Genomic DNA, 121,896 nt, shown 5'->3' on the forward strand with positions numbered 1-121,896 from the left:
AACCCAGGATATCAAGGATTCTCGTTTCCTTTATCAGTTTACTAGGAAAAGAGTCCTCTTTGGATTCTTTTCCATAATGAGCTGAACATCCCATACTCGTTGGGTACTTTTCTCAGATCCTATATTCTTGGGATCTCATCCCTTAACGGAATACCATTGTTTCTGGATCCTTCCAGAGTGTTCTTTTTATTCCAACATCTGATTGGATTTCTTTATCTGTTCGGCATTCTCATCGCCGAACAGGCTGTCTGGACCAATCACTTCACTTGTAACTGGTCCTTAAGCTCGTACAACCTTCCTGGACCATTGACTTCTCATGTCACTGGTCCATATTGCCAAACATTTGTTTAGGATGATGACTGTCCTGTCTATATTCAAACTATGGTCCCACGTACCATTTATTCGGATATCGATTGCATTGCCTTAAACCCGTGATCACTCGTATCACAAGCTTGGTTCTTTAAATCATCTGTTCGGCTGTATCATAACCAAACAGTCGGCTTGGACCATCTACTTCACATGTAACTGGTTCAATGTAATCAGAATGTCTCTAACTGCCGAACAGTCTATTTATAGCCATGACTTCTCATATCATTGGTCCATATCGCTGTTCAGCGAACTGCCCGGCGGTAAGTCCTGTCATACTTACCAATCCCTCCCGAATATCACGTGTTCGGCAACTAGATGTATGTTCTCGGGAATACCTCCCTACATCGTTGAAGGTTTCCCAGTACTTCTTTGCATATGTCCTGATTGGCTCGTCCTCGCCTTGCTTCATAAAGGAAAGGCTCTCAAAAGTTTTCGGAGCTTTCCTGCTCGTCAAAAATCGTGCAGTGAATTCCTCGGCCAACTGCACCCATGTTCGGATGGAGCGTGAGCCCAATCTGTGAAACCAAGACAAAGCAACCTTCCCTAAACTCGACGGGAACATCTTGCACATGATTGCATCATCTCCTTCATGCATAAACATTGCCTGCTGGTAATGCTGTATATGGGCCCCAGGATCAGCATCTGTCTTGTAGAGGATGAACGTTCCGTGTTTTACCCTGGTCGGCAATCTAGCCTCCTGTAATTTTTTTGCAAAAGGGGAGGATGCTATATTCTGAAGTGCTTTCCGTGCTGCTTCCCGTGCAGTCATGGTTTCATCCTCTGGTCCTTTCTTGGATCTAGTTCTTTCCCAGTCAGAATCAGGTCTCTCGTACCTGTCCCTATGATGTTTCCTACTCCCTTCCTCCTCAGGGGTAGAGCTTCGACCTCTGTTTCTCCTCTTTCTCGGGGAAACCCTCCTTCGCTCGGGTGTTTGGGTCTTGCTCTTTCCCTTTCGTGGGGAAGCTTTATGTCGCCTTGGGGTCGGACTTCTGCTTCTGCTCCTTCTTCCTCGTGAAGGAGCCTTTTTTGTATTGTACCAAAGCATATTCACTGCCTCTTGAATTTCTTCGAGATAGTCCGAAATCCTCCAGATGTTCCCTGATCCTCTCTAGTTCTCTGATCTCATATTCTCGTTTTTTGATCAAACGAGCATACTCCTCGATCTCTTGTCTCTTTTTATCAAGAACGTCTTCGTTGCGGTACACACTCCTGGAGTGTGCAATCGATTCATCCCCTCGATGGGATTTAGTCCTTCTCGTTGATTTCGATGCCGTCTCTCCGTCTCTATTTTTGGAGTTGCCATGGACATCAAGGGGGCGGCCCTTACTCGTGGTCCTCTTGTGTCCTCCCTCGAGCTTTCTGGGAGCCCCGGGTGGAGATTTATCTCCTCCTCCAACTAACACATCCTTTGGGTCGTGTGGTGTTGCTGGATCTACTTCCACCATGGTCGTATTTCAAAGGGAACTCTTTCGTTTTCCACAGACGGTGCCAATTGTAGGTGGACAAATTCAAGTAGTTCTCTGAACAGCACTGGAATGCAACGGCTTCACGTGCCTCTTGACCGGAACCCTAGTTTGTCAACGAAACCCTTATCCTGCAAAACAGACAAGGAGTGAGTGCACCTTTGCCTCTCGTGGCAAAGGCCCTCCGATGCCTTTGTTAGTATTTCGTACTAAAGAAACCCTAATTATCAGTAGGTGAATATTGAATAATACAATGTATTGCGTACCTTTTACCTCTAGGTTTACCTCTTATTTATAGATTTATGGATGCTTGCTGCCCAAGTATCCATATTGCCCTAGGTTTCCTACCTCGTATAGGAAAACTAGGATCTCTTGGATTCTCGTTCCCTTATCAGTTTATTTCCTTAATCCTTGTAGGACTCTTTCCATATCAAGCCGAACATCCCATACTCGTTGGGTATCTTTCTTAGATCCTATATTCTTGGGATCTCATCCCTTAACGGAATACCAGTGATTCTGGACCCTTCTAGAATGTTCCCTCTAATAGGACTCCTCTCTTTGTTCGGCCATCTCATGGCCGAACAGACGGCCTGGACCAGTTACTTCACATGTAACTGGTCCTAGGGAAGCAATTTGGACCATTTCCTTTCTAAGGAGCTCTCCTCCTGTTCGGCTCTCTCTTGCCGAACAAGTTTCTTTGAACAGTGGCATCTCATGTCATTTTCTTTGTATTTGGTCTAATAACGTCTCGTGTTATTGCACCGAGAATCGTACAACCTCTCTGGACCATTGACTTCTCATGTCACTGGTCCATAGTGCGTTGACCTTTTCTTTGACCGTGCTCGGGCTCGTTTTGGACCTGTTCGGGAATACCTCCCTATACTATATTGTACTTCTAAAATACCATTTATAGTATCCAATTTATAATGCTTTTAATTATGCAATATTGATTTTGTTTGTTAAATCTTAAATGTTTCTATTAGACAAAATTTTCAAGTATAAACCTTCATGCTTAAAACAAACTTGTAAAAAAATAAGTCGATCGGATATCATTAACTCAATGAATAGACCACATTTGTCCAAAATGAAATTTTCCATACATTCTAACGTCAAAAAATGTAGTTCATTCACTACGTTTGTAACGCCCCTCAATTTTGGTCAATAAAATTTTTTATTAAATATTTGAATTTTATTTAAATTACTTATTTTTTCTTGAGTGACTATATGATTTCTTGTTTTCGTCGTAGTTAGATTTTTGGTGTAACAACTCCGATTTTTCATTCAATAAAAATCTCGTTGTTATTCGAAATTTCTTAATTTCTCGATGATTTTCTTATTTGATTCCTAGTAGTTCGTATCACCGTATTCCTCGACTAGAAACTCTAATTACACTTTAGCCCCTCAAGAATTGTTTTTTGACTTTTAAGCCCTACCTAGCAAGCCTAGTTAGCTTCTAACCGGCTTGTTGGAGAAACCAAACTAGGAAGTCACCTAGTTACTTTTCCCTAACTGTAGATGGACCATTTTGCCCATCTTGAACCTTTTGAACCTTTTCAAACCCTAGACTAGAAATTGTTTAATTATTTCTTTTATTGTTTTGATTTTATTCTTTATCCTTTGGACGATAAATGTTAGGGGAACTATTATCCATTGGATAATAGAAACCCAATTTTTTATATTAAAAGGATTTTGAAAGATTTGAACAAAGTACTATAATCTTTTGGAAGTAGACTTTTATAATTACTTTAAAAGTACTTTTTGAATATTTTACTATAAAAAGTACCATAGTAACTATTGTCCATTGGACAATGATTGTTAGGGTAATCTTTACCCATTGGATAAAAGCTTTCCTTTATTATATTTGGTAAGTACATATATATATAATCACATGTGTAATAACAAAAAGGACATGTAGTCATTTTTCAAAACTTAGTTTAGTATTTAAAGTACTCGTACCTTATTATCCTTTGGTTAATAACCGTTAGGGATTTTATTATCCATTGGGTAATAGGCCCATCTTTCAACTAAGTACTTAACCCATTAAAATAATATTTTGTTAAGATTCCCGGGAGTACAAAAGTACATTATTATATTAATTAAAGTACTCGTACCTTTATATTAGTTTAAAGGGGAAATCTTGACCTTAAATCCTTTTAGATTTTAAAGTACCAAAGTACCCTTTTATTTATTTGTGTTCTTACATGTTAGTACATATGTATATATTTATGTAAGTACTTGGATGATGTAATTTGCCTTAGTACACTTGTACCCATTTATTTGTTTATTGAGAAAATCTTAGCCTTTTAAAGTCCTTTGATCTTTAGTACAAAAAGTACCTATAGTTTATTTGTATTCTTGCATGTTAGTACATACATATATATATATATATATATATACATAGCTAGTACAAGAGAGAAGAGAGGAGAGGGAGAGAGCCGTGAGAGAGAGAGAGGAGAGAGGCCGAGAGAGAGAAAGAGAGAAGGAAAGAGGAAGGAAGAAGAAGAAAGATTTGATGTGTACCTTGACATTAGTCTTCCAAAGTACTTCAAATCTTTGGTGATCTCCTTTCCTAGCCAAATCTTAACCCACTTGTCCTCCTTTGTACATCTTTCAATTGTTTAACCAAGAATCTTGTACCAATGTCTCCTCCTTTCCAACATATCTTCCTAGGATTAAATCCAAGGACCAAAACTAGCCATGCAAGCCTACCATTTAGCCATTGATCTTTCAACCAAGCCTTAACTTCACCCATCAAGCTTTCAATCAAGCTTGACATGTGAAGGAAATCAAAGATGTAGAGAGAGAGAGAGAGATTCGGTTGAGAGAGGGAGAGGAGGAGCCTTGGCCTATAAATAGAAGCTCACTCCAAGCTTAAACTCACACCTCCAAACCATTGCTCTTCCTTCTCTCTGGAAATTCTAAGAGTTCTTGCTTCCAAAGTTCTAGTTTTCTTGTGTTCTTGAGTGTTCTTGAGAGAAACCACCAAACCACTTCCAAAACCACCTTTAGATCTTTTAAAGTAGCTTAGTTAAGTTAGAAAATTGTTTTTAGGAAAAGAAAGTACAACTCTTTTCCTTTCGAAGCAAACCGACGCCGTTACGCCGCCGAAATCCAAAAAAAAAACGTAGACCGAATCTTTATAACCGACTACTACCGCCAAGAAGCAAGGTGGGATCTCCTTATCTTCCATCCCAAGTAGTTATCCTTACCTATTTTCCCAAATATAGTCTTGCACCCAATTATAAGTTCGTTAGGAAGAAACTTTAATCATGTCATTTAAAGAAGATAATGTTATCTTTTGTTAAAAGTATATGAAATGCATGATGTTGGTTATTAAGTGATTCAAGCATGTCAAGTAGTTTTAAAATGGATGATCTTGTTAGATTAAATAGTATAATGAATGATATCGTATGTGAAAAGTCTCACCGCGGAGTCTATGCATGAGAAACGAGACACGAAAATCAAGAAAGTAGAAACATGACACCTAGGGTGTGGATAATGATGAGATGTGTTTTGAAACCGCAATGTGGCCGGACTTGGTAGCCCATTGTGTGTATGGAAACCCGCGATGTGGCCGGATGTGGTAGCCCATCATGTGGATTGTGAAAACCGCAACGTGGCCGGACTTGGTAGCCCGTTGTGTGTATGAAAACTCGTAATGTGGCCGGACTTGGTAGCCCATTGCGTGGATTGTGAAAACCACAATGTGGCCGGACTTGGTAGCCCATTGCGTGGATTGTGAAAACCACAATGTGGCTGGACTTGGTAGCCCATTGTGAAGATTGCCAATGCGGCCGGACGTGGTAGCCTCATTGGTAATATGGCTTGGTTATCCGCGGAGAGGAGCCAATGCAAGTTTTGTGTGCCAATGGGAACCCGGGACGGCGGAACCATTGTGAGGATACTCGGGAACTCGGAACGGCGGAACCGAGGTTGGGTGTGTTAAACAAATGATTTTGGGAATTGATGATTTGGTTTATGAGAAACGGAAAATGGAGACACGATCTACGATGAGTTGCGTAGGAGAAACTCGGAGAATCTTGGACACTAACGATAGTTATATAGCGATTGCGGATGTGTTATTGATATTGTCTTTTGTAGCTGTGTATACACGTATCATGTGGAAATTGATGTTGTATTATAACCTGTTGTTTGTTAGTTATGGGTTAGCGGGTATAGGATTTTTCTATTGAGCTTTCGTAGCTCACGGTGTTGCCTTTTTGGTGACCCTGACATATTATATCGGTGGCGACGCTGGTATAATGTGTCAGACTTTGTAGATGAACATGGTGAACTTTACACCTTGGAGGCATTTGGAGCCGAAGAGCTAGCCCGAATGGAAGAACAAGCGGAGCAGTAGTTAGGAACCTTAGTTCCCTCCCGTTTGTAATAAAAGTACTTATTTTAAGTTTTGTTGTAATAAAGAGCCAGACTCAAGTTTATTTTCAATAAAATGTTTATTTAACGTACCCAAAATTCGGGGCGTTACAAAGTTACCTAAATCTAATCGATTTGATGTTTTACAAGTTTGTGTTCTACGCATCAAATACTCCATGGTGAATGGTTCATATCATATTGTTGTGCTCCGGTCAACGCCGGTTCTGTGGGCACAACCACCCTGCTCTCCATCATTACAAACCATTGTGTAGCAGGGCGAGCAAATGGCTCGAGCAGCTTCCGAACATGATCCAGTATTCCTTTCAACTCTAAGACATCTTTCTTCGGACGTTCGGATCAGCAACCGTAGCCGAGGGTCCCTGTAGCCGATGGTCCCGCCAATTACCACTTCCTTTAATTCTCCATTCCCTGCACCTGCTCGGGGTGGAGGATACGTTAGTTTGGATAGCTGCCGAAGGTCCCACAACATGCTCGGTGCCGAGCGAAGCTTGGCCGACGATCCAGCTCATCCGCATCAGAATAGTAACCATGGCAATGATGATGGTCGTGACGTCATCCAAACGGTTATGAGGACAATGATGGTGGCACATGAAGGTGCCAGCTCATCATGAAAACGGTTGTAAAACCCTAAACGTGATGCAACAGTGACATCAGCCAACGCGTGTTGAGCGTTGGTGCAATCTTGGAGACCAAGCTAAGGGTTCCCTATAAATATCTCATTATGCCTACTTGGAAGAGGTACGCTCAAACGAAACCCTAGCTCTCAATCCCTAACTCTTCCTTGCAAGCAAACTGACTCTTGCACCGGAGGGCCATCCCGGAGAACCTCCGGCGTGGTCTCTTAGTCGTGCTTCGTTTTGCAGGACTAAGCAAGGAGCCAGGAGCTAACTTCGAACCAACATCGAGAAAGTACGAACCATTCGGAACGGAGCCCCACAATTTGGTGAACCCGACGTGAACCTTGTTTCTCAGATCCACGGCGGCTCCTCCACCTCGACCACCTCTTTCGCACCTAAAAACTTCACCCCTCCAGATCTCCACCAGTCTCCTCCAACCAAAATTGGGTGGAGCACCCCCACCTCCTCTTTTTCAACCCCTCAGTTCCTCTTTGCACATCACCTCTGAAACTGGTATCAACGCTGCCTCCCCATCTCACCCTCCTGGCTTTACTCCACCAGGCGTGAGCTCTTCCATCCAACGTCCAGTGGGCTTGAGTGAAGACGCTCTAGCATACGTACAAATGCTAGAACAGCAACAAGAGCAAACCAACGCTGATGTAGCCATTCTAAGAATGGAGATCGAAAAGATTAAGGCCAAAGAATTTCCTACGGCATCCCACTTTGGATCTCAGGGACGGCGCCGGAGAGGAAATCTGCCACCCCCTTCTCCTTTGGGAGTTGATGCACGGCCAAAAAGAATCTCAGTCCACGACCGCCTGGACCCACCATTGACGGATCACCGAGCTGGGGATAACGCTCGCTTTAGGCAGCAACTTTCCCCAGTTCATCAACGTCTCGGCAATGGTGTGGGACTTAAAGGCAGAGAAGGGCGAAGAGAAGGGAGCCCACATACTGTTTTCTCAAGTTCATCGGCTGGAGACGAATACTCCCAGGGCTCCCAAAGCTACGATACCGTGGAATTCGAGACAACGACCAGGCTCTCGTCCCGTACAAATCCGAACGGCAAAGAAGCCGAATGCCTCGAAGAAACGGGAAAGGTCCCCAGAGCCAGCATATTGGTCAAGATGAAGTCCCTCAGGAGAATGCCTATGAAGGACGAGCAACAAACTCGGGAAGCGCTTGGAAGCTTCGCCGTGAAAAAAGCGTAAGCGTGGTTGTTCGGCAAGACGATCGTCCTAGCCGACGAAGAGTCTATCATACTAAAAATCTTCCAGAAAAGGACTACAGAAGGGTCCCCATAGAGAAGAGAGAGAGGGGATCTCAACGACAGCAAGACGAGGAAGAAGGAAAACAAAGGGAACAAGAATACCGAGCATCGAAGAAGTCTCGGAACGCTCGGGAAGGTTTTCCCCCTCGACCAACCCACGAGTACCAATTGAAAAAGCTGACAGAATCACCCTTCTCGGCGAAGATCCAAGCCACATTGCCAAAGCTAGGTCTCCACCTCCCAAAGTTCCAGAAGTTTGACCCCAGCACTACCGAGGCATACACCCATCTCATCAGTTACAGAAGCACCATCTCATGCATCACCGACGACGACGCCATCATGTGCAAAGCATTTCCCTCAAGTCTTGAGCGCCTCGGCTTGCTTTGGTTCAACCAATTAGAGGCTGGATCGATCTATAGTTTCAAAGAGCTTGAAAGAGCTTTTAACTATCGGTTCATTACTAGCAACAAGCAAGCCAAGGAAGAAGATGCCCTGGCACAGATGAGGAAGAGGCCCGGCGAAACGCTTCGGAAATATGCCGAACGTTACTGGCAATTGTTTAACGAAATACCCGGTGTTGATCAATACTGGGCGGCAAGGAACTTCAAGAATGGGTTGGAAACAGGAAGCAAGATCTTGGATGAGCTGGCAATAAGGGCGCCTCATGGAATGAACGAGCTGATGAGGACGGTAGAACAGTTCTGTTCCTACGAAGAGTTCCTCGCCAAGCGAGAACTCCAAGGAGGACAAAACTCAATCGTACCTCAAAGCCTCCATATCCCCACGCCCCAAATCGCACCACCAAAGCCTGTGGTCGCTGTCCAGCCGAAGAAGCAGGTCAACACAATCAAGGTGGCAGACAAAAAGGGTCCAAAAGCTCATGACTATATAGCTGAAACCACCGTTTTCAAAGAGCCAATTTATTTCCTCCTCCGTACGATAGAGAGGGAACCTTTCTTTGTTTGGCCGAACCCTCCCAAATTGAACACAGAAGAAGGCAATAACAACAGTCGGAAGAGATGCTCGTACCATAATGAGCTCGGACATTACACCACGGCTTGCGCTCCTTATAAAGCACTTTTGGAAAATCTAGCGGCACAAGGACTTCTTGATGATCATATTGACTGGACAAAAACGCCGAGGAGACAACCGAACGCTGGTGGACAAAACCTTATTCCACGTCCAGTCGGAGTAATCAACGTTATTCATGGGTCAACAACAAAGGAGGCAGCAAAACAGCTTCGTCAAGAGCATGTCAAAGCTGAGAAAGTTACCTAAATTTTTTCCATCAATCATGCTCCTAAAAGAGCCAAATTGCTTGAGCGTCCCTGGTCAATCACTTTCACCGAGCAAGATCTACAACGTGTCCAAACACCCCATAGCGACGCTCTGGTGGTCACAATCCAAATCTCAACTCACTCTGTCAAAAGGGTGCTTATTGATCAAGGAAGCTCGCCAGAAGTAATGTACTTGTCTCTCTTCAAGGAGCTCAAAATTCCAGAATCGTGCCTTCTCCCGGCTGAAGTCCCTCTGATCGGATTCAGTGGCACTCCCGTTTGGCCTCTTGGACGGATTACCCTTCCTGTTGTCACGGGCTCGGTTGCTTCTAATCTAAAGTTCGTAGTTGTTGACGCACCGAGCCCATACAACGCAATCCTCGGCCAAAATTGGCTCCATTCAATCAAAGCCGTCGCCTCAACCTACCACCAGGTGGTCCGGTACATCGGCGCTAACGGCAAACAAGAAGATCTATTTGGAGACCAGTTACAAGCCAGACAATGTTACGTCTCGGCCATCGAAAAGTCATCAAGCTCCAAAAGAGTACATTGGGTTGAAGTCCCTGACAAACCAGTCCTCGAAGACGTCAGATCTCTTCCTGAAGAGAAATCAATTGAGGATCTTATCAAATTCCCACTCAACGAGGATGCATCATGATATTTCATGCTCGGCGTCGGTTTGCCCCAAGCCGAAAGTGAAAAAACCTTGCAGTTCCTCAAGAGCAACATTGAAGTTTTTGCTTGGACGCCGTATGACATGCCAGGCATTGACCCAAAGCTCATCCAGCACTCACTCAACGTTTCAAAATATGCAAAGCCTGTGATTCAAAAGCCTCGATGGTCGGCCACTATTCATGCCGAAGCAGTAAACGAAGAAGTGGACAAACTCCTCGAGGCTGGTGCCATCAAAGAAGTACAGTATCCCACTTGGCTCGCGAACCCTGTGGTGGTAAAGAAGAAGAATGGAAAATGGAGAGTCTGCGTGGACTACACCAACTTGAATGATGCTTGTCCTAAAGACTACCTACCCCTTCCAAAGATTGATCAATTGGTAGACGCAACGGCGGGTCACGCTTGGCTGGGTTTCCTGGACGCTTATAGAGGATACCACCAGATAGCCATGGATCCCGACGATATGGAAAAAACAGCGTTCATCACTCCAAGGGGCCTCTTCTGCTACCTGGTTATGCCGTTCGGCCTTAAGAATGCGGGGGCCACATTTCAAAGAATGTTATACCTGTTGTTCGAAATTCTCATCGGCGAGATCATGGAAGCTTATATTGACGATATGGTCGTCAAAAGTCTCAAAGCCGAGAACCACCTCTCTCATCTTGCCGAGGTCTTTGCAATATTGAAGAAGCACAAGCTACGGCTAAATGCCGACAAATGCGCCTTCGGAGTTAACTCCGGAAGGTTTCTCGGCTATTTGGTTACTAGACGCGGTATTGAAGCAGATCCGAACCAGATCTCAGCTATTCAGTAATTGAAACCACCATCCACCCCTCGGGAAATTCAGAAGCTAACCGGGATGGCAGCGGCTCTCAACAGGTTTATTAGCCGCTCGTCAGATAAGTGCCATGTCTTCTTCCAAACTCTTAAGAAGCAAAGCCGACAAAGTTTTAAGTGGACGGAAGATTGTGATGCAGCCCTCACCGAGCTGAAAATCCTATCTTTGTTCGGCCCCTCTTCTTGTCAAACCAGTAGCTTTTAAAACTCTCCATCTCTATTTAGCTGTGTCTCCACATGCCGTAAGCTCGGCACTTGTCCGACGGGAAGGCCTTGAGGACCAACCAATCTACTTTTCTAGCCGAACCTTACTCCAAGCACAGACTAGATATTTGCCACTGGAGAAGCTTCTTCTAGCATTGGTTACAGCAGCTCGGAAACTGCTTCCTTATTTTCAAGAGCACCCCATCATAGTTCTCACGGAGTTTCCACTTAAAAATCTCTTGAGGAAGGCTGACCTATCAAGCAGAGTATCTCAATGGGCGGTCGAATTAGCAAATTTTGATATCCACTTTGAGCCTCGAACTGCAATCAAGGCCCAAGTATTGGTAGACTTCATTGCTGAATTCACCCCAGGAAGCCCGGACGAGGAAACATTGGTCAAGCCTACTTATGGGATGCTAGAACAACAAGAGGCTCGGAAAGCTTGGAACTTATTCAGCGGAGACGTTTGGAAGTTGCACGTTGACGGGGCATCAAACAGCAACGGCGCGGGTGCAGGGGTTGTCTTTGTAAACCCTTGCGGCATCCTTCATGAAAGTGCTATCACAATCAACTTCCAAGCCACAAACAACGAAGCCGAATATGAAGCTCTGCTTGCTGGTCTCCGAGCCGCGGCAAGTTTACAAGTTGAAGACCTACAAGTTTTCTGTGACTCTCAGCTGATCGTCAATCAAGTAACAGGTGATTATGAAGCCCGGGACCCAAGAATGATAAAGTATCAAGCTACGGCTCTAGAGCTAATTAGAGGGTTCAAAGGATTCCAAATCGAACAGATCAACAGAGAGAACAACGCTCATGCCGACGCTCTAGCAAGTTTGGCCTCGGCAAGCAAAGCATTTGAATACCGACACATCAGCCTCGGCGAGATCCACCAGCCAAGCTTCGAAGTCTCGGAAGAAGTATTCAACATTTCCCTCGGCCCAAGTTGGATGGATGAAATCGTCTCGTTCCTCAAAGACGATACGCTACCCTCGGACAAAAAGGAGGCCCACCGTGTACGCAGTAAAGCAGCCAACTATTGGATCTCTGAGCACGGCCAACTCTACAGAAAAAACTTCACAGGGCCATATCTACGAGTGGTTCATCCAACCGAGGTCCCAATTATTTTAACCGAACTTCACTCTGGAAGCTGCGGTTGTCACTCTGGCGGGCGCTCCCTCTGTCAAAGAGCTCTCAGTCAAGGATACTTTTGGAAATGAATGAAGAAGGATTGTGAAGAAGTGGTCAAAAAGTGCAAGCCTTGCCAACTTTTTTCCCCTATACCAAGGCAGCCTGCTCAATCTCTCAAACCCATCACTAGTCCTTGGCCCTTTACCCAATGGGGCTTGGATATAGTTGGTAAACTTCCAACTGCCCCTGAGGGCTTCAAGTTTTTGATCACCGCAACGGATTACTTTTCAAAATGGGTGGAAGCCGAGCCATTAGTCACAACGACTGAAGCAGACATTCGGCGATTCGTTTGGAGGAACATCGTCACGAGGTTCGGCGTGCCTTATGCAATCGTTTCGGATAACGGCTCCCAATTCGTGGGCAAAGAGTTAACTGGACTCTGTGCTGAGTTCGGAATTAGATTCTTTAATTCAACCCCATCCTACCCCCAAGGTAACGGCCAGGCCGAAGCCACGAACAAGACTGTCTGCGCTGGTATCAAACGTCGGCTGGACTCTAAACGAGGAAAATGGGCCGAAGAACTGCCTCGGGTCCTTTGGGCCTATCGCTCCACTTCAAGACGTTCCACTGGCCAAACTCCCTTTGCAATGGCCTTCGGCATGGAGGCTGTCATCCCACTCAAATCAAGGTTCCCAACCCTGCGCACTGAAACTTTTGATTCAGAAACCAACAATGATGCAGTGGCAACCGAGCTTATTTTAGCCGAAGAAAAGCGAGACGATGCCCAGCTCAAGTTAGCCAACTATCAGCAGGAAGTCACTCGGGGCTACAATCGAAGCGTAAGGCTTAAGAAGTTCAGAACCGACGACTGGGTCTGGCGGAAGGTTGTCCAAGCCAACCAGAAGACAAAATTTAAACCGAATTGGGAAGGACCCTACAGGGTGATTAAAGAGGTCGGCAATGGCTCGTATAAGTTAGAAGACAAAGAAGGAAGGGAAATTGAGAACCCCTGGAACGCTCTGAACCTCAGGAAGGCCTACCTTTGAAGTCTCTCATCGGTCTCAATCTATCACAGCAGCTCTCAAGTCTATTACTTTTCTCTTTCCAAAATACTGTACTTGTTTTGACCATCTTTTATTTAATGGAAAGTCTATCCTACTTCTGAAGCATCAATGTTTTCTACATTTGATTACAATATACAAACTTCGATCGCTATAGCTCGGTATTCTGACAATTACAGCTACGTTCGGATTTCTTTACTACAAACACGTTATGGCTCGGACAATTTGATTTCCAGCCACGACTCGATCAATCATATTGGTTCGGCTATGTTCATAATTTGACTTGAACAAATTGCCACTTCAAACATTTACTTAACATATTACCTTGGTACAAGGCTGGCATTCTGAGCCGAGCCTTATACCAGCATAGGGGCTGTTACAGGTAAATCATAAACAACTCGGACAACTTGAAGTCCAAACACAAAACAATAGATGAACCTGAAAGTTTGTCCTCAGCACGGCTATGTTCATAATTTGACTTGAACTAAATGGCCACATCAAACAATTACTCCACCTATTACCTTGGCATAAGACTGGCATTTTGAGCCGAGCCTTACACCAAAGTAGGGGCTATCATAAGTAATTACCAAAACCTTGAAAACAAGCCAAGGTTGCTTGACCTTCGGCGGCCAAAATCAGAAAATATTTCTAAGGCATAGAGAAATATTCAGTACAGTAACAAAGTTGAGAATTTCTTCTAAGTCATTTAAACATAAACTTGAAATTCAAAAACTCCTACCAAAAGGGCTCGGCTTGCTGAAATGTTTGATGTCGACCCCCTTAAAACTATTACATCCGGCATGGCAAAATCCCAAATGTTCGATGCCATCCAGTCCAAAGAAGCAAAGTTCAAAATACTCAGAAACAAAACGAAACTTAAGGAAAATCCTAAACTGGAGCATCTTCAGCAGCTTCGTCTTGAGCCTTGGAATGACCGTCACCATCACCAGCCTTCTCCTGTTGATCAGCCACAGGCGCTTCGGTCATCTCTTCATCGTCATCCTCAGGAGGTAACGGTAGGCACTCCTCTTCGGTGTACGGAAGCTCCAAGTCAGGCACGGTCTGCTCGGGAAGCTGCTTTAGAAAGCCAAAATCGGCCTGAATGGCCATTACAGCAGCCATCGCCTCGGCACCGGCAGTATACCCCAGCTTGAAGAAATCGGGAAGCCGAGCCTCAAGCTCGTCATTCACCATCTTATGTGCTATCTGGGTGTACTCCAGTGCGGCTCGGTTTATTCCAGCCTCATAGCCTTTGGTGTCAGCAACTTTGAGTTTCTCTTTTTCTTCTACCCTCATTTTTTCAACATCGGCCTCGGCAGCAGCCCTAACGTCGGCAAGCTCCTTCTTCAGCCTCTCCACCTCTACTTCCGCATCCTTTGATTGCTGATCTGACATCCTCCACTTGGTTCGGTAGGAATCTTGGTCAGACTTGTATCGTTCACGCTCGGCAGTGACTTTGGTGGCCTTGTCATAAGCTTTCAGGGCAGCTTGCCCGGCCTGGCAAAAACACAAAAGTAAAGATTTTCACTAAGAGGTTCCATTGCTAGATGACAAGAAATAAAACAGAGTGCAAATGATACCTGCACCAGATGGCAGCACATTTCTCCGAGCCCAGGTATTAGATCGGTCGGCACCTGATCATAATCTCTCGGAAGAGCTAGACCCCTTAGAAGTGTCACAGCGAGATTCGGTTCTTCCTTTACAGAATCGCTCAACTGCAAGACCCTTCCATCAGACATTGTGTAAGAAGGACTGAATTGCCGTCGGACGGCAGCCTCGGTTGCAGGGTCGGTAAGGTCGATGTGAGGTTCGGAAAGGTTCCTTTGTTCCTTGGGCGGGGAGGCTCGGGCAACACTTGAAGGGGCTGAATGAGAAACGTTCGATGGAAGAACATCCTCAGATATCTTCTGTCTCTTTTCTTTCTGCTGCAGCTGCTGATCAGCAGAACCGCGGCTACGACATGGGTTAGCCGACTTTGTTGGTATCACTGGCCTTGGGATGTTTCTTCTCGACATGTCTTGGGCAGCAGGGTCGGTAAAATCGTCGGATAAAAACGGGGTGAGCCACTCCTCGGCGGTAAACCCAATCTTCGGCAATCGTACTCCTTGTTGCCGCTTCTCCAGAGCGCCTTCGATGTTTGAAGCACCACCCTTTTTAGATGCTCCGGTAGTCTTGGAGGCACCTGTTTTCTTCTTCTCGGGTTTGGCTTCGGCTTCTTTACTCTTCTCCTTCCTTCTCAGCACACCCTTGTATGAGGGTTTATAGTCAAGAAGGGTTGGAGCGTGTCGGCAAGCTTGGGCGAGAAGCGTGTCGTAAGCTTTCTCTCGAGAATTAGTATTAAGTCCCTTTGATATAGGACCAAGCTCTGCAAATGGAAGATAGCAGAAATGAAATCGTTAAGCAACAAAAGAAAAGCCGAACGAAATTTTACTAAATTAGAAAAGGAACGGTTCGTTGGTACCTCTCGTATCCTTAACCTTAGGGACTGAGTACCGACGCAGACCGTCTCAAGAATTAGTATTAAGTCCCTTTGATATAGGACCAAGCTCTGCAAATGGAAGATAGCAGAAATGAAATCGTTAAGCAACAAAAGAAAAGCCGAACAAAATTTTACTAAATTAGAAAAGGAACGGTTCGTTGGTACCTCTCGTATCCTTAACCTTAGGGACTGAGTACCGACGCAGACCGTCGCCAAACTCGAAGTTCCCGTGAACTTCAAGGTAAAAATCGGCCCATTTATCCGTGTCGGATAATCCCTGGATCAGAGGGCTCTTTTTGGGTCGGGTTGAAAGGTACCGACGGCCAGATTTACCATGAGGAGACATGGTGTATGTGAAGAAGAGGTCCGTCGGCCTGAAGTCCAGATCTTGGCTCTCGATCAGGGCAATTACCGACATGATGATTCGGTAACTGTTGATTGCCAATTGATGGGGTGCCAAACTAAACTTCCAAAGAATCTCCCTAAGGAAGGGGTGAAGGGGGAACCGAAGCCCGGCCTCGCAGATGGCCATTAGAGGCACGGTTATATGCTCGGGACGGTGATCCCTGTGGTCTTTTATATCGGTGCTCTTGACTCTATGAATCAGAACATCGTCGGGAATGTCGTACTTCGTACGGAACGCCGCATATTCTCCCGGATCGCCACTAAAGTAGTGAGCATAAGGGCATAGCAGTCCCTTATCAAAGAGATCAGCATCGCTCGGCGCCGACGTTGAAGCTTCGGCCCCTGACATAAGCCTCGATTTAGCTTCTTGGCCCACCCGTGGCTCGGTCTCAGACTGGGTGTCAGAAGAAAAACTAATCTCAGGCTCCGTAGTAAACCCGTCTGCAGCGTACTCAAAATCACGCTCGGCGTTAGAATCGTCTGTCACTGGAGAAGTTGCCGACATCCTCGTTGAAGAAGATACAATCGCTCGGCTACTCCTCAACCTACGCAGCTCGAGAAGTTCGCTGATGAATTGACGATCGGATTCGGTTTCCGAGCAATCCGAGTCTGAAGACACGTCGATGACCTCGTGAGCCAGACCTAGGAAAAGAACAAAGGGGTATTAAGCTATTGAAATCTGCGTCGGCAAAGAAAATCGTTTGGAAGTTCGGTTCGTCTTATCGGCTCACGAGTCATATGCTAACCTATAATGGGCTCGGTACTTCTTTAAAGACTCCCTACGTTCGGCAAACAAGAGAATTGGGGATCGTTCGGTTATTTACCCCCATCAGAAGAAATCGTTCGGCGAGCCCCAGACATCCTATGGGGGCTCGGAAGAACAAGTTGAGTTCAGGGATGAACATCATCGTTCTTCCCAGTACTCTACTGTTCATACAGTACAAAAACCCCCAAAATCACCCCAAAAACCCAGAAAATGAGCATGAAAAGCAAGAGAAAGAGTAAAACGACAAGAATCAGTGACATACCTGAAGATTTCTGTTGGAATGGGGCTTGAAGTTGAGGATCTGGATTCAAGCTGAGTTTTGGAACGGAATTGTAGAGAGAGAAGTTCCAGGCGCTAAGAGAGAGAAAGTGCAGAAGAACTTTCTCTCTCCTTACTCACCACTGTTTATAGACGGAGCGGGCCTTTTCGAATTTCCCGCCCATCATTTCATCGCCAAACCCCTCGCCAACCTCTACGTGACACGTGGCGACTGAAGTCCTTGCCTATGCCAGCCGTCTCTTCGTCTGCCAAGACGTCCTTTCAACTGACACACCCGTTCAGATTCTTGACAGCTGTCACCTTATGTGGGGCTCGGATTAATCTGTCGAAGGTTCAAGCTCGGCCAAATCTTAAATCAACCCATACCAATTAAAGAGCTTCGGCATGGGTTGAGGGGCTATTGTAGCAGGCCGAGCAAATGGCTCGAGCAACTTCCGAACGTGATCCAGTATTCCTTTCAACTCCAAGACATCTTTCTTCGGACGTTCGGATCAGCAACTGTAGCCGAGGGTCCCGCCAATTACCACTTCCTTTAATTCTCCATTCCCTGCACCTGCTCGGGGTGGAGGATACATTCGTTTGGATAGCTGTTGAAGGTCCCACAACATGCTCGGTGCCGAGCGAAGCTTGGCCGACGATCCAGCTCATCCGCATCAGAACAGTAACCATGGCAATGATGATGGTTGTGACGTCATCCAAACGGTTATGAGGACAATGATGGTGGCACGTGAAGGTGCCAGCTCATCATGAAAACGGTTGTAAAACTCTAAACGTGATGCAACAGTGACATCAGCCGACGCGTGTTGAGCGTTGGTGCAATCTTGGAGACCAAGCTAAGGGTTCCCTATAAATATCCCATTATGCCTACTTGGAAGAGGTACGCTCAAACGAAACCCTAGCTCTCAATCCCTAACTCTTCCTTGCAAGCAAACTGACTCTTGCACCGGAGGGCCATCCCAGAGAACCTCCAGCGTGGTCTCTTAGTCGTGCTTCGTTTTGCAGGACTGAGCAAGGAGCCAGGAGCTAACTTCGAACCAACATCGAGAAAGTACGAACCATCCGGAACGGAGCCCCACACATTGGAAGAGAAAGGATTGCATACCACCCGTATCCGGCAGGCAACTACTTTCTCTCTATTAAATATGTAGACTGTAGTGGGCCGAACTATGCGATTCGGACCATCCTCGGCAGGTCAGGCCACTAGCAAAGCCATTTAGGCTTGGCCCGGGGTGTGGCTGAGGATATCTTCAGCCGACAATCAAGTGTCGTCTCTTCCATTTGTGAGAGGACTCAACAGGTCGCTGAACTTTTAAGTTCTACCATTATCGAGCCCAGGTCAGAAGACACTTGTCATCTCATATACCACGAAGATTACACCGTTTGGCCTAAGTTGAGTTCCTAGGCTCGGACAACCCCTGAGGGCTAGCTGTCCTATAGGCAGGTAACTACCCTACCCCAAGATGACGTGCACGACATCACCCAAGGCAGTTACGCTGAAGATAATGATGAGGGCATGTGGGGTGCCAACTCATACCCAAAAACGGTTATCAAACTCTATTTGTGACGTCATAGTGACATCAGTCGACGCGTGCGAGGCACGAGTTCGTACTTGGAGGGCAAGCAAGGGTATCTCTATAAATATCCAGTGATAACAACCTTAAGACGTACACACTCTTCCACATATAAAACCCTAGTGCTTTATCCTTTCTTTGCACTAGGGTTTTAGTCGGAGCCCCTTACTAGAGCTCCTCCGGTCGGGTCTTTTAGTCATGTGCTCTCTGTGCAAATTAGGTTGAAGTGCTAGGATCCTTCCTCTTTGAACTAAACCATACTAAAAAATAAGTAAATAAACCATACAAGAAGAACCCTAACATGGGATCAACAGCACCACATAGACCACCGGTTTCCGTGAAAAATCAAACCGTATTGATAACTGTTATATCGGTTATGGTTTCGATAAGATGAAAAATTGTCAGTTTAGTCTGTTACTTTGGTTTTAGTTACATATTTCGATTTTGATTTTGCCAAAACCGAACCAAATCGCACAGTTATCATCCAACCCTTCTGCAACCAACGACTAGAGGGACCGATCTCGCACCAACGGTGATGCGGAGCCCACTATGGGTCTCGCACGAAAAATTCAAGCTATTCAATAATTTAAAAAAAAAAAAAAACGACTAGCACCACAAAGAATTAGCTCAATTCAATCAGTATAAATATGAGCTGTGCTACGTGCACAGCAGCTGTGCACAGCAGCGGTTTTCTCCCGCCTCGGGCCGCACAAAGATGATCGGAGCCGCTCATTTTGTTCAAAATATGTCGTTTAAGGTCTCTGTAAAAAATGAGCTTCGTTCGATATCGTTAGAGGCGTTAACAAAACACCCAAAATTACTTCAAAATTTAGGCTCCGATCATCTTTTTGCGACCCGAGGCGGGAGAAAATCGCTGCTGTGCACATAGCTTTTTGGTATAAATACTCAATCCAATCCTCCTATTTTTCATTGAAATTTCAGGATAGTTATTTTTTTTAAATTATTAAAAGCTCAAATTTTCCGTGCGAGATCGGTAATCCCACGGTGTCATCATCCCTAACAAGTGGAAAAGAAGGGGTTGCATACCACCAGATCACCCGTATCCGGAAGCTCTTTCTCTGTCCTCTAAAATGCTCTCCTCACTCCACTCCCCTCGCCACCTCCTCCTCCACCACCGTTACCCCAACCTCCCTCTCCCCTCAAAACCCCTCTCCTCCTCCCCCAAATCCCTCCACACCTCCAATTCCCAAACCCTCCCCCTCTCGCCACCACCCCCTCAATCCCCAACCCCCACCTCCCAAATCCTCACTACCCGCGAATCCCTCCTCGCCCGCCGCACCACCGCCCTCGACCTCGCCGAGACCTTCCTCCGCCGCCTCCGCCGCACCGAGCCCCACCTCCACAGCTTCCTCCACGTGTCCGACGCCGTGCTCAAGGAGGCCGAGGCTATCGACAGGAAGATCGAGCAGAACGAAGCGGTGGGGCCGCTGGCCGGAATCCTGGTTGCCGTCAAGGATAATATATGTACGGCGGACATGCCGACGACGGCCGGGTCTAGGGTTTTGGAAGGGTACCAGCCGCCGTTCGACGCCACGGCGGTAAGGAAGTTGAGGGAGAGTGGGGCGATTATTGTTGGGAAGACTAATTTGGATGAGTTTGGGATGGGGAGTACTACTGAAGGCTCTGCATACCAGGTTAGGGTTTTGGTTATTATTATTTTTTATTTTCCTTATCTCTGTGTATAGTTTAATCAAGTATCAATATCGGAACTTTATTTGTTACTTTTTTTGCTTTTTCTAACCAAACCAAACCAAACCGAGCCGAGCATTTTGTCTCAATCAATTGGGTTGGCTACGTGAATCCTAATTTCCCATTGAGCTCTGTCGAGGACTACCTGTTCACTCAATTTAGTAAGGCCAATTTCTTCTGTATCAAGGTGTCATAAAAATCTAACGGGGCATTTTCATGTTGGCTGTGAGCTACCTAACACCCAACCCGCCTCCTCAATGTGGGTTTGGGACCGGATATAAAAAGGATAAGAATCTAGGGACAGCACAGGCAGAGTTGATGTAGCAAATTTTTGAATCGATTTATGCATAGTTGTTAAGGGTGAGAGGCGCAAGGTGAGGCTCACCAAGGCGAAAAAAATAGGAAAATAGAATACATCAATACTATATAGTCTAATACACATAAAAACAACATAAAAAGAATATTGTTTCTGCAAAACATCAATAACAAAAAAACAAAAAAAAACTTTTTCTTTTTCATACGCAGTATAAGTTCATGTACACATAAACAGACACACACACATATTTCTGAAAACATATTTAACAAAAAAAAACAATATTTTTTCGTTTTCATATACAGTATAATATATGTCGACTATATACATGAAGAGAGAAGATATGATCGAGAGACAAGAGATGAGAGGAGAGGAGAGAAGATAAATTGATGATCAAGATGATACCTAGGCTATTTTCGTTTTTGGTGATCGTGAGAGGAGAGATTTACGATCGATTGAAGTCAAGGCTGAAGGAGTGAAAGTAATACGTTTAACCTAGCTTTGATCCTATGGCTGTGATTAAAATTGAATGAGGCGAGGCGCGTCCTTTCTCGCCTAGGCGTGCCTTGGTTGTGCTTCATTGAAGGCGCCTCACCTGGGCTCAGTCAAGGCGCTAACCCTGCGCCTTGATGCACCTCATGCCTAAGCGCGCCTTTGACAAGTATGGATTTATGCTGAATGAACTCAACTACGCAGGCTGTGTGGTTGCCTTTGTTGAAGTTTTTGAGTGTGGGTACAAACACCTGTTTGTATTATCTAGTATACTTGGATAATCGGTTGTATTTCGTTTTAAATTGCCTTCGATCAAATGGGGTTAAGGATAGATATGTATTTTCTATCTTCTATTCGTTTGGAAAGTTAGAAATGTTTTTGCTTTTAGTTAATGTGAGCTTCTCTTAAAAATTAAGGATCCAAGTTTCTGAACTGGACGCTTTTGTTGGACAAATATTCCCCGCTCTTATCGAAGGGTGTATTGTCACGGCTATGAGCATACATTTAGAGAAGTCTATGTAACATAGCTGAAAAAACAAACATTGATGGAAGCAGAAAGGACAAAACATGACATTCTGCCCCAGAACTTTATTCTTATATCAAGACTTGGAGGCTTGGAGCTGCTCCTGTGGAATTTGCAGAAGTTAGTATGAATGGTTGATGGATAAATTTTTCGAACTAAGTTTTGTGTTATCTTTTCAATTAAATTATGCTCTCTGAGCTTGGTTGAAAGGATTGTGATCTGCTAGTGGATGAATTATGTACAAATGGTCAAGATCATGAGGTGTCATGGTACTCGTAGAGCATGATTATAAGGGGTAGCGCCACATACTTTTCTGACATATATACAATAGAGTGTAGCATATTGGCTTGTCGAAAAGTTTGATAATTTGGTCTTAGCCCCTCCTAAATCTATATAAGTGACCATTTTGGAACGAAGTTGTCGCCTATTTCACAAGTGCGTTCCATCGCGTAGTTCGTTGCGGCATTAGAGTTCCATGTAGCACAGTTTATTCCATCACTCATGATAAATAGTCTTAGCCTGTTAAAACCATTTTTTTTTTTATCTAGAGAAGCAATTATGTTTTGCATAAATCCTGAATTTGTAATATTTCCCAGCTAAGAGAAGTTGATTATTTTCCCTCGTAAATTCCAATCCATTCAAGAGTCGGGATATGATGTTTTATTTCCCTTGATGTAAAGTTTTGAGTTCCCAGATCTGATGTCTTAGCCTGTTAAAACCTTTTTTTTTTTTTAATCTAGACTAGAGAAGCAATTATGTTTGCATAAATCCTGAATTTGTAATATTTCCCAGCTAAGAGAAGTTGATTATTTTTCCTCGTAAATTTCCAGTCCATTCAAGAGTCGGGATATGATGTTTTGTTTCCCTTGATGTAAAGTTTTGAGTTCCCAAATACCAATTAGTAACTGTTCATGGTTTACTCAGGTGCATCTTTATATGATTAGGTGACAGCAAATCCTTGGGATTTGTCAAGGGTGCCAGGAGGATCATCAGGTGGTTCAGCTGCAGCTGTTTCTGCCAGGCAATGTGTAGTATCATTGGGCAGTGATACTGGAGGAAGCGTAAGGCAGCCGGCATCTTTTTGTGGTGTTGTGGGATTGAAGCCAACATACGGGCGTGTGTCGAGATATGGACTCGTGGCTTATGCATCATCCCTGGATGTTATTGGATGTTTTGGTTCTTCAGTTGCTGATGCAGGAATTCTCCTCCATTCAATATCTGGTCATGATAGATTTGATGCCACTAGTAGTAAGCGAGTAAGTTTTCTCTTTATATAGACAATTTTGGGTGTAAATGTCAACGTGTGGTTCCTTAGCCAAGGTCGGTGATGCCTATGTTACAAACTGGAGCTGAACTACAAATAATCTTTATTGATCGGGGAAACTACTACCAATCTGGTACACCCTCCATTAGAAACTTTTTCCAACAAATGAAGTTATCATAATCATTTGAAAGAGAATATAGACTACTTTTTGAGATGGCCAGGATAGTGAAAATGGACGGAAAAAGAAGTAGGAGAAGGAACACTCATATGACATCAAAATGAGTGCCATCATTTCTGGTAGAACTTCATGCTTCTTCCTTCTTCCTCCTCCCAAGTCTTCTTGATTTATCATACTGTGGTGCTTTGTGAAAAGTACAAGATAAGAGGATTTGGTTTCAAACGAGGGACGAGGAAACTTATACTCATAAATTGCATTGTTAACTATCTATGAAGCATGAGCAATTTAAACCATTCTAACTTTTTAATTATGTATCATTCAATGTACAAGTACTCTGTATCCTCCAAGCTCTCAGAAGTTGAACTTAAGAAAAATACTTTACAGCAAGTCCCCGACTTCGCATTGCAATTCATCTCCAAGGATTTTTTGGAATCTAAACCTTTGAAAGGGCTAAGGGTTGGTGTGATTCGTGAAACTCTTGATGATGGTGTTGATCCCGAAGTAATATCATCCATTCGTGGTGCTACTTCTCATTTGGAAGAATTAGGATGCACTGTAACAGAGGTATTTGTTTATGGGTTTTCCTTTCCAATCTTCCTACAAAATGTTTGTTTTCCCTTAAACTTCCTTTTTGGTGTCTTACCATTTTTTAAATCTAATTCGCAGGTTTCATTACCCTCTTTCTCCCTTGGGCTACCAGCCTACTATATCCTTGCCTCATCGGAGTCATCTTCGAACTTATCACGTTATGATGGTGTCAGGTGATTTACGGAGTGTCTCCTGTCGTACATGTTTGTGATTTAGATATTTGTTTTCTCTTATTCAACCAGTCGGCATGTTGATGGAAACTTTAAAAAGTTTTATTGGCAAGGAATGTGGAGAGAGAGGAAGAGAAACACCGCCCTGCTGGGTGGGGGATATGGTGTTTTTTGTGTGTTTGTGAGAGAGAGGGTAGTGTGCATGAAGCTTAAACTCAATGCCAGGAGAATGTTGTACAGTTTAATGGTTGAAAATTTGAGACTAAAAACACATTGTGGGAGAAAGCATCATAAACTTGAATAAGTAATATGGTTTCCTTACGTCTATTTTCCTATCATCCAGGTATGGAAACCAAGTTGCTGCTGATGAGCTAAATTCCCTTTATGAGCATTCCCGTGCCAAAGGATTTGGTTCTGAGGTATGGTTCATCTCAAGTGTCCCTGCAGTAATGGCTTTGCAGTGTGTGGGTTTCATTGGTATGATAGTACAAAATTTAATTTGGATGTCTTGTAGCTTATTCATTTTATTAAATGGAAAGTTGAAAGGAGATTTGTGTGAGCGCCATTTTGTTATTATTTTGCAGGTCAAAATGAGTATTTTAATGGGAACCTATCTATGTAGCACCGACACTCCAAAAGGACGCCGTGTCCACGTATTGGACACGGGGACACGGCGGGGACACGCCCAAATACGTATTGGACACGCCACGTGGCGTGTCCAATAATTTTTATTATTTTTTGATGGGGGACACGCCGGGGTCACGGCTGAGGGTCAAAATGTAAGATATATTTTTAATTTTGAGGGGTTAATATGAAATTATTCAAAAATATTTGGGTTAAATTGTAATTATGCCTTTATTTGGACCATGGTAATCTTATACATTCATATAGGACATGTCTTCATCAACAGTGGAAGAAAAGAAAAAATATATGTATATATGTATTTATATGTATATATGTATTTATATATATATATTTATTTATTTATTTATACATGTGGCGTGTCCCCCGCCGTGTCCGTATCCCCATTTTTTTAGAATTGCTGTGTCCCGTGTCCGTGTCCGTATTACATAGGAACCTATTCCCTTTTGGTTGGTTACAATGATGCCTATTACCTGCGTACTTATTTTACAGGTCAAAATGAGAATTCTAATGGGAACCTATGCCCTTTCGGCTGGTTACTATGACGCCTATTACAAGCGTGCTCAGCAGGTACGTCAAGAGCTTCGCTGAATATGGACTAGCTACACCATACGGTTATTTCTCTCGCATGATAATGTTCAGATAAATAATCTGTCCTTCAACGGTTCAACCAACGATGGGGCCTATTTCATATTAATCCTTTATAGCTTCATTACAATGATTGATGGGAAAGTGCTGTTTTGTTTCTCCTATACTTTTTAAATTCGCGGCATTGGAACCTGTCAAGGCCATTTAGAGCATCTCCAGCCTTGACCCATTTTAAGACCCAAACCCAAAATTTGGATAAAATCATCAAAAATTCATCTCCAATCATTACCCAAACCCTTCCCCATTTTTGGGTCTTACCCATTTTCTTCCCCAAATTTGAGACAAACCAGACTCATGCCCATTTTTCTACCCCCCCCTCCCTCTCTCTCTCTCACACCCACACCTCATTGTATGTTCATGTCTCGAAACCTAGTCCTACCCAAGCTCTTTCGATTCGCTCCACAACGCTCTCAAGCTCAACGGCGCTGACATCTCCCTCTGCTACGACTCATCAAAAAACGGCCCCAACAACTTCCACCTCATCTCTTCCAACCTGCACGTGAGACGTTCAGAGCTTCGCTGGAGCTGCTGATCTAAGGATTTTCTTGTCTTATTTACATGAATGCCATTGGGTATTTAAAAAATGATAAATTTGGGTCAAAATAGGATTTTACCATTGGAGATGCTTCTACCCAAAATGAGTTTTTCCTCAAAATTTGACCCAAATTTGAGGAAGGGAAAGGGTAAGGACCGGAGATGCTCTTAGTTCTTCATCTTGGTTTTGGTTACAGACATAGCCATTACTCTCTGCAATTCATGTTTGATTGAGAACCTATTTGCAATAGGTGAAGAAGTTTACAATCATAATAGTGTTTTAGGTGAGGACCTTAATTCGAGAAAACTTCAAGGACGCATTGGATAAAAATGACATCCTAATTTCTCCAGCAGCTCCTTCTGCTGCATATAAGATTGGTATGGCCCTTAGATCTTCTCATTTCTTTCACTGTTACTTTTTTCGTCACCTGTGCGGTCTGTGTTTTGATGTTTATACCTGTTTCTGGAGATGGCCATAATAACCTGCTATTTTTTACAGGTGAAAAGAAAAATGATCCATTGGCAATGTATGCTGGAGACATCATGACAGTAAGTTTGTCTATGCTTCAGAAATGTTGACATTTTTCAGTTTTCTCTCTATTTTTGTATTTGGGTTTCCGTAGGTGGTTTATCTAGGACTCCATTGTCCTGCCAAGTGCCAACAACTCTTCTCTCCAGCCAAAAAGTGTTTGCTGTCAAATCCTCAAATAGCACTGTTGGATTCATAAAATGGATTTTGTTTTAAGTTATCTATCAATTGTTTAGTGTTCCCCAGTTCTTAGTTGATACGTCTTAGTAGCCATGTGATAATTTGTCTACTTAATTAAAATGTGATTTTAGGCAATTTCAAGTGTCCTGTCAAAAGACTCATCCTGGGGCAAGCCTCATTCGACTTGGGATTGCAACTTTTCTGATTATTTGGGGTTCGACCAGTATGCAGCCGATGTAATATGCACACTTTTTTCCCATTGGATACATAGTGGAAGTTGGTGTGAGCTGTGGACGTACCTACTTACACTATTGGGAAACCACCTAAAAATCTGTGTTTTTTCCGTTTGCATTCTTTTCTGATTGTTCTTTGCACATTGTGTGTTGGTTTGGCCGATTTCCCACCACATTGCACTGCTGTTCTTAGATCAGTAATTGTCCCATAAGCTTGAATTACTAGGAAATGTTCCCAACAATATATATCAAGTAAACTCAGTGCCTTGTATGCAAAAATACAAAATACTTACATTAGCAAGATGCAGTGAGGCACGTATGCAGGCAGAACAAAGTGAACATGTACACATTGATGAAGATGACAGGGTGACGAGTTGAATTCGAGGTTTCCTGGAACTAGAGGTCTAACTATTGATCACTATGTGTCCCATGAGAATAAAAGTTGCGGAAATCAGCACTCCAATCTATATGAAACTGCAACATTAATGAATCAGGATACGTGCTTCATTGCATTATACTCCTTAATATCCATGGTGTTGATCATATCTGCGCCATAATTATGGGATTGGTATTCCAGTTTCAAAATCTATGTTGTTTAACACTTAATATGATATCTTTGATGTGATGTCTTTGTTTAAATTACATGTGTTTCCATTTTGACATAGTTTTTCTTTTTGCAGGTTAATGTCAACTTGGCCGGTCTGCCTGCGCTGGTTTTGCCATGTGGATTTGTTGAAGGGGGGTCCAACAGTCTTCCTGTCGGTTTTCAATTGATTGGTGCAGCATTTGAGGAGGTATGACCTTTTTTTTTGTGTGTAAAGATTGTTTGGAACGATTAACTTTTTTTGTCTGACGTTTTACACGTTTTTGTTTGGTTAAAACTGGGTGATGTGTTTGACTAGGTAGCAAAAGTATATATCTGGTTCTTAGCTCAGCAGACACAAATGGTCTTAACTACCCGGATCTTTGGTTGGAGATCTTAAAACGTACCGCAAAAAGATTATGGATCTGGGTAACTAAAGTCTATTTCTTTGGATGTTCAGGAGCACCAGAAATACTAGTCAAATTGATGAAAAAAAGTTGTGCATTAAATGAATCAAAAGATGGAATGAAGCCATACTTGTAGAGTATGAGCCAATTGGATATCATTTTGCAGTACTTTCAAAACGATCTCTGCGACGTGTCTGCACCTCTCCACTCATTTTAGTTTGTTTTCTGTTATTTCTGTTGTTGAGAATATTTCTGCTACTCCCATTTGATTGCTGGTTATCTTGAACTGTCTGATTGTTGAGAGGATTAAGCTTCAAAGTTCAAACTAGGGGGCTTATGCTCACTTGAGTGTAATTAAGTCGTATAGTTGAGTAGAATTAGCCACTGTTGTGTTTGATTTGAGAGGATGATTCTGCGGTTTTATATTTAACTTCTTAAAACCGTAATTGCAGGAAAAATTGCTTAAAGTGGGCCACATCTTTGAGCAAACTCTTCAAGGTTGTAATTTTATTCCTCCATTGGTAGCTGATGACTTCGCATGCTAGCCCCGGCCGATCTTGTACTCGAGCATTCTGAATTGATTGTAAGGGACTGTACAATGGTATCCATAGTGATCTCATGCACAATACGAAAATCCTTTGGGGAGACGTATCATCAAATGCGCGGCGTAAGGATCAGGTAAGGTGGCTCTTTCCAGCGGCTTTGTGCACTCCTGGACTTTTTGCACCCTTTGTCTGGGTTGCTTACCAATTGATTCACTTTAGGGAGTGGTTTCTGATAGCTGTGTTGAGATAAGTGTTCATAGTTCACCTCAAAAGCTCAATTTTTTTTTTGTTTAACATGGAAATTTCATCAAAAGCTCATATTTGAATGGTACTTATAAATTAGCTCTAGAAGATCGTTGGACGATCTGTCTTGGTTTTGGTTAAATATTGTATTTATTTATTTTTCCGAAGTTTATTTCCAAACTATTGGTAATTTTGTCTTACATCTCTGACTAGAATAAACATGTGCTACGCCCGTAAGAAATTGATAAATGTGCATTTAACTGGGAATTCGTGATGTTTTTATACTTGTCGAATCTCATGAAAAATCCTACAGATACGCTTTCTGTTATTCTAAACATGTATGATTTCCTTCCGTCGTATCATCAAAATTATTTAATTGTCGTGCAAGAACGTTTGCATTTTCGAAGAATTCAAAAGAAAACTCTAAACACATAACTCATCAGTTTAGGTGTTTAACGCCTAGGGCAGAGTCTACTAAAGAAGAAAACCCCTTTTTCTTTCCTTTCTCTTTTTTTTTTATTACATTTTTCGGTTTTTTTTTTTTTTCCCTTTACTCAACCTTGATCTTGATCTTTTTCCAATTCCTACGACCAAGTCAAACCGAAAAAATTAAAGAACGTAACGAAAAACCTTGGAAAACATCAATAAGGACAAACTATTTATGACTATTTATTTAGGGTCACTTAAATATTAGTCCTTCACACTAGTGGTGGTTATGTTTTCATCCCGGTGGTTTTGTGGGTTATATTTCTTTCCCGAAATACAAATAATCCCAAACATACCCTTATTTTAGTTATTTTTGAGTTTTGTTATTACCTTATAGCACAGACTTTTGGGGTGAAATCTTTAAGTGTAAGGTTCTAACCGTTGATAGTATGGTTTATTGAATCAAACCGAAAAACCATATTGAATTACCACCAAGGAACACGGCAACTAAATCGGTCCTCCGTATTCTCTCTCGCCAGTCGGAAAAACATGGACCTTCTTGCTAACCATGGTCCTCTTGCCATCTTCCTATCCAAGGTCCCTAACTTGCCATCTCCATTGATGCCTTGTGAAACCCTAAACGACTGGAAACTACTAGATTTAATCATGGTCCGTATCCACGAGTGATCTAACTATGCATAAATCCATTTTGCATTGATTCCTTTTATTTTTCCGACTTGTGTAGACTTTTTCGTTCATTGTATGCTCCGCGGGTCGTGGTTGATTTTCGAAGATTTCCCGTAAGTGATCTTGTGGTTGAGGTTTCTCGATGGTGTGGTAGATATGGTAAACAAAAATTGGTTGGTACATTTCCCACATTGGGATTGAGTTTTGCTATCATGGCATATTTTCCACATTTCGTTTTTCTTCGTTGATTATCTTGATTTTGCCAATCTGAGCATGACAAGAGTATAGAAAATACATAGTGTTGGATACAGAACAGTGTCGTTTGATGGTCTACACCATATTGGTTGTGTAATTGAATAGGGTTGCAAAACTCATCGTGTGTTTCGTGAACTGATCAGTGCGCAAAACATCAAACAACCGACAACTTAATTACAACTCAAATAACTTAAGTGTTCAAAATAACTTTAGTTATAACTCATTTAAAATCAACTTCTGAATTAACTATCGGTAGTGTCGAAGCCGATTTTCAGCTTTTTTGCTGTAAGTAGTATCAGTTTCATTTCAGCTTCATCACAAATTTGCAGCTTTAACAAACATGTTTATCTGCTTCTACTAAAATAAGAAAATCCATAATCTGCATTAGAATTTGAAGCAATATCTAAAATCTGTATCACAAGTATTGCAAACATGCAAATTACTCTTAAGACCAATATTATTTGTTCAAATGGACATCGATATCCAGATTCATTTGTTTTCATGAACAATTTTCATATAGGTACAGATACTCACAAATCAATCGACTCGGATCATCAAATGAAATCAAAGTGACTCTATAACCATTACATGCATGAAGAATCAAATGAGAAATCATCATAGTAGAATACCTTAGTTCTTAATAGGGATGGCAATAACTTTCAACTCGTCTCCGCTTCTGACCTCCCCACCCCCCTCCGAGTAGGTATTCCCTGCCCCGATAAGCAAACGGAGCAAGGGTGGTATATTGGTATTTGCTTCCCCTTCCGCGTTTAAACCCGATCCAACTCTAATTATAGTTATGAATTTTTTTGTGTATATAGATATCTTTATAGATTTCATTATTTTGATAATAAGAGCAAAATACCCAATAATAAATCACTAATTTATGTCATTGTTTTCTTTGTTTATGGAGTATTTTTTAACTCTCATCACTCATTAATATTTTGTTTTCTCATCAAAAAACTCTAAAAATTACTATGGTGGATGGGGACCCTATTATTCCCCCACCCGGCCCAATTTTTTTTTTTTTTTTTCCGAAAGCATCTATTATATATTGGAGTAAAATTTTAAGAGCAATGCTAAGGACAAATCAAAAATTACATCCATTTATACATTCCTTCCACGAGTGATGATAGGACCCATACACACAATTTAGAGGTCCCACAATTACTTGAGAGAGAAGATGTACAAATGGATGTGTTACTAGCATTTTTGAAAGAGTTTTTTTTTATCCCCTAAATTATGCACATTTTCTCTACTTAGTCCCTAAACTATCAATTTGATGCTTTCATCTTCTCAACTATCGTACCGTTACCTACTTAGTCCAATAGATACACGGAAATTAGAAATTTGGACGAAAAATATCACGTAAGGCCCTATTTAGGACCCTGTAAAGCAGATACTTGATTATGAGAGCCTTAGAGATAAAAATTAATTATGCCCTTTAGGATAAAATGATAAAAAAAAAAAAAGACATTCGCATCGGTTCAAACAAATAGAAAATTGAAGCACTTAATTTTTTTTTACAAGGTTCGTATATTAGAATTTTACGTGGCATTTTATAGAGACTAACACATACATATATTTTTTTTTTATAAAAAGACTGAGTTCTTTATACAGAATTTAGACTGTTTATATATTAAAAATATGATTAAAAATTAAGCGCTCTAATTTTCAATCCGTATGAACCGGTGCAAAGATCTTTTTCTTCTGATCATTTTATGTTAAAAAGGTTATAATTAATTTTTTCTTTCTAGAGCTCTCATAATCAAGTATCTACTCTAAAGAGTTCCAAATAAAAAAAGATATTTAATTATGACAGCCCTAGAGATAAAAATTAATCATGACTCTTTAGAATAATATGATCAGAAAAATAAAATCTTCGCACCGTTTCAAACGGATTGAAAATTCGAGCAATTGATTTTTTTAGAAGGTTTATATATACTAAAAAATATAGTTACAAAATTAAGTGTTTCAATTTTCAATCTGTTGAAACTAGTGTGAAGATCTTATTTGTTCTGATCATTTTATCCTAAAGAGTCATAATTAATTTTTACTATCTCTAAGGATCTTATAATCAAGTATTCACTCTATAGGGTCCTAAACAGACTTTACATGGCATTTTTCATCCAAATTTCTAACTTCCATTATCCATTGGAATAAGCAGGGAATGGTATAATTGTTGAGGGAATAAAATCGTCAAATTAATAGTTTAGGAGTTAAGTAAGAAAAATATGCATAGTTTAGAGATAAAAAAGGGTAAAAACTCTTTGAAATTTTATCAAGTTTTTGATCGTTACGTGGTAGTACCACAGTGCACGTTAGCGTTCGAATGCTTTATTCCTTGTCCTAGTGCACTCCCTGCCTCAAGCAGCCCTATGTAATTCGGCGTACGGTATCGCAGCCCTCTGTAAGCAAAAAGCAACTACCCTGCATCGAGCATATCTATCTTGCTATGGTCGTCGGGATCCGTTGACTTTCTTCATCTCCGGCCGGCGACTCCGATTGGTGAGCTTTCGAATCCACCCGCACACATCCGCGTAGATGCATGTTTTTAATCGACCTAATTTTCTCGTAATTTCGTTCATGATCCACGTACAAAACAGTGAATAGAGCTGTAATACTTTAATGTCGTAGGGCAAAACAGTGAATCTAAAAATCTGTATGCTTGTCAGCCCTGAATTATTATTCCATCATCCCATAATCTTTTCCCTAAATTGAACAACCTCAGCAGCTACGGCAACGATAAGAACAGGTTAGTAGATGTTTGTTTGTTTAGTTTGGCTAATTTAGATGTTTGTTTGGTTTTTTTTTTGGGTATATGAAAGTTGTATTTTTTAGTCTATTGATTGAAATTATTGAATATCTACTGTCTGTTTGTTTGGCTGGATATGAGCATCGGATTGAATTGTATACGAAGAAGTGCATATATACGGTATAGAATTTTCCATCCGGATTGAGCATCCGTCTGATTCTATACAATGTTCTAAAAGTCGCTAGGCAGTAGTTAGGCGGTCGGCCACCTTCGAGCGATTAATAAGTGCATATTAGTTAGTAATTGGCAATTAATTGTTAGTTAGTCCTAATTGGATAGGCCCCACTAACGATTAATCACCAATTAATTTCTTGTTTTAGAACACTGATTCTATAGCCCAGCATGGATGTCCGGTGTTGTTATTTTCTGTAGTAGTAGTCCGAGAAGATTACGTATCCTTCACATTTGGTGCAGTCAACCAAATGCTTTCTTCTTTTTAAGGACTTTCAGGGGCTTGGAGCGGTGGCTTTCTGGGCTTCTGCCCAGGGCCCTGCATGGATCAGGTGGAACGGGACTAGAAATTATTTTTTCAGGAGGTATTGCATATTCCTTTCTTCGGTTTTTGAGGCAAGTAAATTAAAAATAAAAGAAAAATGAAACCGAGGTAAGAATGCATGAATTGCATATAAAACTGAGAAATAAACTGAAGTAGGATTGATCAAGAAAAAAACTAGGGACTCTGATTTTTGGAATTGTTAAAAGAGCATAGGTATACATTGGTGTAGTGGTGTACTATTAATAAATGCAATTTGCTGTAATTTATCTAGTTCCTTAACACAGTTGTCAATGTTGATTTTTGTTCATTATTCTTGTTTTGAAGGATCATATTTGGACAAGATGAGTTCGGGACATTCACTTATACATGAAAGATGCACGATGTTGGAAAGGAAGGTTCCTTCTTTGGTTGATATGTGTATTCAGCTAGCTATAGATAACATCAGACATCTGGGGGATGTTGGTGATACAGGTCTACATCTTCTTGAACGCATTTTACCTCACTGTAAAGTCGACCAATTGAAGCATATTGAGGATTCCACAGAGGTAAGAGTGCCTATCTTCTATTTAAGAATGTTAAATGGCATATCTTCGTGGAAGTTGACCAACAGACGTTTGATTTACTTACTGGTTGGATCTTGCAGAGGGATCTTAGAGCAGTTACTGATAAATTATGGAAGAAGTTTTATGAGAGAGAATTTGGTGCGAATAGCACTAATCTTGTCTGTGAAAGGATGAAAGACAAGAAAGTGTCATTTGAATGGAAATTATTGTATGAGGTAATAATCTATTGTTGCATTTCATCTCTGGCTCTGCTGTCATTAGTCTGAAACTTTGAACCTTTTTCTTTTTTTGCCGTAATCATTAGGTTGGATCTTATAACTGGATTGACATCCTTGCAGGCGAAGTTGAAGAATTTGGAGGAGGCTCAGCAGAAGTCATTTGATAGGATAAAGGAATTATACAAGAAAGAAGATGCTCGTGAGTTTTTTATTCATTTGACTTGTCATGAGAAAACTTCTGTGCTTCAGTTGTGTGCTTACAATAACTCACTGAGTCACCAGGAATTTCCATTATCAGCTGCATATATTGCATATGTTTAAGGTTCATTTAAATTGCAAGCAAGCTCATGACCTAAGTTTATTTCTCATTTTTTTCTTCTTTTTAAGGAATACCTGCATGTATTTTTGCTTGAGGATGAAGAATTTTCTCTAATGCAGGACACATTTAAACCTTCAACCAATCTTTTCATTTGGGCTGAGGTCTAGTTATAGCTCATGTTAACTAGATAAGATTGGTTGAAGGTTTATAAGCTGGTAACACACTAAACTAGACCAAGTTTTTTAAGTTGCTACCCTGGAATTTCTGAACTATCGTTAGACTGACATGTGGAGTGCGTCGATATGAAGAGGTGTAGGATTATGCAAGAGGGTTTGTTCCACATAAGGAAGAAAATGAAAATTAGTTTGGCATTAGATATAACAGATTGCTTTACAGAGAACAAGAGGGAATATGGAAGGGGAAATTGAAATAAAAGTGAATTGAATGGAGTCGTAGCTTTTGTGCATATTGAGAGAAATTCAATTTAGATGTATACTTCGTATTTACTCTGGGTAGTACTGAAATGGAGATTTGTAGGCTGGTACCGTTGATTTTTTCTCTTTGACTTATCACGGGCTACATGATGCATTCTTCTGCTTTAGTTATCTTTGCTCTTCTCCAGAAGGACCAGAACTAAGAGCAGTCCCACTAAATCTTCTAGTACTGGAGTGTATGGCACCTGCCTGCATGGATTTGGCTAATACTATCATGTTGTATTGGATTCCTGTTCCTGTCATTGAAATTTTTGTTGCGCTGCTGTTATAGGGAAGCAAAGTCGGCAAGTAAGGATAACCACAAAGGTTCCACCTTCAAGCATTAAACGAAGCTTTTATGGAGGTACGATTTCCTGTCCTTTATGTTTATTTGTGAGTTCATCCAGTAATTGGGTTTATTTTGACACCACACTAAGGTGGATGCAATTTAAAGTGATTTTCTGATTGTTTAACATTCAAAATCATTTGTAGGGGGACCTGGTAGCAATATTTCCAACACGAAGAGCAGCATAATGAAGAAGTCAAAATTACAATTTCTTAACAGGTAAACTTGTCTATTGAAATGATACAAACACTAGATTCTGCAATTCCACGTGTTTCTTTACACGTAGGTATTTTTCTTTAAAAAATTAGTCTTAGGTCTATTATGTGAACTTCTTAAGCCCGCAAGTCCACCTATTAATTTTGTAAGGTCTCAAGTCCATTTTAGAGTATCCTAGGGTTTAGGCACTTTCATAATATTTTAGGGTGCACTTTCCTAGTATAGGGTAGGGTAGATTACCCTAGCGTAGGGTTTCCTAGGGTTTAGGCACTTTCATAGGGTTTCAGGGTGCACTTTCCTATTATAGGGTTTTAGTGGTTTAGGCACTTTCATAGGGTTTAGGGTTTTAGGCACTTTCATAGGGTACCCTAGGGTTTAGGTTGTGTGGACTTGTGGCTTTATGGAAACTATTAGGTGGACTTGTGGGCTTATGAAATGTCTATAGTGGACCTATCACAAAATCTCCCAAATCAGCTATGGTAACAGAATATCCTTGCTTTATGATTTAAAGACTGTTATCCTCCTACCAGTAAGACCTTTGGTCTAACTAAAAATTTGCTCCACACTTAAATGTATTAAGTATTTTTGGCATCCTAATATTTTAGTTGAAAGCTACATTACCTAGGAAGATATACTTCTACTAGCGTAGAGTTCTTTGAATTAGTTTCTTTTTTGAGATGGGTTTCCAATGTATTGAACTGTCTCATCCTGCTATTCTCTATTGTTGACAGTCACGAGGTGACAAATTTAGCGGCAATCAAGAAAAATGGCTTCCAAAAGCGTAACGGGTAAAACTCTTCTTTTACATAGATGGGTTTTTCATGACTTCCGAAAGAGTTGTGGGTAAAACTATTGCTTTTTCATGTATGGGTCTATGAAACCATCTCTAGATACACGTAACAAACTCTAATAGTTGCTTCTTGACAGCATCTCTTCCATGAGGAAACAAGGTGTCTTGTCTGGAAAGGATTCTGCTTCAACTTCCAAGCCAATAGGGAGGAGATTTTAGAGGACTTGCGAGTTGGGGTAATACCTGTTAGAGCAAGCAATATGGGATGGTAATGGTACGTCTGTTTGTGCCACAATTCAACCGGAACACAGAGTTTCATAATGTTCATGTTCATGTGCATTCTGTATTCTTGCTTTTTAGCCAAAGAAAAATGATAAAGATCAGATGTTGATGTTATCAGCAACAGATCACAATGTATGATGGAAATGGTGGTTGTCATTTAATAGTCCAATTTTTAGATTCAACTGGTGCGCAACTACACTTCCATGATTCCTCCCCGTTTGAGATTGAAGCTGACCCGCCCCTTTTGTTACACACAAGAAAGATAACTGCATTTCTAGGGAAATTACTGTCCAGTTTTTCCAACTTCTATTTTTGGTGAGCCTTTTCTTGCTACCGGTGAGCAGCGGTGGCTCTAGAAACTCTAGTTTCTAACTTGGGTATTCGTTATGAAACTTAGACTCTTTTTTTTTGGCATTTTACTTACCTTCTTCTTATCTATTTTTAAGTTTATTGATAAAAAAATTTACTTTTACAGTTCATCGACGCTATAGAAATCTAAAAAGTGAAGATACAGAATATTTAAAATGATTTAACAAAAACATGAATAATCTTTTGCCTTATTTATGTCTTAGTGAGTATTTCTTTCAAAGAAAATATAAATAGTTTAAACAAATAAGAAAAAACACAAAAGCTTATAGGTTTGAAACAAGCACATTTGGAGAGGCAATACAACAGAGAGTTGTATGGTGCATTGGTGCATTCGGGATGTTGAATCGCTCCCCAAAAAGGAATCTATTGATTCTCAGCCAATTAGTTGGACCGTAAGTGCGATGATTTACTTCATAGGCAAGATCTCTAGTTCAAGTCCAGGATTTATTAGTGGTGGGTGGCAAAGTGGCTTTGTTACATGTTCCATTAGGAACTACAGATTTTTTGGTCCATCACATCCATGCATATATGAAATTATGATCAAATTGTGGATTAATTGACTACTTAACATAATACAATACTCAATTCTATTATGGATCCGAACTTAGAACCTATCAATCAGATAGATGAATCTCTGGTTATTGTTGTGGGAGTTGCTTAATCAAGAATCGCCTGTATAGTGATAGCTGCAGCTCGGAACAGCAAAGCGAAACTCCAACCACTGAGTTAAATAGATCAATGTTCCAGCCTGGTTAACCTAATTCCTCATTAATCTTAATTCATGTCAATATGAACAATGCAACTAGTTGGGATCCCAGCGAATGATCCCTCTACCTCGGGTTGGAATTCCAAGTCACATTTGTTTATCTACACTTGCTCTTGGAGGGTACAGGTGCTCCAAGTGGATTCTATCAGCACCCATTTACGCGGGACCTAGAACATAGTGTATGAACCCTACATGATATATTTAACTACAGGTTCGCGAGCCTAGCCGAGCTGAATACTATAAGGTTCAGGCTCGACTCATTTATCAAACGAGTCTAATATTGAGATTTAGGTTTGGTTCATTTAATAGACAAATTGAACTCAAACGAACTCTTACTGAGCCGAGCCTTGAACAATTCACGAATGGTCCAGTTAATTTACAACCCTAAATGAAAGACAAATCTACAACTAGGGCACTCCTGTTTAAGTTATACTTTTATTTTCCTTTTGTTTCTTGCCAACTTTTTAGGATAAATTGTATGGATTTAAATTAATCGTTAGTGCAACTTAATTGTTTTTTTATTGAGGAATCGAAAAAGTAAATTTTTTACTTTTAGCCTAATATTTTTGTAATATTCAAGATAAAGCCCAAAATCTTGGATATTTAAAAAAGAAGGTAAAAGTCATAATTTTTCAGTTTCTTTTGCCGAGACGAATCAATAATTTACAAAAGTTTTTCGCAAAATGAGCAAACAAGAAAAATATTTGAATAAGGACAAAAAAAAAAAAGTAGAATGGGAGGAGCTGTAGTGCACCACCAGCACAACAAGGTGTAATGCAGTCGATTCTACCGTCCATCTCACCACATACGGCTTGGATTTAATCCGAACTTCTACAAATCCTAGCCATCTATTGTTCGGATGAAAATCCGAGCCGTCCATTGTTGAGATGAATGACCGAATTGGTCACAATACTCGCACTACACATGTAGTGCGGGTGGTGCACAACAGCACTCCCGGGTCCAAAAAAAGTGGTCTTGGAACATCCTAACTAAACTAGAAATGTCATAATCGTGGATGGTCTGTCTTTGATCAAACCATAAACAAAATTAGTTGAAGTTTGCGAAAGATGTCCCGAACACCTTTTATATTGTCAAAAAAATTACCTTTTCGTAAGCATGTAATTTATCAATACTTTAGTGCGTCAAAGTTTTTTAATTGTTTTTGTAACGTCCCAAATTTTGGGAACATTAAAAGGTCAACTTCATTGAAAATCAAATTGAGTCTGGCTCAATATTACATCATAACCCTTAACAAAAGTACATTTATTCAAATAAGGGTGAGAACTAGGGTTCCTGTCTACTGCTCCGCTTCTTCCTCCATCCTGGCCAGCTCCTCGGCCCCAAAAGCTTCCAAGGTGTAGAGTTCACCCTATTCGTCTATAAGATCTGACACATTATACCGGCGTCGCCACCAATATAATATGTTAGGGTCACCAAAGGTAACACCGTGAGCTACAAAAGCTCAATAGAACAACCCATACCCACTAACCCTTAACTTACGAGCAAACGATCATAATTTCAATGATTTCCACATAGTTCATACATATTCGACAAACAGTTAACAATGCCACATCCACATTTATTATCTAAGCTAACGTTGATGTCCATTATTTTTCGAGTTTCTCCTACGCGACTTCTCGTAGACCGTGTCACCATTTTACACATTTCATTAACCTTACCATTATTTCCAAAATCCGTTTAACACACCCAACCTCAGTTCTGCCGTTCCCGAGTATCCTCACAATGGTTCCGCCGCACCGGGTTCCCATTGGCACATAAAACACACACCACACAATGGGCTACCATATCCGGCCACATTGCGGTTTCCAAAACATTTCACCTTTTCAAAACAGTCCTTTTTATCAAACCACACCCTAGGTGTCATGTTTCTACTTTCTCGATTTCCGTGTCTCGTTTTCATGCATAGACTCCGCGGTATGATTTTTCACAAACATAAATCATTCATTGTATTCTTGAAACTAAACTAGCAAGATCATCCAACTCTATATTAGTAATCATGCTCATAACCATCCTAAAGATCAAAATACGAATACTTCTATCAACGATAAAGTCTTATCTTTCGAAAACCATTCTTTCTTTCTTTGTGGGAAATTCAAAATAACACATGTTTATCAGAGTAAAAGTAGCTTATTCAACATGCTCATTCTTCCATTATTAAGATGCACTTGTTGACTACCATGTATGGCGATAATAAACGATAGATAACCTTATCTACTTGAAAACTAAATAATAGATAACCTCATCTACTTAAGGAAAACGATGAGGATACTGATACTTTGAATTAAGAATATTCTACTTTCTAACATACGATTCTATACTATACGTAGAGTTATTGGACTAGGGGTTCTACCTTTCTTCTTGGCGGTAGTGGCGGCTACGGAAAGAGTACGTCGGGTGGAGTAACTTCTTAAGGTATGCTTTCAGAAGTTTCGAAAGAGAAAGGTTTCTCTAGAAACTTGATCTTGACTAAACTACTTGAACTTTTTGGACCGAAAAGGGGTTTTTAGGATGAGTTTTAGGAAGAGCTTCAAGAACAAAGAAGAACTAGGCAAGAACAAGCAAAAACACAAACTTTCTTAGAGAGAGAAGTTGGAGGATGAAGGTGTAACACCCGTTCCGAGCATGCACGTGCATCGCATATGACATTTAATTTTATGTTGCATAGGTCATGCTAATTGTTACACGTGTTGTGTTATCGTTCACAAATCATTCATGAATTGTTTAGCGATACATGATTAAGTTTGAGGGTTTAATTAAGTTAATTAAATAGAGATTGGTCTTGGTAGGAAGAATGAAGGGTTAAGATGAGTTTTGACCTATTAGAACCCATACACCCAACCTCATGGGATAATTATTCCCTAATAAACCTTTTACTGTATTCTACACCATTCCACCCCTCCACCGTTTTATTTTGTATCACGCAGAGAGAGAGAGAGAGAGAGAGAGAGAGAGAGAGAGAGTGAGAAGAAGAAGAAGAAGAAGGGGAAAGAATTGGGAAAAACTAATTGAAGGTAACCCTATCTTATACCTAAATTATGTTTTGGGTATTGATCAAACCTGTATATACCTGGATATTCATGTAGTTTAAGTCCTAATTAGGTTATAGAAGATTGGATTTTACTGTACCAAATTCGTCCATCTTTGGGCCATGTCAATTAGAGCTTGAACATAATTGAATCTGTCCTGTCCTTAGCAAATTTTTCTCACAGACTTTCCGACCTTGTAATTTTCTGAAATTTTTACTGGAGATGGATATTCATGTCTAGTTTATTGGGTAAAATTTTCAGAATTTATTTCAAAGAGGGAAAAAATTTAAAAATCGCGCACCAAACTGCTGCTGTGAAACTTGCATTGCTGACCGCACTGACACAAGTTGGGAAAACAGTCATATCTCCTAACTCGAGACTCGAAATCACATTCCACTTGCTTTGCTAGAAACTAGACTCGTAGAGCTTTCCAACGATGCAACCCGTGCTCTTTGGTTATGCCTGAGCAATAACAGATATGCTGTTAAAATTGACCCAAAATCTGTCTCTACACCAGTTTTAGTATTTGTTAAGTTATAATCGCGAGGCCGTAGTAAGGTTACCCGAACTCCGTTTTTTATGAATGACCTGTCGATTCGAAGAGGAAGAAGTTTACTTTTCAATGGTTAAAGTGTCTTTCTTCAATTGACGATTATGTTTCGGATACGGTCAGAACAGTACATGTTGGTCATGGTCTAAGCCTTATTCTTGGGAATTCTTGTATCAAATCTCATTGAATCATCTTTTGAGCATTGAAGCACATCACGCATCATTTTTATTGCATTGGTCTCATGCAGTATCATACTAGGGATGGAGATTAAAAAAAAAGATCATATGTTAGACTTATTGATGCATTTTACTTGCATTTTAACATGAGTTGGTGTATGAAATATACTAAGTGTAGTGTCATTCATATTCTAGGATCGGGGGACGAGTCTCCACCTCAAGGTTGAGAAGGAGACGTTTCGCTTTTGTCTTTTGGATCTCTAAGGTGAGTGTGCTATTTCATTGAAGAGGCTAGCTAAAAATAAACTTATATTTTTTTTTGCAAATGATGGGAATTTTTTACAGTTGTGGATATGGATCAAGTTGCTTGAAACATGATTTTATTTCAAGAGCATGCCATAGTTGTATTATTGGTTGGAATTGTTTTCTTCTTGATGTATACAAGAAGGGTATAAATTGTCTGTTTGATGTACACAAACAGGGTATAAATTGTTGAAATTACTCTGTTCACAGGGTCACGGTACCGTCATAACTCCTGGTTGCAAGGGAAGCAACCCTATGGTTTCTTGAAATATTGTTGCTTACTTAATGGTTTGTGAAAAATAGTATGTTTCTTGCTAATTATGATTAGAAGCATAACTCGATCCATGTTTGTTCGTGTAAATTGTTTTATGCTTTCTGCTTGAATGAAGTAGTAACACTCACAACCCTTTCAGATAATTGAAGTAGAGTTTTGGTCCACTACTGGTCTGACAGGCTGTAGGAGTGGAGATGAGGGGCAACTTGGTGTCCTTCTGGTGTAGTACATTTTGTGATATCAATTTTTGGAGAGTTGTCGTACCATATGTGGATGCAACTCATCTTGTATAGTTCTCTTGTAAATTTTATTTTGGAAGCCAGTTGTAATCTACTTATTCGACATTGTCTTGCGTTTATGGAATGAATTTCATTAAGACTGATTATGTTAATCCTTCTAGAGCGGGTTATTACAGAAGGTGTGAATTGAATGGTGAGAATGGGGTGCTATTTATAGCCAAAAATTTGGCTCCCTCTCCTCCCCCTTGGCCGGCCCTCTCTCTCTCTTCTTTCCCATGGATTTTGCTCCATTGTTTGGTCAAATCAAGCCTTTCAATCAAGTCATAGCCTTCCCGCACTTGTCATTCCAATGTTAGGCCAAATCCTAGGTTATAATGAAGGGTTTATGCCTTGTCATGTCTATGGGGAGGTTGCTTGCAAGGAAACACAAAATCATTGGCTAACTTTGTACTTTGAAAGACTAAAAATGGGTTGGCATGGTCATAAATAGGCTTAAGGCTATAAGATAGCTTGTTGGAATGGACAATACACAAGCGCGCACACACACTCTCCCTCCTCTCTCTCTCTCTCTCTCTCTCTCTCTCTCTCTCTCTCTCTATCTCTCTCTCTCTCTCCCCCTCCCTCCTTAGTACATACATATATATATGCTTATGGTATATAAGTAAAAGTATGCCAAGTACAAAGAATCTAGGAAAGTAACTTCGGTGGGTAATCTAGGGTTAGGCCTATTAGTTCCTAGGGTTGCATGCATGCATGGCTAAGGTTGCTTCTTTTGGAAGTAAAATGATGGGATTCTTTGTATGACTTGTCTTGTCATATACATACCTTCCTTGGCCAAGCCTAATATTTATTGTCCAATGGATAATATTTCCCTTAACATTTATTGACCAATGGACAAGGAAATAAAGAAAGTAGGCATGGGCTTGAATGACTAGTCATGGGTGAAATGATTACCCCTAAAAAGTCTAAGGGTTCAATTAAGTTTGGGAGGGGTTCATAAGGTTAAAAAGGTCCAATTAGGGTTAGAGAAATGTAACTAGGTGAATTGATAGTCTGGTTCCTCTAACTAATCGGTTGGAAACTAACTTTACTAGTAAAGTAGGGTTTTAAGTCAAGAAATGAAATTTAAAGGACTAAAATCTAATTATGACAGATTATAGAAATTAAAAAGTAATATTAAGTAATTAAAAAGAATTTCAAATAATAAAAGAGAATTTTTATTTATTAAAATTCCGAGTCGTTACAAACTATCCCCCTTAAACAATTTCGTCCTCGAAATTTGGTGCATGCTCGGATTAATGACATGTGTAAAATGGTGACACGGTCTATGAGGAGTCGCGTAGGAGAAACTCGAAAAATAATGGACATCAACGTTAGCTTGGATAATAAATGTGGATGTGGCATTGTTAACTGTTTGTCGAATATGTATGAACTATGTGCAAATCATTGAAATTATGATCGTTTGCTCGTAAGTTAAGGGTTAGTGGGTATGAGTTGTTCTATTGAGCTTTTGTAGCTCACGGTGTTACCTTTGGTGACCCTAACATATTATATTGGTGGTGATGCCGGTATAATGTGTCAGATCTTATAGACGAACAGGGTGAACTCCACACCTTGGAAGCTTTTGGGGCCGAGGAGCTGGCCAGGATGGAGGACGAAGCGAAGCAGTAGATAAGAACCCTAGTTCCCATCCTTATTTGAATAAATGTTCTTTTGTTAAGGGTTATGATGTAATATTGAGCCAAACTCCATTTGATTTTCAATGAAATTGACCTTTTAACATTTCCAAAATTTGGGGCGTTACAGTTTTTTAAAAACAAATGATCATATTTTATATAAATTTTTTGATAGAGAGTGGAGACAACATATAATTATAAAAGTTAGGCCCCGTTTTGTAAAATTCTTATTTTTTTAGTACTTATTTTTTACTTTATGAGACAGGTCATTTTCTCACTGTTACCCAAATTATGCAACCTAAAGGGGGGGTGAATAGGATTGCTAGTAATAATCACCGATAAAAATTTATCTCTAACAATATATGCAAACAATAAGTATGCAATCAAAATAGAGAGATAGAGAAATAGAACCCGTTTATAGTGGTTCGGTCCGGATTTGTCCACGGTCCGGCCCTACTCCACTTCTCCTCAAGCAATTACTTGAAGGTTCCACTAATCTTTAAAAGATTACAACTTGTAAGTCTTGCGGGTGCTTACAAAAACCGAACGCCTCTAGCTTTCCCAAGGAGCTAGCACAACCGCAAGAGTTTTCTCCGAAAACTTCTCAAAAACAATAACGCCCAAATTCCAACCCGAATTTGGTCTTCTAAGCTTTCAAGTGTTTGACTCAAACACTCGCTTAGGAAATACAAGTATGTGAAGAAGGTATGAAAATTATTGCTCACGACTTGTACAAATTTTCTCTTCAAGAAAAATATGAAAGTGGAAGAACAATGAGAATTTTTGGCTTGATCTTTTGAGAAATTGCTCTTGCAATAATATGGAATGTTGTAGCTTGTATATATTCTCATTAATGAGTTCTTGATGCCTTATATAGCCATCCAAATGCTTCCTAGCCGTTGGAACTAGCCGTTGAAACTAGCCGTTGGAACTAGCCGTTAGAACTAGCCGTTGGAACTAGCCGTTAGAACTAGCCGTTGGAACTAGCCGTTTGACAGAGTGGTCATCCGGGTGGTCGTCCGGCCGGTCATCCGGTGGGTCATATGATGGTTTCCGGTTGTCACAGCTTTCTGTTCAGACAGCCGGCTTGTCAGCCGGTTCGTCAACCTGTGGCTCACAATTTCATTTAAATAAATCCGTTAAAGCATGTATTGAGCTCAATAAAGTCTTTGTAAATATAAATCATGAATCCAAGAGACTTTATGCTATATTTCAAGGTCACGAAAATATTTAGTTCGGGAATCGACTTTTCGATAATTTTGTATTTGCCGAATAAAAATATCATTGAATTAATCATCAAAATAATTAATAGAGATGCATATATATTTTCACAAATTATAATGCATACATTTTTCAACAATCTCCCCCTTTTTGATGATGACACAAAATGATAGTTTTTATGCAAGTAGGAGTTATGCCAATCTCCCCCTTAATACATGCACCAAAGCAGTTATCTATGATCAACGAGTAATAGCAATAATCAACAGATCATAGCAAGCAATTTTTTAAATCAACAGATCATAGCGAGCAATTTTTTAAATTAGCCCACAACGGACAACGGTTAAAAATATTAAAAATGGCAAGATAGATCAATTAAAACTTGGCTTTTTCTCCCCCTGTGACATCATCAAAAAAAAAAAAAACTAAAAAGAGAAAAACAATAGGGCCATGGTTCCAGCACCATGCCGCTCTTGCCCTGTAGCACTCTATCTTCGTTCATCTAAAGCTTGGCGTCTTTGATTTTCGTATTCTCGAATAATGGCTGCTACAGCGGCAGCTACAATGCCAATCCAATACCACAGAGTATCCACATTTACATTCCACCCGAACCGTGGTGGTATTCTTATTGTAAGTAACGCACACAGCAGAATGAAGATAAAGAGTTGCATCCAAATGGTTTGGATAAACAACCTGAACTCTGCTCGTTCGGCATCTCTTTCGTAAAACTCAAACGGTAACCCTTGCGGTAAGTTTGCCATTGCTCGATTTGGAAGGACAGAGATTTGGAGAGATTTAGGCCGAGAGAGAAGGAGAGATAGATAGATGAGGAGATAGAGATTGTGTTGTTGAATTTATAGAGTATGAGAGAAGTGTTTGAGGATAAGGAATGCCGCGCCGAATTGTTTGAAATTTGAGATTGAGGATAGGGGATGCGGCGCCGATTAGGACAAGAATAGGGGAAGAAAATTGTGTTCGGATAGAGATTGTGTTGTTGAAAATTGTGTTCGGACATCCGGCTGACAAATGCAGGTTAAGTCCAGAAAACGTTTAAGAGGAGTAGCATTAAAGACCATAAAACTGTTTTTCTGCATACCAAACACAGGAAAATGAAACATATGATAAAATGTTTGAAGGGTGATTTCTTTATCAAGATCATTTGTACTCTCCATCAAGTATGATATTTACGAATTCAATCAACTCAACATTGAATCCAAAAAAAAACTTTTGACATCAAGAACACAAAACTTTTTCATAAATGATTAGACATGCCGAGTTCTCGTCGAATGAAGCAAAATTGTTCTTCACCAAGGGGTTTTGTGAAAATGTCCGCCAATTGCTTGTCGGTACTAATAAAGTTAAGTTCAATATCCCCTTTTTGAACATGATCTCTTATAAAATGATGTCTAATCTCAATATGTTTTGTTCGAGAATGTTGAATCGGATTCTTGGATAAGCTAATTGCACTAGTATTATCACATTTAATAGAAATATGATCATATTGCAAATTGAAATCCTCCATTTGTTGTTTGATCCACAATATTTGGGCACAACAACTTCCGGCCGCTACATATTCCGCCTCGGCGGTAGATAGAGCTACAGAATTTTGTTTCTTGCTATGCCAAGACACTAGAGAGTGCCCTAGAAATTGGCAAGTCCCACTTGTACTTTTACGATCAACTTTGAAACCTCCAAAATCCGCATCCGAATAACCAATTAAATCAAATGCAACTCCACGTGGATAAAACAATCCTAAGTCATGAGAACCGGCAACATATTTAAAAATACGTTTAATAGCTTTTAAATGCGATTCTTTAGGACATGATTGAAATCTAGCACACATGCAGACACTAAACATTATATCCGGTCTACTTGCCGTGAGATAAAGTAATGAGCCGATCATACCTCGATACATCTTTTCATTGACGGCCTTACCATTCTCATCTTTGTCTAGCTTAGTTGATATGCTCATTGGTGTGCTCGTTGGCTTTGATCCTTCCATGCCAAACTTCTTAATAAGTTCTTTCGCATACTTGGCTTGGTTGATTATGATCCCCTCATTAGTTTGCTTGATTTGAAGTCCGAGGAAGAAGTTAAGCTCCCCCATCATACTCATTTCAAACTCACCTTGCATACACTTAGCAAACTCTTTGCACATATTATCATTAGTGGCACCAAAGATAATATCATCAACATATATTTGAATAATGAGCATATCTTTACCTTTGGCTTTAATGAAAAGAGTAGTATCAATTTTTCCACGAGTAAAGCCATTGTCAAGCAAGAAAGAACTAAGTCTATCATACCATGCACGTGGTGCTTGCTTCAAACCATATAGAGCTTTTGAAAGTTTAAAAACATGATCGGGGTATACATGATCTTCAAAGCCGGGAGGTTGTTTGACATAAACTTCCTCATTTATGAACCCATTCAAAAATGCACTTTTCACATCCATTTGATAAAGCTTGAAATTTTTGAAAGATGCAAAGGCAAGCAATATGCGAATAGCCTCTAATCTAGCTACCGGTGCAAAAGTTTCTTCAAAATCAATACCTTCTTCTTGATTATAACCTTGAGCAACAAGTCTAGCTTTATTCCTAACAATATTTCCGGATTCATCTAGCTTGTTACGAAAAACCCATTTAGTGCCTATAATAGAGTGATCAAGAGGCTTAGGTACTAATGCCCAAACTTTATTCCTTTCAAATTGATTTAACTCATCTTGCATGGCCAAAATCCAATTTTCATCATCTTGAGCTTCCGGAAAGTTTTTAGGCTCAATTTGAGAAACAAAAGCTTGATTTTCACAAAAATTTCTATGAGACGAGCGAGTGGTTACCCCTTTCGAAACTTCTCCAAGAATCAAGTCCTTTGGATGGTTTTGCACGAATCTCCAATCCTTGGAAAGATCTTGGTTGTCTCCCATGGCATCTTGAGGTTGATTAATAACTTCATCTTCTTTGATTTGAGAGCTTTCTACTTGAGTATCACCATCAACTTTTTCTTGAATTTTCAAGTCATGAATCTCATGTGTAATTTCTAAGTCATCATTATCAACAACATCCTTAGTAGCACAAGGATTAGATTCATCAAAGGAAACGTGAATAGATTCTTCAACAAGATTAGTGCGCTTATTATAAATTCTATATGCTTTGCTAGTAAGAGAGTAACCAATAAAGATGCCTTCATCCGATTTTGAATCAAATTTACCCAAGTCATCTTTTCCATTGTTTAATACATAACATTTACAACCGAAGGCATGAAAGTAATTAATGTTGGGTATTCTACCATTCCAAAGCTCATAAGGAGTTTTCTTGAGGATAGGCCTAATTAAAACTCGATTCAATATATAGCATGAGGTATTAACGGCTTCCGCCCAAAAATATTTTGGCAAAGAGTTTTCACAAAGCATAGTGCGGGCCATTTCTTCCAAAGTACGATTCTTTCTCTCAACTACTCCATTTTGTTGAGGAGTACGAGGTACAGAAAAGTTATGACCAATACCATGTTCATCACAAAACTTTTCATATAAAGAATTGTCAAGTTCTTTTCCATGATCCGTACGAATGTTAGAAATAACAAATCCTTTTTCATTTTGAACTCTTCTACAAAGTTTAGTGAAATTAGGATAAGCCTCATTCTTATGAGCTAGGAACATCACCCATGTATATCTAGAGAAATCATCAACAACAACAAGACAATAATAGTTTCCACAAAGACTTGGAGAGCGAGTTGGTCCAAACAAATCCATATGAAGTAATTGCAAAGGTCTAGTAGTTGAAACAACATTTTTGGACTTAAAAGAAACCTTGGTTTGTTTTCCTTGTTGGCAAGGACCACAAAGTCTATCTTTTTCAAATTTGATTTTAGGAAGACCTTTTACCAAATTTTTTCTAGAGAGTTTTGAAATAGTATCCATACTTGCATGTCCTAGGCGCCTATGCCAAAGCCAACTATTTTCACTCAAAGCGGAAAAACATTTTATATCACAATTACTTAAATCATTGAGATTAAAAACATATACATTTTCAAGTCTTTGTCCAACGAAGAGTGTCTTGTTGCTTTTGACATTTTCAATGATACATTTGGATTTTTCAAAGATAACACGATTTCCTCTATCACATAATTGACTTATGCTAAGAAGATTGTGTTTTAAACCACTAACAAGTAAAACATCTTCAATAATAGGAGAATTACCTATATCACCGATTCCTATGATTTTACCTTTGTTGTTGTCTCCAAATGTGACATGTCCACCATCTTTAGGCGAAAGAGAATTGAAAGCCCTCTTGTCACCGGTCATGTGTCTTGAACATCCACTATCAAGGTACCAACTACCTTCCTTGAGAGAACTTTTGAAGCATACCTACAATAGCACATCAATTCTTGACTTTTGGTACCCAAATCATCTTGGGTCCTTGAAGGTTAACATTGATACGGTTCTTAGGAACCCAAACCTTTTTTGCATTAGAAGATGAGTATCCTTTCATAGGACATGTAGGAGAAATATGACCAATTTTACCACAATAATGACATGTCAATTTAGAATGGTTAGAAGGAGGAACATCTTTTCCAAAAAGATTTTTGTGTTGAGTGGGATTATAACCAATTCCGGCCTTGTGAAAAGAAACCATTTGTTTTCCAAGAAGAATGTCTAAACTTTCTTTTCCATTAGTGAGTTTTGAAAGAGAATTAGTTAAATCATCAATTTGTTTTTCTAAAGGTTCGTTTTTGGAAGTATCCTTCAAATACTCTTTTTCTTTTGCCAAAGAGGTTCTTAAACTTTCATTTTCTTCCTCCAAAATATCTTTCTCTTCAATTAAATCATCCATTTCTAGTGAGAGATCTTTAGCAACCTTTTTAAGAAATTTGTTTTTAGAAACAACTTTTTCAAATTCTACTTTCAACTCTTTATAGGCAATAAACAATTCATCAAAGGAATAGGATGAGTCGAGATCTACCTCGTTTTCTTCGATGGCCATGAAACACAAGTTAGCGACCTCTTGTTGCTCATCGTCCTCATCGGAGCTACTATCGTCACTATTGTCCCATGTGGCCATCATAGCTCTCCTTTTGTCCTTCTTTGAATATTTTTTGGCATATGGACATTCACTTTTGATGTGGCCGGGCTTCTTGCACTCGTAGCAAATGATTGGATCCTTTTTGCTACTTTCTTCTTTGCCTCCATCTTTTCTTGAAAATCCTCTACCTTTGCGAGATGCTCTATTTTTGAGGAGTTTCTTGAACGTTTTTGTGATGAGCGCCATTTCATCATCCTCACTTTCGTTGCTTGAATCCTCCTTGCTTTTTGATTTGCTTGTTGTACTTTTGAAGGCAAGATCCTTAACTTTCTTCTCTTTTTCACCCTTGAGGTTGTGATGCATTTCCTCCGTCATGAGAGATCCCATGAGCTTGTCCATCGTGTATTTTGAGAAATCTTTGGATTGTAGGATGATGGAGGTGGTAGTGTCCCAATTGGTTGGCATGGAACGGAGCACCTTCCTTGTCATTTCGGATTGACTGTAAATCTTTCCAAGAGCTTTTAAACCGTTAGTAATACTAGCAAATCTAGCAAACATTTGAGATATAGATTCATCCGGTTTCATTTTGAAGAGCTCATAGCTATGCACAAGAATATCAATTTTGGACTCCTTAACTTGACTATCTCCTTCATGTGACATTTCTAACTTATCCCATATTTCTTTAGCCGATTCACATGCGGAAACACAATCATATTCATTGGGAGTAATAGCACAAAAAAGAAGGTTCATAGCTCTATAGTTCTTTTCTATTGAAGCCTTTTCCGAATGACTCCACTCATTATCTGATTTAGGCATAGTCTCTTTCCCAACTTTCTTAGTAGGAATAATGGGACCATTTTTGATAATTTTCCATAGATCATAATCCGTGGATTGAATAAAGATCATCATTCTATTTTTCCAATGAGAGTAATTTTCTCCGGTGAACAAGGGAGGTCTATTGGACGATTGACCTTCGATACAAGAAACATTACTAGTGGTTGCCATGGATCTTAACTCTTAGATGGTTAAATCTACAAACAAGAGCCGAGGCTCTGATACCAATTGTTACCCAAATTATGCAACCTAAAGGGGGGGTGAATAGGATTGCTAGTAATAATCACCGATAAAAATTTATCTCTAACAATATATGCAAACAATAAGTATGCAATCAAAATAGAGAGATAGAGAGATAGAACCCGTTTATAGTGGTTCGGTCCGGATTTGTCCACGGTCCGGCCCTACTCCACTTCTCCTCAAGCAATTACTTGAAGGTTCCACTAATCTTTAAAAGATTACAACTTGTAAGTCTTGCGGGTGCTTACAAAAACCGAACGCCTCTAGCTTTCCCAAGGAGCTAGCACAACCGCAAGAGTTTTCTCCGAAAACTTCTCAAAAACAATAACGCCCAAATTCCAACCCGAATTTGGTCTTCTAAGCTTTCAAGTGTTTGACTCAAACACTCGCTTAGGAAATACAAGTATGTGAAGAAGGTATGAAAATTATCGCTCACGACTTGTACAAATTTTCTCTTCAAGAAAAATATGAAAGTGGAAGAACAATGAGAATTTTTGGCTTGATCTTTTGAGAAATTGCTCTTGCAATAATATGGAATGTTGTAGCTTGTATATATTCTCATTAATGAGTTCTTGATGCCTTATATAGCCATCCAAATGCTTCCTAGCCGTTGGAACTAGCCGTTGAAACTAGCCGTTGGAACTAGCCGTTAGAACTAGCCGTTGGAACGGAACTAGCCGTTAGAACTAGCCGTTGGAACTAGCCGTTGGAACTAGCCGTTTGACAGAGTGGTCATCCGGGTGGTCGTCCGGCCGGTCATCCGGTGGGTCATATGATGGTTTCCGGTTGTCACAGCTTTCTGTTCAGACAGCCGGCTTGTCAGCCGGTTCGTCAACCTGTGGCTCACAATTTCATTTAAATAAATCCGTTAAAGCATGTATTGAGCTCAATAAAGTCTTTGTAAATATAAATCATGAATCCAAGAGACTTTATGCTATATTTCAAGGTCACGAAAATATTTAGTTCGGGAATCGACTTTTCGATAATTTTGTATTTGCCGAATAAAAATATCATTGAATTAATCATCAAAATAATTAATAGAGATGCATATATATTTTCACAAATTATAATGCATACATTTTTCAACACTCACAAAACATCATCTTTAATTCAAAAAATAAATAGTGGAACGAGCCTTATTAGACAGAAAAGTTAGCACTTTTCAGAAAAAGATAGAAAGTTAGCAAGATTTTTCAATCCCCTTAAAACCTCTATTAAAGTCCTCTTCAATTTTTTTTTCTGTGTGATTCAAGGCATTCTGTGGGTAAGGGTGTGTCCCCTTATCGACATCCCCAAAACTCTTGCAACATCTTCTTCAGTAATATGAACAACTACGTCCCTCATAAATTCTATGCTGCAAGTTTTAGGATTGAAACATTGCACCAAATGCATAGCAAAGGCTCTATGCAGATGGCCACACTTCACATCAAGTAATATGTGGAATGGATTAAATGCTTTGATTGCATCACATTGGTCTTGAGTCAATGTACCAATCAAGGAAACAAATTTCCTAGGGGAACACCTCGTCTTTATAATAAGCTGTAAGTATAAACAAATGGAAAATTATATTAGCATGGTAGTAATTTCATTATTACAAAAGGTAGCACACATAGCAGGTATTGGGTGGTCATTTTTGTAGAGACCCGTATTTTCAGAATTAGTTTAAAGTTTGATTAATGCTAGAATATGGAACAAATAGGGGATTTATTGAATTTAGCTGATTTGGGGCCAATGTGGTAGAATTGAAAGTGGAGAGAGTGCAAGTGTGATTTGTGTGTATCCTAGTATGTGTGTGTGTGTGTGTGTGTGTGTGTGTAGGGAATCAAAATCCCAAGTCCTCTCTCTCTCTCTCTACTCTCTCGGCCTTTTCTCTCTCTTGCTCTCCCACCGAAAATCACCGCCAAAACTCGAAACCCAAAGAACCCAACCCTCTCTCCATCTTCCTCAAGTGCCATTGTGTTCGTAGGTTGTCCGGTTTGGCTCGGAGAGGAGTATTTTAGGCGGAGTTCAAGTTTGAGTTCAAAGGTTCGCGTGGCCCGACCTCTTTGCTTGTTTGCTCTCTGACTTCGAGGTAGGGATTTCTTACTCTTTTTATGTGTTTATGTGATGATTTTATGCCTCATTCGTGTTGTGGATCATTGAGTTTTGTTGTTGAGCTAGCCTTTGAAAATCTGCAGAATCGTTGCTCGAAACTCTGTTGTATCGATACAACAAAGTTATCTTTCAGGACAGTTAATGTTGTATCGATACGACTTTGGTGCGTATCGATACCAGGGCCTTAAGTCCAATTTTGCTCCTGCTGCTTCTCCGTCGATTGTTTTGACCCCCCAATCACTTCTAAACCTTTTTGGACACCTCCAAACCTATTTCAAGCATGCTTAATTGAATTCCTTTGGTTTACTTAAGTTATCCTCTTTCCGTTGGCTTTCCGTTGTTGGAGATCGAGTAGTGTCTTACTAGATAAAACTTAATCGAAATGTATTTATGGGATTGGTGGCACTTAAGAGTCATTGTGGCATGTGGTGATGTACGCTATAGGTATGTTAGGTACTATGACTTGACGTGGCGAACGGTAGGACGAAAGAGCGTATTGCAGCAACGTTATCGAGTATCGTAGGATGTAAGTTATGACGTGGGGCACTTGGTTGGTCAATAAGGGTTTGCCTAGTGGTCTGGAAAAGAATAGGGTGACTCGTACCTTCGTGTTTTGTCTCGATTGATCATCCTAGGTTCCTTTGGCACTCGTTCTATAGATTCTCGTTTAGAACCTAATCGGTGGTGTGTCGTGGAATTGTTACGGGTTCGGTACGTGACGTAGGGCGTTGTGATAGACTTTGAGAGATAACGTGAACTTAATGTATTTATTAACGTACAATAGGACATGGGTATGAGTTTGTAGTACATTGGATGATGATGAATGAAAGATTGTGACTTTGGGAAGTGTTGTTATCTTGTATTCGGATTGATAATGTATATGTGTTGTGTGAGTTGTGAATGTTGAATTGAGGGTCCTGCAACGCAAGGTGCGGTAATGCGGAGACTCTAGAGGGCTCGCAACGCAAGATGTGGTAATGCGGAAGCCCAGGTGGAGAGAATTCACTGTAACGCAAGGTGTGGTAATACAATTGAACATCTCGTATGATGAAGGAAGCAATGACTGATTATTGAAGTTCATGTTGTTGTTTGGGCTATGTATTGCTCGAGATTGTAATTGTTGAAAAAGGGAAACAACAATTGATTTCATCAAAGTTTTTGAAAAGAAAGGAACTTGGTTTTGGAAAAAGGATTTTTATGAAAAATCCTCCAGTATTCCTGAGCGAATCAACGGTTTTCGGTATTCGTGCGCAGAATCAACGGACTCCGGCTATTCAAGCTCGAATCAACGGAGCTTGACCTGTAATGGTCATGAGTTTTCTCTAAACCATTTTGGTAAATCAAAAGAAAAGTTTATGAAAAGGAGGATTGATGGTAAATGGTATTAAATAAAGAGGTTGTTCGTGGCATTCGTTTGAGTAGTCATAAATTGGTTGAGAATTCGTCATGATTATTTAGAATGATATGAGTTTAATGCTCCTTCGAGATGATGTACGAATAGTTAGGGATGTCTTTAAGATGTATAGGATTCCATGGTCGTAGCTTGTCGGTTCATTGTGCCGCCCCGTTCTATCTCTTGTTTGTTTATTGGAACTCATTCATTCTTGATGCATAACTTGTCACATTTTCATATAGCTTGTGTAAAGATCTCTCTACTGGGCTAGTGTAGCTCAACCTATCATTTTCAGGTACATTTCAAGGATTTTGACGCGGAGTGCATGGTGTGCATGCTTGGCATTATATCTTTTGAAAGCCGCCCCGAGAAGTGGATTCATCATCTTTTTTATAATCTCTTGAAGGGATGAAATTGTAAATTCATTCGAACTCTTTTAACTTTAGACATTATGTAACTTTTAAATTCACTATTTTTAGTTAACTATGGAATTTGGGCCGTTGTGCCAATGTTATAAATCTTTAAACTTGGGGATTGTTTGTAAAGTTAATCTGATGGGGACTCTTTGGGGTACTATTTATGATATGTGAGGTTCTTTTAATGAGAATGATTATTATTTATGTTGAAAATCGAGAGCATGACAATTTTGTTAGTATGCAACATTTACATGTTAAAACAATCAAAAAGCGATTTGTGATAATGAATTAAGTAGTTGTGTTAAAGTGGGCCTAAACTCAAATTCGATAAGACCACAATGAAAAAGGATACATATTCAAAGGCATAACTATCTATATATGGACATAAATGCACATAAAGGTGAAATCCCATGATTAAGCATTTCAACTCCTAACTGCGGTACAAAGCATCGTTAGTTATTGACATACCATCACTTTCTTCTCCTTTTTACTCTCCCTTTTACTCTTCTTCTTCTTCTTTGGACAGGGCAGACAATTGTCACCCTCTTCTTCACTCGATTCCTCATCATTCTCTTCCTCACTATTTGATCCCTCATAGGTTTCATCGCAGTTTTTTCGCAAGTATCCATCATGCCACCATTCCGACATGGCTGCCATCACCTACATAGGAAATGAATATCATAGACAAGATTAAAAAATGGTACTGATTAAAAAAATACAATTTCTTTACATCCCTCAATCCTAACCTCTGTTTGTTTTATTATATTGTCTTCTTTAAATATTTTCTTTAAACCTCGAGTAAAATCCTTCCTGCATTTAACCAAGGATTGGATGATCAATACATAAGCAGGATAACAAAAGACATCAAATATCATCTATTAAAACTCACACATAAACAACGAAACCACTTGGTTTCCGTTGCTCCTTTTGTGAACTACTTCCCTCATGAACTATTGCACCTTTCTTGACCTACACTTTCATAGGTGGTACTACTGATTTCCTAGCTTTGGCCTTTGAACGTGCCATCATAGAGATAACTGCACATGAAACTAGGAAGTTTACGCATAAAACCATAATAAGCAACCTGTGAAGTATAAATCTTGAAAATATGTTTCAGATTATCTTAGTTTCCTTGGGCAGCCAAAACTATTTCAGACTTAGCCAAATTGCATTGTATTGTTAATGGAAGAAGACAATGCAATGCAATTTCGAACATCGGCATCAACTACTTTGATTTGCAAACATTAGCATCAACTGAGGTGAATGAGCAGAAACAATAGCAGAAAATATCATCAGCATGATAGCAGAACAGGTTGTAGTAGATAGCAAATTAGAGCTGCCAAAACAGAAAATACAGAACAGCAGAACAACATTTTGCAGCTGATTGCACCGACAATGTAGCAGCAGCAGCCGCCATAACAGAGACAACAGTAGCATCCACACAGCAAATAGCAGTAAGAACTAGGGATATGCCCCCTACAAAAGGCCTAAACACTCCAAGGTCTAAACACTCCCATCAGTACAAACTGAGAACGAGAAATATTTAAAAAAATATGATCAATAACATCATCCAGAAGAAAAGGAATATTGGAACCGGTCATCTTTAGGAATGCAAAGTACCCTGATACAAGTTGTATGAAAGAAGCTTTGATAATTTCACTGTCTGGACGATCTCCTATCTTGTCACCAAATCCCATGTGAAATGACTTGCTGAGCTCCTAATACAAAAAAGACTTATCCCAAGTAATCTTCATTTTCAAAGTTATAGTTGATGTTTAACAGCAGCTCTTGAGGTACCTAGTGTAGTAGGACATACTATAGTGCGATGTATATATCCCATCTCTTTCTTGCTTTAATTAGGTTACTTACCAAAAAAAGGTTGTTTTAAATACATTCGACATTGATCTATGAGTATAAGAATGTGCATAGTAAGCTCAAACAAATTCAATACGTCCTAGACTCCTAGAGGATGGTCAAGGATAGTTACCATTATGCTAGTAACACCTATAGAAGCTACAAAACAATTCATTACTTCCAAGGATCTAAATGCTTACCTGAAACGAATTTATATTAAAAACGAGAGGCATAAACCTATTTTCTTATTCATAAAACCGTTTCTTCACTCAGTTCTTAGTTTCCTCAACAAAAATATAGCGTCCACTCAAACCACCACTGTCATTTGTCTCGTATACATTTGCACTTGATGGTTTCTTCATAAACTAGGGAGCAAAGACAAACTTGGTCCTCTTTAACCACTCTACTTCACCTATCTATATGAAATAAATGCTGCTTGAAGACAACATATCAAGGTCATAGTTTCCTTTCAAAAAAAATAAATGTCACAGTTTAAAACAATTAAGTTTCATTGTCCAATGATGGTCATAACTTAATGGATGAATGCATCTCAATGATTTAGAAGTACGCAATATCATTTCCAATAAATGAGCACCAAGTTAAGTAACAACCAATATTTTACATGCACGCATGTGCGAGTGTTGGGTACAAGTTTGTGTTCAAGCGCATCAAGATTCATCTTATTTTCATCTCAAGACTCAAAGACAAGGGAACTCTACAAAGTACTCATATTTCTGAATATAATTCATCAATTCTCTTAGGATTTTGTGTATAGAAGGTATCACAGGCCATTTCTGCTTAACTATGTATAAAAGTTTTATACATAGTTAAGCAGTAACCAAGAATACTAAACATATTTTGTCGAAGCACCTTACTTTCGCTCCATTTCTTCCATTTCCTCCCAAGTGGAGGGGAAGAAATGGGACAAAGAAATGGTTACAATTTTTTTACCTCCTCACAACTCCTCCATACCCCTCCTAAAAATCAACCCAAACAACTATATTTTCACCTCTAACCCTTCACTCCTCCTCCAAAGCCCGCATTCCAAACGGAGTGTAGAGTGTTCAAACTGCGTACTTCATACATTTTGATGAGTCATGTAACATTGGTAATGACTAACTAAAAAAGGTTCAACCCCTAAACAACATTCACAGTCCAATAATGTACAAGTTGTTTTGGTCAACTAATTGAAAGGGTCTCATACATAACCATCACAGAAGCCAATTGAAGTACCTAAACAACAATCATATTCCCAATTTAGCACATAAGGCAACCAAATGAGCAGTAAAATTACAAGATCATGCAGATTTTGGTTTTGAATCAATCAATAAAACCTATCGTTTCGAAAGCAAGGGGATTTTGGAAGTTCAAACCTAGATAAACAAATGCAAAAAAATTACAATAAAGACAAAAAATAAGTTAGCTAACTTTTCAAATGAGGACCTAATAATTCCTCTGAAAAGGTATGCAGGCGGTAATTGATTCCTCTGAGAAGCTGAAAACAAATTTGGTTTACTCTCACTCCAGTATTGATTGATCTATGCGCAAAATTTGTAACTCTAACAAGGAGTAATGGTTGATTCCTCTGGTCGTTGGATGTTCTCGACCTATGCGCTATTCCCACCCCCCGCCCCCTATAGGGAGTAATGGTTGATTCATCTGGTTGTTGGATGTTCTCGATAAAATTGAAAAATGTGGCAAAAACACCCATAAAGCACTGGCACAAATAATAGTAAGTACGTGAGATAGAATTGAAGTTGTGTAGGTCAAGAACTCTTACCCAAACGAGGATGGAAGTCGAGGAATAGGTTGCTCTATGGTCGTTGGTTGGCAACCAAGAGAGGAGGAATCAACGGAGCAACGAGATGAAGGAAAGAGCAACACACACACACAAAGAGAGAGAGAGAGAGAGAGAGAGAGAGAGAGAGAGAGGGGGGTTGCTCTGGTCGTCGGCAATTCTTCAATAGAGGAGGAGAGAGGGAGCAACGAGATGCACAGAAAGAGCAACACGCAGAGAGAGAGAGAGAGAGAGAGAGAGAGAGAGAGAGAGAGAGAGAGAGAGAGAGAGAGAGGTTTCGATTTCAGAGTGATTTGGGTGGAGGGTTTCACGTTTGGGTAGGGAATAGAGCGTAGGAAGGGCAACGACGTCATGTGTAGGAGAAAGGGTACTTTTGTCCAAGTCTGTTTTAGATTTCATGTATTGCTCTCTAATTTTCTCCTTCCCATGACTTTTGAATTCCTAAAAACTACTTCATCACTTAGGCATTATTTACCCCTTTACCCACTGATTTGCAATTTCCCCAAGTTTAATTGCATTATGTAACTATGTCATCCAGTCGAGCGGTACTGGAAAAAAATTACTCTAACAAAACAGTCAAAAGTGTTGTGTAAAATGGCAATTCATCAGCCCAAGACACATCTACTGAGGCAGTAGATGTTGCCTCCAAAACAAGGACTTATGTGGCACATTAGAGTGCCTTGTAAAACCCTATAGCGGCATCCTAAAGTACCCTGAAAAATGGCTGTCGAGGCCACTCAAACTACCACCTTATGAATGCCGCCTTAGGTCAATTGTTGCATCGATAGATCCAACACTATTGTTTAGTGCTGCAATATGTAAATTGTCCCAATAGGTGTCTTTTAGAGGCAGTTTTAACTGCCCTAATAGGTCATTTTTATTGTACTATCTATATATTTCTTTTGGCCCCAGGAGTAGTGCTTGATCCATCAAAATGCAGTGAGTTGAGTATGGAGGAAAAGAGAGAACTTGTTTATCAAGTATGAAAGTGGCTTCATGCCCCTGAAATGTTACAATCATGGAGTTGACAGGAGATTTTACAGATACTATGTGCGGAGATGGGAAAAGAAAGGAAATATACTAGCTTGACGAAGTAGAAAACCTTTTCAAAATTGTATCTGAAAAAGAATTCAGAGGGGAGTCAGGTTGCAACAAACCGTGAACCACAGTCTTCACCTACAGTTGAACAAAGAGCTTCCAAAAGGCAGAGAAAAGCTGATCACCCTAATCAGGTTCCTGTTGAAGTGAAAAATGGTTAAATCAACAATGTTGAAAATGATATGGCTAATTTTATATAATGCAAAAACTCAGCTTGCAGGGCCAAATTAAGTCGAGAGCATAAATTTTGCAAGAGGTGTTCATGCTACATCTATTACCAGTATGATGACAACAAGAACCCTAGATTGTGGTTAAATTGTAGCTCTGAGCCTCCCTTTCTTGGCAATTCATGTGCCATGTCATGCCATTTGGAATGTGCTTTAAGGCATGGAAAATGTGGGATTGCTAAAAAGGGGATGAATGTCAATGGTCCTTGTCGTTTTAGTGCTTTCAGTGTGGAGACAAACAAAAAGCTATGATTGTAAGTGACTTCTTTTCGGAGATCATTTTAATTGAAGTGCGGAGAACATAGTAAAAAGAGATTTGGTACATTAAGTGGCACATTTAAATTAAACCCTAAATCTAGTTTGGGATATAATCAACCAATCTTGTATTTGTCGCCTTCAACAGTTTTGAATAGGGCTGTAAATGAACTGAGCCATTCGCGAACTATTTGAGGCTCGGTTCAGTAAGAGCTCGTTCGAGTTCGATTCGTCTGCTAAATGAACTGAACCTGAACCTCAATTCTAGGCTCGTTCCGTAAATGAGCCGAACCTAAGCCTAACGGTATTTGGCTCGGTTAGATTCGCGAACCTATACTTAAATTTAATTAATAATTCAATAGGGGTCTATTTGTAAATGTAAAAAATTTTAAGGTTGTATATATAATTCAATACTTATTTTTCTCCCAAATTCTATACGATCAATGATAGAGTTTGGGTTCGCTTGAGTTTAATGAGCTGAGCTGAATCAAACCTGTGTCTTGACGAGCTCAATTCGAGCTTTGATTCGGCTCGACTCAATTCATTTGAGTTTAACGAGCCAAACTCGAGCCAAATTAGTATATTAACGAACCCAACCGAGCCGAACTCGAGCCTTGAAAAATTTTAACGAGTCGAACTCAAGCCAAGTTGTTCAGGCTCGAATCGAACTCAAGCCGAACTCATACCTTAACGAACCCAAACCGAACTTAACAGGGTTCGACTCGATTCGGTTCGTTTATAGCCCTAGTTCTGAACCCCTTTTCATAGACCTTGCTCACCCTTCTCAATAAGGGTTCTATTATTTATTCCCAAACACACACAGCGGTAAAATGCTTTAAATTAAATAACCAAAGCACACATCCACCACAAATGGCATACGGAAAAGAGATGGGAAACTAAATATCAAAGTTCTATACATCCATAAACAACTAATCATCATAAACAAAATACCTGTTACAAACGGCAACAAACAGTAAAAAAGATCTCCAACCCAGGCAGCGGATTTTAGATGCAAATCAGTGCTGGAAGTTCAAACCCAGTCAATTCCGAAACTTGATAGAGGTCTCCGGTGGCCGGAAAAGGACAAAGATGGTCTGCCAATTCCAAGGTCGCTTGAGGTCAGCGGCTAAAGAAAACAACTGTGTCTGGAGATTCAAGACCAATGACAATGTCGAGGAAGATCGACGAAGAGAGTTGGGTGAATTGCTGGTCGTCGATTGGCAAGAGAGAGAGAGGAGAAGAGAGGAGCAACGAGATGGAGAGAGGGGAGCAACGGGATGGGTTCAAAGAGCAACAACGAGAGAGATATGGGGGGTTTCACTCTGCTAGGGTTTGGATGTGATTTGGAGGTGGGAGAGATACGGGTTTTGGGGAGAGGGGTAATTTTGTCCACATATTTTTCAGACCATGTATTAGGATTTATTTTTCTCCTTTCCATGACTTATGAATTCCTAAAAACTACTCCATCACTTGGGCATTATTTGCCCCTTTTCCCATTGATTTGCAGTTTCCCCTTAATTCTGACTTGTATATGAAAAGGGGAGAAAGAGAATTTCCCTTAAAATGGGTCAGGTTAGTCAACCAAAACTAGGCCAACTAGGCCATCCAGATGACTTTATGGATGATTTTTTTTAATATCTTTTCTAAATAAATCATCAAGATTTTCATTGCAATTTTGTTTTTGCCAACAAAATTTTACGAACAATTACTCCCTTCGTTCCTTTTTAAGTGTCCTGCGTCATAACTCAAACTTATTAAAAAGACATCATCATTACACCTTTCACATCAACTTTTTCCTCCACTTTCTCTACTTACCCATCATCATTACACTTTTACTCACTAACTTTTCAAAATAAAATCTACTTTTAGGGACAAAATAGACAATACACCAATTTTTACCCCCCCTAACTTTACAAAATAGACACTTATTAAGGGACAACCCAAAATGGAATACTGGACACAAAAAAAGGGACGAAGGGAGTATAATTTTTATTTGTTACTTGTGGACTATCCAAACGGAATAAGTTTAATAGAAATAACCAAGAAATTAGTTCGATATGAAAAGTGCAATAGAATTTGAGTAATGAATAACCATTGTATTTGATTCGAATATAGATTTTTTTTGAATGTCAAATATAGACATGTTGCAGATTAAAAAAAATTATTGGGAACAATAAAAATAGCCGTTGGTATTTACTACAGTACTACTAACAATTAACAAAAAAAAACTTATAGGCATTCAAATTTCAAAAACCATCTGTAGGTATTAAGGCTCCGTTCCAGAAATGGAATAAGAACTTATTTTTTGTTTAATAATAAAGCTTGTTCCACAAAGATAAGAAGGATGTGCTTATTTTTGAAGAATTTATATATGTACCAATAGGCGCCGGGGAGGGAAATCGTACTGACGGCCGCCCCGGGCCGTCTCCTGCCACTGGACGGCTGATCCGAGCCGTCCAAAAATTCTAAAAAAAAAAACCGAGAGCGCTACAGCGAGAATCAACAGCATCCGAGGTGTATAGGGTTCTTGATCCGAGCACCCCTTTTCAGTATATATATGATCCTGCGCAGGCCCTCTTGGTTTTTTTTTTTATAGAATTTTTGGACGGCTCGGATCGACCGTCCGGTTGCCGGAGACGGCCCAGCGAGGCCGTCGGTACGATTTCCCTCCGCCGGCGCCCATTATCATAGCAACAGTTTTATTTTTTGTATAAGGCAACTTCAAACTCAAAAATGATATGTTTACGCAAATAATTTTCTTATCACTGTGGATCTTATTTGATAGACCTCATTGAAATCTTTAATACGATACAAAAAAAATTGGATATTTTTTTCATTTATATTATTTTTGAGTTTGAAAATGTGAAAGGAACTTTTTATTTAGATTTGTGAAATGGCCCTTCTTATTTTTGAATGAAAAGTGACAAAATAAGTACTTATTTGTTAAAAAGGTTTCCGGAACGGAGACTAAAGTAACGGGATTTTCGCCTTTATACACACACTCTCTGTTTCTCATCCCCAGATTCCCCACACACCTCCACACCCAACGGCACTCTCCACACCCGAAACCCCTCACGGATGAAACCCCCTTCTCAGTTCTCTCTGCCTCTCCCATGGAAACGACGAACTGAAGACGATCACTCTGTTAGGTTTTTGACCAGAACCTCGTGTTTAGCTACTTCTATCAGGGTTTTCTTTTGACATAAACATTGGTCTACAATGGAATTTCAGGAATCTTGAAGGAATCTGGATGGGGAGGAAAAGAGAAGAAGAAGAAGACGACGACGACTACGCAGCCAATATTTTTAGGGACTCGATTCTGACTTTTCACTCTATGTCGCCGAATCCGTGGGTTTCTATGTATTTCCTCCTCTCCGTAAAAAACACAGGTATCATCGATCTCTTAAATTTTTTTGTCTCTCTCTTGCTTCCCTTCTCTCTTTCGACTAGAGCATTCAAAAACACACCTCTCTCTCTCTCTCTCTCTCTCTCTCTCTCTCTCTCTCTCTCTCTCTCCCCCTGCGTTTGTGTGTACGTTTACCATAGCCAGATCAACCTTGCTTTCCTCTTCGGCCAATCAACTGTACATCGCCTCCCTCCTCCGCCATAGCTGCAGAAGTGCTCGCTACCTCATCTCCTTCCCGCAACCAAAGCAATTCTTTCCTTTTCGCCATTACAGAGGGGCTTGATCTAGGGTTCGATAATGGGCAATCCAGAGGGCTTAGAAAGGTAATTGTACAATACTCAGATTCTTACTAACATTAACTTCTTTGGGTTCATTAAATATTTGGGTTAATGCATGCGATTTACGGATTTCGTTATTGGGGTTTTCTCCTCTGTTAAGGTTTTGTAATCTTTATGTGAATTGTTTGCCCTTTGATTTCGTTAAGGATTCCAAAATTTCTTTTTGTTCTCCGTTTCAGGTTTCCCCTATCTTCCGCGGCCCCGCTACATTCATGTCTCTGTGCTGCAACCCATAACTCAGATTGGTGGTGAACTGGTGATTTTCATTTCGGCTTTGAATGATTTTGATGTTCATAGTGGAAGGCTTAAAATTTTGGCTACTCCGATCTTTGCTGTTTTTACATTTAGTTTAACTTAAAAAAATAATGTATTCAAGTTAGGGTTTTTATAGGAAAGCTAGGTTTTGGCTATAAAATCCTTTCCGGATTAGGGGACTTGACTTTAAGTTCAAGTTGCCTGAGCGACGCTATAGGTTTTGCAGTTTTTTACCATCTTCTTAATGAGTTGACAATAGTATCATGAACAGAGTCACCCTCCCTCACTCATGTTTGTACCACCAGTTTGTGCAGCGTAAACATCAGCATATACGATGCTCTGCTAATATGAAAATGTTAAAGAGAATGCAAAATTGATCTGGAGTTTTTCTTTTGTACAGAGCGATGAGGAAGGATCTACGTGGTGGTTGTACTAAGACCCAACAATGGCCCTCTCAATGCTAATGAGTGGATAGGTAGCATTCTATCTCCAACTACTATGTTGCTTTGGTCTGTGGAAAACGTAACTTGGTATGGAAATTGAACTATGATAAAAATCCCTAGGAAAAAGAACTATCTTCATTAACAAGTATTTGAAATTGAGTGACATATCGACTGATATGATCTGGAGTTGTCTCACTTTGTCAATATGAAAATGTTAAAGAGAATGCAAAATTGATCTAGAGTTTTTCTTTCGAACAGAGCAATGATGAAGGACCTACGTGGTGGTTGTTTTAAGACCCAACAATGGCCCTCTCAATGCTAATGAGTGAATAGGTAACATTCTATCTCTAACTCCATTGTTGCTTTGGTGTATGGAAAATGTAACTTGGTATGGAAATTGAACTATGATAAAAATCGAAAGGAAAAAGAACTATCTTCATTAATAAGTATTTGAAGTCAAGTGACATCGAGTGGTATAATAGATTATTGCTTTTAGGTTATTTATTTCCAGTTCATTTGGTTTAATTTGTTGACATATCGACTACTATAATTTGAGTTTGTTGGTTTAATTTGTTGACATATCAACTGCTTTAATAAATCCATATTCATATAACAATCCAAGGGGTTTTTGTGTGTTTTTAAGGGCTGAGATTGAACTTTAATGTTGAACCAATGGGCAGGAGGTAATCGGAGTTGCCACTAAATCAGCAGGTAATCGGATGTTTGAACTTCCGAATCTATCCAATCCTGTCTTCCGAATAGGGTTTCTATTTTTCCGGGTTCACTTGCATCTAATCCTGTCTTTGCATGTATGTACCCCTATTTTTTTCGATTTTAGTGCTTCAGTCAAACGGGGAATGGGGTTTCCGAGTTGCATCTTATCCAGTCTATGCTTGTAGATTTGAAATCACTGAGGTCCTAGCTTCTTGATCTTTCATGCACGTAAGGCGTCCACCTATCTCACCACTTTGTTTTAGTTTTTTTCCTCTTTTGCTACATCTGCTATTTCTTTTTCCCAAAATGTGGTGGACACTACTGTTTACTCTTATGAAAATTTGGTGGACTCTCTACAAGCTCAGTAAAAAAAGAAGATTGCTTGCATGAAGGTCGAAATACCATAGAATTCTAATAAGAGAATTAGAGGTTTTGGATTTCGCAATAAGAGGTTAGAATATGATAAGGCTTATAAACCTTGAAAAATATTGGGGTTTTGAAACCTTAGAATCACTGTCAAACATACATTTGAATACGAAACTTCTGGAACTCGATTAGGAAGAAATTTCAATTAGACTCAGAGTATAGCTTAAAGGTTGTATTGTTGAACACTTGAACCTTATTAGTCGATCATCGCATTTTAACTATCTAATGGACGCACCACGTGGTGTTCCCCAGTGTGGAGGAGACGAATATGGCGACCTCTTGGAGGCATCATAAAATGTCAGTCTCACAAACTATCCTAATGGCATTATAAATGATTGGGATGTTGTCTTATCTGATGCCAGTCTCACAAAATTTATTTAGTCATATCTGATCTTTCTCGAGATTTCCAAAAGGCCTGATATGCAACTCTATTAGGGATTCTTTTCTTTTTTGGATCAAGATGTCCTGAACTTGCGGTAATTGAAAGAGTGAACTGTTGTCTATGTATGAATCTTGGAATCATACAGCTGCATGCGGAAGCACATGTAACTTTTCTTTTTTTTTGATAACAAGCATATGTAGCTTTGTTTGGAAGGATAAAATGACCATGCAACGAGGATCTCCGAACAAAGTATGTCAATTGTGAACTTCAGAATAGGGTGTTTGGCACGCCCCCTATGTGTCTCATAGGTGTCCTCGACGTGGTGCACGTCCCTGGAGTGTCCAACATGTGACATTTGTTAGTTTAGCATTTTTTGGTTAACATGGATACTCTAAGACTTGATGTGCATTTGGACTTGGGAACTGATGGGCCAATCAACCCTATGCTGGTGTAACATGAAAAAACAGCATTCCATTATTAGCTCCCATTGCATAACCATCTATGTCTTAAGCACGACCATGACCTCTTTTATTAATCCACCAATTGTTAGTTCTGCTTTTGGTTTTAAAATGCAAAGATTATTAGACCTCATATTAAACATAGAACAAAAAGTATAATGGTCCATGAAGGATGAAAACATGATTTTTGAATGCAAGCTTCCTTTATTCAACTAACTTGATTGTGTGGGGTTGTCGATCGAGATTGAAACCTCTCGCCGGAGCTCCTGTTTTTTGATCATGATTTCTCTCTAAAACACACAAGCATTTACCTCAAAAGTAATATGGCCCCTTTGGCTTTCTATAATACACATCAAAAACACAAGATTTGTGTTGCATTTTTTGACTATGGTACTTCTTCCATGAAACAAAGTATAAAAGAAATCATATTTTGCCTCTCATCTTAAGCCTATAATAGGTAGCACTTCTTACTAGCATGAATGTGATTTTTATTTTATTTTTTCAGTTGCTAATTATTTTGGAGATGGAGCTATTGGATCCTTTGTTAGACAGCTGAGGTCAATAGTAAAATAAGGTAGTTGGCTTAGGTTGGTATGAGCCTTAGCACATGCCTCAGTTTCTTTGTTTTGTATTCTCTAACTTAAAAAAATTGCTTGATTGTTTTGGAATTCAATGCACTAAATTTTGATGATCCTACGCTGAGTGGGTGTGTGTGAGTGTTTGTGTGGTGCTAGAATTTCTGAAAATTGAATGAGCCAGGGCCGTTGGTCAATGCTTTTGAATTTGTGCCTTCAGGCACGGGCTACTTTGCTATTAGAATTCATTCTTATAGTCAGCATTCTCTGAAGGGGTGTGATGACAGCTTTGTTTTTGTGGGTAGTTGTAAACTGGTAGAATATTTTTTTGAAGTTCACTTGCTTAAAAGGTTAAATTTGATTAGATGTACCTTGTTTGAAGCTTATTTAAAAAATATTTTTCTGAAAAAGTCGGGTTCGTTATCGGGTTGGTTAGAAGCAGAGAAGGGTAATTCAATTTAGTTGCTTAGAATGGGCTCATTCGCTAAGTTAGTGCTTTGAATGTATTTTGAGTTAGTGGTTTGAATGTGCTTTTTGTTTTGGGTTTCTGTCATGTTAAGTTAGTGCTTTGAATGTGCCCAGGAAAGTTGTTTGCAACGATGAGGTGTTAAGGTGATTCTCACACCTTAAGGGCTTTTGAAATGACCATGTAATCTGTTTTTTTAATCTCCAAACAAAATTGCACGTGTTCTTACAACTTTTAGTGGAAAAATATAAATGGAGGAAGATTTTTTACAGAGGGAATAAAAAAATATGAAATGTAGATTGCATGTTTTCAACTAGTGCGTTCCTTATGAATCTTAAGAATAATTGCAAAACATGCTATTGTAGTACAACCTACTTTTAATTTATTTTCATTGACAGGGTTGTAGAAAGGGGTTATTAGTAATATCTTCTGAGACATGCTGCTTTTCTACTAAAGTTAATATAGCATCCGGAGTGGATGCAATCTATTCTTTTGTCCCTTGCTTTATTTATCTCTGACTCAAGCGTATAATAGGGGCTAATAATTGTCAGCTTATGCCTGGTAGAAGGAAATGTAAATAAGATGGAACTGACTCTAATGAAGAGAATTTGTTGAAGAAGGGGAAGCTTGTGTGCGATGGATATCCATTCTACAGGCAAGCTTGTGTCCAACATCTCTGTAACTAAAACTCATATTGAACTACGTCCTAGCATAGTTTGCATTGACATAACTACTGTCTCTCTGTTGGTGCAGCTGACTCACTAAGCTAATGCAACAAGTAATTTCATGCAGCTGACTCACTAAGCTAATGCAATAAGTAATTTCATCTTTTGTTTGCTCATGGATTATAGATTGCGATTGGGACTGTTGTCTCGAATTAGACAATTTACCAATTTCTTCCTCTAGCTATGCTATAACTCGACTGTTAAGGTTTGGAAATATATGACTCATTGAACTCCATATCTTCAGTTTTAATTGTTTTGTCTTTCCAAACTGGGATACATTACAGGCCATATATGCTAAATTCTTGCATTTCATAGTCTATATGGTGGCTTGGCAGTTGGTAGAATTTGTGTTTATTATCTTTACATGCTGGCATTTTAGTGTCTGACTGGATTTCTACACAAGCAAGTTGTGGAGATATATGGTCCAAAAGCTTCTGTAACTTCAGCTCTTAATATCTGGATATCTTCTTGGCAGTTTTTTCTCTACTATCATCACTACAGGAACAAAAAACGTATGTATATTACCTTCCCGACTACCAGTTGCACCAATGAGCACGCAGAAACGTGCGAAGCACGTGCATTACACTAGTTTATTGATAAATGCATATATATAAATGAGGCCGGTTCCCCTCACACAATATTTAACACAACTTTTGACACAAGATCTCAGCCATTAAAATCAATGGCTGAGATTAGAACACTCTATCCCCTCACTTTCCATCACCTCATAGGATCCCTCCCTCTCTCCTTCCCCACAACGCTATCCCCCTGTTTCTCAGAACCACTCCGGCCGGCACCTTATTTTTCCGGCCAGACCCACCTCCGGCAATCCAATTTATGGCGAAACACACACTCTCTCTCTCCTACCTGCCCCATATTTCTCGATGCCCAATTTTAATTTTGTAGCCTAATGGAAATGTTTCTAGTTGTTATTATTGTAAAGGAGAAGACAATTTTAGTTCCAACCCCTACTGTTCTCGATTCTCATTACATTTCACATTACATTTCACAAGTGGGAGGTCTGATCATCATCAAACGGTACTTGGGAATAAACCATATAAACGAAACCATTTTTTACAGTCCAAAAAAAAAAACCACCGACGAAGTGATGAACGTTGTTCAAATCCCTAATAAAAACCCATCTAAGTCCGATTCATAGCCTGACTCAGGCACGATTGCGACGACGAGGTACAACAAACCGTTTGAATAAAAACCGGTTAGGAGAAATATGGGCTTGGTGGGGAGAGAGAGAGAGAGAGCGCGGAGAAGTGATCGTTGGAGATGGGTCTGGAGAAGTGGTTGCCAGAGTGGATAGCGTTGTGGGGAAGGAGAGAGGGAGGATCCTATGAGGTGATGGAGAGTGAGGGGATTAGGAATGGCAACGGGGCGGGTTTTTGCATACCCCGACTCGAAAATCATTTCCCAACCCCGACCCCACCCCGACCCCAATCTGGTTTTTGTTCAAATCCCTAATAAAAACCCATCTAAGTCTGATTCATAGCCTGACTCAGGCAACGATTGCGACGACGAGGTACAACAAACTGTCCAAATAAAAGCCGGTTAGGAGAAATATGGGCCTGGTGGGGGGAGAGAGAGAGAGGGCGGAGAAGTGATCGCTGGAGATGGGTCTGGAGAAGTGGTTGCCAGAGTGGATAGCGTTGTGGGGAAGGAGAGAGGGAGTATCCTATGAGGTGATGGAGAGTGAGGGGATTAGGAATGACAACGGGGCGGGTTTTTGCATACCCCGACCTGAAAATCATTTCCCAACCCCGACCCTGATCTAGTTTTTTTGGGGTACCCCCGATCTCACCCCGATCGGGGAACGTGTTTACCCGTCCCGCCTCGTAAAAATTAAAGTATAAGTAAAAAAGTAAAAAAAAATGCTAAATAAGAATGAAAATTATCCAAAAAATAAAACTTTTGGAATTAATTTTGTGTCTTTTGGAATCGCGGTTTTATCTAAACTTATAATTGCAATCAATATTTTAGATACTTCATTCCATTTCTTTATGTGTAGAAATTATGTAAATATTTTAAGAAAACTTTTTAAAAAATCCACTAAACACCAATAAATATCAATTTTTATTTCTTTTTTAAATTTAATTAGGCTACTTGACAGTGAAGAGACATTGTTTTTTGGATTAATGCTAAAAAAATGAAAGGGCGTGTATATAAGTATATATACATATATAAATAAAAATATATGTAAATACGCTGGCTTGGGTAATTTTGGGGCGGGTTTGGGGGCGGGGCACTTTCGCCCCGAACCTGAACGGGTTTGGAAATTTTTACCCCGACCTGATACCCGAAAATGGGGTGCAAAACCCACCCCGTTCGGGGTGGGGCGGGTACGATTGCCATCCCTAGAAGGGATAAAGTGTTTTAATGTCAGTCATTGATTTTAACGGCTGAGAAGTTGTCAAAAGTTGTGTTAAATATTGTGTGAGGGGAACCGGCCCCTATATAAATGTGTATATATATACATATTTGTTACATGGTATTGGGTAGAATTCAACCCCAAAAGTTAGCTATTGAAGTGAGGGTACCCTCATGTTTATTTACTTCATATTATGCTGGTACCAAGGCAATGTAGGACTTTGCTTCGCTATATTTTTATTTTTTATATATTGTCGTGTCCCCGGCGTGTCCGTATCCCCATCGTGTCCATGTCCCTTTTGTTCGGAATTCCCGTGTCCCGTGTCCATGTCTGTGTCCGTGCTACATAGGTTAAATGTAATACTTGATTTTAGGAACTGCAGATTCATGTATATACTGTTTTGATTATATACGGTGTGGATTTGCATTTTCCAGTTTAATATACATTTTCCTGATTTCTTGTTTACAACGATTTAAAGTTAAAAAGCAACTCGAGTGCCTTATCAGCAAAGTCTTGGTTATTATGCTTAAGGGATTAGTTGGGATCCATCAACTTATGTTTGGTGTGCAATTCTTATTCCCATCCTTTTCCATGCCTGATTGAGTATTCTTGTATTATTTTTTCTTTGGTTTTTTCTGTGGGTCTATTTCTGGTATAGCTTCAACATCCAGGAACAATAATTGAAGAAGAAGAAAAATATTTGTTGAACAGATGCTAATGTTGCTCTGCGTTTTTGGTTTACTTATTATTCTTTCTCTGCTGCTTGTCTCTTATGAATTGCATTGATGTTTCCTTCAGTGGTTTCCAAGTTTATCTGTATTCAATTTAGGTTTGATCTTATGGGATTTTTTTTTTGTGGTAATTATCTGTTCGCCTTTTATAATGCTGCAATGCATTAGCCTTTTCTTCTGCAGCTTCATGTGCAGGGGCGACGCCACTTGTAAAGAAGTGGGGTCGGCTAATCCCATAGAGATGATAATAACTATTGTATACTACCAGAACTATGTATACTACCAGAACTAATACTGCATAACTACTTGGTTTGCAAGTAATTGACCCTTTAAAAAGATGCATGAACCCAACATGTGGTAGTGTCACTGAATCATTTTCCTCATTTCAAATTTAATGACTTACTCATTCTATATGTGAACTTTATATTTTCATCACAGAATTACATGAATCTTGTGAATCAAAACCAATGAACTTTTTTCCGGAAAGGGTTCTGTGAATTTCTAGTTCGCAGTTTGCTTTTTTCCTAGCTAGTAAATTGTAGTTTGTTGAAAATAGATGATTAGTTATTTAGGAGAGTGCAAGTTATTTATTTTTATCCAGATCAAGTGAATATTGAGTTTGTAAATGACCCCATGGAAACTAATTATTGTAGTTGCCATTGTTCTTGGGGAGCGGTTTTTTTTCCAAGTATTTTTTCCTTCTGATATTGGTTTAATTGTTTCTTAGTGTATTAGCTGTTTGTGCTGACATCTTAGGGACCATGCAACAAGTAACTAAAAAAAGATTGACATTTAATTATTCATGCATCATCTTTATAGCATCCTCTTTGTTAGTGACATTTTAGTGTGTATAGAGTCCAAGGCATTTAATTCTTTGGACAATTTAGTGCATATACTAAGTGAGAGATCATGAGTAAGACACATTGTTTACTTGATGCTGATTTCTTTGGGTGCTCATACTAGAATCTTGGGATTCCTCATTATTGATTTTGAAAAAGCAAATTCAAAATTAAAAGCAATTTGGGGCCACTCTCTTTGGCTTCATTGTTAGTTTTTCCTCCCCAAATTAGACCAATTCTTTTAGTTTTTTTATTCTCATTTTAAAATACTTTTTCTCCCCACAATTACTACATCGTTTGTTTTCTATTGTGAATGGGTACTTTTATAATTTTTTGTTGGTTCTTGAAGAGGATGTCTATATCAATAACCATTTTGTGTGTGTGTGTGTGTTTGTACACTCTTCATTCCTCATCGATCTCTTCCACTCTCTACCTATGCCACCCCCGCGACTATCGTGATATCGTCTTAACACACCTTACACAGGTCTTAGGGCTCTTCAGCAACCCCACGGGTGTGAATATGCGTTCGCGGATAAGTCCAAACCCCCTCTCTAGAATAGAAATTGAATTTTCTTGCATTTATTGGTTGTTTTTTTTTTTGAACATTTGGGCTCACAGAGACACAGCTAATGATTTGCTCCTCTTTTTTTTATTTTTTTTTTCCTTTTAAATTTTGGTGTTGAACGTTGTGGGTGCTATGTGACTCTCATCTTTAGATTTGGGTGAACAATGAAGTTTTGTGTCTGAGGCAAAGCAAATATTCCATTGATAGCATTTCGGATATGGTATTAGTTCTAGGACAAAGAAATCATGAGTCTCATGACTGATCTTATTTTTTACAGGCACCGCAACTAAGATCCTTTGTGAGATAGGTGGGCAATCATGTATTTTAATTTAATTTTGTTCACCACATGAAGCAAGGAGTCTCAACTATCAATTTTGTTTGCTTTGGTTAAGGAGTTGCAAAAAGAGAAGCATTCAATTCTTACGAGCTTCTTCGGCTGTTATTTAGGACTAGAATTGGAGGGTTTTGTTTTTGTTTTTTTTGTTACTGCGTGCACTTTATTAACGTGCATAGATGTTGCTAGGAGGTGGGATTACACAACTAACACCTTTGTGCTTTTGATAGGTCAAAGAAGGCCGATACCAGCTACATGGAGTTTGATTAAGGGTGCTGATTGAATGCTAAGGTCAATTGAATTGTGTGCATTGTTTGAGCAACTTTGTGATCTTTGTACGTAAGTTGCTCTCCAAGTGGGGTTTTTTTCCTTTGTTCGTTCTTGAAAAGAAAGTTATCTTTCTTGGGGATGTTGAATTTAGCATTTGTTTAGAATACATGCATAGTTACTCTCTACATGGTGATCTTATATTGTGCTGAAACTTCAGAGGTCATAAAAGATTTTACTTCAATTTCTCAAAACAATGATATATGAGATTGGCTCTAACTCTTTTTTATGAGAAACTAGAGCTCTAGAGGGAGTATGTGTCGTGCGAGTCTACCCCTTCTTGCTATTTCTTACTTCATTCACTATGTGAAATTGAAGTAGAATACGAGTTGTATATGTTGAATAACTCGATGGTAGAGCAATCCAATATGTTGATGTGATTTCCCGTTCTTGCAAATTCCTTGATTTGAACCTTTTGTTGATTCTATAATCCAAAATAAGTATATATGATTTCTTCTAATTAGAATATTATATTCGAATTTTTCTGTTGCAGGTTTGATTGTTCTTTTGTGAATAATTTTGCTTGGACAAATACCTCCACAATATCACTTATCTTGCTATTGCTAGATTCAAAACCCTAATAAGTAGTCAATTTAGAAAGCACCTATGGGGGTTCTATGTGGAAAATTTATGATCAGAGTTTTGATGGTTTTCTTCCTGGAACGTTGCCCTGTTATGATCAGCGCCTATGTACGATGACAGTCTTTTAAGTTTTGGTTAGATATATGGTTGCCTGATGAATTAAGTTTTCCTGATTCGGGACGGTTTAAAAATTCATGGTTGAGTTGGTCTCAACAGCAAGTGTATCTTATTGTTGGCACTTGCCACTCATCGATTACTTAGAATAGAAAACGTTTTTGCTTGAACTCCAGAATGCATGGCATCATTCTCCTCCTCCATATGCTCCAAAGTTTCTGCATGATATTGGTTTGAAATGCGAGCTCTATTCATACAGTTCTCTGGGCCTATTTTTATCCGAACCCTAGGAGTTCAACAAGGTGCAAACTCGATTTGAACTTGCACTTCAAAAGTTTCTGCAGGCTATCAGTTTGAAAGTTTCTGCACGCTAGGGTTTTCTAGTATGCAAATTGGGGTTGAATAAAAAACACAGGTCAAAATTTGAATGTTCTTGTCTCTCTTTGGTTTATTAATTCCTCATTTTTGTAAGTCTTGTTTTGCTAATTCTTGCCTGTGTGACGTACATTACTCTGTACATGGGGACTGGGATGAAACAACCACGATGAGGTAGTTGATAGTTGAGACCAAAGATTGGATTTGGTTTTTGGTTTGAGGGTCAAAACTTGGGTCCCACAATTCAAGATACCGTCCAAATGCGTCAAATTGTTTCTGTTGTACTTCAATCTTCAGCCCTTTAGGTTTTGAAGAGAGAACAGATCAGCCATTAAATGAGTCGGAAGGTAGATCTCAAGTGCATTCTAGAATGATACTTCATAGTTTGCTCTCTCTCTCTCTCTCTCTCTCTCTCTCTCTCTCCACATGAGCCAGATATCTGATTCTCCATCATCCTTCACAGCAACCACCCCCAGGCCGCCTTAGTCCTCCACCATCGGTGCAGCTGTACTCGCACCCACGTTTAGTCAATATGGAGGGTTTAATCTAGGGTTCTGATTATGGCCAATCCAAGCGTCTTGGTGAGAAAATTGCAGAATACCTTTTTTCTTCTTACTGCAAACTTTTGGTTCATCATATATTTGGACTAACGCATGTGACTTACGAATTTGTCAGTTTTCTCCTTAGCTAATAATGTCTTTCCTACAGATAATTTCTTTTGCCTTTGAATTTGTTTCCTAATATTTCATTGAGATCTGCCATGCATCTATTTCTGGAAGAGGTTCGACATCCAAGAACAGTAATACAAAAAAAAAAAAAAAAAAGGCATACATATCAATGTATGAAATTCATGTACATACATACATATATACACTTATATCTCTATATATGGGAGGTTTTTGTTTTCCTTGAATGGATGCTATGCATTTTTTTTGTTTAATTCCTTGTTCTTCTTCTTGCTTCTCTATTACAAATTGTGTTGATAGTTTCTTCATTCATGATTTCAGATAAACCTCCAGTTTTCTGTTTTGGGTAATGATCTTTTTAAGTCTTTTACTGATGCATTAGTCTTGGTTTTTAGCAGTTGCTTGTGTTTTCTTAAAGTTCGTTAGGAGATTTGTTAAACTGCTTTCTTAGTGTCATAGCTGTTTGTGTTAAACATCTTGGTGAGCATGCAAGATGACACTCAAAAATGATTGATATTTAGTTGTTCACGTGTAACCTGATTGAAATATAGTGTTCATGTGTAACCTCAATAACATCCTCTTTGTATGGTGACATCTTAGTGAGTATGGAGTCCAAGGCATCTTTGTACTAATAACTTAGTATCATAAGAAATGCAAGTTACGTATCCAAATCTGAAGTTCTTCTCTGAGTAGAGCATATTTGGGTTGCGTTGGAAACAGAATATTACACTCCGTGAGAAATCATGAGCACTATGTCATTTACGTGATATCAGAGTCTTTGGGTACTCATGCTTGAATTGTGGGATACATCAATTCTGTTTATTAATGTTTCTCGTCATTGGTTGAGGTCCATACCAAATTGTCTCACAAGGGCTGTTATAAAAGCAAAAGCAAATTAAATAACGTGTGTGATTTAGGCTGAGCTGAGTGTAGGTTGTTTTTTGAAAATGGACCACTCCAAAGATGTTGGGTCTTGTCACACAAACCTCTGTATATCATTGGTCCATTGAAGGCAACACACTTTCTTTTCAACAGAAGGAGCAATATGCTACTTTATGCCTTCTTTTTGTGTTGTCTGGTTTTTTTCCCACCATGTTAATATGGATTTTCCCCCCTCTTTTTTTGGAAGGTGAATTTGAGCCTGCGAAGATGTTTGATAGAATGGCTAATCTAGCCAATAATCTGGTAATTAACCACCAATGTGATCCTACCGAAAAATGGTTGGTATTGATTGGAATCACTCCTGGTTCGGCTGAGGTACTTTTTAGCTGACAATGTTCATGCTTCTGTTGGTTTTCTTTGATTATTCGCCCATATTCTAGAATTTGGTGTGTTATATTTATAGTTTTATCTAGAATATGATGTGATTATCAAGAGATGAAGTGCTGCTGTTTATTCCCTCTCCCTCTCTTTGTGTGTTGCATCTGTTCCGCTTCCTCTTGTTTTGGACGTAATTCGTTATTCCATTGTTAATGGCTTGGAATGAAACGTCATATAAGTGGTTTAGAGACAACAGAATGTCTGGTGAAGAGATGGCAAAACACATCAGAGGCTTTGGAACTATGTGAGACTGTGAGAGATAAAGCAGCACAATGGGGAAGACGCGAAAGGGTCTCTACTAGAGACTCAGTAAAGAGTGACTGAGAGTTTTAAAGGTTTCAAATAGTGATGCAATAGTAGTATAGCCTTTTGTTGTAAAGTGAGTGCATGCATGTGATGACGTGTTTTGGAATCTAGGTGGGTTGGACCCCGTGGCCCCATGTACTGCCATTTTGACAAACTACTTATGCCTCAACACCTTAAGGACTACGCGTTGCCTTATGGGGGTTAGAGCCTCACATTAGGCACTTTCCTTTATATCCATTGATCGTGGAAATCTCCTCAAGTGTTCCTAGAGTCCTAGTACTCCCGTGTATAGAGAGGAGGCACATGGAGCCCAAGGTACTTTATTTTGAGTGAGGAGGGACAAGTTTCATGAAGGGCTTACTTGCTTTACTACTTGGCGACGGGCCTGCTGGTAAGTGCGTGGCGAGATCCTTCCGCATACCCGCAGATATCAAGTGTGAGATTTTGGAGTTAACCTCCTGACATAGCATTTTCCTATAGTGCTCTTACCTGCTATCTGAATTCTTGTCAAAACAGAAGGAAATAAAAATCTTAGCACCCTCCTTATTTAGCAAAAGTATCAGATTCCTTTGATTTTGTATACTTGAAATCTGTATGCTAGCGTAGAACTTGTTAAGTTATTTGATCGCAAAATAAACTTCTTTGTCATGTTAAAGCAGTCTAGAGTGAAGAGTCCTCATTTGTGCCATGTGGGGGTTTTCCGTTTTAGGATGCTTTAATTTGAGAAATGCTTATCTATCACTTCTTCGTCCTCTCTTTAATATATATGTATGCATACGAATATGTGTAGTTCTGCATGTACTATTTGTATATCTTGTCGAGTGTAATTCATTGAGAAGGTGCCAAAAAGGAGCACAACCGAGCCATACAAGACGTACAATAGAAGAACTCACTACTACAAATGTTAAGACAGCCACTAAACTAAACATTGAATGAAAACCACAAAAAGAGGGAGAAAAGACCCCATATCATACGTAGACATGGTATAGGAGATTTTCCAATATCCACATTTCCATTTGCACAGGCATCCACAACCTGGGAATCACTTCTCTCTTGGATTTGTTTGTCAATGATCGAAACACTCACAGGTGCTACTGACCAAGCAAATGCTGCCCACTGGGTTTTCTGTTACCCTCCCAAGGGCAGCCAATTTTTAGGCGTACTGAGTACATAGTTGCTGATATGTAAGCACACAATTGATTTCTTTTGTGTTTGCACTTCTATGGTAGGACCTACTATTTATATGCTTGTTTGATTTAGTTTTCTAGTCCTGAGTTCTTTGAAGGATATTAACTAAAGTTTCTTTAAAACTCTTGACAAGCTTGTCCATGGTTAAGTATTAATTTTTCAGATCCTATATGAGATTGTTACACATCTAGTTTGTTATTGTTATATTTCTTTCTTACATGTACATTGTCAATGATTTTCCTTTGTTCTTTTTTTGCTCGGCAATGATTTTCCTTTGTTCTGCACAGAGAAGTCTTCAATTTTGAAACAACTCAATGGTACTGATGCATTGAATGCACTAAAGTGAGGTTTCATCGAAGGAGAGGAAAATGTGAATACTATATCATGTCTTGTGCTTCGTTTTCTTTCTTGAGCTGATATAAGAAAAAAACTCATGTTTCTTTTTGAACTTTGAATGTGATGTTTTTCTATCTTAGAGGCACAAAACTAAAAGTGAAGTGATAGAGGAGATCATTTCTAAGAGTAAATACTTCAAGGTGATGATGACTAGTCATATTCTTCCCTGTTAAACATTTTCAGCCTGCTCTACGAGGAACTAATTCACTAACTTCTTTGTTTGTTGTATACTCTTTTGTATCTTTCCAGGCCGAGAAGGCTAAAGAAAAAGAATAAAATGAACAGCTGGTAGACGAATTGGACAAAAATTTCACATCCCTAGTGGAGTTTTGGGCATTGTTATCTTTGACACAACCAGACAAGATGAATGCTTTGAAGTCTCTGTTGAATAAAAGTATTTCCAGCAAGAATGTCAAGAAGGATATTGCAGTTGGTCCTCAGAACATAGATACACTTCAGCAGGTATAGATTTGACAATTTTTTCCCGCTTTAACAGTGGAACTTTTATTTTATATCTCATATCCAATTCCTTGTTTCTTTTATCTTTTTTAATTTTAATTCAACTATGCTTTCCAAATAAGTCAACGGTTAAAGTTTGAACCTCTTTTGGCAGTAATTTCACCCTTCTAAGTGGTGGGCCATAGCCACTATTTAGGTTATTGACGAATTACTTTAATGGGTTTTCAGACTTTAGATGTTTTCCCTCTGCATCCTCTTTTTTACTCAATATTTTGTCCTTTTGTGCTGTTGGGTCGGAGGGCTCTTTGGTAAAATCGTTTGTCCAGGTTACTGTTTGTGCGGTAAATCCAGCTGAAATTTGGGTTTCCTGTCTCCCCAAAACCGGACGCTGACACCCGGCGGGTCCACCTCTTAAATGAGGACAAAAAAAACACTACTTACGTTCTCTGGAATGTAACGAGAGAGAGAGAGAGGGAGAGACGAACTCACCACCACCGTCGACCAACAGCACCGATGACCACAACTACCGGAGCCGCCTCCAACTCCTGCCACCACCGCAGGAGGAGAAATTTGCTTGCCCAGCATTGGTGAATACAATTGACGACCACCGGAATCGATGCCACATCAAGGTATCTCTCTCTCCCTCTGTGTGTGTCTATGAGCTAGATTTTCAATTTCCTCACTATAACTTTTTCAACCCCCAAAAATTAGGGTTCTGAGTTAATAAGAAATTAGGGATTTTGTTTGAAATTAGACTTCCAAGAGGATGTGAATTCTGTTTTATTATTATTATTATTATTATTTTAAATTAGGGTTCCAATAACCAAGCTTAGCTTTGTTTGGTATACCGAGTCAAATCCTTTTTCCTCTACATTCACATTCAGTTCTTGCTGTAGGTCTTTGTAATCATGCAGTTTGGTAAAGCACAATCGTTTCGGGCCTTGGCTTTATCTTGCACTCCTTTTTATTGCCTCTTCCACCACGGGCCTTATCCTGCAAATCACAAGCGTCTTAGGCCTTATCTTGCAAATCACAAGCGTCTTAACAAACACGACGTCTTAACAAACTAAGATGAGGAACCATTTTAGCCTATGGGTAGGAGAACATTTTAGAGTCCAAAAAGTGAGTGCAATTTTGTTCATCCTCCTTAAAAGAAGGCGAACATTACCCTCACTCGGTTGAAATGGTGTGAACCTCACCACTTTTTTGTAAGCATGATATCACTTTGTGGTGAGATACACACCATTTCAACCAATAGGAAAGAAGGTAATGTTCACCATCTCAAGTGGAGGATGAACAAAACTCAACTCCCAAAAAGTTTAGCAAAAGAAATGAAGTGTGATGCATCTAAAAGGTGAAATATATTTGTGCTCTAGGAGCGTCCCCATTGTAATAAGCAAATGGGTCAAAAAATACCCTACATTGTAATAAGCAAAGTTACAAGTCTTTTAGCAAATAACCAAATTCCATCCATTCCATAACTAAACTTAACAACTTTTACCAATAACCAAACTCAAAACTCAATAACTCAAAAACACCCCACATTGGAATCATCTCATTGAGACGAATAATTTAGTGTGGTCGGGTGCGTGATTGGAACTCGTTTGCGATTGGACATATGTGCATTGTGGGAGTTTTTTTGGTTAAAGATGCAAAAATAACCAATGTGGAGGTAGAGGTTGTTAAATTTGATTATGAACTAAATAGATAATCAAATGCTGACGTGACACATTTTGATTATTGGTTTTGATTATTCTCATTGCGGATGCTCTAATGGAAGCTTCATATACATTCGGTATCTGGTGAAGTATGAAATTTAGCCTCTACAAATTTAATTGTTTACCAAAATGGATTATCTTTGAGAGAGCCTGCAAAAATCATAGGCCATTGATGTAAGGGGAAGGCCATTGACATAATTATGCCGTTTGGCAATTTGTAATCAATCAGCATATATCTGTTACTACTTCAGATGAAATCTATAATGTGCAGTTTGGCAATTTATTACATTCTTCATTATTATGTTAGTTTGATGGCCTCTTCACAACAACAACAGAACCTGTGTAGTCCCCAGTCATTGGGGGTATGGGTGGGGAAAGATTGGAGGCAGACCTGACTTTTGGCAATATGCACAAAGTGGTTGCTCTTAGAATAGCTATTCTAAAACAGTGCCTCCTATACCTGTTTTGTTTTGCTATGGAATCATGCCCCCAAATCAAAGCCAAATGGCATAAGAGAAGGAAGGCCTAGAGACCCACTTCAATTTATGTGCACTTTACCATGCTTCCTTCATTGATAGTCCAGTTTGATGGTCTCTTCACATTAGCTTAATTTACAGTGTTGCAATGGCCAGTGATTAAAAAGTGTGAACCGTACGTGAAGCGACAAAACCCGTAAAAGACAAGGCGACGAGGCGCGAGGCGAGCGCCTCATATGAAGCAAGGCGAGTGTTTAAAAAAAAATTACTACATAAATGACCAATATAATTTACTCCTTAACATCGCTATATTGCATAATAACCAACAATGGAACATTTGAAATTCTAGTAAAAAACATATAATACGCTCATTCATGATTGGTCTTAGACTCTTAGAGATATAACAAAATGATAAAGGCATAAAGCAATCAAATCTATTGGCATGCATAGGCATTAATCAACACCAAGAAATTCATCATCATCATCATTTGATTTATATCCTTCCACATCTTCTTCTTCCTCATAAAATACATATAAAATACAATATACATACATACAATATAATATATGTGTGTGTTTGTGTCCCTCTATGTCAGCACGTGGGAGAGAGGAGAAGATTGTATAATATAGCGTGTTTGTGTGTTTTTACGTGTGTGCACTGTAGCCCACATGTAAAAACAAAGAAGAAAATCAGAGAAGAGAGGGAGAGAAAAGGGTGCGATGGCAGAGCCCACAGAGAGAGAGAGAGAGAGAGAGAGAGAGAGAGAGAGAGAGGATCTTACCTCTGAGATTTGAAGATCGTTGTTTGCTGTTGAAGGCGTGAGTTTGAGTCTTTGATGATTGCAGAAGAGATAGAGAGCTTGAGAGGTATTCTTTGATCGTGGACTTTTTCATAAGACCTCATTTTTTGCCCTAACGACATGAGGTGAGATTTTTTGACACCTCACCCCTCATGCCTAGGCTCGCCGACTCACAACTAGTTGCTCGCCTCATTCAACCTCGCCTCTCCTCACACCTGTGAGGCGATACAGGCTCGCCTCACTCCTAGGCGATCACCTAGTCTCAATTTTTTAATCGCTGGAAATGGCAAATAGTAGCGGCACTAGCTGTAGCTGTTGGGGAACGCAAAGGAGACTTTGTCTTTATTCCGTGTGTTCCATTGCAGAATCAACGGCAGAAGCTTTGCTCAAAGTTGAAGCACCTTCAGTCTAGACAGTTTTGAAAGTCTTATTTGGTTGTGATTTTCAAAGACCAGCATCATCAGCCATTCATATGGTATTTCATTCATGATTTGAGTTTCAATACTAATGGTGACTTGGTTGCATTTTGAATTCCAACACTAGCTGTGCTTATGGTGTATGGTGCTTCTGAAATAATAGAGTCATAGTTAGTGCTTATGGATTTTGCTCAAAGCAGGGTGGTCCGGGTGCAATAGTTCATAGGAAGTACTACCTCACTTGTTTTCCACAATACTTGTTTTCCACAATACTTGTTTTCCACAATACTGGTACGAATAGATTTACCATCATGCGAGGTCACCCCCTCTAGCCTCTATTTTTTTTGATAAGTCCCCCTCTAGCCTCTATGAACCTGAAACTTCCTCCGTCCCTATTCTTTAGTCCCAATTATCACTTTTTGCTGTCCCAAATTTCTTGTCCTACTTTAGAACTAAATGGCTACAAGGAATTTCCCAGTTTGCCCTTCCTATTGATGTTGCATCAATTTTACTCCTTAAAAGATTCAAGGGTGAAATTTGGAAAATCAAGTGATCAAATATGCAATTATTATGTCTCCTTATTAACTTAGAATCCCGAAAAGGGACTAAAGAATGGGGACGGAGAGAGTAAATCTGTTTGTCATAAGTGATGTAACAAGAAACGAAAAAATGGTACTGCCATACCAATCTGTCAAGTGGTGCGTCGTTGGTCTTCCAACCTTGTATGTCAATCGTTCAAACGGTCTTTTATTGCCTAGCAAGAAAAAAATATAATTGAAGAAGAGGCTTAATGAGGCAAGGTACATGTGAATCTGCATGCTCCCTTAGGTAGGTTTTTGATAAGGGACAAAGTTTTGAGAATTTGTTATTTTACAGTTGTTTGTTATTAGCTAAAATTAAATCAGACTGAGAATACAGAAAATAACCTTCTTACTTGCTCTTAGATCTTAGGAAGTGTTGTCAAGTGCCAAGTATCAATTGGCAAATCCTCTTGTATATGGAGCGCATACCATGTTGAATAGCTTTTTGTAAGGAGTTATGCTTCGTGCATCTTTTAGTCCAGCAAAGCAAGTTATCAGGTCTTTTCTTTTATTGAATTATGCCATTTTATGCATATTTGTTTCTGCTTCCAGAAGTTAGTTTATTTACTTAAGTATATTCCTTGGGAATGCATGATACTTTTATTTAGCAATTTGGATACTTTTAAAATGTGATTTTTTTTTTTTGACGGCTAGAGAGGGTGAATGTTGCTTTTTGAAGGTTTACAAAATGACAAGTATAGTTTTTTTTTTTTTATCAGCAAATTAGCGGGTATAGTTAGCCCTTTGTTCCCTAATTGATGTGCCAAACTCAACGATGCGGAAATAATTGAATGGGATGTGATTTGCTTTTCTATGTGGATTCAACTTTGTAGGATATCATTGTTCATGATTGTTTAGGTGGTTTTGCCAACTCAAACGCTAGCGGCTTTTGTTGTTCAGGGGTTTCTCTACATTTCGTGTGCTTTTTGTGGCAGTTGCTTCTCTCTATCTCCTCCTGTTGTCAGATCTATTTGATGAGGGTTCTCGTGTTGAGCTAATTGTCAATAGAATGTGTACTTTATCGGATCCCACATTGGGGGTATGTTGTTGCAGAAGCAGCACTGTGAAATTACTTTCGGCTGAGTGAGAAGCAATAGATGTTTTGATTGTTTATAATAAGAACTAATTATAAGATCATTGATTTTCATTTAGTCCACTAACATTATCCTAGCTTACAGAGTTTGGAGTTGTCGGACAGCATGATACTTGGTCACAGTCTAATTATTATTGAAGGACTTTGAATAGTTAGATTAATTAGATCTATTTCTCTTGGGTGTTTGACTCTTGGCAAGCACTGATATGTGTGTGGTATCACGTGGTAACAAGTGATTTGTTATAGCGTAACGAAACAAACACAAGGGAATAGCAAAAGCTCGAAAGGAGGGTACAATAGCATTGCTTCTCTTGGTTCTATATAAGGGATAGTTATTGACCGTTCTTTTTATCGCAACTGGATAGTTTTAACTTTCTGTAGCTATGTAGAACTGTATAGGCTCTTGATCTTAGAATGATGCGCATTAGGCAACTACCCAAGCTTTGATGCTATTGGAACTATGAATTTGGAATGAAGGATATAACCAAAGTGTCTTGGCTGTTTGATTTCCTTTTATTATATTATCCCTCATGGTCTCTTGTCCCTTGGCTATTTTTTATCAGACCTGGTGATGATTTGTTTGGCAATTTCCAGCTTTCGGTGCTTTGGACTTTGTAAGTACAGAACTACAGAGATATCCTGTTTGCTGTTAAGATATTGTTTTACTGACTTCTAACTGTGTTTTTTCTATTGGAATCTTGTAAATACCATATCTTGTATGTATTTTGTAATATGTTTTACACCATGGACTATCTATGTTCTCGATCTTCCTTTCCCTTGTAAGCGGCCAAGCACAGGTTTACATACTAATGGTTCTCTTCACCAAGAGCACAACTCCCATTATCAATTTTAGATGGTAAGTGAACATGATAAAGGTTCCTCTATTTACCTTTTCTTGACAATCTTGGCTCATTGCTGTGAGTACATGTGCAGGTACTTGGATGTTGTTGGTCAAAAGAATTATAAACTTTACACATTCAAAGGTGTTGCATTGTTCCTGATGTGGTTAGTAATGTCTACTGAACCTCAAACTCTTGGTTTTTTGTGCTTGTATTTGCTAAATGTTGAATATTGTCATATGCTGAAATGCAAACAAATGGAGACAACAAAGGCTATACTAACCCACTTGTAGGGTTTGGGAAACTGCAATTCAAAACCAAATTGAGGCAGATCTGAAGTTCCCACACTTGTCCATCCTTCTTGTTATAACTAGAATAAAATAATATAAATGGGAGACTCGAAGATATCACTTTTATCAAATATTAACTCAAAATAAATACTATTTTAGTCTAAAGATATGTGTGAATTGTTTGCTAGATATATGTGTGAATGGATTGATGGGTTGGATTGAACTCAAATTTGGCCTTGTATTTGATTTGGCATTATTTTACCTGTATCGAAAAAATATCTCAATTGCTGACGAACAAAACTCCTAATCTATTGAGGAGGCTTGGCTTAGAAGCAACATCACTAATTGTTGCAGCTCTGGAGATGTCTGAAGGCACTTGAGGAGGCTCATGGAGTTGCTAGACCTCAGAAGTGTTTTATCTTCCATATTTGTCAGTTACTTGTCTTTGTATGATTTGGAACTTGGTACCATTTAATGTTGGGTCATGAATTCATGTATGGAGATGATGAAATGAGCAATTTAAGGTGAATTTTTCATTATAGTCCAATGGGCACGGATTAATTTCTGTGTTAAATTTGTGCATTGGTGTGGCATAATATATTGAGCTTCTTGAGTGGAAGTATGGTCTCACTTACGGATAAAAAATGTTGACATGTTTTGTTCTCTCTAGAATTTATGGGCAGTGTAAAAGTAATTAAAGATTAGGTTGGGTAGTATATACTTTTCTCAATTATGTGCCTTTTGGATGTATAATGGTGACTCTTTTAATGGAAGTTCTGACTTTTGAAGATGAGTTCTAGAGTGAGAGACTCTATGCTTGATGTTGCTGGGCGTGATGTAAGTTTGTGTGGTTTTCCCATTTTGTGATCTAGATGCCTGTGCCTTCCTCTTGTTCTCACTATGCTGCTGTTCTTGTATCATTTTGCTCTTGGCAAACATCCAACCAAAAAATTACTCTTCCAAATAGGAATCTTGTTAAACAATATGAATCTAGCAATAGCAAAACACGAATTGAATTTTTGCCACATTCACATGCTCAAAACAACAATACAATTTAGAACAATTTTACTGAGCATACGATTTGTGCAAAGAATGTCGCGTGACACTATTTTTTTTTTTAATAAAGATGCATTATGGCTAATTACGTTTCTGTATCTTATTTGCAGAGTGTTCCTGTACAAGCTGGGCAAACAACACCTTTATTACAGTACTTTGGAGCACTTTGGACTAAAGGGAAGCTTAATGCATTTCATTGGATTGTCATGGCTTGTGGTGAATCAGCACAAGAAAAATCTTTTGGAGGACTGGTTGGCTGAAGACAAGTTGGAATGTAGTGAAGAAAGAACTTGGAGACCTCTTCAAGGTTCCATCCATCCATATATATATACACGCACCCATATATACACACCCATATAGTCTTTAAATTAGCATTTTTGTACTACTTAATTTGATTTATGTGGTGGAGACTGTAGTTTGCTGCCTATATGTACGCAAATGACGTTTATACTCTCGATTTCTTATAGACTGGTGACAATGACCTTGCACTAAAAATATACATCAAAGCCAGGGCTACTCCAAAAGTTGTTGTGGCTTTTGCAGAGTGTAGGGAGTTCGATAAAATTCTGATATACTCCAAGCAAGTGAATGATAGGATATTTTTTATCTGACATTTTTGACATTAGCTTATATGATATCTCCATTCTCATGAACGGATGCCTTGGTTATTTTAAGCCCATAGAGTTGATTGTCTTTTTCCCCCTTTGTTTGTTATTGACAAGACAATTCTATAATCAATTCCTCTGAATTTTATTGAACATTTTTAAATTTACCATTTTTCGTGTGTTGGTGTGGGTTGGATACATGCCTGATTGTTTGTTTCTTCTACAAACAATTCTCAGAAAATAAATATCATTCGTAATTGTATCATGTCATCTGTTGAGTATATATTCAGCAAGTTTCAATGCATTTGATTCTTTAGATACTTGGTGTATGAATGTGTGATAACTTATAATAACTATCACGTTTCATGTATTTTCACTTATTAATATGTTTGGTAGTTTCGAAAGTTCCTACTTGGAAATACAGATTCAGTTATTTGCTAGATTGTAACAGTTCACCTCATTTGCAGCACTACTCTGAATTACAGGATATAAAACGTGTCATTGTGAATACTCATGCAACCGAGCCACAGGTGAGTATCCGCAATTCTCAAGCCATGTACTGTGCAGATCTACGGGCCTTTTATGTAACATTTAGAGCTTTGCAGTTTCTTGTAGAGTTCTTTGGGACTCTTTTTGAGGACTAGGCACTGGAGTGCATGAAGGACCTTCTGTTGGTTAACCGAAGAGGCAACCTCCAGATAATTGTGTAGGTACCCATTTGCTGTGTCAGTTGTATTTGAGCACTGTTAAAAAAATGATATGTTGACTAACATGTGATTTTGCAGGTTGCCAAGGAATACTCTGAGCAACTGGGAGTTGATGCATGCACTAAATGCTTTGAGCAGTTCAAGTCATATGATGGGCTGTACTTTTTCCTTGGGTCATATTTGAGCTCCAGGTAATCTGTTTAGAAAAAATAAGTTTAATATTCAATTCAAATTGCGATTCTTTTATTTATCTGCCTTTTTTTTTTTGTTACAGTGAGGATCCTGACATTCACTTCAAGTACATTGAGGCTGCTGCAAATTTGGACAAATTAAGGAGGTTGAACGTGTGACAAGAGAATCAAACTTCTACGACGCTGAAAAGACAGAGAACTTCTTTATGGAAGCAAAGCTTCCAGATGCACGACTACTTATCAATGTATGCGATTGTTTTGGGTTTGTTCTAGATCTGACCCACTACCGTTATAGGAACAAGATGCTCCGCTACATAGAAGGTTACGTTCAAAAGGTAAGAGTACTGTCAAGGGTCTTAGATGCATTTTTTGTCACTTGAAAATTCGAACTCCTGCGAAGGCACAGTGCTGAACTCTTCTTGGATTTCTTTGTATATGGTAACCTAGGAAATGCTCCATTTGTGGCTGGATGATGAGTGCGCTGAAGATTTTATTAAAGGCCTTATTCTCTCTGTCTATTCTCTGCTTTCAGTTGAACCACTGGAGTGTAAGATCACCCTCCACTGTCCAGCTCCTCATCTTCCCACCGTCGCATCCCATGGACGGCTTTCCCGGTAGCCCTTCCACTCTCCATTGTCGCACCCCCATCCGTCCACCGTCGCAACCCGTCTTCTCGTCCAAAAAAATCAATATCGTGCGAAAACATCAGAAAACAAAAGGAGGGCTAAATAAAGGAAGTTAGTTGAGCTTGAAAGCCTTAAATGATCTGGTTTGTGACCTTCATTGGCCAATGAGGAGGGGATTGGGTGTCTAGAAAGCTAAATACAGAGTTCTCACTTGGGTAAGAGTAGTGCGCTCTCTCTCTCTCTCTCTCATGTGCCATTCTCCAGACCTGTGACCAATAGCAAAAAAATCGTTTGAAACTTAGTTGCACGAAGCGGGAGTAGGGGAGCGAGCGAATATAGAAGCTCCCAAGGTTGGGAGCGTGTACATATATTATGAAAATAATTCAGCATAGAGTATTCACTTTAAAAAGTACAATAATTTAGGAAGAAAAAATTTGGTCCGAGTCCTCCATAAGTGTAAGAAATGGGCTAGTGGTACAATATATGATTTTCTTTTCAAGATATCATGACTTAGGCTAGATATATGAGTTCATCAAAGACCAATTAATAAACACAAGTGATAAATCCCTGTTTTTCTATACAAATATCATACAAAAGCTCCCATCTTTGTAAGAAACAAGCTCCCATCTCTATGAAAGCTACACCACTTTAGGAGCTCCCTACAATTAAGGTTTGAAACGATCAATGGAGGCGGCCACCACCGCAGGTGAGTATGATTTTCGCGGGAGCTCTTGCTCTTGCATCCATACTCTCTCTCTCTCTATTTTGGTCCGATTTTTTATTGGGAAACTTTCAATTGTACAAGGGTGGCGATAATGCCACGACGTTTTTTTTAGAGCCATGACAACTAACTAGATTTCACAATTCTACCCTTAAGTGGACACGATCTATCTCTCTCTCTCTCTCTCTCTCTCTCTCTCTCTCTCTCCTTCTTCTTCTTCTTCTTCTTCTCATTGCTCTCATAGCGGCACAAAATCCATTTCTCCTCCCTCTATCATTTATCAAGTTTGGGTTTTGTGTTTGCGCAGGACAAACGGAAATGCCTCACCATCGTCATCCTCGGCGTGGAGTTAACGGCAAGCCCAATCACTGTCGACCCCTGGGCCCACCAGAAAGTTCTCGGGGTTTGGGATTCCGACTCCAACAAATCAATGAAACTATTACGTACCAACAAATCGAGGATTGTTTCTCCATCAGGTTTGGAGTTTCTGATGTCTTCCATCTTATGTTTTAAGAATGTCATGCGTAGCTATACTGCTGGTGTTGCTACACAGCCATTGCCTTTATTAATCTTTTAACCGTGTTTATCACAAAGATGAGGCTTTAGTTCTCCATTCAGTCAACTGTTCTTCCAACTGCGTTTGTGTTCAATTGCCAGTTTTATAGTTTGTGGTTTGACCTCTATTGTCTCATCATCGTGTCTTTGTTTGGTTTTAATTTGTTATTAAATTCTCCTTTTGTCCACCCAACTGATGCTGCTGTTATATTTTTTGTTTAGCGTGAGTGTGCTGGATAAGTAGACTGTGTAGCGGAGAAGAGATGTAGAGAGGACTTCGTGGTTGAAGAAATGGCCAAATGAGTGATTTGGGCAATTACACGCTCGGAAAACGGTGATCAAACTTTCTTTTGAGGACTTATCACAAGCTTTTTTTAATTTATTGGTCTCTCTATATGTCATTTTCGTTGGTTCTCAGCTAAAGGTAATTGATGGAAAAATATTTTAGTAGAAATTTGATTTTAATTGGTATCAAAGAATGAAGATTTTGTTCCTCTATTTTGTTTTCTCAATCTTTCATATGTCGTTGTTAAGACTAGAAGTATACTTCTAGCCTTTCTTTCCTTTATGGTTGATATTATAAATTATTCCTTTTTATTACTCTGTTTGACTGGATTGGGCTCTAATAGTGGTTCACTGTCGGTCAAGTTAAAAGATAACCTTTACCTACGATGGCCTTAAACTCTTTATAGCAGATGTGTTTTGAGGCTTTTGCACTCTAAGGTCAATCTCTCACACGGTGATGTAAAATATGAAGCACGGTCCCGATTTTTACAAATGTACTTTCCCCATTTTGCCGTAGGATTCAATATAAGGAGTGGTAGGATACATAAAAGGTTAATTGATTTTTTATGGTCAAATGGCAGGTAGGATTCGATAGAAGGAGAAGTAGGATACATAAAGGTTAATTGATTTTTTATGGTCAAATGGCAAGCGTTCTTTATGTAGTACACTTTTTGCATGGCATTGGAGCATCAGTTTATTATTTGGTGGCAATCTTTCCATTTAACGGTTAGGGCATTAGGATTCTATCTTTCTCTCCTATGCACCTCTTCATTTCAAATTTTTATCACTTGTTGCCACGAGCCCCACCGCATGTTGCCTCTACACACCCATTGCCTCCACCACCTCTATGTCACTTCCTCTTCCACGTTTCCACTGATCATGGGGTTTATTTGGGTTCCCATGATCCATAGTTATGGGGTAAATAGAGTTCCGGATTTGAAAGTGACAGTAATGGGTCTATTGGGAGTTTAGAGTTTTCTGATGAATCTATTTTTCCTTTTTAAGGCTTAATTTGTCATTTTTTTAGTATATCTAAACAGAGAAACTATAATTTTTTTTCTTTACTTTACAGGTGTTGCAGAGCTGTTTCAGGGTGATTCTCCTCCACCATTACCCTGTTCTCTCACTCACACTCGAAACTGGTATGTCTCTCTCTCTCACACACAAACTGATTTGAAATTGTGTAGTCCGTGGCTGTGCTAAAGTGCATGGTCAAAATAGTGAGAAGCAAATGCTCACCATCTGTTCGATAAAAGTCCACAATGGAAGGACTTGGTCATCATTGGCCTTAATGACCTGATCATCTGACTCCATTGACTTCAATTAATTTCAAACAGATAGTTTAGCCGCAGCATCTTTGCCAAAGATATCCACAGACACAGATATGTGTGAAACAAATTGGCATGGTTGTCCCAATTTTGGCATATTTTTCCAATTGAGTCACCTGATTGGAGGAGTTTGTGCTTTGGGTTGGAGGGTATTCTGGTCATTTCGTTGGTTTTGGTGGCGGGCCACAGGCACTGTTTAGGGTATTTACAAATTACTTTAATGGGTTTTCGGACTTTTAGCATTTTCCATCTGTGTCCATTTTTATAAGGTTATTTTGTCTTCTTCTGTGAGGTCTTTTGAGGGTATTTTGGAAATAAGCAAAGCATGCTCTGCAGATTGTAGAGTTAATGCCTTTCCACTTTTTGGGCGTCTCCTCTGAGTCTTCTCTCTCTCTCCCCCCAAACAAAATTACGGAGTACCTCACATGGCCACCAAATTCGCCGCTTCGAACCAGGCTGCAATGTCTTCGTCCTGCCCATGAAGTAGACCCACACACACTCATCAATGGGCCTTTGTGGAAAAGCCTCCAACATGCCTTTGTCTTCCCTCTCTCGCCTGTGTGTCACTGAGAGAGGGAGAAAGACATAAGTAAATCCCAAAACCCTAACCAACCTACAAAAGCATGGATGACGAAGTCGACAGATGATCGATGAGATTGTCGATCAAGGCTAGGTTCTGATCACCTTCATCTAGAGAGAGAGAGAGAGAGAGAGAGAGAGAGGGATTTTATGGAGGCGAGCTGCTGTAGGTCGGGTTCTATGGCCTATAGTTTTAAGATTTGACAGTGGTATCGTCTCCATCACTGACCACTGGCCATAATCTTTGCGCCACCGACGCCAGTCTTCTCAGCTATTGGCTGCAACAGATGTTGATATGGAAGAGGGGTTTTAGCTGCATCCAGCCTTGGCCCAAAAAGCTGTGACTATTAGAGATTGAAAGGTTCGGTTTGCTTTTCAGTTAACAATTTAAGAACTACTCTTAAAAGAGATTACACTAAAATTTGTAACTTTGTAAATAGGGCTATTTAGTTTAGAGATTTAAGGATTTTGGATCTAAGTGCTTTAAGCAAAGGTTTTTTGTATTTTGGCATGATTTGGGTGTAGGAAACAATACTAAAACTCGGCATTCTCTTCCAGCGTTTTCGAAATTATATACAATCAACTTTCTTTAGGATGTGCAACCTCACAATTAAGCAATTTTTTCTACCAAAAATGTTAGAAATGTTTCTCCTTGTGAGTTTGAGTTTGTCGTTAGTGTGTGAAATATCAAAGGTAAACGACACCCAGGTACATCATAAAGCAGGAATACCTTCATTTCGTGGACTCAAACAATATAGCCTAGCCTTGTTTCTCTAAATGTTTCTCCAATCGGACATATATAATGTCACAACAAAGTATTGCCTTGTTTCATACCATAGCCTTCGGTAGCCTTCGGTAAACTCCATTTTAGTTGTTTCTCACCAGTGGAATATGTACTGAAAATGCGCGATCATCATCAAGGTACTATATCCTATAAAACATGCGAATACCAAAGAGCTGCAAATTTGAATATGCATGGATATGAATTAATCACTAAAGCAGAGTTGATAGAAGTGAATAGAATCCTTAAGACCTATTACAGAGGTCCAAAGGATGAGAGGAAATGAACGCATACACGTATTTATGAGGAACATGTATATGTTGAACACCTAAGACAATCGACAATGGTTCTCTATGAAGCATGGGTACCGATACCCTCCGGATACGTATCCGATACATTTTTTTAAAGTATTTTGCTTTTAGAATTTTTTAAAGTATTTTGCTTTTAGAATGTTTTTTTGGTATCCTGATACGTTTCGGATACACTCGAGGGTAAATATGTTATTACTTAAAATATATGGGTTAAAATTGGAATTTGAACTACATTTTTCTTTTTTCCCTACCAATCGACACTAGAAACACACAGGCGATCCTCTCTTTCGTCTCTCATCTCTCTCGAAACCTTTTAAGTCTCTCTCTCTCTCGTTGTGTGTTTGATATATGTATATATATAAGTATATAACTATATAGATACAATTAATATATTATATCTCTCGGCATGTGAAATGGTAAATTTGTGTAATGGAAAATTTTAATCATTAATGGAACTTTAGAGAGATAGAGAGAGAGAGAGGGAGAGAGATACCTATTCTGCGACCTTTGCCATGACTGATTGTGTGTGTGTGTGTGTGTGTGAGAGAGAGAGAGAGAGAGAGAGAGAGAGAGGCAGTCACACAGTAGAAGTAGAAGTAGAAGTAGAATTGTTGCGTAGAAAAATAAGGTTTCAATGTGTGAAGCCCTAAACCACACAAGTACTTTATTACCCCTTTACTTTTATCTTTTTTTCTCCGCCCACCGGAGTACTTTTTTTTGCAAGTGTTTTTCCTTTTTCCTTTTTTTTTTTGAATTGGATGCCTAGATGAGAGTTGTATAATAATAGCTTAATTTTTTGTTGTCTAATGAAAGTTTATGTTCTGATGAATTAGATGTAATGAGGAAAAAAATGAACTCCTACATTAGGATTGTACAACAGGCGTAATCATTGGGGCGGAATCATTGGGGATCTGACCTGGCCATATGCTCTGTAACCATTTTATTCCTTACGTTGTATGTGACGTCACCCGAGGTGGTTACCCGAGCGTCTCCTCCACGTGCTAACTTGGATGCCAAGCAATTCAAGGTCTATAAATACAAAGGGATATTAACTTAAAGAGGTATGTCATTCTACCTTAACCCTAGATCTATACACTATCCTCTACATCTAACTTGATCGTCGGAGGGTCACTGGGCAGCCGTCGCCCTAGTGACTTGTTGCAGGTCTGGCGTAAGGCGCACGGAGTAATGTAGGAAGGATTCTAACTCGGATTACGGCTAAGATCCCGTCAAATCGAACCCCTACATTAGGTAACTGTGGTTTTGTTGAAAAGAGCTCGAATACAACATCCCGAAAAATTGGCATTTCGAAAAGACTTTGATTCATGTAATTGCTCAATATTTCCATTATGTCCAGACTCTTGAATGTTTTTTGGAAGTTTTAGCTAGGTGTTTTTGCGGATTTTCTATGTTGCTTCCTTTCCTGGTTCTGGCTTGTTTTTCTCCATCTTCACTTGTTTGGGCTCTAAAGGTAACGCCATTGCAGCATTGCCTTTTTCATTTTTTTTTTGTGTGGTCTTTTATTTTAATAAAACTGGGCAGTTTCAAGGATACCAAAAAAACTATCAAAAAAAACACCCCAAAGTTTTTGATCGAATTTCGATGATCTAAGCCGCTCAATGTAATCAGAACGTGATTTTAAGAGTATCGGCAAAAAAAATGACTGGGAAGGATTTCATCCGATTCAATAAAAAACTGTTCAAATCAAGTTCTTCCCAGTAATTTATTTTACCTATTTTTTGTGGGCACCTTAAAAATCACGTTCTGAACACATTGAGCGGCTCGGATCATTAAAATTTGATTGGGAATTATGAGATTGAGATTATGGGTGTTTTTTTAATTTTTTTTAGGTGTCCTTGGCGGTTCCGGGGACATCTAAAAAAACATCTACAAAAATATCCCAAAGTATCGAATTTCGATGATTCGAGCTGCTCAATATAATAAAAACGTGATTTTAAGGGTATCCGCGAAAAATTAGCAAAAAGATTATTGGGAAGAGCTTCATCCGAACAGTTTTTTATTGAACAGTTTAATAAAAAATTGCTCAAATTAAGTCCTTTCCGGTAATTTTATTTTTCGATTTCTCGCGGATACCTTTAAAATCACATTCTGAACATATTGAGTAGCTCGGATTATCAAAATTTGATCGGGAACAATGAGATTGAGATTTGGGGTGTTTTTTTAGATGTCCCTGGAACGGCTCGGTTCCGGGAACACTTAAAAAAACACCCCAAAGTTTCCAATCGAATTTCGATGATTCAAGCCGCTCAATGTAATGAGAAAGTGATTTTAAAGGTACCCGCGAGAAATTAACAAAAAAAAAATGACTGGGAAGGGTTTCTTCTAAACAGTTTTTTGTTGAACGGTTTAATAAAAAACTGCTCAATCCAAGACCTTATCCTCCAAATTTTTTTTTTTACTTCCATTTTTTTGTTATTATTTTTTCCGTTGGAAATGTGACTGATGGCTTTCTTTGAAATTGGTCGGATATAATGAACCTTGCATGCATTATATATTTGCTGGTCATATTAGAATATACTAGAGGCCGGACACACCGAATGCGTATGCAAATTGAATTTTGTCAAAATATGCATAATACTGTCCCGTTTATTGTTTGATCGAATTTTTACAAATTTTGTCAAAATATGAACACGCATTGCGCGTATCCCAACCTCTAGTAACCGGATATGGACCAAAGGGGTTTGTTGTGTCGGGGCGGATGCAAGTTATGCCCACATGGGTCACGTGACCCCCTACTTTTCTACTCTTGCAATTTTAGCCCTATTAATCTAAGATATAGTTCTGTTAGCCCCTCAAAAATTGCATTTACAAAATATCAAATCTGTCACCTTATAAGTCAAAAAAAGTATGAAAAACAACCACTTAATCAATGTGCTTTACTTTCTCAATCAAAAATATCTCTTTGTCCTGTGCTCTATTTTATATAGATATCGATTGCAATTTTTTTTGTGAGATTTAAAACTTTGATTCCTAATTTAAGTGCTAGTATTTCATTTTATGAATACTCATTCTAAATGCTTGAAATTTACAACTGAGTTAAGGGATGAACCGAAATGATCAATAGTCAATATTCTGTACAAATGTATTTTACCTACACAAACCTCCAATCCCCCAATTCTATTTTTTTAAAATTTAAAATTTTGTATTTATAAAAAAAAGAGAGACGTGGGGGTGGGGGGAAGAGAGATAGAGAAAGAGAGAGAAACATGAGGGAAGGGGGAGAGAGAAACGGTGGGGGACGGAGAGAGAGAGAGAGAGAGAGAGAGAGAGAGAGAGAGAGAGAAGAACAGGGGTGTGAATATGGAGACAGATATTTTAAGGAAATGGAGAGTTAAGTTTTAGTGTTAAAATAAACATAAATAACTATTATACTTTATCTTTGCTCTGTTTATCTTACATTTTTTACAATTGCAAATTTATTTAAATTTCACTTAATTTTTTTAATGAATAACAATCGATATATGTTTGCCCGTGCATATAATGAGAACAATGCTAGTGTGTATCAGAGTGCGAATTTGTTCACCTTCTTAGAAGATGGTGGACATTACCCTCTCTGCTATTGGTTGAGATCGTGTCAGTCCCACCCTACAATATACTTTTACGTAAATATGACATTACCTTTTGGTGGGATCCGCATGATCTCAACTAATAATAAGGAAGGTAGTGTAAATCTTCACTCCGTGAAATGTACACGAGGCTTAATTCGCTGTAGATGCCCTTCTTGAAGCATAATTAATTTTTTTTTTATCAACTAGGGTTATGCCCGTTCGATGCACAAGGCCGGAAAAAACACCAACATAATTTTTTTCCCAAGCATCAAACGTTTAACAAATGTATCAGATTGGATATGGAATCTATGAATATTAGCTAACTAGGTTATAGCTAACTAGGTTATAAATAGATCAATGATTTGTCAAGAAACCAACTCAACCCACCCAAACTCATGCAACTGAATGACCCTAGTTAAAAAACAGGCCTCATAGCAAGGGGATTAGCAACATAAGAAGAAAGAAAATAACCACACACAAAAAAACGCAACTGCGATTCTAAAATTTAGCGAAGTTGACAAAAACATACTAAAACCAACGAAAAACAAATGCAAGAACGCGCAAAGGAACACTCCTAATAAATCGACGACACAAATAAATAGTACAAGTTAACAAGTAGTACTAGGAGGGATCTCGAATATGCCACTGGGTGGGTAGGAGATCTTGGGGATATAACTACCTCGATTTTAGGAGGTGCTTGTGTCTTCAAAACCAAAGCATGGTTTCTCAATTCCATCGAACTCTCATGTTCTTTGAACTCATGCCATGGCTCTAAGCTTGGATGGCGGCAATCAACAACAATCATCTTAAGTGTCACGGCACGCTAAAAAAAAGTAGACTAAAAGCTCAAAATTGATACTGTTAACAAATTTCACCACCTCAAGGCATCTGTGAAGATGACATTCAGTAGCCAGACTCCATCTCAGTTTGCATCTGTATCCTTTTAGGTGACATCAACTGTACAAGAATATCAAGACACGAAATACAAATGCTACTGTGTTAGTAGGCAACATGTATAATACTTGCTTTAAAAGTGTTAGTTAAAGCTTGTCGTTACTGTTAGATTTGGATTACAATGACCTCCCATACTTTATATTTGCTCAGAGCCGGCTTATAGCCAAGGCGAGGGAATCGGGCGCTTCCGGCCCCCGAAAAAAATTAAAAATGAGGCCCCCAAATTTTTAGGATTTCTATATATATATATGGGTCCAAAAAAAATTACACTAGCCTCCTTTACACAAAATAGGCCCAATTGAAATTTAAGAGCCACAAAATAGGGTAGACTATACCGGTTACAATTGCATCGGGGGGAAAGAAGCTTTTCAAAGTTGAAATTGATCAAAAATTATCTTCGGTCAACCATGTCTCAAGAAAGATTAAATGGATTGGCTATGTTGTCTACCGAGAAGGAATTGGAGAAGAAGCTTGACTATGGAGACTTAATCAGTGCGTTTGCAGCAAAAAGTGCGAGAAAAATAATTTTCAAATGATGAATTTTGAGATATGGTAAATCTTTTGTATTAGTTTTTTTTTTTTTTTTTTTATGACTCTTTGTAGACCATTTTTATATGAAATGTATAAGGTGGCCTTCAAAACTTATGAGCCGGCCCTGTATTTGCTCATATTATTTTAGTATTAACATATAGAAGACTATTTTGTTTTTCCAACACTATATAATACAAGCAATATAAAAAAGTCAAATGTAAAGAAATTTTAGACTTTCTAAATTGTCGATACATTTTTTTCCCATTATTTTCAAATTTTTGTTGTCTATAAGACTAAAACAATAAAATCCATTTTAACTTGTAAATAATGAATTCTCCCACATTAAGGAGTTTTTAACTACCAAAGAATAATAAAATATATATATATTGATTTCCGCTATTTTAACGGATTTTTGAATTTTTTATATTAAAAAAATTGAAGTTTCTGTGGTTTATATTAACAAGAAGTAATCATAATAACATAAAAAGTATATTAATTATGAAAAAAGTACGTTAAAAATAAAAAAACAATTTAAACTATAATTTTGTTTTTGATATTTTTGTCTTTAGGTTACTCTGTTTTGGTCTTTGAAAAAAAAAATGAATATTTCAAGATTTTTTATAGACAATAGGAATGAAAAGAGTAAGTATGTAGACTAATTACAATAGTGCGCCATCGATATAGAGTAAAAATAAATATTTTCTTGAATTTTTCTATTGCTTACATTATATAGTGATAGAAAAATAAAATAGTATTACATACTTGTGCTATGCTGATACTAAAAATGTGACTTTTTCCTATTAACGAAAAAGGAATTTCAATTATATTTGGTATTTATCACTAGTTTTTCTGTAATTTGAAGAGCAATCGTTTCTCTAACTAAATGGAGTAAATGGTACTTTTTAAAAGAAATAGATTGTCTTTTGCCATTATGTCGAAGAAAAAAAAGTTAATGGAAACTAATGCAGAGCATGAGAGGTCAATGCAATCTAATTTATATGTGTTGAGGGTATTTTGGTATGTTACTCATCATGTTACTCATCAAAGTTCACATTGTCAATGCTATTTAACGGCAGAAGAGGTATATATAATTTGTTTGTAATGTGAGGGAGATGATTGTAATTTTCAGAACAAAAAGGGAAGTTCATCAGTGTATTTGTCATAAGCCCATCAGTTGGCCGGGGCGATTATTCGCAGCCCCGTATTTTCTTCCTTAACCCATTATATTTCGGTAAATAGTTGTTGAAAATCATACATACATTTCGTTAAATAGCTGTTGAAAACAAGATTATATTTCGGTAACTACATGTCGAAAATATGTTCAACCTTCGGTAAACAACTGCCGAACATACATTTTCGGCATATAGCTGTTGAAAAAAATATTATATTTCGGTAATTGTATGCTGAAAATGTATCTTAATTTCAGTAACTAACTGTCGAATATAATTGAAAATTTTTAACGGGCTATGAGAGAAAATAAGGTGCTGCGAATAGTCGCCCCCATTGGCCGGGAGAACAAAACACCTCAAATCGATGCCCCACTGTCTCTCTAAGACCCTAACCAGACGGCATTTACCGAACACTAACCCCGGGAACCGTTCTTTCTCGCTGCCAATGTTCCTGCTGCCAAGAAAAACTGAGTAGTAAGTTCAATCTTTTCCTCTACGTACAATATCATGCAAATCTCTGACCTCTAGCAATGGCGAATCATTACATGTTTCATTCCTAGTGTTGTTATCTAGTATTTCACTACAAACTGTACTGATTCCCTTCTACTGTTTCCTTGTTTTCCCTTTCGAGCGTAAGATGTTCGTAGAAATGCCTCTTTGAATCTGAACTCTATACGGTCAGCAGGGTTCTCCATTGCCATACATTTTTTGCACTTGTATTTGAAAATGAATTGTAACTTATTGGTGGAGCCTTTGTTCACAACACAATGGTCCAGGAGTTTACTAATGCACAGAAAAGAGTATGGAGTACTTGTATAAGAGAATGGTGCTGGAGAGTGGTTTCCCATTCTATAAGGGTAACATTAGTCTTTCCATAGCTCTCTGTTCCTAACATAGCTCCTGGAGGAGCATTAAAATGTCAGGTCCTTACATAGCTCTCTGTTCTCTGTGGAATGTCCGGTTAGAGTCTTTGGCAGTATGTAAATATTTGTTGTTTACTTTTTGTCCTGCTTCACGATGTTGTAGTTTCAGGCTTGTTTTTTGTTGATCTGTATGGTTTGTTGGAATGGGGTATGCCCCTGAATTGTGTAATGTGGGTTTTCGAATAAAATTTTTACCTTACCCAAAAAAAAATAGTTTCTCCACATTAGATAATGATAAAATCTGTTAGTAGTAGACAAGTAGTAGTAGAGTGTGAACCCAATCTGATATATTGGTGCAACTTTTATTGATGGTTCATCCACCTACTTGTAAAAAGTTTGAACTTAACGACAAAGTGAAATGCCAAAATTATGCTTGGTCATGATTACGCTTTTTGCCATTAGACTTTCTCTTTCTAAACCTTGAAGTGTAGATACTATCCAAGAGTCTCTAGGTAAAACGGCAGAACACCTCCACTAATAGCTAATAGCAAATGTTTATTTTAGTTGCCTGCTAACGTAGGCATTAACCTTCTTGCTGTGTATGTTGAGTTGGGTTCCCTATGTGAAGGACTACAACTCACTTTCAGTAGTTCTTTTGTTATAAGAGATGAAGTTAGATTGACTAGATATATTTCTACACTTAATGTGCTTTTAGAATTAAGCTTCGATTTTTAGGCTATTTAATGTAATGAGTTACACATTAATTTTTACCTTTTTCCATGAATGGCTTGTAGCTTGGATCCTTCATAAACTAAGCCACATATTGTATCCCAATATCTGATTCTTGGATTTGTTTTTCTAGCTGCCGTATATAATTAATTACTCCAAGTTATAATTTTCTTCTTTACAGCTGTATCCTAGCTGCACCTTTATGCTTTTCTTTACCATCTTTATTGTGTTGTGGTAACTCTTAAGATTTCTCTAGAAGATCCATTGGGAATGAGTAAGTCAATTGATTCAGTGGCACAAGATGCTTATGCCTTTTCCATCTTTAAGGTGTTGTGGTAACTCTTAAGATTTCATGACTACTAACTTATGGGCATTGTGCCATTGTGTATACACCTAGATGTATCTTTCTAAGCATAATGATTTTCTATGCGAAAGGTATGTAAAATGACGTTTTTTAATGGTTCATAAGCTTTGAAAGTACTTTACTAAGCACTGCAACAAAGATCAGTGAATGAACGAAACCTATCTTCTTGATGATATACATATAAACACAAATATCAATTGATGATCACTAACTGTCTTCTTTCTTTCTAGAGATGCCTGGACTGTTAGCCATCTGAGGAGTTCCAATCTATCTGTGAAGGTAGTTTACAAGCTAGCAATATTCTTGTTTAAACTTGATGAAATTGTGTGTTTGTCTACTAACGAATATCCATAAATTCAGCTCAAAGACAGCTTTGGCATAAAAGAAGCGTCAATGGCTCATTAATTTTTCCTTTTTGCTGGGGATTCATGGTACCTTTCACCTTGTTGGAACATATTGGAGAAACAAGATCCCTCCAGTTTTAGATCACCTCATCCATGCTACATTGAGTTCAAGTTTTGATGTTCAGCTTGCTAATTAGTGTTTTTGAACATATAGTTAATTGGTCCACATAAACCTTTACAAATAGCTACGTAGCTATGGAATTATCCTCCATATTCGTAGTTAATTTGTTTTGTTAGTTTTACATCTGTTGGCATAAAATGGCTCCATAAGTCATAGAATAGTGAACCTGCTCATTAGTATTTTCACATGTAGTTATGTAAAGTATCTCACGACATCTCGATAGATATTTAACTTCAATCATATAACCTTCAATTGCATACAGTAGAGTATGGGTAATCTGCATATCTTTTTGTAGTCATGAGTTGCATTCAAGGGAATATTTGGATCATGCTGTTGAAGTTTCAACTTCTAACAGTTCAAATTTCCAGAAAGCCACAACTTTGTATCGTAATGAATAGTAGATATCATGAGAAGTGCTGGCGATGATTACACATGATCCAAGTAAGTGATAACGTTCGAATCCTGGGATAATTTTTTTTTTTATAGGAGTAATGAAAGTTCATTACATTTGTCGAAGTTTGATGGAAGTTCATTATTTGGTTGTAATGCTTTGGAAGTTATACACGAATAATACGTCACTGCCTTCTTCTTTTTTTGAATTGGTTTTGTAGTTTTTCGTCGTCAAATTATGTGTGTGGTCGTTTGTGAGAGAGAGAGAGACAGATTTGGTTGTAATGCTTTGGAAGTTATACACAAATAAAACGTCACTGCCTTATTTCGTCGTCAAATTATGTGCATGGTCGTTTGTTAGAGAGAGAGAGAGAAAGAGAGTCGCCTAATTCGAAGCCTAAGCGGAGTTGTTGGGGGTCGAATTTACCTCCTTTTTAAAGTTGTATGCTAGGACATATCATTATAAGAGAGAGAGAGAGAGAGAGAGAGAGAGAGAGAGAGAGAGAGAGAGAGAGAGAGAGAGAGAGAGAGAGAGTCTCCTAATTCGAAGCCTAAGCGGAGTTGTTGGGGGTCGAATTTACCTCCTTTTTAAAGTTGTATGCTTAGGACATATCATTATAAGATAGAACCATAAGAAACATCCATGTGCATCGCACGTGAACTTTTACTAGTAGACTAAAAAGAAAATGCAATGTTTGATGCTAATTTATTTGGATGGTGAAGGAGATTATTGAGCTCCACGACAAGGGTGAAGATTGTTGAGCTCCACAACAAGGGTTTCGAAGGCAAGGCTGAAAGCTAATATTAGGGTTTTCATTAATTTCTGAAGCCAAAATAGTGTAGGTCAATATCTCTCTACTCCCAAAAAATCCCCAAATCAGAAGATTTGAAGAAGAAAATGGCAAACTATCTTCCGCAAGATGTGCTAGTCAACATCTTCACCAGACTACCCATAAAAACCCTCTTGCAATGCACCTCCGTCTGCAAATCATGGCACTCCCTAATTGTGAACCCTAGTTTCATTGATTCCCACCTCAATCGACCACCTACTCAAGCCTATAACAATGCCCACCACCTCTTGCTTGTGCGGACCTACTCCGATGATGATGAGGGCAGGAAGGAGCTCTACTCCCTTCACTGTGACAACGACGCATTTGATGAGTATGCCAAGCTTCAGCTCCCTTTCAATAAGGCTTATAATCGGTTCTATCGGATAGTTGGAAGTTGCAACGGGATTCTATGCCTCACAGACAATCAGATGACATATGTGGACAACACAATTCTGTGGAACCCCACAATTTAGAAGTGGGTGAGACTGCCGAAGCCTAGGGTTACCTTCACTTCGCACGGAGGCTTTGGTCATGCGATTGGCTTCGGCTTTGATGCTAAGTCCAATGACTATAAGGTGGTCAGGATTGTTCGTCTTCTTGATTTCGAATCAGAGGTCCCGCCGGAGATTGATTTGTACTCACTGAGCACAAGCGCCTGGCAGAACATTAGTCATTTGGGTCTTCCTTGTGTTATTAGTGGAAGGGCAACTCAAGCTTATTTAAATGGTGTTGCTCATTGGATTGGAGCGGATATGGAAAGGCGTTGCATTATGTTTTTATCATTCCATATGGGTGATGAGGCTTTTCATAGTATGTCATCACCAGCTGATGTACCATTTTTGCCTTGGTTGCTTATTCGTGCTGTTATTCAAGTATCACTTTCTGTGATAGAGAAGGGTTTTAGTTACGAAAGAAGTTGGTGCATATGGGTGATGAAAGAGTATGGGGTGGCAAGCTCATGGACTGAACTTATTGATGTAGGTATTGGTGAACAATTTGACATGCTAATTGGTTTCCGAAAGGAAGGTGAACTCATAATCAAAGCTCTAGGGGATCTTATTTCTTATAGTCCAAGAGATGCACAAGTGAAGGGGCTTGGAATTCGCAGCAATACAGGGGGTTGGTATGATGAATCACTTCATACAGATGCTTATGTGGAAAGCCTTGTTTTACTTGGAAGTTCGGAGAAAACAAAGGAGGATGAAGTTGCCTGTGAAGAAGAAAAGGAGGTTGAAGTTGGGTGTGGAGAAGAAGAAATAGAAAGTACAGAAGCAGCAGAAACCAGGCATTTATAACTTCCCACTTAGCCTAAATTCTGTGAATCTGCTACTACTGTTGTTCCTCATTGTTAATGCTTTGTATTCATATGAGGTTGCAAATGAATGTTGTAGCCCTATCTATGTTCCAAGCTTGATATTGATCAATTTTACGTTTTCAGTGCTTATCTTGTGTAATTTCTAGTCCTAGCTAACTGAACTGATTTGTATTTCTAATCTTAAGAATTGCGATGTTTGCTAGGGTTGTGGCGGGATGACATAATCAAAGTGAGGAAGCAAAGAAAGGTTGAGAACGATTGCAAGCAAAGAAGCAGCGCAGTGAAGCTCTTCATCCTATAGTTTATTTATCTAGAGAAGTAAAAGTAAATAGAAAAAAAAAGAAGAGAAAACAAGAACAACTTTATGCTCTAATCTTGCTACTAGTTTACTTAAGGTTTTTGAGAAGGTCTTTCTGCAATCTCCTAAGTGTAATAAAGGTGATTTTATAGGACATATATGTTGGTAACTCTTTCTTCAGGGGGTTATGTATCTCAGCTTCATGATGATTTGGAATCATAATGGAATTTGATGCTCATGTATGTCAATGATATCTTCCGCTACAATTTATTATTGTAGTCATGTTTTGTTGCTTTTATACTGAAGATATCAATAATCCTGCATTATTCTCAATGTCATTCCCTAAGTGTTAATTTCGTCCTTAATGTCATCCCGTCTGTTTAAATTTTGACTTCTGAGTGTGCTCTGCCCTGCTAATAACTTGGCATTATTGGGAGCAGCTTGTTTGGAGGTAGAACTGTAGAAGAAGCAAAATTACTTTTTTTTCAAAGTTCGAAGGGAGCTCATGTCAAAGAAAAACTGTTCTTTCTTGCTGCCAATGTTCCTGCTGCCAAGAAAAACTGCGTAGTAAGTTCAATCTTTTCCTGTACGTACAATATCATGCAAATCTCTGACCTCTAGCAATGGCGAATCGTTACATGTTTCATTCCTAGTATTGTTATCTAGTATTTCTCTACAAACTGTACTGATGATTCCCTTCTCCGGTTTCCTTGTTTTCCCTTTCGAGCATAAGATGTTCGTAGAAATGCCTCTCTGAATCTGAACTCTATATGGTCAGCAGGGTTCTCCATTGCCATACATTTTTTGCACTTGTATTTGAAAATGAATTGTAACTTATTGGTGGAGCCTTTGTTCACAACACAATGGTCCAGGAGTTTACTAATGCACAGAAAAGAGCATAGAGTACTTGTATAAGAGAATGGTGCTGGAGAGTGGTTTCCCATTCTATAAGGATAACATTAGTCTTTCCATAGCTCTCTGTTCCTAACATAGCTCCTAGAGGAGCATTAAAAAGTCAGGTCCTTACATAGCTCTCTGCTCTCTGTGGAATGTCCGGTTAGAGTCTTTGGTAGTATGTAAATATTTGTTGTTTATTTTTTGTCCTGTTTCGTGATGTTGTAGTTTCAGGCTTGTTTTTTGTTGATCTGTATGGTTTGTTGGAATGGGGTATGCCCCTGAATTGTGTAATGTGGGTTTTCTAATAAAATTTTACCTTACCCAAAAAAAAAAGAACATTAGTCTCTCCACATTATAGAATGATAAAATCTGTTAGTAGTAGTAGTAGAGTGTGAACCCAATCTGTTATGTTGGTGTAACTTTTATTGATGGTTCATCCACCTACTTGTAAAAAGTTTGAACTTAACGACAAAGCGAAATGCCAAAATTATGCTTGGGCACGATTACGCTTTTTGCCATTAGACTTTCTCTTTCCAAACCTTGAAGTGTAGATACTATCCAAGAGTGTCTAGGTCATAGTTGTCAAAAGCGCATAGGCCTCAGGCGAGGCGAGGCGCACCCTAAGCGCCTTGCCTAGCCCCAGGCGAGGCGACTTGAACAAGGCGCAGGGTAAGCGCACAAAGCGAGAAAAAGCGACCAGGCGAGAGGCAAGAAAAAAGCGCGCTTCTTTTAACTTTGATTCTCAACCGTTGGATCCAAGATTTAGGTTAAACACATACCTCAATTTTTCGAAGGAGCAATGAACTGATCTACTTCTCTGGGTCTCTCTCTATATCGAACAGGAGCAGCAGCAGGTGATCAATTTCTTTGGGTCTCTCACTCTCAATCGATCAATCAACGGAGGTACTCTCTCCATCGACTCTCTCTCCCTCTCTCTGAATCAACAGCTCTCTCCATCGACACTCTCTCTATGAATCAACAGCTCTCTCTCAGTCTCTCACCACACACACACACACACACACACTCTCTCTCTCTCTCTCTCTCTCTCTCTCTCTCTCTCTCTCTCTCTCTCTCTCTCTCTCTCTCTCTCTCTCTCTCTCTCTCTCTCTCTCCATACGTATATACTGTTACTATCCTCTCATGTACGTAACACAACACACTGAAAACAAGTTGATCTTGTTTGTTTAAATTGAATTTGTTTGTTTAATTATTTTCAGAAATAGGAGTAATTATTTTCGAAAGTAATTAATCTAAATATATAGAAACAAGTTCGAATTTTCTAAAAATAATTTCTTTAATGTTTGTAGCTTTTTATGAAAATATGTTCTTTAAATTCAACGAGTGTATTATTACTTGAAATATTAGTGTGTGCTATTTTTCCTATTTTTTTCCGCATAGGTGCGCCTCGCTTCAAAAAGGCGTTCCTCGCCTTGCGCTTCTCGCCTCAGGCCGAACAGGACTTTGCGCCTCGGTGCGCTTTTCACCCGTGACAACTATGGTCTAGGTAAAATGGCAGAAACGACACTATGTACCAAAACACCTCCACAGATAGCTAATAGCAAACGTTTATTTTAGTTGCCTGCTAACGTAGGCATTAACCTTCTTGTTGTGTGCGTTGAGTTGGGTTCCCTATGTGAAGGACTACAACTCACTTTCAATAGTTCTTTTGTTATAAAGAGATGAAGTTAGATTGACTGGATATATTTCTACACTTAATGTGCTTTTAGAACTAAGCTTCGATTTTTAGGCTATTTAATTTAATGAGTTACACATTAATTTTTACCTTTTTCCATGAATGGCTTGTAGTTGGGGTCCAATGAATGATCTCTCTGCCTCTGGTGGGAATTCTAAGTCACATTGTTTATCTACACTTGCTCTTGGAGCTTAGCAGTGCTCAAAGGAATTCTACCTGCACACGTTTACGTGGGACCTATATAACTAAGTGTATGAACTTTATGTGAATATTTGGAGATAGAGGCCCGTGAAGCACCACATGACAGTGGTCTAGGAGCACTTAGTAATAACTCCACACACTTACAGGCCCACACATATAGAGCCTATTCACAATTTTTCTATGTGTGCCAGTGTATTTATGTAGGTTGGGGTAGCAAAGTCGTATTGGTAGAATGCTCAGGCAAATGACTTTTGACTTTTTGCTTGCAATTCTTCGGCCGCCTTCAAGTCTTTCTACGGGAATATGTTAAGCCCGAGTCAAGTAGACTTGTCATTTCTTCAAGTTTTTAAAAGTATGATTAAAGCGGAAACTCTAAGGAAGTTGTACTTTGTTTTTTAACAATTTGAAATATCAAAAAGTAATAAAAGAACAAATAAAATGGGACGAGGGAAATATTACTAGATGACTTTTCAACAGTTTGGCCCGCGTCTTTTATTTCTCGACCAGAAAAGTCTAGTGTACCTTTGAATGGGCCTCCAGGTCTTCTAAAGCATTCCCTACGCATAAAATTTCTAATAAGGGCGTCCTTAACATATTACGGTAAGGACGTCCCTTTCCCAACCAATTTGCAATGATCCGAGCCGCTCAATGTGTTCAGAACGTGATTTTAAGGGTACTTTCACAAAATTAGCAAAAAAAAAGACCGAAAAGGGCCTGATCCGAGCAGTTTTTGTTTGTATTTTATTGAACGGTTCAAATAAAAATTGCTCAAATCAAGCACTTTTCGGTCATTTTTTTTTGCTGATTTCTCATTGATACCCTTAAATTCACGTTCTGAACACATTGAGCGGCTCGGATCATCAAAATTTAGTCGGAAAAGAGAAGAAAAGGAAAAGCCCCTTATTAAAAGCTTACCGTATACATATATATTCAAAGAAGATTGAAATACCCAGAGAGCAGTAACTTGAGAATCTGAGATTAACCATACAATCATATCTATCGCATTGAGCCCCACCTCATTTACGAGATGATGGGTTGTCCGCAACCAGGGGCGGAGCCTTCAGGGGAAGATATCAACGAATCCTTTTAATTTTTGAAAACAATGTTGTATTTTGTTCGAATAAAAAGATATTGTTGTTTAAGTGCTTGGTTTGACAGATTGGACCCTTTTCTTTGGGTGCCGCTATTCGCAGCCATTTATTTTTTTCCGTAGCCCACTATATTTCGGTAAATGGTTGTTGAAAATCATAAATAACATTTCGGTAAATTGCTGTTGAAAACAAGATTATATTTCGGTAATTACATGTCGAAAATATGTTCAACTTTCGGTAGACAACTGCCGAACATACATTTTCGGTAAATATCTGTTGAAAAAAATATTATATTTCGGTAAATGGATGCTGAAAATATATCTCAATTTTGGTAACTAACTGTCGAGTATAATTGAAAATTTTTAACGGGCTATGGGAGTAAATAGAGAGCTGCGAATAGCAGCGCCCCTTTTTTTTTAGACGGAGGAAGTATGTTGATCATCTGGGTGCCATCTCCAAGTTCTCCAATGGTCAAGCAAGTACTCGGTTACCTGTACCTACATATATATATATACCAACAGCACCCGAAAGACCCAAACTTTCCAACCACCAGATGGCTCTGGCAATGTCATCATGGCGATTCGTCTCTTTTTTCATGCACGTAGCTCTTCTTTTTTTCTCGGGTCCTGGCTTTCCTCATGTAGCCAGGAGCTCTCCACCAGCCGGGAACCAGACCGACCGTCTAGCCTTGCTCGAACTCAAGGCTGCGATAACCAGTACCGGTCCCTTTGGAAATCTCAACTCATGGAACGAATCCGTCCACTTTTGTCTATGGGTTGGTGTAACATGTGGCCGGCGACACCAGAGGGTCACTATCTTAGACCTTGATCATCAGAATCTAACCGGGCATATTCCGCCTCACATAGGAAATTTGAGCTTTCTCAGGGAACTATGGTTGCGTAACAACAGCTTGAGTCAGAATATTCCTTCGGAACTCAGTCGCTTGCGAAGGCTGCAAATCCTGTCGCTTCGAAATAATTCACTTACCGGTGAAATTCGGGCCAATATATCTCGGTGCTCTAACCTTGCCGCCCTTGAACTTTCTGGCAATATGTTGACAGGGGGAATTCCCACGGAGCTCGGTTCCTTGACTAAGCTCGAGATACTGTACCTTGGAAGAAACAATCTAACAGGAGTTCTTCCTCCTACTCTCGGAAATATATCGTCTCTTGCAGTTCTTTATGCTAATTATAATAGTATTAGCGGCAAAATACCAGATGCTCTTGGTCGTTTGAGTAGATTAGATGCTTTTGCGTTGGGGGTAAACAAGTTGTTTGGTACCGTTCCTTCTTCAATCTTTAATCTATCTTCTATGACCATGTTCATAGTGACACTTAATCGGATTCATGGGAGCCTTCCTTCAAACCTCGGAGATAGTCTTCCTAATCTTCAGTTCCTTGACATTGGTGGGAATATGTTTACTGGATCCATTCCTATTTCAATATCTAATGCCACGAGTCTGTTTCATATTGGTTTAGCAATCAATAATTTTACGGGAAAAGTGCCTCCTTTGTCAAAGCTGCATAATCTTATTCGGTTAATATTAGCAGACAATCATCTCGGAGCCGGGGAAGCCAGCGACTTGACTTTTATCAAGTCCTTAACAAATGCCACCAATCTGAACCACCTAAGCGTAGGCGGAAACAATTTTGGAGGTTTGTTGCCTGGTGAAATCAGCAATTTCTCCACTGAGATTGTCTTTTTACACATGAGGGGAAATAGAATAGTCGGTGGCATCCCAGTTGGAATAGAGAATCTGGTAAACTTGCAGATTCTTGATTTTTCAACCAACCATTTGACAGGTGAAATTCCTGTTGACGTAGGAAAGCTTCAAAAGTTGCGGACTTTCGGTCTCTCTAACAACAAGTTCCAAGGGGTCATCCCGTCTTCTTTCGGAAACTTAACTCGGCTAGCAACTCTTCGGTTGTCTGGAAACAATCTCCATGGAAGCATCCCTTTGAGTCTGCGTAGTTGCCAAATGCTCGTGGAACTAAGACTTGATCGAAACAATCTAACCGGTACCGTAGCTAGAGAACTTCTGAGCCTCTCATCCTTATTGTACCTCGATATTTCTCAAAACAATTTGACTGGTTCCCTACCACTGGAAATTGGAAACTTAAGAAATCTAGAGGAACTAGATGTTTCTGACAACATGTTATCTGGTAAGTTTCCTAACAGTCTTGGTAGTTGCGTAAAACTGAGGTTGCTAATGATGAAGGGGAACAAATTTTGGGGGATTCTTCCTTCATCTTTGAGTAATTTGAGAGGAATGGAGGAATTAGATCTTTCTCACAACAATTTCTCAGGGAAAATCCCGGACTATTTAGAGGGCTTCATCTTCTTGCGTACTTTGAATCTTTCCTTCAATGATTTTGAGGGTGTCGTTCCTCAAAGAGGCATATTTAGCAATGCAACGGCAGTTTCCATTAAGGGGAACAAGCAGCTCTGTGGGGGAAAACCCGAGTTAAAGTTGCAAAGCTGCATTTCCAAAGAGTTGAGAAAGAAAGGATTTACTCAAACCATGAAAATTATATTTTCCATATGTTTTGGGAGTCTAGGACTACTTCTGTTGTTGTGTTTCCTATATCTACACTGCATTAGAAAGACAACAAAAGTACCATCGTTCGAGCATTTACGGAACCCCTTTGTGCAATTGTCCTATCAAAGTCTACTTAAGGCCACAAATGGGTTCTCTCCAGCAAATTTGATTGGTGAGGGTAGCTTTGGTTCAGTGTATAAAGGAACTCTCGATCGAGGTGGAAAATTAATTGCTGTGAAGGTACTAAACCTTCAATTTCATGGAGCTTCCAAGAGTTTTATAGCTGAATGTAAGGCTTTGAAGAATATCAAACATAGAAATCTTTTAAAGGTACTCACTGCATGTTCAAGTGTTGATTACAATGGCAACGATTTTAAAGCTCTGGTTTATGAGTTCATGGCCAATGGGAGCCTAGAGGAGTGGTTGCACCCGAATGAGAACGACCAAAAGGAGCATGAGATGTCTAAGTGTTTAAACATTCTGCAGAGACTGAATATATCAATTGATGTTGCGTCTGCACTTGATTATCTTCACCATCACTGTGAAGCTCCAATAGTTCATTGTGACCTGAAACCGAGCAACATTCTTCTTGACAGTGAAATGATCGGACATGTGGGGGACTTTGGGCTAGCGAAATTTGTTTCAGAAGATTCCTATGACTCCTCAGCAAACCAATCTAGTGCTATGGGCATAAGAGGATCTGTTGGTTATGCTGCACCAGGTAAATAAACCGCATAGGTTCTTCTGTATTTCTCTTCTCTTTCATATTTTTCTTTTCTAAAGAACATATATAGTTAATTGAGATGTCCTTTGAGTCTGCTCCTTGAATCATTGCAATAGAGAAAAGAGTTCTTCTGTTTTATTCAACAGAAAGATATTTTGTTTCTTGAATTTGCACAAGGCTCAAATAATTTTATTGAATTTGGATATAATCCGAACATCAACAAACTAAGACATGTACCTATCTGCTGAGATGCGATTATTTGAAATCATCATACTCTTAAGTAATGTACTGTTTGTCTCCTTGAAACTTGTTATCTACAAACTGTCGCCAATAGGCACTTTAGTATGCGATAGAATGGGGATTGCAGTTCAAACTTGTTTCCCACAATGCGATTCCTTACTATGATGTCTTTAATGCAAAGTATGGCATGGGAAATGAGGCGTCAACCCTGGGTGATATGTACAGCTATGGCATTCTCCTATTGGAGATGTTCACAGGCAAGAAACCAACTGATAATATGTTTGATGATAATCTGAGTCTCCGCAACTTTGCTAAGATGGCTTTGCCTGAACAAGTAGCGAGCGTTTTTGATCCAACTTTGTTTCATGAAAGGGAAAAGGGAGAGGCTGCCTCAAGCGTCGAGAATGCACAGATCCAAAGCTTTGCTAGTAGTCACCAAATTAACGAGTGCTTGATTTCAATACTCAAAGTTGGAATTGCCTGTTCAGAGGAAGTTCCGAGAGATCGAATGTCCATTATTGATGTTATTACTCAGTTTCGTCAGATCAGGAACACTCTTCTTGAATTACAGGTGGACTATGTGGAGATGTCATCATCAGTAGGTATGTCCCTGTCGCCTTCTTTGTAACTAGAAAACGAAACTGCATTTGCCATTTGCAGAACCACCATAAATTCTGAGTTTAGCGTGCCTGGTGGCTATTGAGTCGCAACGGTTTAACGAAACATTAAGGAGGTGGCCCAAAATAGGAACTATGGTACCCGTCAAACTAGGTAGTTTCGTAACTAGATGATATTTCTTTTTCTTTTCTTTTTTCGTAATTTTATCATCACAATTGGTACATCTTTGAGAAAAGGAACTTGCCTACGTTAAGGATAGGAGCGAGTAGAATTGTTCAAATACTTTTCAGCATGGTATGCGGCTGTTGGTAATGCCTCGGACAATTAAGAACATATAACTAGCTAATTCTGCTACAGATATGTCATCAAGAAGGATGCTAATTTTGGCACTCTGCTTTTGTACGCAGGCGCTTCATGTACAAAGTGGAGCACATGCGTATAAAAATGGAGGGCGAAAATCAATTTCCTATCAAGAAACGATCAATAAAACTTTTTATTCAACCACCGGTTAATGCCTCATCTTATTCTATACACTATCATTTCCTCTCATACGTAGGTTGAAAACCTTTTCTTTTAGTGAAGCCATAACTCAGAAGCACACACTATGCGTTATGAACTCCGGGTTTGCGATTCTGTTGAAATTGTGACATGCAGGATAGTAGATATACGCTATTTTCCTTTTTTTTAATGTATATATAAATGTGAATGTATTTATTCAGTAATGAGCCAAGATTTTGATAATCGTTTTACCGCCGCTTTCTACTTGTGTCTTGGTTTTCTTGTTATTATATCTCACCCAACAGTTCTATTATGTTTTTCTATCTTTTTCCAGGTGCTTGAGGTCCGATCAATCTTGAAGAAGTTGGTAGACTCAAAAAAATCTATGCATGTCCCGCGTTGCATTTTTCAAAAATATTATCCCTACTTTTTCGCATATTACTTTTGTTTTTCCTTTTTTGTATTTGGCTTGGTATTGGTCATTTCCTTCTTTCATGTGATATCTCTAGTATCTACTGTGCAATTTTTCTGGTTCAAGTGTACTTTAAGAATGCTATGGCTTGCAATGGATATTATTTCTTAAAAAAGATTCCATATTTACTGCGGGGTGATGTTCTTGTTGAAGATGATCAAAAAAATGTTCTTGTTGAATCTCCTACCAACTTGTGCCCGTTCATTAATACACAAGGCTGGAAAAAACACCAACGTAATTTTTTTTTCCCGTGCATCAAATGTTAAACAAATGTATCAGATTGGATATGGAATCTATGAATATTAGCTAACTAGGTTATAAATAGATCAATGATTTGTCAAGAAACCAACTCAACCCACCCAAACTCATGCAACTGAATGATCCGCCCTAGTTAAAAACAAGCCTCATAGCAAGGGGATTAGCAACATAAGAAGAAAGAAAATAACCAAAAAAAAAAACGCAACTAACTGCGATTCTAAATTTAGCGGAGTTGACAAAAACACACTAAAACCAACGAAAAACGAATGCAAGAATGCGCAATAGAAAGAGAGAGCCAGAGAATCAAAATTACCAAGCACTTAAATAACTAATCGTAAAGGAACACTTCTAATAAATCGACGACACAAATAAATAGTACAAGTTAACAAGCAATACTAGGAGGGATCTCGAATATGCCACTGGGTGGATAGGAGATCATGGGGATATAACTACCTCGATTTTAGTAGGTGCTTGTGTTTTCAGAACCAAAGCATGGTTTCTCAATTCCATCGAATTCTCATGTTCTTTGAACTCATGCCATGGCTCTAAGCTTGGATGGCGGCAATCAACAACAATCATCTTACGTGTCACAGCACGCTGAAAAAAGTAAACTAAAAGCTCAAAATTGATACTGTTAACAAATTTCACCACCTCAAGGCATCTTTGAAGATGACGTACGTTCAGTAGCTAGGCTCCATCTCAGTTTGCATCTGTATCCTTTTAGGTGACATCAACTGTACAAGAATATCAAGACACGAAATACAAATGTTACTATGTTAGTAGGCAACATGTATAATACTTGCTTTAAAAGTGCTAGTTAAAGCTTGACGTTACTGTTAGATTTGGATTACAATGACCTCCCATACTTTATATTTGCTCATATTATTTTAGTATTAACATATAGAAGACTATTTTGTTTTTCCAACACTGTACATTTGTATTAACATATAGAAGACTATTTTAGTATAATATAAGCAATATAAAAAAAGTCAAATGTAAAGAAATTTTAGACTTTCTAAATTGTGGGTACATTTTTTTCCCTTTATTTTCAAATTTCTGTCATCTATAAGACTAAAACAATAAAATCCATTTTAACTTGTAAATAATGATTTCTCCCATCTTAAGGAGTTTTTAACTACCAAAGAATAAGAAAAAATATATATTGATTTCCGCTATTTAAAGGGATTTTTGAATTTTCTATAAAAAAAAATTGAAGTTTTTGTGGTTTATATTAACAAGAAGTAATCATAACAACATAAAAAGTATATTAATTATGAAAAAAGTACATTACAAATAAAAAAACAATTTAAACTATAATTTTTTTTTTTTTTTGATATTTTTGTCTTTAGGTTGCTTTGTTTTGGTCTTTGAAAAAAAAATGAATATTTCAAGATTTTTTATAGACTAGAGGAATGAAAGAAGTAAATATTTAGACTAACTACAATAGTGCGCCATCAATATAAAGTAAAAATAAATAAATTCTTAAATTTTTCTATTGCTTATATTATATAGTGATAGAAAATAAAATAGTATTACACACTTGTGCTATGCTGATACTAAAAATGTGACTTTTTCCTATTAACGGAAAGGAATTTCAATTATATTTGGCATTTATCACTAGTTTTTCTGTAATTTGAAGAGAAATTGTTTCTCTAACTAAATGGAGTAAATGGTACCTTTTAAAAGAAAAATAGATTGTCTTTCGCCATTATGTCGAAGAAAAAAAAGTCAAGGGAAACAAATATAGAGCATGAGAGGTCAATGCAATCTAATTTATATGTGTTGAGGGTATTTTGGTATGTTACTCATCAAAGTTCACACTGTCATTGCTATTTAACGGCAGAGGAGGTATATATAATTTGTTTGTAATGTGAGGGAGATGATTGTAATTTTCAGAACAAAAAGGGGAGTTCATCAGTGTATTTGTCATAAGCCTATCGGTTAGCCGGGGCGATTATTCGCAGCCTTGTAGTTTCTCCCTTAACCCATTACATTTCGGTAAATAGTTGTTAAAAATCATACATAACATTTCGTTAAATAGCTGTTGAAAACAAGATTATATTTCGTTAACTACGTGTTGAAAATATGTTCAACCTTCGGTAAACAACTACCGAACATACATTTTCGGTAAATAATTGTTGAAAAAAATATTATATTTCGGTAATTGTACGCTGAAAATGTATCTCAATTTCGGTAACTAATTGTCGAATATAATTGAAAATTTTTAACGGACTATGAAAAAAGATACGGGGCTGCGAATAGTCTCCCCCGTTGGCCAGGAGAACAAAACACCTTCAAATCGATGCCCCACTGTCTCTCTAAGACCCTAACCAGCCGGCATTTACCGAACACTAACCCCGGGAACCGTTCTTTCTCGCTGCCAATGTTCCTGCTGCCAAGAAAAACTGCGTAGTAAGTTCAATCTTTTCCTCTATGTACAATATCATGCAAATCTCTGACCTCTAGCAATGGCGAATCATTACATGTTTCATTCCTAGTGTTGTTATCTAGTATTTCACTACAAACTGTACTGATTCCCTTCTCCTGTTTCCTTGTTTTCCCTTTCGAGCGTAAGATGTTCGTAGAAATGCCTCTTTGAATCTGAACTCTATACGGTCAGCAGGGTTCTCCATTGCCATATATTTTTTGCACTTGTATTTGAAAATGAATTGTAACTTATTGGTGGAGCCTTTGTTCACAACACAATGGTCCAGGAGTTTACTAATGCACAGAAAAGAGCATAGAGTACTTGTATAAGAGAATGGTGCTGGAGAGTGGTTTCCCATTCTATAAGGGTAACATTAGTCTTTCCATAGCTCTCTGTTCCTAACATAGCTCCTGGAGGAGCGTTAAAATGTCAGGTCCTTGCATAGCTCTCTGTTCTCTGTGGAATGTCCGGTTAGAGTCTTTGGCAGTATGTAAATATTTGTTGTTTACTTTTTGTCTTGCTTCATGATGTTGTAGTTTCAGGCTTGTTTTTTGTTGATCTGTATGGTTTGTTGGAATGGGGTATGCCCCTGAATTGTGTAATGTGGGTTTTCAAATAAAAATTTTACCTTACCCAAAAAAAAAATTACTTTCTCCACATTAGATAATGATAAATTCTGTTAGTAGTAGACTAGTAGTAGTAGAGTGTGAACCCAATCTGATATATTGGTGCAACTTTTATTGATGGTTCATCCACCTACTTGAAAAAAGTTTGAACTTAACGACAAAGTGAAATGCCAAAATTATGCTTGGGCATGATTACGCTTTTTGCCATTAGACTTTCTCTTTCTAAACCTTGAAGTGTAGATACTATCCAAGAGTGTCTAGGTAAAATGGCAGAACACCTCCACAGATAGCTAATAGCAAACGTTTATTTTAGTTGCCTGCTAACGTAGGCATTAACCTTCTTGCTGTGTATGTTGAGTTGGGTCTCCTATGTGAAGGACTACAACTCACTTTCAGTAGTTCTTTTGTTATAAGAGATGAAGTTAGATTGACTGGATATATTTCTACACTTAATGTGCTTTTAGAATTAAGCTTCGATTTTTAGGCTATTTAATGTAATGAGTTACACATTAATTTTTACCTTTTTCCATGAATGGCTTGTAGCTTGGATCCTTCATAAACTAAGCCACATATTGTATCCCAATATCTGATTCTTGGATTTGTTTTTCTAGCTGCCGTAGGTAATTAATTACTCCAAGTTATAATTTTCTTCTTCATAGCTGTATCCTAGCTGCACCTTTATGCTTTTCTTTACCATCTTTAAGGTGTTGTGGTAACTCTTAAGATTTCTCTAGAAGATCCATTGGGAATGAGTAAGTCAATTGATTCAATGGCACAAGATGCTTATGCTTTTTCCATCTTTAAGGTGTTGTGGTAACTCTAAGATTTCATTACTATTAACTTATGGGCATTGTGCCATTGTGTGTACACCTAGATGTATCTTTCTAAGCACAATGATTTTCTATGCGAAAGGTATGTAAAATGAAGTTTTTTAATGGTTCATAAGCTTTGAAAGTACTTTACTAAGCACTGCAACAAAGATCAGTGAATGAACGAAACCTATCTTCTTGATGATATACATATAAACACAAATATCAATTGATGATCACTAACTGTCTTCTTTCTTTCTAGAGATGCCTGGACTGTTAGCCATCTGAGGAGTTCCAATCTATCTGTGAAGGTAGTTTACAAGCTAGCAATATTCTTGTTTAAACTTGATGAAATTGTGTGTTTGTCTACTAACGAATATCCATAAATTCAGCTCAAATACAGCTTTGGCATAAAAGAAGCGTCAATGGCTCATCAATTTTTCCTTTTTGCTGGGGATTCATGGTGCCTTTCACCTTGTTGGAACATATTGGAGAAACAAGATCCCTCCAGTTTTAGATCACCTCATCCATGCTACATTGAGTTCAAGTTTTGATGTTCAGCTTGCTAATTAGTGTTTTTGAACATATAGTTAATTGGTCCACATAAACCTTTACAAATAGCTACGTAGCTATGGAATTATCCTCCATATTCCTAGTTAATTTGTTTTGTTAGTTTACATCTGTTGGCATAAAATGGCTCCATAAGTCATAGAATAGTGAACCTGCTCATTAGTATTTTCACATTAGTTATGTAAAGTATCTCACGACATCTCGATAGATATTTAACTTCAATCATATAACCTTCAATTGCATACAGTAGAGTATGGGTAATCTGCATATCTTTTTGTAGTCGTGAGTTGCATTCAAGGGAATATTTGGATCATGCTGTTGAAGTTTCAACTTCTAACAGTTCAGATTTCCAGAAAGCCACAACTCTGTATCGTAATGAACAGTAGATATAATGAGAAGCGCTGGCGATGATTACACATGATCCAAGTAAGTGATAACGTTCGAATCCTGGGATAATTTTTTTTTTATAGGAGTAATGAAAGTTCATTACATTTGTCGAAGTTTGATGGAAGTTCATTATTTGGTTGCAATGCTTTGGAAGTTATACACGAATAAAACGTCACTGCCTAATTTTTTTTTGAATTGGTTTTGTAGTTTTTCGTCGTCAAATTATGTGTGTGGTCGTTTGTGAGAGAGAGAGAGAGAGAGAGAGAGAGAGAGAGAGAAAGATTTGGTTGTAATGCTTTGGAAGTTATACACAAATAAAACGTCACTGCCTTATTTTTTTGAATTGGTTTTGTAGTTTTTTGTCGTCAAATTATGTGTGTGGTCGTTTGTTAGAGAGAGAGAGAGAGAGGCCTAATTCGAAGCCTAAGCGGAGTTGTTGGGGGTCGAATTTACCTCCTTTTTAAAGTTGTATGCTAGGACATATCATTATAAGAGAGAGAGAGAGAGAGAGAGAGAGAGAGAGAGAGAGAGAGAGAGAGAGAGAGAGAGAGTCGCCTAATTCGAAGCCTAAGCGGAGTTGTTGGGGGTCGAATTTACCTCCTTTTTAAAGTTGTATGCTTAGGACATATCATTATAAGATAGAACCATAAGAAACATTTGCACATGAACTTTTACTAGTAGACTAAAAAGAAAATGCAATGTTTGATGCTAATTTATTTGGATGGTGAAGGAGATTATCGAGCTCCACGACAAGGGTGAAGATTGTTGAGCTCCACAACAAGGGTTTCGAAGGCAAGGCTGAAAGCTAATATCAGGGTTTTCATTAATTTCTGAAGCCAAAATAGTGTAGGGTCAATATCTCTCTACTCCCAAAAAATCCCCAAATCAGAAGATTTGAAGAAGAAAATGGCAGACTATCTTCCGCAAGATGTGCTAGTCAACATCTTCACCAGACTACCCATAAAAACCCTCTTGCAATGCACCTCCGTCTGCAAATCATGGCACTCCCTAATTGTGAACCCTAGTTTCATTGATTCCCACCTCAATCGACCACCTACTCAAGCCTATAACAATGCCCACCACCTCTTGCTTGTGCGGACCTGCTCCGATGATGATGAGGGCAGGAAAGAGCTCTACTCCCTTCACTGTGACAACGAAGCATTTGATGAGTATGCCAAGCTTCAGTTCCCTTTCAATAAGAATTATAATCGGTTCTATTGGATAGTTGGAAGTTGCAACGGGATTCTATGCCTCACAGACAATCAGATGACATATGTGGACAACACAATTCTGTGGAACCCCACGATTCAGAAGTGGGTGAGACTGCCGAAGCCTAGGGTTACCTTCACTTCGCACGGAGGCTTTGGTCATGCGATTGGCTTCGGCTTTGATGCTAAGTCCAATGACTATAAGGTGGTCAGGATTGTTCGTCTTCTTGATTTCGAATCAGAGGTCCCACCGGAGATTGATTTGTACTCACTGAGCACAGGCGCTTGGCGGAACATTAGTCATTTGGGTCTTCCTTGTGTTATTAGTGGAAGGGCAACTCAAGCTTATTTAAATGGTGCTGCTCATTGGATTGGAGCGGATATGGAAAGGCGTTGCATTATGTTTTTATCGTTCCATATGGGTGATGAGGCTTTTCATGGTATGTCACTACCAGCTGATGTACCATTTTTTCCTTGGTGGCTTATTCCTGCTGTTATTCAAGTATCACTTTCTGTGATAGAGGAGAAGGGTTTTAGTTATGAAAGAAGTTGGTGCATATGGGTGATGAAAGAGTATGGGGTGGCAAGCTCATGGACTAAACTTATTGATGTAGGTATTGGTGAACAATTTGACATGCCAATTGGTTTCCGAAAGGAAGGTGAACTCATAATCAAAGCTCGAGGGGATCTTATTTCTTATAGTCCTAGAGATGCACAAGTGAAGGGGCTTGGAATTCGCAGCAATACAGGGGGTTGGTATGATGAATCACTTCATACAGGTGCTTATGTGGAAAGCCTTGTTTTACTTGGAAGTTCGGAGAAAACAAAGGAGGATGAAGTTGCCTGTGAAGAAGAAAAGGAGGTTGAAGTTGGGTGTGGAGAAGAAGAAATAGAAAGTACAGAAGCAGCAGAAACCAGGCATTTATAACTTCCCACTTAGCCTAAATTCTGTGAATCTGCTACTACTGTTGTTCCTCATTGTTAATGCTTTGTATTCATATGAGGCTGCAAATGAATGTTGTAGCCCTATCTATGTTCCAAGCTTGATATTGATCAAGTTTACATTTTCAGTGCTTATCTTGTGTAATTTGTAGTCCTAGCTAACTAAACTGATTTGTATTTCTAATCTTAAGAATTGCGATGTTTGTTAGGGTTGTGGCGGGATGACACAATCAAAGTGAGGAAGCAAAGAAAGGTTGAGAACGATTGCAAGCAAAGAAGCAGCGCAGTGAAGCTCTTCATCCTGGAGTTTATTTGTCTGGAGAAGTAAAAGTAAATAGAAAAAAAAAGACGAGAAAACAAGAACAACTTTATGCTCTAATCTTGCTACTAGTTTACTTAAGGTTTTTGAGAAGGTCTTTCTGCAATCTCCTGAGTGTAATAAAGGTGATTTTATAGGACATATATGTTGGTAACTCTTTCTTCAGGGGGTTATGTATCTCAGCTTCATGATGATTTGGAATCATAATGGAATTTGATGCTCATGTATGTCAATGATATCTTCCGCCGCAATTTATTATGGTAGTCATGTTTTGTTGCTTTTATACTGAAGATATCACTAATCCTGCATTATTCTCAATGTCATTCCCTAAGTGTTAATTTCGTCCTTAATGTCATCCTGCCTGCTTAAATTTTGACTTCTGAGTGTGCTCTGCCCTGCTAATAACTTGACATTATAGGGAGCAGCTTGTTTGGAGGTAGAACTGTAGAAGAAGCAAAATTACTTCTTTTTTTCAAAGTTCGAAGGGAAAGAAAGCAGGAGGATAGATAGGATTTGGGGATATTTTAGTTTCTAAAGAAAAACATCGAAAGGGAGCTCATTTCAAATGCAATGGTAACACATCAAGTTAACTCTATTTCAACAGTTGCCTTCATTATTATGCCCTGTTAAACTAGAATGGGAGACATTTTTACCAAATTATTATCTCAATTCTGAAGAATCTGTCTACTTTTATGGGACATAATTCGTAGTTGTGGGTATTAGTAAGTAACTTAGGTTACTTCTTTTTTGCCAAAAAATGTGGATAAACCTTTTAGATGTTGAGG

At 38.8% G+C, this 121,896-nt stretch overlaps 6 protein-coding genes, 3 long non-coding RNA genes, 1 other non-coding gene and 1 pseudogene across 23 annotated transcripts; 9 read left to right on the forward strand and 2 right to left on the reverse strand.

Annotated features, from left to right (window-relative positions):
- The first annotated feature begins 10,922 nt into the window (after positions 1 to 10,922).
- On the forward strand, positions 10,923 to 13,397 carry LOC131328563 (uncharacterized). The gene is made up of 5 exons (XM_058361497.1): positions 10,923 to 11,031; positions 11,126 to 11,631; positions 11,782 to 12,256; positions 12,536 to 13,173; positions 13,263 to 13,397. The coding sequence occupies exons 1-5, from the start codon at positions 10,923 to 10,925 to the stop codon at positions 13,395 to 13,397; spliced, it is 1,863 nt and encodes a 620-aa protein (XP_058217480.1).
- Positions 13,398 to 19,722: 6,325 nt separating this feature from the next.
- On the forward strand, positions 19,723 to 28,775 carry LOC131330009 (glutamyl-tRNA(Gln) amidotransferase subunit A, chloroplastic/mitochondrial). 3 transcript variants are annotated; one of them, XM_058363462.1, is made up of 10 exons: positions 19,723 to 20,448; positions 22,776 to 23,087; positions 23,658 to 23,837; positions 23,940 to 24,034; positions 24,375 to 24,450; positions 25,166 to 25,243; positions 26,140 to 26,233; positions 26,355 to 26,404; positions 27,478 to 27,591; positions 28,240 to 28,775. In XM_058363462.1, the coding sequence occupies exons 1-10, from the start codon at positions 19,885 to 19,887 to the stop codon at positions 28,330 to 28,332; spliced, it is 1,656 nt and encodes a 551-aa protein (XP_058219445.1). In that variant the 5' UTR covers positions 19,723 to 19,884; the 3' UTR covers positions 28,333 to 28,775. The 3 variants fall into 3 exon arrangements, with proteins under 3 accessions (XP_058219445.1, XP_058219446.1, XP_058219447.1); XM_058363463.1 differs by lacking the exons at positions 26,140 to 26,233; positions 28,240 to 28,775 and having other exon boundaries at positions 19,795 to 20,448; positions 27,478 to 27,592; XM_058363464.1 differs by lacking the exons at positions 26,355 to 26,404; positions 27,478 to 27,591; positions 28,240 to 28,775 and having other exon boundaries at positions 19,795 to 20,448; positions 26,107 to 26,235.
- A 3,498-nt stretch (positions 28,776 to 32,273) lies between these two features.
- LOC131330010 (elongin-A) lies at positions 32,274 to 36,643 on the forward strand. 4 transcript variants are annotated; one of them, XM_058363469.1, is made up of 9 exons: positions 32,277 to 32,451; positions 32,581 to 32,698; positions 33,579 to 33,799; positions 33,898 to 34,032; positions 34,156 to 34,234; positions 35,120 to 35,191; positions 35,320 to 35,392; positions 36,121 to 36,177; positions 36,317 to 36,643. In XM_058363469.1, the coding sequence occupies exons 3-9, from the start codon at positions 33,596 to 33,598 to the stop codon at positions 36,396 to 36,398; spliced, it is 702 nt and encodes a 233-aa protein (XP_058219452.1). In that variant the 5' UTR covers positions 32,277 to 32,451; positions 32,581 to 32,698; positions 33,579 to 33,595; the 3' UTR covers positions 36,399 to 36,643. The 4 variants fall into 4 exon arrangements, with proteins under 4 accessions (XP_058219449.1, XP_058219452.1, XP_058219450.1 ...); XM_058363467.1 differs by having other exon boundaries at positions 32,619 to 32,698; XM_058363466.1 differs by lacking the exon at positions 32,581 to 32,698 and having other exon boundaries at positions 32,274 to 32,451.
- A 3,879-nt stretch (positions 36,644 to 40,522) lies between these two features.
- LOC131330011 (uncharacterized) lies at positions 40,523 to 42,337 on the forward strand. The gene is made up of 3 exons (XR_009200928.1): positions 40,523 to 40,628; positions 41,565 to 41,634; positions 42,086 to 42,337. It is a non-coding gene; the product is annotated as an uncharacterized LOC131330011 (long non-coding RNA).
- Positions 42,338 to 55,407: 13,070 nt separating this feature from the next.
- On the reverse strand, positions 55,408 to 57,864 carry LOC131330012 (uncharacterized). The gene is made up of 3 exons (XR_009200929.1): positions 55,967 to 57,864; positions 55,824 to 55,887; positions 55,408 to 55,737 (listed from the first exon to the last, which is right to left on the reverse strand). It is a non-coding gene; the product is annotated as an uncharacterized LOC131330012 (long non-coding RNA).
- Positions 57,865 to 63,307: 5,443 nt separating this feature from the next.
- LOC131330013 (uncharacterized) lies at positions 63,308 to 94,552 on the forward strand. The gene is made up of 16 exons (XR_009200930.1): positions 63,308 to 63,453; positions 63,541 to 63,698; positions 63,856 to 64,038; positions 64,233 to 64,309; positions 64,709 to 64,783; positions 65,010 to 65,084; positions 65,395 to 65,462; positions 65,590 to 65,693; positions 73,574 to 73,678; positions 76,557 to 76,684; positions 87,395 to 87,500; positions 87,576 to 87,674; positions 87,777 to 87,868; positions 87,952 to 89,691; positions 89,993 to 90,104; positions 91,128 to 94,552. It is a non-coding gene; the product is annotated as an uncharacterized LOC131330013 (long non-coding RNA).
- LOC131331636 (small nucleolar RNA snoR100) lies at positions 81,281 to 81,388 on the reverse strand. The gene has a single exon (XR_009201445.1). It is a non-coding gene; the product is annotated as a small nucleolar RNA snoR100 (small nucleolar RNA).
- Positions 94,553 to 100,701: 6,149 nt separating the features above from the next.
- LOC131330027 (F-box/kelch-repeat protein At3g06240-like) lies at positions 100,702 to 104,842 on the forward strand (annotated as a pseudogene).
- Positions 104,843 to 108,884: 4,042 nt separating this feature from the next.
- Positions 108,885 to 111,741, forward strand: LOC131328564 (putative receptor-like protein kinase At3g47110). The gene is made up of 2 exons (XM_058361498.1): positions 108,885 to 111,252; positions 111,343 to 111,741. Exons 1-2 carry the CDS (start codon positions 109,027 to 109,029, stop codon positions 111,739 to 111,741), a joined length of 2,625 nt encoding a protein of 874 aa, XP_058217481.1. The 5' UTR covers positions 108,885 to 109,026.
- Positions 111,742 to 111,778: 37 nt separating this feature from the next.
- On the forward strand, positions 111,779 to 113,682 carry LOC131330025 (receptor kinase-like protein Xa21). Its single transcript, XM_058363496.1, has 2 exons — positions 111,779 to 112,578; positions 113,427 to 113,682. Exons 1-2 carry the CDS (start codon positions 112,164 to 112,166, stop codon positions 113,432 to 113,434), a joined length of 423 nt encoding a protein of 140 aa, XP_058219479.1. The 5' UTR covers positions 111,779 to 112,163; the 3' UTR covers positions 113,435 to 113,682.
- A 2,410-nt stretch (positions 113,683 to 116,092) lies between these two features.
- Positions 116,093 to 121,344, forward strand: LOC131330022 (F-box/kelch-repeat protein At3g06240-like). 9 transcript variants are annotated; one of them, XM_058363484.1, is made up of 5 exons: positions 116,099 to 116,234; positions 117,948 to 117,996; positions 118,596 to 118,681; positions 119,373 to 120,768; positions 121,002 to 121,344. In XM_058363484.1, exons 4-5 carry the CDS (start codon positions 119,549 to 119,551, stop codon positions 121,015 to 121,017), a joined length of 1,236 nt encoding a protein of 411 aa, XP_058219467.1. In that variant the 5' UTR covers positions 116,099 to 116,234; positions 117,948 to 117,996; positions 118,596 to 118,681; positions 119,373 to 119,548; the 3' UTR covers positions 121,018 to 121,344. The 9 variants fall into 9 exon arrangements, with proteins under 9 accessions (XP_058219466.1, XP_058219467.1, XP_058219473.1 ...); XM_058363490.1 differs by having other exon boundaries at positions 119,376 to 120,768; XM_058363488.1 differs by having other exon boundaries at positions 118,601 to 118,681.
- The last annotated feature ends 552 nt before the right edge of the window (positions 121,345 to 121,896 follow it).

The sequence above is a fragment of the Rhododendron vialii genome, chromosome 6a (genome assembly GCF_030253575.1).
Source record: "Rhododendron vialii isolate Sample 1 chromosome 6a, ASM3025357v1".
NCBI lineage: Eukaryota > Viridiplantae > Streptophyta > Magnoliopsida > Ericales > Ericaceae > Rhododendron > Rhododendron vialii.

What these genes read in the sequence shown, in the direction of transcription:
- LOC131328564 (XM_058361498.1), top strand. Translation starts at nt 109,027, where the DNA reads ATGGCTCTGGCAATGTCATCATGGCGATTCGTCTCTTTTTTCATGCAC. An exon ending in GAAAATTAATTGCTGTGAAG is followed by an intron (nt 111,253 to 111,342) that starts GTACTAAACCTT and finishes AATCTTTTAAAG; the next exon opens with GTACTCACTGCATGTTCAAG.
- LOC131330025 (XM_058363496.1), top strand. Translation starts at nt 112,164, where the DNA reads ATGGGAAATGAGGCGTCAACCCTGGGTGATATGTACAGCTATGGCATT.
- LOC131330022 (XM_058363483.1), top strand. Translation starts at nt 119,549, where the DNA reads ATGGCAGACTATCTTCCGCAAGATGTGCTAGTCAACATCTTCACCAGA.
- LOC131330010 (XM_058363466.1), top strand. Translation starts at nt 33,596, where the DNA reads ATGAGTTCGGGACATTCACTTATACATGAAAGATGCACGATGTTGGAA. An exon ending in ATATTGAGGATTCCACAGAG is followed by an intron (nt 33,800 to 33,897) that starts GTAAGAGTGCCT and finishes TGGATCTTGCAG; the next exon opens with AGGGATCTTAGAGCAGTTAC. An exon ending in AAATTACAATTTCTTAACAG is followed by an intron (nt 35,393 to 36,120) that starts GTAAACTTGTCT and finishes TATTGTTGACAG; the next exon opens with TCACGAGGTGACAAATTTAG.
- LOC131328563 (XM_058361497.1), top strand. Translation starts at nt 10,923, where the DNA reads ATGGCAGCGGCTCTCAACAGGTTTATTAGCCGCTCGTCAGATAAGTGC. An exon ending in ACTTCACTCTGGAAGCTGCG is followed by an intron (nt 12,257 to 12,535) that starts GTTGTCACTCTG and finishes AATGGGTGGAAG; the next exon opens with CCGAGCCATTAGTCACAACG. An exon ending in ATTGGGAAGGACCCTACAGG is followed by an intron (nt 13,174 to 13,262) that starts GTGATTAAAGAG and finishes TCTGAACCTCAG; the next exon opens with GAAGGCCTACCTTTGAAGTC.
- LOC131330009 (XM_058363462.1), top strand. Translation starts at nt 19,885, where the DNA reads ATGCTCTCCTCACTCCACTCCCCTCGCCACCTCCTCCTCCACCACCGT. An exon ending in ATGCCACTAGTAGTAAGCGA is followed by an intron (nt 23,088 to 23,657) that starts GTAAGTTTTCTC and finishes AATACTTTACAG; the next exon opens with CAAGTCCCCGACTTCGCATT. An exon ending in ATGCTGGAGACATCATGACA is followed by an intron (nt 26,405 to 27,477) that starts GTAAGTTTGTCT and finishes TTCTTTTTGCAG; the next exon opens with GTTAATGTCAACTTGGCCGG.